The following is a 126118-nucleotide window of genomic DNA, read 5'->3' as shown; positions in this document are numbered from 1 at the left end:
CACCAGTCACCATATTCAATTTCAAAACGGCTGGTGAAATCGCATACCTAACAATGGACTGGTGCCTGCTTGCGCTAGCATCTCGATCACCAGGGCCTCGTCTAAGGAATTTTCACTGGGGGGGGGGGGGCAGAGACTGAAGGACCCAAACCTAGGGTACCCCCAAATCCTGTTTTCTCAACGGATTTATGCCACTTATTTTCGTCACACCTGAGGGCTGAGACCATGATTTTTAAAACAAAAAAAAAAGGCAATCCGAGCCATGGCTCATATAGGAGGAGGGTTCGAACGGACCCCCTCGTTTTTTCAGATAGCTCACGTAAAAGCGGCTGACCGCGACGAACTTTCAGTACCCTCGCGTTAGTCAATTTTACACCTACTCTGAAAATGTCATGACCCTACCGTAATGACCTTTGACCTGTGACCTACTTTTCGAGACCATAGTTGACCGGAATCGCGATTTGGCGTAGGTATGTCGGCTCGCATTAGCCGCGCGTTTTACAGTCTTTTCGTGGTTTCAAGCGTTCAAACATGGATATGATATTGCCCCATGCATCAAGGTGGGTCAGGTCCCGGAGGTCTGGTCAGGTCATTGACCTTGATGACTTCGGTTCACTTTTTCGAGTTTACCATGATTCTAGGCCAGTTTTTGGAGCTGAATTCGAATTTAGCAACCATTTGAACATTTACGAAGTATTTTGGTGCCTTCGTAACATGTTTTGAAGCTGTCAGAGCCAGAGGCGGTTGCCACCTACTACGAATAACCGGCAAAACCTTACTGGTTGACCTGATCTGACCCTACCCGACCTGGCCTAAATGCATGAAGACATTCTCTATGATCATAACTAAACATGATATTCGTGTCGCACCCCGACAAAAATAACAGCCACCCTTTACGACGTTGGAATAAGTCCCAGCGAGTTTCCCGACTTTTGGTCATTGACCTGACCTGGAAGGTCACCGATGACTTACGACCTTAAAATGGAGGTATCATCGGCTCCTCTCGTGACGGGCAGCAACGGGGTTTTCCTCCGCGAAGCTCTAGCTCGATCAGGGGCGAAACGGCAAGGGCAAGGTCCAACGCCCCCCCCCCCCCCCTCCCTATACGTTCGCGGCTGGAAAAACACCAATACGGGCGCAGAGTTAGATTATTTGTTACCCCGCCTCACATTGCCCCACCAGACAGTGATACCTAAGCATACTATCCATTTGGGCGTTGATTGAGTTGTTGGGGGGGGGGGGGCGCAACACTAGTTGTGTCACTGGTCAGCTGCCAATTGACATTTGCTACTTGAATCACAGTAGCAAATCACAGAATCACAGTAGGTACTCGCAGCTATAGATCATAAAACTCTCTGCTCTGGCTTTCCCGTAGTCTGGAGTGGTATGAATAGTTTTTTTTTTTACAAATAATGTTTCTCGTTAATCCATGTAAGACTCCTAACAAAAACGTATTGCAGGGAAGGTAATTTTGTGAGAAGTTCACGTTTTTGACTGGGGGCAAATGTGGCCACTGGGTGGGGGGGGGGCAATCCCTCGACTGGGGCGGCCCCCCCCCCCCCAGTTAACATGTTAGACGAGGCCCTGCGATCACTCACCAGTTTTGCTGAGCGATAGAGCATGTTTTTAAATACTTGAGCTATAGAAAGGCGACAATGAGTACAAAACGCCAGTTGACCTCTCAGGTCTACGGGTCCATTGAGGGCACCTGAGGGCTGAGGCCACATGTTCAAAACGACTGTTAAAATTACGGTAGGTATTTACTATTTACCTACTCATCCCAACCCACCCAGCAATTCGCTTGGGCTAAACTAGGGCAAACGTCGGGCGCTTGGGCTTAGCTTGGGTTTGCCCACTTCGATCAAAACCAATGCATTTTTTACTTGGGCTGAGCTTGGGCATGCCGCAGCTATGCCCGAGTGTGGCCAGCTGCAGCTCAGCCCGACATCCGCCCGCGCATCCAAAGCAGGCTCAACTTGGGCGGAGCGCGGGCTGATCAAGCTGGCTGTCTCCTTTGGCTAACTGGAGTAAAGCCGGAGTTTAGCCGTACTTGATCGGCTGTTCACCGCATGCGCATTTCTACGCCAGTCACGTTTTGCTCGGGCTTACATCGGGCTACCTCCAATCGTCGAACAACCAGGGCTAAACTACGCCTGTCCGGAGCTCGCAGAGCGGGCATACCTCCGGCGGAGCATGGGCTTTAGTCGGCGTTTTTGTGTCATACGCCGACTTTAGCCCAAGCCCTAGCCGACTTTAGCCGCCATTAGCCCGACTAAAAATTTCGGGCAATCCGCACTTTAGCCTGCTTGGGCCCGGAGTAAAATTGCTGGCTGGGAAGATTCTGTTACTCATAGGCGGCGGAACGGGGAGGGCACCGGGGCACCGTGCCCCCCTTTGATTTTGGTATTTTAACCCTAGAACGCCTAGGGGGGGGGGGGTTGTATCAACCCCCCCTGAGGTTTTTTCGAAGTGCACGCTAAACGGCTTGTCGTAGCGGGCTGAAATTTTCAATACCCTCTGGGGCAACCTTTGCGCATCTTTTGCTGAAAAAAAATTGATCGGGTCATGTCAGGTCACGGAGTTATGACGTCATAAGAGGTACCAGCCTCCGGCCGACAGTTACCAAACGTGTGCGCCGAATCCCTAGGTTTTCTGCCGGTGATACCCACATTGTTTGATGGATCATGATGAAACTTCCCATGCATGTTGGGGCAAGCATTGGCTATCGTGTGGTGCAAAAAAATTGACCGGGTCAGGTCAGGTCACGGAGTTATGACGTCATAAGAGGAACAGCGTCCGGTACTATTTTTGAAAAGTGCCCGAACCACTATTTTGCTAATTCTTGTCACCTCAATGGGGAATATGCAGCAATATTAGCTTCTATAAGGAGCAAATGGACCTTCCAAATCCAAAAATACAATCAGATTTCAAAAATTTAAATTTTGATTTTTCGAATTTCTGCCGCCGACTGTGACCTTGCCGACTTCCGGCGCTCCCAACGCGCCATTTTTAGAGCTAGGGAAACGAAATACATACCAAACGATAGAGAATTGATCAAGGAACACGATAGTGAAGGTTTCAAGTCGATATCTCCCACCGTTTTGCCGCAATCGCCGCGGAAAGTTAAAAAAAGTCTATTTTTCCGAAAATTTGACCTTTGACCGGTCAAAAGTAGGTCAAATGTTGACCTAGGACCAAAAAATATACCACCAATCGCGAGATCTCGTTGAGAGCAATCCGTTGGTTTTTTTCCGCTAAGCTCTACGACCTTCCGTCTCGAAACGCCAGGGGGGGTCGTAACACCCCCCCCCCCCTGGTCGTTCGTGTTATGAGAAATGGCCTGGTCGTGCGAGGGTTAACATTAGCCCTATGGGCGTTGCCACAGTGTATGGCGTTGCATGGAAAGAATGGGACCAAAAGTCGGCAGTGCCCCCCTTGATTGAAGGTGTTCCGCCGCTACTGCCGTACCTATATTACCTACCTGTCTGCATGGTGGTGATTTTTACTTTCGATCAGCTGGGTGGCACTTATCTGTGATGAATAAGATGATGGCTGCAAAGGTCAAATGATAACTCCATAGCTTCCTCCATAGCAAGGCTTTGTTAACTGTAAAGTGTAAACCGTGTAACCCATAATAAATAACGCTCCATAGTAACCATAAGTAACGCTTACTAACAGGGTCGCGGTAGCTCCATTCCTTTACAAATACTTTGACTTCAAGGCAGGGCCTCGGCTAAGGAATTTTGACTACTGGGGCAAAGCGTCAAAGTGTGTTAGTGCCCTGCTGGGGGGGGGGGGGGGGGGGGGGGGTTGAACACCAGCGGTTTTTCCTGCGGTTTTTCGCGGATATCTAAAAAAATGGCAGCGCTCCATCATCCATCAATTCTACACGTGTTGCAAAAATTTCAGACCAAGGTCATTCAAGATCAGGTCACCAGTTCACTTTAAGTGACCTCACCTCATAAAATGTTTCAATGTATGCCGTAGCTACACCGAGTGACCGATCGCTTTGCAACTTTCAGCGATTGATAAGATAAGGGCAACAGCATGTACACAATTTTTATCTCGGAATTTTCATAGCGGTGACCCAAGGTCAGCTCAATTTTGCGACCTCTATTATAAGTCAATGGGAGAAAATTCAAAACCACCTCTTTTGGACGAAAGTCATTCTAAACACTATAAAACACTGTACGTGACTTTGACACACTGAACATAAAAATAGCACCCGTGACCCTTGTTTATGCCCCAGAGGTCATCTCAGTTCACGAATGGCAGCTAACAGTTTTTCGCGAATAACTTTTGAAAAAGGCATGCTAGAGCGATGAAAATGCCTTAGTTGTTGTTTGGCTCGACGATGCAGATCGACTGATATGCAACATGACAATTTCCGGTCAGATCATGACCTTGACCTGAGGTCGAATTTTCAAGTTGACCTTCAAGGTCAAATTGTAGTTAATTTGATGCGTCTTGACGAGAGGAACACGATGTCGGTAAAAGAAAGCTCATGCAAGACATGAGTCAAAAGTTATTGCAGAAGAACTGTTCCCGAAAAAATCGTCTATTTTGGTAGTTTTTGCCCCTTGCAGGCAAAACCGTTGACGTTAGGTCAAATCCAAGAGAAATAACCAGAAAGCATGCTAATTGCTAATACGGCTATCAAATGCGCTTTTTCGCGGTGCTGTCGCTCTAATTGGTTCCCGAGTTATGCGTCGGCATCTTGTAAACTGTCGACATTCGACCTGAAAATCGGCGAAATTTGGCCATCACCATGACCTGACCTTTGACCTGACCAAAAAAGTTGCCGAAGTAATTTCGTCATTATTTTTGACGCTCTTTCGAACGAAGATGGATTATGGGGTGCAAAAAGATATGTTTGCCAATGCACGCCTATGTATTTAGATGGAAATTGAGGGTGCAGCTGCACACTGTGCTGCACCCTCTTCCACCGCCCCTGATTTCTTGCCACAAACGTAGGGGAAGCGGGGGGAGCACCGCCACCTTAAGCATTTCTGCTCACCGAGCTGATATGCGTAGTAAAAACGAAGCTCTTTTGCATTCATGTGAAAGTAGGAATGTTTTCCTACATGTTGGCATAGTTTCCAGCGCTCCATTATAAAATTTCGCTAAGACATTGAAAACAAGTCCTGCATTTTCCGTCCTCCAAAAAATGTGCGGTTAGCACCGCCACTGATGGCGATGTTATCCACAGATCGGCCTTACGGTGACAGCCACCCTTGGAAGCGTTACTGCTGTCTGAAATAGTAACTCAAACTCATATAAGACACACAAGAGTTCGTTGTTAGTTTGTCACAGATCAGACTGTTTGTTGCGGACAATATGCATACAAAGCATGACAAATTCACGTTTATTTCGAAACATCCAGTGAAGTCAAACGTAAGGTTAAAAAACAGACGACGTTTGCGGCCTAACTTAAGCTCTTCTCCGAGCTGAGTGGATCATCATTGCGGCTTTATCCATTTTGCCACCCCTTGGGGTAGCACCGCCGAGCATGGCGGTGTTACCCCACACACAGTCATGGACCGACAACGCCCGACGGGAAAACAAGCCGGGGCGCGATTCTTCTGTAATTCCTTTCTCAAGGAAGAGCACTTCGTGCCCTCAAATTTAACGTAAAAATCAAGGCATTTTGACTTGAAATGACCACTTACTTGCTGCTAAAACATGCCAAATGATTACAACGATGGTTTGAAATTCACAAAATGGGCAATTGCGATCTCAAAATCAAATAAATCTTAGCGAAACCTACCTCACGGCGTCCCGTTTCCGTTCGGACACCGAAATGGCGGGTGTTTACATTTACAATTCAGAGTTTTGCCGATAGAGAGGATGACGGTGTTTCCCACATGGCGGTGCTACCCCCGCTTCCCCTATTCAACCGCTCCCGAATGAAAGAATGTACGTTAATACGGATATATTCGCATTTGGTGGAGGTTGGGCAAAGCCTGACCACTACTGGGGCATTCCTCGACTCTACTGGGGCATTTGCCCCAGAAGTTAACATGTTAGCCGAGGCCCTGCTTCAAGGAAACTTTTCCGGGTGAGACTAAATGACTTAAAACTTCGAAATCTAAGCTGTGTTGCGGCATTGGCGGTTATGTGCGGCGTGTATGCCGCATGATTAGTAAGCGGCGACCACTAAATTAAAGACTTAAACGCTCCAACCTGTTTTCAATGAATAACACTGCATACCAAAAATGCCAATCGCTCTCGTCATAAGATATTTAGATTTAAATAACTAAGTTATATGCATCATCATTTTGAACCAAGGCCTCGTCTAACATGTTAACTGGGGGGGGGCCAAACCCCCGCAGTCATCGGCCTGGCCCCCCCAGTCAGGGCAAAAAGTCACTACTGGGGGGGCCGGCAATAGCCAAAAGGCAAACGAATTTTTAGTTCAAGGCGTCAGTGCACATAAAAGCAAATGTGTAAACGAAACATGGATGCAATGTGAGCACATTGGTACCTACCCGATTACTTAGGCCTGTTATCAATTGTTTATTTTGTTTACCTGACCTTAACCATTTTTGTCGCTCAGCAATATGTTACTTGTCGTCTTTTCAGGCGCCCAATTCCGTGTCTCGGATATTCTTTTTTATAAATTTAGTACGAATCTTTTGAATGGAAGGATTCACAAGGACAGAGCCCCCGCTAAGCAGAGCTTGTTGCGTTGGCCCTGCCCTCTATCCTCCGACCGCGCAATTCCTGATCTATGGTAGAATTTAGAGCCCAAAGTTTTACGTATGCACATGGCCGCGCACGGCCGGTCCCCTCACTGACTTCGACTGGTTAGGGTAACTGTGGGGAAAACGCACCCTTGGGTTAAACGCCTCCCCTAAAAAATCGTAGATCTTATCGGCGGATAGGTGTTTTATCCTGTCTTTCAGAACAGTCAGCTGCTTGTTTACGTAGTTCTGTGGTGCTGTGGGGCAGTTCACCACATATCAGTGACTGGATTTTACGGTAATCAGAAATGGAGAATATCAACCTGGTGCGTGTTCCAAAAATTCAATCAGTTCGATCCAAACGGCCCCAAGTAAAAGAATTAATTAAAAGAGCGGGTTGTTATATTTAAATTACCAAAACGAAGTCAAAAACCAAAACAGCGAATCATGCAGTGGAGTGACGAAAAGACGAGAATCCAAGTTTGCCAAATATGCCCTGCCTAATCTAAGTTATAAATCCCGGACAGAACGGGCCAAATCGCGGAGCCAGACGTGACGCGTCTGCTCGGGCCAAGAGCTCGGCCAGAAGTCCCTGGGAGCGCGCGGCCCGACGCAGCGGGCCGGGCCCAGACATGCGCAGAAGCACTCGGACACCACGTGGCTGCCGATCGGAGCGCGGATTGGTCACTGGCCGACGCACTGCGGCAGCGCAGGCCGCAGCCACGCGGTCGCATCGTGATGGGACAAAGTTCACGAACAGACACGTCCTGGGCCGCCCCCCCAGCGCCGGGGCGGGGTAGCGACGTCACAAGTCGGCGCGCGAATCGGTCTGCGCCGGGAACTCCCGTGCCGGCCGGCGACACACGTGGTTACCACAGTACTCACCGCCTCAGCGCGGAGCGCATACACGATAAGCCAAAACAATCACTTTTCACATCACTCGGTGCGCGACGCGATCGACACTTCACTGCGCGACGCAATAATCACTACACGGTACGGCGCAACGCAATTGTCACTGCACGGTCCTGCGCGACGCAAGAATCACTACACCGCGCGACGCAGTTATCACTTCACTGTCGGCGCCACGCGAACAGGATCGTCCTCGAACGCACGTACGCGGGCGCACTTAAAAGTATCGGAAGTCTGGTTGCGGCCGGAACTGCACGCGGCGGCCGCTGCGGGTGTGCACCGGCGCAGCCGCGGACGGCTTGTCGTCCTCGTCCGGAGATGTGGAAGACGTCACTCCAGATCTTGAAGTCCTCTTGCTGGACGGTCTTGTAGTCGTCGGCGTCTGTGTCGGCTCGTCGGGCGCCCCAGTGGCGAGGGGCCCGAGCGAGGTCGACGGTGACGGCTGCTGCTCCGGAGCCGTAGGCTCGGTACTGCTCGGACCAAGCGTGTCCTCAGGTGGCGGCATGTGTGCTGGTTTGAGTCTGTCGACGCTTACAGTGTCGTGGGCGCCAGTCGGCAGCTCCAACGTGAACACTTTAGGGCTGCGTCTGATGACTCGCATGGGGCCGCGGTACGGGGACTCCAGAGAGTGCCGCACGCGGTCAACGCGTACCCACACGTGTGTGCATGTCATGAGATCGGGTGGCACGTGCGTCGGTGGTGTGCGGACGTGGTTCGAGCCCTGTGAGAGCGTGACGAAATCGATTTCTGACATACGCTTTGCCAGTTCTTGGACGTACTTTGTCCCGACGGGGACCTTCTCGACGGCGCAGCGGGGAAACAGCACCTGCGCGCCTGTGACGGCAGTGAATGCCGAAAAACCCGACTCTGCTGGCATGGCTCTCAAACCTAGCAAAACGACGGGTAGCGCGCGCAGCCACTCTTGCCTGCGCGCCCTGATCGCGGCTTTGAGCGTTCGGTGGACCCGTTCCACCATTCCATTGCACGTCGGATGATAAGCAGTGGTTCGGAGGCGATGGAAACCTATCATTGAAGACAAGTGTGAAAACAGTTCTGATTCGAATTGGGAACCGCGGTCCGTGACTATATGCAGTGGCACTCCGAACCGGGACACCCAAGTGTCGAGGAAAGCAGAGGCCACACTTTCCGCGGTGATCGAGACCAACGGCACGGCCTCGACCCAACGCGTGGCGCGATCGATGCATGTCAACAAATAACGAAATGGCGCGGTGAAGGGGTGCCCGTGGGGTACTGACGGGGGCAGCGGCCCGACTATGTCTATATGTACAGTTTCGAACCGCTGCGAGGGCACATCAAATCGACCGGGCGGAGAACGAGTGTGCCTGTGCACCTTGGCTTCCTGGCATGCTTCACACTCCTTCACCCATCGCGCAGTGTCACGGCGCATATCATGCCAGAAATAGCGAGAGCTGATGAGACGGGTGGTGCCTTTCCTACCCGGGTGTGACAGGCCGTGGAAACGATCAAACACGGCGCGCCTGCACGCCTCTGGTACGTACGGGCGTGGATGTGGTCCAGTGTTTTCACACAGGACTGTGATGTCGCCAGACAGTGTTACTGGCTCCAATCGGGAGGTGTCCTGTGGATTTGAGCGCGATCCTGGACCTGACTCGGAATCCTGGTGCTCTGAATCGGCACTGTCGGTGTCTCTCTCCTTTTCCTGTTTCTGAGCCGCCGCGATAAAATGGAGGTCACATGCATCGAGGGACACTGCATTTACCGGGCGACTGAGGCAGTCCGCCACCACGTTGTCACTGCCACGAATGTACGAGACCTCCGTGATGTATTCCGTGACGACACACCAGTGGCGCTGTTGGCGGTCAGACTTAGCAGTGTGCGGGCTGTGAAAAGCGCGCACGAGTGGCTTGTGGTCTGTTCGCAGGGTAACGTGGCGGCCTTCGATCATGTCACGAAAATGGAGTGTGGCCAGATAAGCCGCGAGTAGCTCTCTGTCATACGCGGCGTACTTCTGTTGGGCCTGACTGAGCTTCCGTGAGAAGAAGCCAATGGGAACGGGTACTCCGTCCACAATCTGATGGAGCGCGGCACCCACCGCGACTTGTGATGCGTCAGTAACGAGCTCGTACTGCTCGCAGTGTGGCACTGGGTGTGGCAGAGTGCAGGCGCCAGCCAGCGCCGCTTTACTGTCACTGAACGCCTGAGTCTGTTCCTCTGTCCACGTCAGTTCTTTGCTTTTTGGATTGAGTCGAATCAGTTCGGTCAGGTGGAACGTGACATCGGCGAATCGCGGAATCATACGCCGGTAGAAGCCGATGAGTCCCAGATAGCGACGCAGTGACTCTGAGTCATGCGGTAGAGGGAGGTCCAGAATCTCCTTCACTCTGGCCTTGGGAGGTGTGACACCTGTGCTGGTGACGTCATGACCGAGGAAAATGAGTGACTTCTTCATGAACTCGCATTTCTCCAGTGAGATGCGAAGCTTGTGCTCAGCCAGCTCGCTGAACACGAGGCGCAGATCTTTCTCATGCTGCTCCTGGTTCTCGGAAAATACCAGAATATCGTCGAGATAGACGAACACGCACGGCACGTCTTGGAAGATGCCGTCCATGACCCTCTGGAATGTGGCACCTGCGTTGCGAAGCCCCATTGGAATGAAGGCGTATTCGTACAAGCCGAAGGGCGTGGTGACGGCCGTCTTCTCTGAGTCAGCGGGGTTCATAGGCACCTGGTGATATGCACGGAGCAGATCGATTTTGCTGAACCACTGAGCGTTGTGGAGCTTGGTTGAGAGGCTCTGAATGTGCGGCAGTGGGTAGCGATCCGGTTTGGTTACGGCGTTGAGCGCACGGTAATCACCGGTGACACGCCACTCACCAGGAGTACTCTTCGGAACCATGTGGATGGGTGAGGCCCACGGGGACCTAGACGGACGAATCACTCCTGTTTTGAGCAGCACATCGAGTGCTTGCTTTGCTGCGGTTAGTTTGTCGGGCGGCAGCTTGCGTGGGCTGGCGAACGTGGGTGGAGCGCTGCCGGTGTCGATGAAGTGAGTGGTTTTGATTGGCGAGTCGGTGTAGTCAGGCTGGTTAGGGCTGAGAACAGCGGGGTGATCCTCTAGGATGGGCCGTACTGCCTCAGGCACCTGAGCGAGATCATTTATCACCAAATGAACAGACTCCCCGGTCGTCGGTACACCGGGAGCAGAGAGCAGAGTGGTGGAGTCGCGGAGAACTTGGGAACCACAATCGACAACCAACGAGTTGTGAGCGAGAAAATCGTTACCGAGTAGTGGCTCTGTCACTTCAGCCACTACAAATGTCCATGTGTAACTGCGTCTGAGTGTGGGGAGGACAATATCGAGAGTGGCCTCGCCATGCACGCGCAGTGGCTGCCCGCTGGCAGTCGTGATCGAAACAGCGGACGGGTGAATTAGAGTTCCATTCACATAGGAGGGTGGAACCAGGGATACACCAGCGCCAGTATCCACGATGAATTTCAGGGGCTGATCATTCACCTTGGCTGTGACCCTAAGGAGCGGCAGGCCGAGGGCTGCGTTTACGGCCTGCTCCTCTCGTTTCCCGACTCTGAGGCTGCACGGGAGGGAGATGCAGCTCGTGAGGACGGTTGCATGGTCAGATCAGCAGCTTTGTCGGGCCAGTGACACCATGGCTTGCAAGTGCGTGCTCTGCTGCCGAAAAACAGGTGAGCACGGCATACTTTCGGCTTCTGGTCAGGGTGGAACGGCGTGAGACCGAGAGAAGCTCTTGAATCACGAGCATCACGAGCAGGGGAGTGTGTGGCGGCTCGGCTCTGCGGCTGAGTGGCCCTGTGGTACCTTGGGTGCTGCTGAGCCACCAGGAACGCCTGTGAGTCAGACTGTGGGTCCTGATCCTGACAGTGAACCATGTTAGCAGCTGAGTTTTGCACAAGAGGGATCAGCTCGTCCGCGAGTTTGCCCAACTGCGACAGTGAGAGCTCGCGCTGAGAAGCCAGGGCCGTAGCAATGCCTGTGGGTAGCGACTGGATAAATTTGTGCCGAACGAGATCGTCTCCGACACCAACCTTGTCGGCCACCTCTCTGAGTTCGCTTAGAAAGAGTGAGGGTCGGCCCGTCAGACGCGTTTTGCTGATCAGTTTCTCAAACATCTCTGGCTTTGTCTTTTCGTACATGTCAGTGACGGCTGTCTGTAGCTCAGAGAAATTTTTGTTGCTCAAGACAGCACGCGGAATGTGCGAGATGGTTTCCGGAGGCAGGGCAGAGAGAACGTGGTAGAATTTGGTCTGCGAGTTGGTGATTTTGGCAATGTTAAATTGGGCGTCCATAATAGCAAACCAGCCGTCAACCGCGGTGTCCATAAAAACCGGCGGCTTGATCGACACATGATGGACCGGCTCAGCATGAGCGGGTTCCATCGTGCCCTCGTTCGTCATGATCGTTAAAGTATAGCCGGTGTTTGCAATGCACTGAACAATTAAAATTTAAAACACCGAGTGCAAAATCTAAAAGAGCCAATGGAACGCCGAAATAAAATCACCGAGAAGATAAATGACTAACTAATCACACGGCGGAGAGATGGCACAGAAACCATCATGGAAAAGTGGCGCAGAAGCCACTGTGGAGCGACGGAATAGCAATCCATGTGGGGGAATAATATAAAATAATTGATTCGGGAATGAGCGGAGGCGACAACCCGGAAGTATGGAAAATCGAACAAGAATCACGTCGGGGTCACCAATATGTGGTGCTGTGGGGCAGTTCACCACATATCAGTGACTGGATTTTACGGTAATCAGAAATGGAGAATATCAACCTGGTGCGTGTTCCAAAAATTCAATCAGTTCGATCCAAACGGCCCCAAGTAAAAGAATTAATTAAAAGAGCGGGTTGTTATATTTAAATTACCAAAACGAAGTCAAAAACCAAAACAGCGAATCATGCAGTGGAGTGACGAAAAGACGAGAATCCAAGTTTGCCAAATATGCCCTGCCTAATCTAAGTTATAAATCCCGGACAGAACGGGCCAAATCGCGGAGCCAGACGTGACGCGTCTGCTCGGGCCAAGAGCTCGGCCAGAAGTCCCTGGGAGCGCGCGGCCCGACGCAGCGGGCCGGGCCCAGACATGCGCAGAAGCACTCGGACACCACGTGGCTGCCGATCGGAGCGCGGATTGGTCACTGGCCGACGCACTGCGGCAGCGCAGGCCGCAGCCACGCGGTCGCATCGTGATGGGACAAAGTTCACGAACAGACACGTCCTGGGCCGCCCCCCCAGCGCCGGGGCGGGGTAGCGACGTCACAAGTCGGCGCGCGAATCGGTCTGCGCCGGGAACTCCCGTGCCGGCCGGCGACACACGTGGTTACCACAGTTCTCTATTTCCGGTTCTGCGTCTTGGGGAGCAGCGTGGGTAGGTGCTGCGGTTGGTTTTGGGTGTTGTTTTTGTTGTTTTTACAGAAGATTCCTAAGCTTTTGATGCCCTCTTTATTTCACAAAACTTGCTATTGTGCACATCACTCAAAACTGCGTTTTATTGTCATTCTGTTGAATTTATTATGCTGTGGCGTTAGTGGCGCGTTTTTTGTCAATATTTTGTTGACCGGAAATGGAGTGGATGGGGAAAGACGCCTACTCGATGCATGGGGCAAGACGCCCCCAGTTTTCTGAAAGGGGGGCGTTTTGCACGGTGGTGAGAGTGCAGGGTAGCGCCCTGTAGGTCGGGGCCGAAAAGGCCTCTCCCTGTCCTTTTTTGCTGATACATCCTAAACGACTGCAGATATCGTCGCCAAACTTTCAGGACTCCTCCGGGCATCCATTTTAGGTACACATTGCAACAACATTTTATTCCAAAGGCTATGATAGGTTGACCACAAATGACGTCAGAATGACGTCAAGTTCTGCCATGTTCATCATTTTCTCTGTTGATGGATGGGGTGGGGGCGCTTTGCACATGGGTGTGGGCGTATTACCCAGGGTGTGGGGCAAAACGCCCTTTTGTAAGGGTATGCGGAAACCTTTTTTTGGGGTTAAATACCACACGCAAGTGTCTTTTCTTGGTCTCAAAGCGTAGTAAAAAGAATGAGCTACATAATGGTGCCCAAAGGTTTGAGTAATCTGGGTTGGGTTGAGTGTCAGAAGGTTTCGCGCTTACTGGGGGCGTTTTTGACCTATTCACCCTACGGCCTGCTTCTAATTGTAATGAAGCAGGATCCCGTGGTGTTCGTACGTAGGCGCAGATTGGTGGTCTGTCTCACCGATAAGTGTGATTATTACTGTCTGGTGGGGCAATGTGAGGAGGCTTCAAACTAATATAAAAGCATGGGTCGGATGGCCTATTATTTTTTCTTTAGTTTCAAAAAAAAAAATCATGGTGTCAGGGCTGTGATGAAAAATAAGTGGTCTAAATCCGGTGAGAAAACAGGATTTGGGGGTACCCTAGGTTTGGCTCCTTCAGGCTCTGGCCCCCCAGTGAAAATTCCTTAGACGAGGCCCTGTTTTGAACCAAATTAATGCTTTCAACTTAGTACTCACTCATTCCTTCCTTCGTTGGCTCCAAACAGTCTTTCGATTGTCTGGAAATCGTATGCCAAATCCCGCACCTGTATACGACTGGTGCATATAAAGGCCGATGTAAGAATTTCAATAGGCTCTCGCATGCGATTTCCTGGCTACCCAAAAAGTCTGTTTCAGTCATGCTATCAAAACATGGTATGTCAGCCCTGTCACCAGCTTATGACTGCTCTGCTTGTAGTGCCCCTGACCGTCACCGACTCCCTTCCCTCCTTAAAAGCCTAGTTTCCCTCCATCATCTCTACTAGATTTAGGTGATGCTCCGACAAATCCACAAACAAGACCGAACTTGTTCGGAGTTCGGACTGTGAGTTAACCCTCGCCCTTTAGGGGGGGGGGGTCGAACGGACTCCCCTCGGTTTTTCGCGAATAACTCGCGTAAAAAGCGGCCGATCACGACGTAACTTTTAGTACCCTCACGTTGGTCAATTTTAAACCTACCCTGAAAATTTCATGACCCTGACGCAAATAACCTTTGACCTGTGACCTACTTTTCGAGACCATGTTTGGCCGGAACCGCGATTCAGCGTATGTCGGCTCGCATTAGCAGCGCGTTTGCAGTCTTTTCGTAGTTTCAAGCGTTCAAACATGTGATATGATGTTGCCCCCATGCATTAGGGTGGGTGTCAAGGTCACCTGAAGGTCAGGTCAGGTCATTGACCTTTGGTGACCTCGGTTCACTTTTTCGAGTTTGACATGTTTCTAGGCCACTTTTTCGAGCTGAATTCGAATTTAACAACCACATGAACGTTTACAAAGTAGTTTTGGTGCCTTCATAACATGTTACGAGGCTGTCAGAGGCGATTGAAACCTACTACAAATACCCGGCAGGACCTCTACTGGTTGACCTGACCTGGCCTGACCCGACCTGGCCTAAATGAATTGAGACATCATCCGTGATCAAAACTAGCATGATATTCGTGATCAGCACCCCGAAAAAACCCATAGCAGCCACACTACGACGTTCTAACAGGTCCCAATTTTCCCGCCTTTTGGGTCATTGACCTGACCTGGAAGGTCAACCGATGACCTAGGACCTTAAAATTGGCTATCATCGGCTTCCTCTCGTCACGGGCAACACGCTCGTTTTTTCCGCGAAGCTCTAGCTTGATCAGGAGCGAAACGGCAAGGGGTTATACCTTCTACGTTCCCGGCTGGAAAAACACCAATACGGGCGAGGGTCAAGTTGAAAGTATTAATTTAATTCAAAACGATGATGTAGATAAGTTAGTTATTTAAATCTCAATATCCTATGACGAGAGCGATGGACATTTTTGGTATGCAGTGTTATCCATTGAAAAGAGGTCAAAGCTATTGAGTTTTTAATTTAGTGGTCGCCGCTTACTAATCATGCGGCATACACGCCGCACATAACCGCCAATGCCGCAACGCAGCTTAGATTTCGAAGTAAGCATTTAGTCTCACCCAACTTTTCCTACCTGCATCAAGAAAAAGTGCTACCAGATCTCAGAAATGTTGTGTTGTTTGTGACGCATTTCATACATTTGAGAAACGCGAACTCACTGAACTCTATAATGTGGAATGCGCATCGGCCGCCAAATGGTGTCCAACGGTGCCGCCATGTTGCGCAGACCAGAAAGCGGCCGCCGCCTGTGCTGGGGAATAGGGAATTCGGGACCTCGATTTACGTTTGCGGTCGCTGCATCCGTTACGCTCAAGCTATGTGGACACGGAACCTGGGCGGTGTTTCACGGGCTGCTGCTACCATGCTGCTATCAAATTGCGCGAGCTGACGTCACACTTGTGGTAGTGTTGGAGCAATGGGCCTGTTGATGTCTCCATGGAAACCCAATTTGACAAGTCGTAAAATCGGCGTGCTGCTATCACCGGTGAAACAGGGCCCCGGCATCTTACGCAGAATTGAGTGGAGAACAAGATGAAATCCTAAAAAATCATCAGCTATAGGGAACTAATACGTTAAACCCTTATAAGTCAATGGGGAAATATGAAAATTGTTATTTTGGCGCCGAGAATGATCTGAAACTATCTCAAGCATATAAAATCATGATTTCATGCACTCGTTGCAAGGTTCTATGCTTCATATTTGCATTGTTGCCCTTGCGTGACGTCATTTGTGACGTCACAAGGGTCGCCATTTTTCTTCAATAACTCCCGATCAAATTGAGCTAGCGAGTCGGGAAAGCCACCAATGGACTCAGGAAGACCTGCCGAATCGAATGATATGCGACATGACCTCTTTCGACCAACTTCGTGACCTGGGGGTGCTGACCTGACCTTGACCTGAGGTCAACACCCTAAGTTGACCTGACCCGAACAAAAAGTATATCACTCGATGCGCCTGAGCTAGCTGAACACGATGATGCCAAAATCGCGGCTCTACGGCCATTTTGGCGAAGTTATTTACCAAAAACCGAACCCGTGCCTTAGATCACTTGACCTGACCTCAGAGGTCACCGGTTGACCTGAGACCCTTACAGTGGGTTCCTACCAGTCACTCTGCATTATACTTTGCCACATACGACCACTTTACCGCTTAATTCTAGTTTAATTAGCGGTGCATTAGCGAGGTGGGTTCAATCAACCCCCTCGGCCGGGGCAAATGTAGGTCAGGCGAGTGAATTTGAGGAATTCTGAAGATACGATCGTGTTCCCCACTCAATTCTGCGTAAGATGCCGGGTTCCGTATCTACGTAACTTGAACGTAACGGATACGGCGGCCGCAAACGTAAATCGAGGCCCCGAATTCCCTATTCCTCAACACAGGCGGCAGCCGGTTTCTGGTCTGCGCAATATGGCCGCCACCGTTAGACACTACGGCCAATAGGGTTGAAGCGGCATTGCTCCCCTGTGCGCGAACTTCACCGTTTAAAATTGAATAAAAAACGTGTTTGCCGGCTGCTGCTATCAGCGATGCCATTCCTTGGGATTTGTCCCAAGATCTTGGGATTTGAACATTAACATTGGGATCTTGTGATTTGCACTGCATATCTTGGGATCTGGCAGAAGCTGATTTCACTTCTATATTACTATTTGAGGAGGGTGCGTCTGTCCGTTACCGAGGTCCCGACTTGGTGGTGCTTTGCGTGGACTACAGGCCAGACCGTTGCACTTAGCCCGGTGAAATTTGCACAACCTATAGATCAAGGATGTGCGACGTGCCTTTGAGGGGTCTGGGCTCGATCGGATTGATAGAGAGCGCGTGACGCGTGCTCAAAAAGTGCGAATTCGCGCCATAGACTTTACATGTATAAATCGGCTTGCAAAATCGGGCGAAAACGGCTAATTTTGGCTGACAAGGGTCCAGTCCCCGTGCAATATCTTGGTGCCCAGTAAACATGACGACGTCGGCCCGACGTCGGGCCGAGGCTCGGCCCGACGTCGGCCCAACGTCGGTTCAACCTCGGCCCGACATCGGCTGGACGTCGGATATGCCCGCATGTTCCGACGTCCACCCGAAGTCCAGCCGACGTCGAGCCGACGTCGGGCCGAGATCGTTTGCCGAGGTTGACGAGATCGTTTGTCATTGGACCGACGGGGCCGACGTCGGCATGTTTATTGGGACAACGCGCCAAAAATATCATCCGGCGGCGGGATTCGAGCCCCCCCAGTCGCCGACGTCGGCATGTTTACTGGGACAATACGCCAAAAGCATCAGCCGGCGATGGGATTCGAACCCCGTGTCATTCGAACGCATGGTTAGTGCGCTAACCACTACACCACGCAGCCAGATAACGAGTTAGGTTTGTTTTGTTGGGTTATGCCCCTTCGGTCTGACAAGACCATTTCAGAGCCGGAAGGGTCACAGGATGGAGACATTGGTCTTCTTGGCGAGCACCCTGGGTCCAGTTCATATAGAGTCCCTGGTCCCATTGCTGTTACGTGACACTTATTGGAAAGGGCGACCCCACAATGGATTCATATAGCCACTTTACACACCTGCACCAACGTTGCCCAAAGTGTCCCTTTGATAAGTGGCACTTTGGCAAAGTGACACTTGCCGACTGGCCTTTCTATATGAACTGGGCCCGGCCCTGGTGAGTTGCCGGGGCTGAGCCTGACCAAAGGATAGGCCGAGCAGCCCCCAAGCACTCACCGCACCCGGCTACGGGCGAGCTCGGCTTACGGGCAATCCCAAATGGGATAAAGTTTCCCGTCCAGTCCGGATCAGGGGGTTGCGGCGTGGAGGAAGATTTGAGTTTCCTGAGGATATTTTGAATACAGAAGCTCTTTATGAAACATGAAACATGTATTTTGCATTATTTTAACGGTCAAAACAGCGGCCGATGTCGGACCGACGTCGCCCCGACGTCGGCCCGACGTCGGCTAGACCTCAGCAATTGATCTCGGTCCGACGTCGGCCCGACGTCGGCTGGACCTCGGCTGGACGTCGGAACATGCGGGCATATCCGACATCCAGCCGACGTCGTGCCGAGGTTGGACCGACGTCGGGCCGACGTCGGCATGCCGATGCCGAGTTGCCGACGTCATCCCGACGTCGGCCGACGTCGGGCCGACGTCGGCATGTTTACTGGGTGACCAGGGGTCCGACCGGCACGGGGAAAACAGCATCGTGTAGATAATTGAATGGGCAATGGAATCGTGTGCGGTGCAGGGGATGGCACGCGCCACGTGCACCGGGGAGGGCACTTTTGTTGAAAAAAAATGCGGTTTTTGAAGGATTTTGGAATTGATTTTATTTTTAGGTGACCGTTAAACGGAGCGAGTTGGAACAACGCCTGTTGGCAAGAGAAATGTACCGCCTATCATATAAAAATTGTGAAAAGCTGATTGATCCAAATCAAGGTGGTACAAATCACGGGAGAAAATGGTGTTTGTCAATTTTGTGTCACTTTGTTCATCAAAATGGCTTTGCTCCATGATCTGATGTATCTGGCAATTAAAAATGGCACCGTTGGAAAGAGCATTCAATTCTGACCAAGGTTCAGTCTTCATTTTTGCATGATGAGCAACAGTATTCTTAAAAATATAAATGTTCCAAACCATTACATTGTCATTTTTAGCGAAATTCATTGATGGCCCTTAACCCTCGCACGACCAGGCCATTTCTCATAACACGAACGACCAGGGGGGGGGTTGTTACGACCCCCCCCCCTGGCGTTTCGAAACGGAAGGTCGTAGAGCTTAGCGGAAAAAACCAACGGGTTGCTCTCAACGAGATCTCGCGATTGGTGGTATATTTTTTGGTCCTAGGTCAACATTTGACCTACTTTTGACCGGTCAAAGGTCAAATTTTCGGAAAAATAGACTTTTTTCAACTTTCGGCGGCGATTGCGGCAAAACGGTGGGAGATATCGACTTGAAATCTTCACTATCGTGTTCCTTGATCAATTCTCTATCGTTTGGTATGTATTTCGTTTCCCTAGCTCTAAAAATGGCGCGTTGGGAGCGTCGGAAGTCGGCAAGGTCACAGTCGGCGGCAGAAATTCGAAAAATCAAAATTTAAATTTTTGAAATCTGATTGTATTTTTGGATTTGGGAGGTCCATTTGCTCCCTATAGAAGCTAATATTGCTGCATATTCCCATTGAGGTGACAAGAATTAGCAAAATAGTGGTTCGGGCGCTTTTCAAAAATAGTACCGGACGCTGTTCCTCTTGTGACGTCATAGCTCCGTGACCTGACCTGACCCGGTCAAATTTCTTATACCATATGATAGCCAATACTTGCCCCAACATGCATGGGAAGTTTCATCACGATCCATCAACCGATGTCCGTACCACCGGCAGGAAACCTCGGGCGTTGGCACTCAGTTTGTGAAAATCCGGCCGGAGGCTGTACCTCTTATGACGTCATAACTCCGTGACCTGACATGACCCGGTCAATTTTTTTTTATCAAAAGATGCGCAAGGTTTGCCCCATAAGGTACCCAAAATTTGGCGGCGCTGCGCGCCGCCGTTTTTGCACTATTTCCGAAAAACCTCAGGGGGGGGGTTGATACAACCCCCCCCCTAGGCGTTCTAGGGTTAAAAGACTTCACGCCAGTTTTCGAATCATTCTAAAGTAGAACGCATGATAATACGACACGGGCACCTCGATGCGATGTATCTTTTTGTTTTCTTACAAAATGCTTGGCCGTCAAAAAGCAATCGAACGAAATGGATATCTACCAAGCAAATCGACACAGACCAACCCAATACCCACGGGTCAAAAAATCCCCCCTTCGCGTTGCGGAGCACGCGGGTAACCCTAGTTGTCTTCTCATGCTGTCGAATGCTTTTCCTTGGTCGATAATAGATTTAGGATGGATTTGCCTCACGGACGGTTAATCAAACATTGAAGTAACGGACGAAGCTTGCGATGTTTCTAGCAGGCATTATCTTACCGAGATCGCAGGATTATTTTTGTACCATTACTTGTTATAGGTATAGTAGCAGCTTTCAGTCGCTGTTCGCAACTGGCGCTCATTAGTTTAATTTCCAACTACCGATCAACGGGGATGGGTGGTTTAGCGGCATGATGTTGGGTGGCTATGAAAAGCTTTTACAAACATTATGCCTAAAAAATATTTCAGAAAGCGGCTCCCGCACAAAGCGTTTCATTTTACGGTTTTGCTCTATGGAGGCTTATCCGTTGACCGCGAACCAAAATAAGGGCAATTTGTCTTTGACCTCGGAAAAGTGTCTGGTCACCTGACCTCTGGGCTCTGCTGGACCAAATATAATCAAAGCGTAACCTTGCGACCTTCACAACATTGCTGACGTCTTGTAACTATATAGTCCAGGGGACGAGTTAGGTCCTCGTTTAGACCCCCTCGCCATCGTCGGCTTGAAAATTCATGGGCCCCAGCGGGCACTGGCTTATGCGCAGATTCACAGCATAGGCTTTTCGATTTCGGGATTCACATAAGCTTTTAAGAGCTTGTTTTGGAGCCCATATTTCAAAACTCAGTGGTGGAAAACACTTAAAATCAGCCTGACCTCACCTAACCCTAGCTTCTCCAAATGTCACGAGAAAAATTTCGAAATAAATCCAAAATGCCACAGACTTCGTTTCCAAGAAGTTCTAACAGATTCGGACTTTGTGTTTTGGGTCCTTGACCCACCATTGACCGTCGACGAATGACCTGACCATAATATCAGATACCACCGGCTTCATGTTGTCTAGGCCAGCATCTTCATTTTTCGTGAATCTCTTATACTCGGTCAGGAACCGATCAGCTGTAGGAGTCCGATCGACCCCCTCCCCCTCCCCTCCCCCGGCCTCTAGGTACATTAGCTGCTGTAAATACGCCAATAAGGACAAGGGTGGACCCGAAGAAGAGAAAGTTGAATACTAAACACACTAATATGTCCAAAATAAGCTATGGATTTACTTGGGGTACTCCTAAGGATATGCGATGGGTAGTCTTGGGATTCGAGACGAGAATCTTGGGAAATTCTGGTCGAGATCTTGGGATGGAGCAAAAATCAGTGCTGCCAGATTTGGAGGATTTCCGCAAATCTGGAGGATTTTGAACTCTATTTGCGGACAAATTTCGGTGTTGGAGGATTTTTGATTCTGGAGGAAAATCTGGAGGATTTGTCGCCCGATTATTATATTCAATTTCATGGAAAAATATAACACATTCAAGACTAAAAAGGCATTTTCCTGCCCAGCGTCACCCTACCCGTTAGGATATATCACGTCCTTTATCACCGTGAGACTGCAGAATGTCTCAGTCTGTAGCTATATTTACGAGGGTAGGTACCAAACTACTGGCGAATCTAAGGGGAACATTTGGGGCAAATGCCCCCGGCCCCCTGCAGCGCCCGAAATCTACGAAAATTTTCGTTTTTTCTAAAAGATATAACGAAAACTCAACAACCTTTATAAGAAAAAGTATCTTTTAAACTGCACAGCAGTGCGAAAGGATTCGAAATCCGATGAGTTTTTTTTTTAGAATTTGGTGAAACTTTTTTGGGGGTATAGCCCCCCGCAGCGTCCAAGACCGCCTTTCTATATCTACCAATAGGATTTGGAGGAATCTGGAGGATTTTTGTAACTGATATGGAGGATTACAGCCTTCCCCATCTGGCAGCACTGGCAAAAATGTGGATGGCATCACTGGCTGCTATCTTCGATCTTCGCAATCGGCAGGAATAATTGGTCGCAGAAGTGAAAAATAGAATTATAAATGATAACGACCCATCGCTCATTTTTTTACGGCAATTCCTCAAGAATCTGTTGGGACATTGGGACGCTGAGAACCAGGGTAAGTGGGCATGCATCTTTTGTATTTCAATTTAAGTTTTGATTTGATCCTGGCGGGACCTGGCCCATTTTGATTTGTCATTGTCAGAATAAGTTTCAATTTTCAAAGTCCCTCAATAATTGCTCAGAATGCAGCAAAGATGTGTATTTTTTAGGGTTGCGGTGTCAGAGTTTGAGTCAGCCAGATTCAACAATTTTGCATAGAGTCAGAGTTGGAGTTAATAAAATCCTACTGCCTCCGATGCTCAAGAGTTGAGCTATCGCTGCATGGCTCAACATCAAACCCTGCACCTGGTTACTCAGCAATCCTATGCTCTTTGACCTTTCAAAATCAGTCTGTCAAAAAAGGCCATATTTCTGTTTTGGATAAGCATTGTCAGTGAAAGAAGCTAAAGCAGAAGAAGGGGGATTTGCCAGAACGGTAGAACCTGCTGTTAATTGTATATGCCATTTAAAATTTAAAACAGGTCAAGGCCTTGGAATGCACAAAGGATCATTATTCATTTCAGGCAATACAAAAACATCACCATGAACTTTATTTTCATGATACCTATGGATTTTAAGAAAAAAGTCCAGAGTCAGGGCTGGAGTGGGAGCTGATTTTTGAAGCTGGAGTCAGAGTCAGAGTCAGAGTCACCTGAAAATCCATCAAGTCTGCAGCCCTGGGGCTGGTGTGCTTTATTGTTTTGGTAGATTTTTAAACAATGCATTGAACTATTTTTATGCAGCAGCATGCAAAACTGATGCAATTTTTCAAATGAGCTCTGACAAATGAACTGACAAAATTCAATGAATAAAGTTAAAGATGTACCTGCACAAATGAAATGTTAGTGACATGTTACATATTGATTTTACATGCTACCAGCTACACTGATTGCATTTTCAATAATCATGGATAAGGCAATGCAAAACTTAGCTGTTGGATAGGTCATGCAAGAACACTGTAGGTTTAAATCAAGCTTGAGTTTGTTTTGCATTGACTTTAATCTAGAAAAGAATGCCACAAATGGAATTAGTGCTGAGATTTGTTGTCAGTAGAATCCAATGCATATATCCCAATATTTAGTTGAGGGATTAATTCATATTGTATTTTGAAAAGGATAGACTTCATTTCTAAGTTCCCACTCCAAGCCTCCAAGCTGAAGCATGCCACTGATCAGTGCAGATTGTGCATGCATTGGTGCAGAATGCTAGCTGCTACTCCACACTTGGCCTATTGCTATAGTCCATTGTGCTGAGTTGTGCTGTCACCCCTTCCTATTTCTACCCTGTCACCAAGTAAAAAGATATATTTTCAGATGTTTAATGTTTTGCATCCTGATACTTATACCCACTCACCCACAATATTTCCTGGCATCTGCATATCAATTTTGGTAAGTGTGCAGCATTTTTTTTTTTTCAGAAACCTGCCCTATGCCTGTTGCTCATTATCAAGTTTCTACTTAAGTACCCTTTTACACATAAAAATGGAATGCTATTCAATCTGCTCGGCCTTGAGCAGTGAAACAGAAACCATAGCAATATGTAGAAAGCTCTTATTTCAATGGATGTATACACTATACTTGCATACATATTACATAGTTCATGTTGCCTACATTTACCACATTCAGCTTCCACTGCGATCTTTCATTACATATAATAAGTCAAGCTCCATGATCACATCTCATCAGATCTGGATCCCACCCACAGCACTGGGTTTTCTTACCTGGTTATCTGATCTTACACACTGTTGGGCTTAGTCACAGTTTCTTAATTCCAATTCTGTAAACCCACTGGGCCCAATCCCTGATTTCATGTAATATCTTACAAAAAAAAACATTGCCATTCCAGTGATGGGACATGATTTGTGTTTATGACGCTGTTGACTGGCTATGAAAAGATGTCTGAATTAGAATATAAATAAATTGATAATCTTCATGAAAATATCCCGGTCTCGTTATTTATTTTCCCAAGTTACAAACCCTAGAAAAAAGGCTAACCTAGAGCAGATTTAGCCGGTCTTTTCCCCTCGTATTTTGGTCAATAATCCGATCAAGAAGGTCAAATTATGACAGAGACCTTAAAATCGGATACCCTTGACTTCACCTTGTCCCAAGCGACACGCTCGTTTGGCTCGCTTTTCTGCCATGGGGCTCACGCTCATGGGCGATGGTTAGTTTACCCATATGTACATATGGAGGGTACATACTGAAAGCCTAGCCAGGAGGTGGGGTGGAGTGAAAGGGTGACCTTTTATGTGGCCGGAACCTAGAATAAGTGGTACATAACATTATTTTTTGCTATTACCTTTCAAAAGTAAAGATGGATCACCAGAATATGCATGCCATCTGCTGGGATTCGTCTATCGTCCGCGCTCCCATGGCGGCAGAAAGACGTCTTCCTGAGCGATGTGGTTACGCGGCTACTTATCTTGTCAAAATGACTTATCCAGGACTGACGGCGTGACCTTGTGCCGAGCGGCAGTTACCCGCTCGGTGCTATTGAGATCAATGAATCGTCCCTCGGGTAGACTGAGCCAAGATTCTTTGAGACTGAGCGGCCGGACTCGGCTGGGGACGGACGGGCGAGATTGGGCTGGGGACGGGCGGGCGAGCCGTTTGCTAGTGTGGGTTGGAGACGGACGGATGAGACGCGGGTGTGAACTAGCTGTAAACGAGCGGGCCTAGTGGTCTGGCTGGTGCGCTAATATGGGTCTAGAATCAGGCGCCCGCTGGAGCCAGCTGAACGTTTCAGCGTATTACCGATCTCGTATTACCGATGTGGTGTTTGAGTGACCACCGGGCACCGACTGCCCTGTTTCATCATCGTTTGCCATGGTATCAACGTGAATGTATCACCCAGACCCAAACAGCATTTATTGTTCATAGCTCGTAGGGGTAGTCAATAACAACAAGTCGCAATAGTCAAACCATGTACTGAAGTTCACTCTCCAGTCTCCGACCAGCTCGGCGTCGATTATATCGCACAGCCACATCTATCTGTGCGCACACATACATGGTCGTCGATCACACTGCGGGGGGGGGGGGGAGGCGGGGTTGGAGCGGCCTTAGACAGTGGGCAGAGACCCGCGGACGACCGCCGCTGTTCGCCGGCTGCTGGACCCAGAGCGCCCCTCGCTCGGGCGCCGTGCGCCACCGGGACGCCCTTACTGGCCGCTAATGAACCCACGGATGGCCTCGTTGACCTCGTCAGGCTCCTCCATCATGGCCCAGTGGGAGGCGTTGGGCAGCAGGTGGACGCTGAAGCGGTCGGCGTAGCGTGCCGCCATGGTGGCCAGCAGGGGGCTCAGCGCCCGGTCTCGCTCGCCCCAGATGACTAGCAGGGGACAGGTGACGCGTGCCACCTGGGCTGGCTCTCCGCGGTGCCAACGCCAGCCAAAGTTCTGCCGGTAGTAGTTAAGGGGCGGTGTCAGCGCTCCCGGCTCTCCAAACGTGTACTTGTACGCGTCGACCATCTCGGGCGGGTAGTGATGGCGCGCCGACGGGTTCTCGTGGAACATCTTGTTGAACATGTTGAAGTCGTCCAGCTGCATCACCTGCTCGGGCAGCCAGGGCAGCTGGAAGAGGTAGATGTACCAGGAGCGGAACATCTGGTCCCAGGAGTGCTGCAGCACCTCCTCCATGGCGTCCGGGTGCGGCGCGTTGATGATGATGAGTTTCTCGACCAGCGAGGAGCGCAGTCTGGCCAGCTCGTAGGCGATGATGCCGCCCCAGTCGTGTCCGATGACGGTGCAGCTCTGCCGGCCCAGGGACAGCACCAGGTGGAACAGGTCCTGCGCCACCAGCTGCCGGTCGTAGCTGTCGCGGCCTTCCGGCTTGGCCGACTCGCCGTACCCGCGCATATCGACCGCCACCACCCAGTAGTGCTGGGAGAGCGCCTTCAGCTGGTAGTGCCAGCAGTACCAGAACGCCGGGAAGCCGTGCAGTAGCAGCAGCAGCGGCTTGCTGCGGTCGCCCTTCTCCACATAGTGCAGCTTGATGCCGCCAAACACGGTGGCGAACTTGTGCGCGCCCAGCGCCGGGTCGTCGAGCAGCGCCGGCCGCGGGCGGCGGCGCGGCTGCAGCGCCTCCGCCCCGCGCGTCACACGGCGCACGGCCAGCAGCAGCAGGAACACGCCGGACCAGAAGGCGGCGAGCAGGGCGGCCACGGCGCCGCGCACCGGTCCCACCACCTGCACCATGACGGCCGAGTCGCGCGCCGTCCGCTCACCGACTGCGCCGCCGGAGCGCCCGCCGCGTGACTGGGCGCCGCTGCCGCCCGGAGCGCCTGCCGCGTGACTTGGCGTCTCTCCGCCGCCGCCGCCCGGGGCGCTGTGAAGAGTCGTTATCGAGGCGTCGCTGTCAGCAGATTTGGTCACCTGAACACTCCTGAGTAAAGTCCGGCGCCCTATCAGCCAGTGATAGTGGTGTGATTGGGAATTTCCGATGTCCGATAGGCAATCATCTGAAGGATCGGGAAGGTTTGCTTCGCTCCCCCTTTTTCGGATTACTGCTAGAGTCGCCTGGTAGTGGCGAGGGTAGTGCTTTACGTCTTGCGATATAGATTAAACACGATCATGGAATGTCCAACGTGTTGGGATATTTATTTTTCGTCACGTGCCAGTTTCTGTGGACCTCTTAAAGATTTTGCTACCTCACATGGGTCATATTGGCAATGAAAATATCTTCGTTCCCATGTAATTTCGTGTCTCTTTGTTCCAGACGCTGAGCTGCGACTGAGCGACCGATTGTGTAAGTTGTGTCACCAGTGACACCGCTCTGACAGCCGGGCCGCCGGTGGGTGACACCGCTGTGTCACCATGTCGCTGGTCGACGCCAGCTGCCCGGTGGAAGTGCAGGTAAGCCGAGAAACATCTTCGATAACTATGTGTTCGGATTTAGCCATGGCTACTTCTTATAGATATAGCGGTCATGACAGCCTGCCATGCAGCCATCATATCCAATAAACTCTTGCGCAAACAATGAATTTAAGCTAACCACACACCGGCGTATCAATCATATCATGCCTTCTGTGTTTATTGCTCGCATGTTATCGTATCATGAGGTTCGTAACGTAATGGACGTGACAGTGCGCGCGTTTATTTGCCCGTGCCAGGAAGGTAGGCGGTCAAAGTCATAAATATCGCCGAGTCACAGTGATTTGGCAGTTACGTATTCATGAGTCCTACGCACACACTTTGACCTCGAGCCCCGCCTGGACGTGATCACAGCAGGATTTTATAAAAAGTGCACTGTCATTTTGAACTTTGGAACCGCCCGTGTGAATCGTCACGAATAGCTCCGGTGGCTTAAGTCAACAATGGAAATAAACGAATGAAAGGTCCTTTTGGTGATGTCATACGAATTGTGATGACGTCACGCTGACTGCTGTTTTGTTTTGGGTAGCGTTGAATTGCAGGTCGTCGGCTATCTAACTGCCAATTCATCTGCCCCGCTGACTGACAAAATGCCTTAAAGAATGATATGAAGCCGCTTAGATGAATCCGTTTCCGCTTCTCTCATTTACTCGAGTATCGATTCTATTGTTGCTGATTGTAAACTATGCCGATGATTTCAACGACTAGCGCCATATAAATGAAGAAGACTCATTAGATACCCAACTCAACATCATTAAACACTAAACAGTTCTGCGTTGTAGATTACACGTTCCCAGCGACTAATGTTTCGTAGTTTTATTGCGTATATAGTGAGCGCGCATATTTCACCCTTTGACGTCCTTGTTGCAGGACTTCCGGTTCCTGCAGCTGAAGCCGGCCTCGTTTGAGGAGAAGCCCGCATTCGCGGCCAAACATAGCTCCTGCCTGGCCGCCTGCAACAAGTATGGCCTGCTCTTCGTCGCCCTCGGGAAAACCGTCAAAGGTATGGAGCCCTATATCGCTTTAGACGATAGGTACTGATGGATATACAATAGTCTTTTAAGAATATTCACCGTTTTAAGTTTTAACTTATGGTCTCTACTCTCTTTATTGACCTCTGACCATTGTCACCAGCTGACCGTGACCTCTGACCTCCTGAACCCTTCTGCTGACCTTTGACCGTGACCTCTAGCCTATGCCCGTGTCGTCTGACCTCTGGCCGTGACCTCTGACCTCTGACTGTGACCTCTGACCTCCCCAGCTGTCCGTCTGGCCGACCTGACGGCGCCGGAGCGCGACCCGTCCGCGCCGCCGCCGGTGGCCGGCCGCGCCACGCTCGCCGCCGATGTGACGCACGTGGCACTCAGCGGCGATCAGCTGACGCTCCTGGTGGCCACCACGCGCCAAAACTGCGCGCACGGCTACCTGTATGATGTGCGCGCCTTCGCGGCGGACCAGGTGAGGCGGGCGGGTTGGGGCGGGCCAGTACGCCATGATTACCACCTATCTGCCTAACGGGGTCAAACTCCCGGCCGATTGGATTTACGAGTACATGACTGGGCTTCCCCACTCGACAGCAGTGGGGTGGGACAGTTAGACGTAGGGTGGTGATTTGATAGCTCGGTGGAAATAACATTTACGATACCTGTAGTTAAAATTTTAGTTGAAGTGGGAAACGATTTGACCTTCAAAGTTAATATGCAATTTGCAGCCATTCGTATGGTTATGACGAAACAACCTTTGTGTGGTGTTGTTAGTCTGGGCTTGGTTGTCGCAATTCCATGTTGATGCTAGACTTTGTTGTACCTTCTGTAAGGTGTTGAGCCATTTAGCAGCCCCACAGCTGTGTGTTCCGTGCGCACAGAACCTAGCGTCGTCTGGTAGCCCCACAGCTAACTCTGTGTGCTCCGTGCCGACAGGAGGTGCGTCCGTTCGCCGAGCTGCGTCTGTCTGCCGAGCCGGCCGACCCGCCGCTGGAGCTGCTCTGGAACCCCGTCCAGGCCGACCTGGTCGCCGTGGTGTTCCAGTCGGGCTCGCTGGCGCTGTTCCAGGTGGCCGCCGACACGGGAGCGGTGACCGTGCACCGCTTGCCGGCCGCCATCGGCGTCAGGTGAGCGGCTGTAAAACAGTGCAGCATGGCCGTGGGCCGAATATGATAGCAGAGATAAACAGGCGCGCCGGATGGTTGGGTTCGAGTAGCTAGACAGGGGCAGATCCGGTGAGCGTTATTAGCTTGCCTCCTCTCCGTCGGGCTCTCTCCCTCTCCCTCTCCCTCCCTCCCCCCGTCCAACCCGATGAGTCTCTCACCTCTCTCTGCCCCCCCTCCCGCCTCCAGGTGCGGCTGCTGGAGCCGGAAGGGCAAGCAGCTGGTGGTGGGCCGCCGGGACGGCCGGCTGACCCAGCTGCGGCCCGACCTGAGCGAGGCGCGCTCGATCGCCGCGCCGCCGCTGGCCGACCAGCCGGCGCCGCCAGAGGCCGTCTCCGTCAGCTGGCTCAACACGTACGAGTTCATGGCGGGCTATCTGGCCGCTGGCGACTGCCAGCCGCAGCTGGTGCACGTGAGCGCGCCCAAACAGGGCGCCGCCACCTACTCGGCCTTCCAGGACGTGTGTTTCGGCTCTGGCGAGGAGCGCCGGCCGCTGTACTACCTGCACTACGTGGCCGAGTGGTCGGTGGTGCTGGCCGCCTCCAGCTGCTCGCTGGAGGTGGCGGTGCTGGGAGCTGCGGCGGCGACTGACGGCGGCTGGCTGCCCTGGCTGCTGGAGGGGGACGCGCGCGCTGAGCTGCCGCTGGCCGACGGACGGGAGCTGTTCCCGACCGGCCTGGCCGTGAGCAGCTGCAGCCAGCGGCCGGTGCCCTGGGGCGAGAGCTCGCAGCTGCCGCCGGCACCCACCCTGCACCTTCTGACCGACACCGGACTGCTCTGCTCCTACCACCTGATCAACCTGAAGGACGGAGCGCCGGCCGTCACCGAGCCGCCCCAGGAGGCCATAGTGAGTTTCTTGTTTCAGTTTCCAAACAAAATTTTGCTACCTGGCTGCTGTGTGTTTTAACTTTTCTGGGCGCAAATAACTATACATTCAACCCGCCAGTTAGATATAACCACACTGACTAACTGACCGTTTTCAGGCCTCGGAGGCTCGCGTTGCCCGCCAGCCGATAGTGATGGAGACGCCAGCCGCTGCCGCCCCGGCGGCGGCCGCCGCGGCTGTCTCCTCTGCTCCAGCGAGCGGAGGATTCTCGACCTTCGGAGCTGCCCCCGCCTCCTCCGCCGGAGGGTTTTCCTTTGGAGCTGCTCCAGCCCTCTCGGGAGGCCTATCGCTTGGAACTGCCTCGGCCGCCTCTAAGGGAGGGTTGTCCTTCGGGGCCGCCGCAACCTCAACAACAGGAGGACTCTCTTTTGGAGCTGCTGCCTCAGCCGCATCCAAGGGAGGACTCCCATTCGGGACCACCGCCCCGTCGTCTACGGGAGGACTCTCTTTTGGAGCCGCGCCAGCCTCCAAGGGAGGAGGGTTCTCCTTCGGAGCCGCTGCGCCAGCGTCGTCCGCCGGTGGCCTGTCTTTGAGCGGCGGCGCCGCGGCCGCCTCTGTCGGAGCGCCCTCGTTCGGCGCCGCGACCTCAGTTGCGTCCACGTCCGCCGGCGCTGCCCCGGTGTCTGCCAGCGCTGCGCGGCCGGCCGAACGGAAACCGGTGCTTCCTACCACCCCTGCCGCACCGGCGGACGCCAAACCGGCCGCCGCCGCCTCGCGGAAGAACCTGGCACAACAGTGAGTCGTGACCAGGAGCAAACTTGGCTTTGTAGATGGTTTTGGTAATGTACTGTGTCTGAGGGCCGTCTAGTCAACGCGGAACGTGGTTTAATTTATTGCTTATTTAACAACTTAAGCACTGGATCGACGAACAATTTGAATGTTTTATGATTTTAGAATTTATCGACCAAATGCATGAAGTAAATGCTATGACGTTGTTGCCGGTTTTTCATCTCTAAGCGCATTCGCTGATCATTCTATCTCTCTCCGTTTAGGTTCAGTCAGCTGTCACAGGAGAAGCCCCAGACGGCGGCGCCAGCAGCGGCGACCCCGTCCACGTCCACCCCGGGCGCGGAGAGTACTCTCGGGGAGACCCAGCAGGCGCTGGACCGCGCGCTGGACGCCGAGCTAGACGCACTGAGGAAGGAGCTGGCCGCCGCCCGCCAGCAGGCCAACTCGTTCTCTGTCGACGTGAGTAGTGAGCGATATGGGCACACAGCGCCGCTAAACCCGAACGGGGACGACGGGCGATGCGGGCCAGAGCTCATGGCTTGTCTGGAAGGAGCAGGGAACATCGGAAACAGGTTGTCCGTTGTGAATTTAGAGTGATTTTTTTTTTACAGCCTGTGACTGTTAACTGATAGAGTTGTTTCTCTGCACTTAAGCTGACTTCCCCGCCCCTCCGACAGCTGGGAGACCCCACCGAGCTGTCGTCGCTGCGCCAGCGGTGCGCGGAGCTGGGTCAGCTGTGCTCCGAGCTGCGCCGGCTCACCGGCGAGGTGACGGGCGGCGCCGAGCAGCTGACCACCGCTACTCTGGAGCTGGCCACGACAGTGGAGGAGGCGCGCGCGCTACAGCAGCGTTCCCGGGATCCGCGCCTGGCCAGTCTGCTGCGGATGCGCCCGCTGGAGCCGGGCGTGGCGCGTCAGATGGCGGCCATCCGAGCCAGCTGGCAGTACATCGACAGCCAGCTGACGGCCGCTGGCCTGGTGCTGGACCAGCGCTGGGCCGAGTACCAGCAGAGCCGCAAACTCAGCCGGCCGGGGTGAGCGGGCGGGGGGGGGGGGAGCAGGATGTCAGTGGGACAGGGAGGGGTGCAGGGTCGGAGCGGGAGGACGACGGGTAGTCTGGTAGTGGAGCTGTGCTATAGCAGAGCGAGATTCTCCCGACACCTGCCTGTGTCGGGAGTAATTGTGTAACTGTGGGTGTCAGTGCCCAGTGGTGGCATTGTTATTGCGTTCGGATACCGCTGCGCTCTTTGCCTTTCTTTTTACACTGCAGGCGGCTGTCGAGTGTGTTGTAATCGAGTGGATATCGTGCTCCATGCTGCTCTCCGCACAGCAGAGCTGGCTATGGTGATATGCTGTGTTATACTAGTGTGCCGTGTTATAATGTGATGTGCTCCCGACTGTGACCCGATTCCGTCCACCCGCGCAGGTGGCGTTCGCTGCGGATGGACAGCTGCGCCATCCACCGGCTGTTGGTCAACAACCGACAGACGATCCTGCGGCTGCAGAACAGCGTCTCCCGGCTGGCCAGCGCGCTGGAGGGGCTCCGGCTGCCCTGCGTGCCCGCCCCCGGACACGCCGAATGGTTAGTCGCGGCTCAGTGCCCTCAGTGTAACGGGCAGTGAATCAGACTCCCAGGCATCTGATGACAGGCAGCCGAATTATCAGAATAATTGTTGAGCTGTGACTGAAATGATTTTTGGGTTTTAGTCAGAAGCGTTCGGTCGGATCATGGCTAGCTCTGTTTCCGTGTCGCCATGAATTGTTCGTCTTTGTTTTTGTCTTTATTACGTATCTGTATGTGATGGTTGACTATGACGGTGATGGTCGGCTGACAAGCGACCCCTGTTTGGGGCAGGTCGGCCGACGTCAGCCGGCTGGGCGACCAGCTGGCGGCCGCCGAGCTGACAGTAGCCGGGCCGGCGCCGCGGCGCGCCCCGCTCACGCCCGCCCGCCGGGACCGGCTGCGCGCCGCGCTGGGTGAGCGCCGGCAGACGCCCGTGCGGCGCAGCTCGCCCGGTCCGGCCCGCTCCCGGCTGCTGGCCACGCCGCTGCTCTCCGCGCCGCCCGCCGCCGGCCGCCGCACCCAGCCGCAGTACGAGGACATCAGTCCGGTGGGCACCCCGCCCGGGTCACCGCCGCCGAGCGCCAGCGGCGTCCGAGACAAGGCGCCGGCGTCGGCACCGGTGCAGCCTCGGAGGTGAATAACTCGAAATGTTGAGATATGATTTCAGTCATTAATCATATCAGTGATGTCGTAGACTTACAGTAAATACAGCTCAGTATACTCCCAAAGCCGCTTTGTTATCTACCGTAAGTGCCCTCTCGGCCCTGGACCCGTACTGCGGCACTGCTGATGCTCTAGTCGCTCCGGTCGCTCCCCCTGCTGACCGCTGTTCTGTTCGCAGCGCCGCCGCGCCGGAGGAGCCCCGAGATGTCAGCGCCAGCTCCGCCGGTCTGTCGTTCAGCGTTCCCACGGGAGGCGGGCTCACCAGCACTCCGCTGAAGCCCCCGGGTGCCGCCGGCGCGGCGCAGAAATCGGCCGCAGCCGTGGCTGGCGCTGTCCCGGCGTTCTCCTTTGGAGCTGCAGCCACAGCCAGTGGGGGAACTCCGGGGCCGACGGCGGCGAGCGCTGCCCCCAGCGCTGTGACCCTGGGGCTCGGCGGCCGGCCGGCCAGTGTCAGCTCGCTCGGGAGGACCAGCGGCGGCACACTGACGACGGCCCCGGGCAGCAGCCTCTTTGGCGGCAGCGGTGGGCTGTTTGGCACGCCGGCGACAGCAGCGGGCGGCAGCGCGGCTCCCAGTCTCAGCATCTTCAAAGTGACGCCCTCCGCCGCCCCACCGAGCAGTGCCGCGGCTGACACACCGGCCTTTTCTGCTGCTCCAGTGAAGACTGAGCCCGTCGCCTCCACCCCCAGCTCTGCGTCCGCACAGCCGACCAGCGGCGCCGCCTCGTCGGCCTCTGGCGGCTCACTGCTCTCCAAACTGATCTCGGCACCCGTCAGCGGCGGCTTTACCGGCAGTGGCGGCGGCTTTTCGTTCGGACTGAGCTCCGGGTCCAGTCCCTTCGCCGCCGCCGCCGCCGCCGCCGCCACCAAGCCGTCCAGTGGATTTGGAACAACGGCTGCCACTCCCAGTGGAGGAGGTTTCACGTTCGGGGTGGCTGCAGGCGCGGCCAAGACGACGCCGGCATCTAGCGCCGTCTCTGGCTCTACGACTACCACCGCGGCCACGAGCACCACCGCCAGTGTATCCGACACTCCGACAAGCGCCGCTTCCTCACCGGCCGCCTCGGCTTCCAGCGGCCTCAGCGGCGCCGTCGGAAGCCCACCGAGTTCGGCCGCCGCCTCCAGCCCAGCTACCACAGCCGCCGCGCCGGCGTCCACTGCCAGCCCGTTCGGAGCCAAGGCGCCGTCCGCAGGTCCGTCCGGATCGACCACCTCAGCCACGGGCTCACCCAGCATCTTTGGAGCCGCGACAGCCGCCACCAGCAGCTCTGGCAGCCTGTTCGGGGCTGCTGCTGCTGGCACAAGCTCGGGCAGTTTGTTTGGAGCTGCTGTTAGTGCGGCGGGTAAAGGCTCGGGTAGCATTTTCGGGACACCCACCTCTACCGCTACGACAAGCGCAACTGGTCTGTTTGCAGCCCCTGCTGCCACTACTGCTGCTGCAACTTCAGGTAGTCTCTTCGGAACGACCGCCTCCACTGCCACTACCAGTTCGGGTGTTTTGTTTGGAGCCCCTGCTTCCACTTCTGCCGCAACTTCAGGCAGTGTGTTTGGGGCACCTTCCACAACTGCTGCCACAAGTTCGGGTGGTCTGTTCGGAGCTACTACAACTTCTGCTACCACAAGCTCAAGCGGCTTGTTCGGATCGCCCGCTGCTACCACTACTGCCACCACAAGTTCAAGCGGTCTGTTTGGAGCACCTGCCACTACGGCTACCACAAGTTCAGGCAGTGTGTTTGGAGCGCCCACTACCACGAGCTCGGGCGGCTTGTTTGGTGGATCCACGTCGACCGCCACCAAAAGCTCGGGTGGTTTGTTCGGCGCACCTGCCTCTACCGCTACGACCACTTCTGGGAGCGTGTTCGGGACGCCCAGCTCCACGGCTACTTCTGGCAGTGTGTTCGGAGCGGCGACCAGCGGCGGCAGTATATTCGGCTCCCAGCCTTCCTCGGCGGCTGGAACCACCGCCTCCTCCGCCTCGACAGGCGGCAGTGTGTTCGGAAAACCAGCTGCCACCAGCCCGTTCGGAGCCGCCACAGCGGCCACGGGTAGCGTCTTCGGTGCAGGGTCAACCCCCAGTGTGTTTGGCAGTGGAACGGCAACATCGCCCACCTCCAGTGGCAGTATCTTCGGAGGAGGCGCCGCCACCAGCCCCGCGTCCACCGGGAGTATCTTCGGCGGGGGCACCGCCACCAGCTCATCGGGTGGAAGCATCTTCGGCGGGGGCAGCGCTGCCACGAGCGCGGGCACCGGCAGCATCTTTGGCGGAGGTGGGACGGCCACTACCTCCTCCAGCAGCATATTCGGCGGCGGCGCGGCTCCCACGAAGAGTCTGTTCGGCGGCGCGGCCTCGAGTCCGTCGGGCAGTGTTTTCGGGGGCGGCGCAGCCTCCTCCGGCGGTAGTGTGTTCGGGGGCCCCAGCTCCGCTCCGGCGACTGGCAGTGTGTTCGGCGGCGGCGCGGCCTCCAGCTCGTTCGGAGGCGGTGGAACGAGTGTGTTCGGCTCCACGGCGCCGGCGGCCAGCACCGGCAGCGTCTTCGGAGGAGCAGGTCAGTCGGGGAGCCGTACTGCGGTGTAGGGCGGTGCGAGGAACAACCACTGCTCATACTGTGCGGGTGGGATGATAACTGTGCCGTTTTTGTACTGTATATTCTCATTTCCTGATTGCATCTTCATACCACGATAGCTTTTTTGAACACGTTCCCTTGGTTGTTTGGCTAATGAATGTTCCTTCCCGTTTCGATGCTGATACTTCACTCTTGTAAAGTAGGAGTTGTAGGCCTCCCCCCCCCCCAAAAAAAAAATCCTCAATGGGCGCATACTTTCCCTGTCTTCCTGTCCGCAGCTATACTCCGCTTAATTTTCCTATGTAATACTCTGAACTAACTTCCTGTCTCCCCATCAGCAGCTGGCGGTAGCGCCGGCGGCGCTGGATTCGGCGGATTCGGTCTCGGCGGGAAGCCATCTCCGGAGAATGCCAACAGAAACGTGTTCGGCGGGGGCACCACGTTCGGCCAGGGCGGCGGCGCCAGTGAGTGTTCCCCCACTACACAGAGTTATAAGCTAGCTTTCCCTTATGCGTGGCGGAGTAACCTTGTTGACCCCGAGTTACTTTTTAGTAGTTACGACGGCTTAACCCAGACGTGTAACTCTGGTGTAAGTTGCAACCTACTATTACAATTTGAGAGCCATTCATCGTTGTTCGTGAATGAACTACACACGAGCATTACTCAGTCGAAGAAACTATTCTCTTTCTATAGGTATACTCAATACTGGATCCCTGTTCGTTGGACCCAAAAAATGCCTTATTTGTAACGTCTGTCTTCCGTTGTTCGCAGGCTCTCTGTTCGGCGGCGGCGGCGTATCGTCCCCCGTCAGCTCCGCGGCCGCCTCGCCCGGTCTGGGCTCGCCGTCCCGGGCGGGCGCCGGTGCGTTCGGCGCAGCACCGACCTTCGGCTCCAGTCCCGGTCTCGGCGGCGCCAGCGCGTTCGGCGCTGCCCCAACCTTCGGCGCAGCGGGCGGCTTCGGCGCGGCGGCGGCGGCGGCGGCCATGCCGACGTTCGGACAGGCGGCCGCGGCGGCGCCGGCGACCGGAGGATTCGCCAGGTGAGGGCACGAAGGGTTACCCGACCGGAGGGTTCGCCAGGTGAGGGCAAGAAGGGTTGCCCATGTGAGAATGGTCGCTCAGATGAAGCAGCTACACCATTGGTTCGTCCGACTTATTTGTGAAGTCATTTCTGCCTTTCTTAATGCACACAAGTTCTTGATTGTTAAGGGCTATGCTGCACTGTGTTTCAAGTTTCTATGAATCGCGCGCGCCCGTCCATGTTGCAAGGCGCGTTATTTAGCCTGAATACACCGATTACCGGTAGATTCGATTCATCTAGCCGCTTAGTAAAGTCGGCCTTCTAGCCCCCACTCAGTGGTTATCAGCGCCCTGACGTAGTTATGTGTATTTGTTCGTCAGTTTCGCGGCGGCCGACGCTCCGTCGTTCGGCGCCGTGGCCAACCAGGGTTCGCCGGCGTTCGGAGCCGGCACTCCGCAGGCGGCAACACCCGCCTTCGGAAGGTAAGTGGCGGCTCGAACCGCCTTGGAGGATAGAGTCGGACACTCTTGAGACAGAGTCGGACGCTGCAATGGGGTGGCTGATCTGCATGGTGTGCTATAGTAGATACGGTCACATGGTATGCTGCATTCCAGGACAAAATGTTGGAAAGCTAGCGACGATGATCGCGCAGGATGCAATGCCAGTTAAGGTTGATCCATTCTCGCCCACATTATAAAGTGTGCCTGCTCAAACATGCATAAGTCAGCATCCTAGTGAGTTTTATTCGGTGTTTTGTCTTTGACCTGGCTATGTCGCAGTAACTGGCGGCTAACCCCCGGGCCCGACCCCGTCCCGTTCCCAGTGGCGGCGCCAATTTCGGCTCGTGGAGATCATGAGCGGACGTCTAAGGTCTGATGCGGCCGGAGTCTGCGGCGGAGCACCAGAGCGGCATTCCATGTGTGTCTGCCAGGCGGGGGCTGCCCGTCGAGCGAGCGGTGCCGACCGCAGGCCCCGCTGCGACCATCAGCCATTGAGAGTACCGTGACTATTTACCGGCTTTGGGAGAAATACATACGCGTTTGTTGATATTTGTTTGTATTGTCATAAGTGAGTTGTGTTGAACGTACATCATTACACACTATCGATCACATCAAATGGGTTCACACACAGAATGGATGTCAATCACGTGAGACAGCCAGCACTAGATGAACACACGCAAGCTAACAGGCCGTTAGCACTATTTGACACAGGGACACTAAACCTCATCCCACACTAGTTCGACAACGGGTATATCACAACATACTAATATGTTACACTCTTTACGAAAAAAATCACAGCAGCATGGGGCGTGGCAGTGCGAACAGCGATGCCTATCTACGCAAAAACGTGGTGGAAGACACAACATGAGAATGGGGGAAAGAGCCGGACTGGGCGGAGAGCTAACCGGCATCACTCAGCAACATAAAAATGCTCAAAGGAGAAAGGACCATCGTAAAAACAGGCGTACAAAATTAGCAAAGCTACCTTACAGTCAGAACTCCGAGATGAAAGCATTGAAATGAAATATCTTACGTAAATTCGGTAACCGGAAGGACGTAATCTGAGAAAGAATACATTTGAAAGACGAAGCTCATAGAAGAGTGAGTTTGGGAAAAAGGAAAGTGCACCTAAAGCTAATCCTAAAGCTAATGAATGTATGATTTCTGAGGACGGCAATTTTGTCAAACCTTGCGAGCACACACAGACGTTGGCACGTCCTCCCTCAACCAGCCCTTTCAGCGCCCTCCCCGGGCCGTCCACATCCCCCTCCCCACGACCCCTCTCCTCTCCCTAGTCCCCACCGTCGCCCAGTTCGTCGCCGCGTTCCCTGCCGGCCGTCTCTGCCGACAGCTGCTGCAGCAGCGGCGCCAGCTGCTCGGCATACACGGGGTGGTCCGATCCGTGAGTGACACGGAGCACGGCAGCCGCCCGACGCAGCCAGCGCGCCGCCAGCGCGTGCTGGAACCGGTACAGCGCGATCTTACCCACCTTCAGGTAGAAGATGCCCGTCAGCGGGCTGCACGGTCCGTAGAACGTCCTGCGGGTGGAGAGGGATGTCAGCTACACTGGGGGACAGGGGATGAGACACTGCACGAGGGGAGGGCGGACTGGGAGAGGCGATTCGACTGCATGAGGGGCGCATGGTAAGGTGAAGCAAGAAGAGATATTTCCCATTTCGCTGGCCGGCTTACCTGCAGCCTTGTTCCTCTATACTGGCTGCCTTGGACTGACCAGTAGCCCTGGTATAGACTAGCATATAACCCTGCCCCCCCCCCCCCCTCATACTGAACTGTAGCAGGTCTAGATTTCATTCCCCAGTTACGGACAGTTTTGGGCTGGCCTGCAGCCCTGCTCCCCGTTACTGACCTGTAGCCGTCCTCGAGTTTGCTCCCCAGTTACAGATACCACTCCCTCTGCTAACCTGTATCCGTCCTCGAGTTTGCTGCCCAGCTCCAGACAGCGCTCCCACATGTCCGTGCTGATGGCGGCCTCCAGCGTCAGGTCCAGCGTCTTGACGCGGTAGACGTTCAGCGGATGCAGCATGGCCGCCTCCTGACGCTGCAGCAGCCGCAGGCAAAAGTCGTAGTCTGCCGGCGGAGAAGGACTAGGTCAGCGGAGCGTCGGGTGGCAGTGCTGTACTGTATGCCGACTGCGTCCAGAAAGCAACAGTATTGTACGAGGGAAGGCAGTGTACGATGGCTAGGCTGCTGCTGGAGGGGCAGTAGAAAGACACCAGTATCTCCGCGCCGCTGCCCTTGACTCCATTACGCGAACGTAGCGAAAGACATTTTGTCTAAAAAAAAAAACGAATAAACGTCCGTCATGTAGCGGTGTAATTCCACACATATAAGGCACATAGACGCCATAAAATACAGACAGCATATAAGCAGCGCATATCAAAGCATATACCTACTCGAACCCGACACAACACGGCGTTTATTCTGTCCCCCACTCACAGACGGTGTTGTCCTGGGCGTAAGTCCTGGTGAGCCGGGCGATCTCGTCAAACTCGGCTCCGATGTCGGCCGGGTAGCCCTGGTAGCGGCAGCGGGAACACCGCGGCGCCGCTCCGTCCGGCGGCAGCGGCACGGTGGCCGGACAGTCTGCCGAGCCGCAGCGGAGGGCGCGCTCCAGGCCGGCCGCCGCGCCGCCCCCGCCCCCGCCCGGGGCAGAGCCGGCGGCGGCCGAGCAGCGCACGCAGTCGCAGTCGAAGAAGTAGCCGTTCCGCAGCTCTCGGCGCCGGGTCTCCGTGTCGGCCATTGTGTCGATGTAACTGATACGGACCTGGGAGCAGCACAGGGTACCGATGTAGTATGTATCAAAAACGCAACTAAATAACTTCCCCGAAGTGACAACATGCACACGAGCTGGTTCAGTAAACCAGTACCAATTAGGGCACGTAGGTGTTTGTGCGTTGAACGAACAATGAGAAAGGAGTGAGTTGAGCGAACGAGAGGAAACGTGCAGGCCTAAATCTAGTAGCCGATAAAGCTATGAGAACTCCCAAACCCTAGCGCCGATCCCAAGGTCATCCACCTTGTCCTGCCGCTGGTGAAGGTGAAGCTAGGTGAAGTCGTTGATGGGCTCCAAGGATCCCCTCCCTGTCCCTATGTTCATTGTCCACCTTTTCCCAAGTGAAGTCGGGTATCGGCTCAATGGATCCCCTCCCTGTCCCCATGATATACCCACCTTCCCATGTGAATTCGGTGGGCCCAGTAGCTATTGGCATTCCTCCCCTCCCCGTCTCTCTGTTAATTACACACCTTCTCCCAGGTGAAGTCTGGTATGGGCTCGGTGGCCCGGATGCTCAGCGTCCGGCCGTTGAAGGTGGCCGCCGCGTTCGGCTGACACGAGTGGTCGATGATGGAGGCGGACAGGTAGATGCCTGTCGCCACCGGCAGCATCTCGCCGTCCAGGATGTTGAAGCCGTTGACACACACCTAGTCGGCAGTCGGAGCGGCGTGGAGTTGGTACTAGGTTCAGCACTACAGGGCGGTAAAGATGAGTTCGTACATTGGTCCCGTCCTAGAGATAGATGTCGAAACAGCTGAACGAAATCAAGCAGCTATAATAGCTGAAACAAACAGAACCCTGAAATACCGAGACTTCAATAAATGCGATATGACGCTGGAACAACATATAGCATCTTGGAGGTATCGCACTACTTCCCATAAAAACTTCATGTAGATAGACACTCATGCTATGTTACAGCAATGACCCAAGCAAAGAAAGGCCACTCAACTGTAATGGCAAATCCATTTATGAAATAATTCGTTGTTAAGACTATCGTCGCTGCCACCGTCGTCTCTACTCACCCGTCCGTACATGCCGGCCAGCTCGGAGTCGTTGGGGAAGTTGTCCGGCCCGAGGAACGACCTCAGCACGACGGTGAGCGCGGCCACGTGCTCCATCCGCCGCGGAGTAGCCTTGATGTCGCGGTAGTGAGACATGAGATCCTTGAAGGAGCGGTGCCGGGTGTCCGTGATACGGTCCGAGATGCGGTCACCGCCGTTCTGAAGAGGGAACACACAGGGAGTGTCAGAAGGGTGTTCAACGTCCGAGAAAACTTCGTGATACTGCGCGGTGTCGAATGTCCCGACATCAAGCGGTAACATAACCCAACACAACAATATCATCAAGCGTCGCTCATTGGGAAGCTGCAGCGATGACAATGTGTACACCCTTCGAATTGGCGGGTCCTAGCCGGGCGGTGCGCTCGGCTGCCGCTCACCCTCAGTTTGACGATGAGTCGCGCCAGTAGCAGCGCCGTGTCGGGCGGCAGACGCGGAGACACCTTCTTCAGACGGGCGCATTCCGATCTGGGGGGATAGCCAGCCATCCGAGAGGGGGCCGGGGCGCTAGGTCAGATCACTGTCAGGAGGTAGTGCGCATGGAGGACCATTAGGGGAACATAACGTGGCTGTACGGTGGCTAACATAGATGCAACATTATAACAGTAACAGCACGACACACAAATACACCTATACAGTGCAGTGAAGAAATAATTGCAGGATGCTACGGCACAAGATCATAATACGCTGTGCCTGGTAAGTGGTAAGCAATGTGTTTCTTGAATGGAACATCACATCACCACAAGCATGCGTCTTTTCCAATCCCATTTCGATATGATATCTCCAAAGTCCCGTCCCCTTTATATTCTGAGCTCGGATTTCGGCTCGGCTGTCTCCCCCGTGTCAGTGCCCCGGTACTTTAAATTGGAGGTCCAGATCCGCGGCGCCCACGGAAGCTCAGCTGTGTGTATTGGCACCTGGCCGTCAGAGCCGTGACTCATCCCTCCTCCCCTTCCCTCCCTCTCTCTGCACAGCCGGTCTGTCCCGCAGTGTGGGTCGGTCGGTCCCCCCGCGCGACCCCTCTCCCCACTCACCGGTGGAACTCGCTCCAGGCCCGCTTCTGGCACTCGCGGTCACAGAAATACATCACCTGGCACCCGGAGCACCGGTGCAGATGGTCCCGCCTGGCCGGCAGCGAACACACACACGCACACAAACACACATGTAGTGAGCACAGGCGCCAGGATCTCCGGGGGTTGATAAGGGCCATGCCCCGTTCGATGCGAACGGTATCATTAATCACAACCCGTTCGGAGAGAACGGTAACAACCCTCCCAAATATCCACAGGATCACGGCAAAACCAATCGTAAAACACGTGGGTATATACTTAGGTTTGAATGTCTTCCACCTCAATAGCTGTCCAGTAGTACTACATAAGACTACTTTCATTCAATTTCGAGGACTGATGGATAGTACAGATGATCGTTAAAACATAGCGGCGGTACAATACAGCTGTCTGTATAAAAGGCATCGCAAAGATAAACACCGATACCGCAAGTCAGCACCAATACTCATTGATGACTAGATAATAACTCAACTCAAATGAGCACAGTGCAAGCCACAACAGACTATTCACAGAGGCTCACTTTTCCAGGCAGTAGGAGCAGCGCACGCGGAGACCGTCGGATTTGAGGACATAGACGAATGGCTGGGCAGAGAGAAGCAGCTGGCCGCGCCGCACGTGCGGCCGTACCCCGGGCCCGGTCCTCAGCAGCACCTTGCCGCCCGGAGGGGACATGGCGGCCGGCGGCGGCGGACGGCGCTGAAACACACCGGGGAGGCGCTGAAACACACCGGGGCGGCGCTGAAACACCAGTTGGAGAGCTCACTATAAATCACGCTGCAGTGGAGAGCCTGCGCCCTGCACTACAACATACCTGGGTCTTGTTTCATATAGCCATGACAGGGCCCATTCACTGCTAATAATTTCAATATTTCAGCACATTTAGCCCTTTGGCATCATATGGCCTGTCCCTGTACTGGCCTGTCCCTTAGCTCAGTTAGTAGAGCATTGGCTTCCCAGTAGTGAGAGGCTCACCCATGTTCGAGTCGCTCTGGCGCACGATATTTGATACTCCTGACGGGGATGGTCTGCAGTTGGTGGGAGCAGCCGCAGCCAGTTAAAATCAGTCATTTGGGGCAGGCCGTGTCCGGCTTTGAAGGGCACGACTGTACACTTGTGATGTGACAGGCTATAATAAAAAGCTATCGATTCCTTGGCCAGCCAATTTCTTCATATTACCCATACAGTTTTTCCTCAATGACAATGCACCAGCTCAGCATTTGACAGCTTAGTATAGGAGGCTTGCGCCAGCTCACATTCAGGCTTATGTCGCTTCATACAAAATCAGATATCTGCACCACATCAACATCAATTTACCTTAACACCTTAACCTTAACGCGGTTAACACCTTAACCTTAACCTTAACATTGGTTTTGAGTTGAGATAGCCAAATTGGGGTCCCTGGCTTGCACTTACCAGTTACTGCACTCACAACATTGAGAAAGGCTTTAATTCAGAGATCTTTGATTTTAAATTTGCAGCACTTTGGATTCAGAGCCGAGGGGCTAATGCATTTGAGTGCTCCCTCTGAATTTGTGATGTCAGCACAAATCTAGCAATTTTAAAATCTTAAACTGACACCTTTATTAAGTGAAGAGGTGGTGGCATATGTTGGTTCACCCACAACATCTGCCACACTTTTTTTAAGATACCAAATCATTCCTTCCAAATGATGTCGTAGGAACATGAAAATAGAAGAATAAAAAATAAACAAAAGTGATTGTCTGATATCTCAAAAACCAGTTACTATTTGTCAATGAAATTTTGCAGATATTCATTTATGCTCACTCTGAAGTTAAACGAAGCAACACTAAGCTAATTCATTATCTTGTTTGAAGGTGGGAGGGTCCCGTTAACTGCTTAACCCTTTATACTGGCTGACTGTGTCTAAACTTGTAAGATCACATCAAAATTATCATTCATTAACGATTGTTTTCATCAACACAGCACACTAAGGCTTGAAAAATGAACTCCACGACTTTGACTGACATTAGAAACAGGCTCAAAACCGTCACACTCTTATCATATCAAGAAACCACACCTGACACCATATCTATGGTATGCAATGCAATGTCTAAAAATGGAACATAAGGAAGCCATAAGAATATCTTACCTGTTAATACATCAAATTACAGCAAAATGCAAACGAAACGCATCAATTCTTCGATCAAATTGTCTGTATCAAATTTCTCATAAGAAAATTGTGCGTCACTCATCGACGCAGCTACGTCATTTATGTAGATCTCGGTAAATCAAGTGCTTTTATATAAAAAAAAATGTTTGCAAAGGAAGGACAAAAATATTTTTAACCATTCAGCAGTAAATTTGAAGCTCAAATGCTTTTTAGAAATATTTCTTTGTGTAGTAGACATTGAAGTCTTTTTGCGAAAAATAGAAATCACAATGGATAATTTTGGTTGTCATGGCAACCACAGCAGACAACAACAAATACCTAGCGGCGTCGGCGGCTGACATCCTTCGCGTTGTTTGGGTTGGTTTGGGTGTATTGTGTAATTTGCTCACCACGTTCCATCTGCCCTGGGTAAGCTTTATATTTATAAAAGGGCTAAGTAAATGAATACCGGTTATCGAAGGCAGGCAACCCGGCTCTGGTTCAGGTTTTGCCGGAATATATTGATATTGATACGGGTACCCCGTACCTACCAGCTTCGGACAAATCACAAACTTTCGTTACGACTTACGATATTCTCGTATATCTTATGCTATCATAACATGTTGTTGTCATGCTGATTGATGGTCCTTTTTTAGTTTATCCTTTTCCTCTCTAAACCTGTACGAGTGATCGATGCGGCGGGTTCCGGAGCTGACTGCTCGCTTTACTCTAAAACTAAAGCGTCCGAGTCCGAAGTGAAAGGCTAGAGTCTAGGAAAGTTGAGTAGTGCACCATAACTCAATATCAATGTCTGCAATTGCCAATTGGCACCCTGCGGCTCACGCAACAGCCCGGAGTCCGGGCTGGACTTTCCTAATCTCGCACCGTCTCAAAGTCTTAGACTCCCGCCCGGTCCACGACTCCACCTTTGCGCCCCTGAGCAAACCCTGCCCCCCAATCTTGACTACCTGCGTAACCAGCCTGATGATCGTTTCGTTGCTCCATCCCCTTGTTCCAATTTGTTCCGCTGATGACCGGGAATGTCGAAAGGTTAACCCTCGCCGGACCTATTGGTTTTCTACATACGCGCCGGCCGAGGGGGGGGGGGGCGGGTACGACCCCCCCTCGCCGTTTCGCCCCTGGTGGAGCTAGCGCGTCGCGGAAAAAACGAGCGTGTGCGCCGTTACGAGACGCAGAGATTGGTACCCGATTTTAAGGTCCTAGGTCAACCGGTGACCTCTGAGGTCAGGTCAAGTGCCCCAGGGTACGGTTCAGTTTTTGGTGAATATGTTCGCAAAAAACGGCCGCAGAGCGCCGATTTTGGCAGCATCGTGTTCGCCTCGCTCAGGCGCGTCGAATGATATACTTTTTGTCCGGGTCAGGTCAACTTGGGGTGTTGACCTCAGGTCAAGGTCAGGTCAGCACCCCCAGGTCACGAAGTTGGTCGAAAGAGGTCATGTCGCATATCATTCGATTCGGCAGGCCTTCCTGAGTCCATTGGTGCCTTTTTCGACTCGCTAGCTCAACTTGATCAAGAGTTATTGACGAAAAACTAATTTGACCTTGATGACGTCATAAATGACGTCACGCAAGGTCAACATTGCAAAAGTGACGCATCTAACCTTGCAAGGAGTGCATCAAATCACGATTCTGTGTGCTTGAGATAGTTGGAGATCGTTCCCGGCGCCAGAATAGCAGTTTGAATTTTTCCCCATTGACTTATAATGGTGAGGTCACGAAAATGACCTGACCTCATATGACCTTTAGGAAAAATCCGAGATATACAAGTTGTGGGACTCATAATGGATACTAGATCCTGCAAGTTTCATTTCCCTGTGACATCTCCTCTGGCAGTGAGGGCGTTGCGAAGTTGCGACATCTGAAGACCGTGCAGAGGTTCACTTATGACGTCATAGGTCAGTGACCTGACCTGACCCAAAAATGCGGTTGGTGTCAAAAGATCCGGCTTGGATCAAAGGTCAGGTATGTCAAGTTTCAGCTCTCTATCGCCAGCGTGTTCGGAGCAATCGCGAAAAAACCCTATGGGGGGGGGGGCGGCACCCGCCCCCCCCCCTCGGCCGGCGAGGGTTAATTGAAGCGGTGATATACCATCCTATCCTAATGATCCATCGATAGAACACCAAGGCGTCAAGTGTGCTAAACCAAGATTCGACGAAATCACTGCGTATCGTTGGCTGACAAAAGTGGGGTTACTTTCATGTAGGACGCCGGTGTTGTGTTGGTTCGGTTCGCCCTGTGTTAGCCATTCGCAGATGTATCGCTTGATGCCATTGATCCAATGTGTTCGATACTGGCGTTGTTGACAGGCACTGTAGGAGCCGCAACAATGATGGACAACGACGACCTCTACTCGGGCTATGACTACAGCTCGGCCATGGACTTCTCGGCTATGGACGACGACATTCACTTTCAGCAAGCAATTAAAAACTCAATGACAAGAAGACCGATGGTAAACAACCGAAACATCGCATGCGTCGTTTATAAATCCAAGGAGCAGAGCACATGATTGGGCACTTCGTTCCCGATATGAATCATTCATAGTGACAATACCGTCTTTGGATGTTCATGTTTCAACAGCATTAGGTACTCATGGTTTTGGAAATGCATGGGCCATTTGGAGCTATGCGATTGATTTCCTGTAGCATGGCCGTTAAGTTGACGGCGTTGCGTATTAGGATTGCAAAATAAACGTTGAACACAGGAACAGTAATCAGAATGAGGCACTTTCAGATAATTGTTTTTGGTGTTCTCACATGAATGATAACTCCGATGTTTTGATTGAACTTTCTGTCATTACAAGCACTGACTTAGCAAATAAGGGACACCCAATGAAACGTTTTAAACAGCATAAATAATTCAAATAGGCTGTAATGTCTCCTTTGCTGTTATAACAGTAATAAAGGATATTGTATACCTTTAGATGCTGACTGTTCTAATGATTGATGCCGTTCTATCCTGGATGTTTTCAGGAATGCCATTGCCAGGAATGTGCATTTGTCTTTATCTCAGTGTTGATCGATCATTGTTGACTCTAAATGCTCGTATTTATCAGCATCGATAGTCGCAAAAGGCGGAAACTGTCGGAAGCCTATACCTTTGTTCCAGTAAAGTGAATTGCCGATTCCACCTGTTTTGGTGAGCGCCTATATAGTTCTCCAGTATGTGCGGGGGTTTCCGACAGTGGCCGTCCGGTCCGACTCTGTGCCGGTGTCGGGCTGACCGCGCCCGTGCCGCCTGTACCGCCCGTGCCGCCTGTACCGCCCGTGCCGCCCGTACCGCCTGTACCGCCGTCACTGATCGGTGCCTGCTCCGCGGCCCACCACTGTGCTACTATAGACCCAGAGTCGTCTGCTAACCGGGATGGGCGGCTCGAGGCCGGCCACGCGCGGCCAGCCGCGCACCGGCCTGCTGCGCAGCGCCGCGCCCAGCACTGCATCCGTAAGTGAGAGGCAGTCCCCCGCCCTTACCGCTGCTTCCAGCACCACTTCCCGCACCGCCTCACCCAGCACCGCCCCAGCAGCGCCTCCGTATGTGGTCCACCTCCCCCGTACCGCCGCGCCCAGCACCGTCCCGGACAACCGCGCCCAGCGCCGCCTCCGTAAGTGGGCGGCGGCGCCCTGTAACTCTCTCCAGCACCGTCCCATCTCACTGCACGGAGGAGATAGTGCTCGTGTTGGAGCCAGACAGTCTCAACTCCCAACCGTTGTCTACACACACTCCGGTATCATAGCTTGCTCAATGTGTGCTTTGTTCCTTCTATTCGTACGCACTTTTAACCCTATTAGTGGCAGGCTCCTGGCTACCCCATATTAGTGGCAGGGGGGGGGGGGCTGTTTACGACCCCCCCCTTGTTATCTCGAGATCTAACCGGCTGATTTTCAAAATTCAAACGGCATTCGATTTGGCTCAACGAGATCTACATTTCTAAAAAAAAAAAAAAAATTAAAAAATGTCAATAGGGGGGTAGAGGGGGGTAAAAACGGGCAAATTGCAGATACATTTTAGACTGTTTATCACGGCCAGGTTTCTGAACCAATCTTAACGCAACTTTTGCCGATCGATAGAGAATGGACCAGGAATTCACATGGATCCTAAAAATATGCATTTTCAAAAATCATAGGCGGATACAGATCATTGAGATTGGGGGTACACAAAAAGTATAGTAAATAAGGTTTTTGTTGGTACTGTTTCTATAAAGGGTAGCAATGGTCTTGTTATGTTCCAATTTTCTTATGAGAGAACGACTAAAATTGTATTGGTCATGCATAGGCGGTGTCAGGGCACCTATGTTGGGAGGTAAAAATAACCCCCCCTTTTTGGACGCCTGGATCCGCCTATTATAGCAAAAACGTGTCAAAAGAGGATGCACAATAACTTTGTATATGTTATCACATGATACCTTTCATTCACTGTTCGTAAAACTGGCGCAGCATCGTGATCTTTGCCCAAATGACTCGCTTCACGAATAGGACCCCCCAATTCCCAGTGCTCTGGAGCCGCCCCTGGTAAAGTTATGAACTTGAAATTTTCAGGGAATATGCCCAATTTAGTTTTAGGAAAAGTCAGAAAATTTCAGCATCGTAGCTTCAGCGGTTTCGGAGATATTCCCGAAAAACCTGAGGGGTGGATAAAAACAACCCCCCTGTCACTAATAGGGTTAACTGTCTTCATAATTGTTTGATGGTGCCTCACTCTATTTGTATTTTATGTAATTGACGGAACGCATAGTAATTTTATCTCGCGCAAAAACTCGCTGATGGAAAATTTGATGTGCAGATTTGGAGAGAATAAAGACAGTCGGTTTTTGGAGAAAGTTAACCGTCTTTTATATTCTATTTATATTTTATATTACAAGCTATTTCGGCATTTTTTCCTTGTATATACGGGTGGTAAAATGGCTCCAAAGAAACGTAAAGCTAACGATGACGAGTATATCGATGCGATCGATGATTATTCCGGCAAGGAAGACGTCGTACGGTGGCTGAACCGAACTGAAATACTGTGCGAGCTGCAGGGCAGTGATATTATGAGGATCCTGCCTCTGAAGTTGAAAGGTGATGCATTCACTGTTTATGCACAGTTGCCAGCGAGAGATCGAACGTCGTACGAGTCGGTGAAGGACGCACTGCAGTCTGCGTTTGCGCCAGATCCCCTTATGGCGTATGAAGAGTTTGTGGCTAGGAAGCTCAGACCAGGTGAAGCAGTGGATGTTTTCCTGGCAGACCTCCGGCGACTGTCCACACTTTTTGGAGGTGTTTCAGATCGGACCCTTCTGTGCTCTTTTATCTCTGGTCTTCCACTATACGTGCGTGAAGCAATCGGCGCCAGCTATCGAGTGCAGGACCTGAGCATCGAGAGCGCCTTGAGCAGTGCCCGACGGGCCGTGAAGAATGACCCGGCGCTGGCAGCCGCGGCGGCAGGAGAGCGCCTCACGCGGGCACAGAGAAACAATCACGAAACGACGGCTGAGCCATCTAGAGCTGCGAGACGTGTGACAAGACGGTGCTGGGTGTGCGGCGAACCCAACCATTTGGCGTCTCGGTGCCCCGTCCGTTCGGGAAACGGCGTGGGAGATGGTGTGTCAGCGCCGGCGTCATCTCCCGCGCAGTGACGGGTGGCGCTCTGCCGGTCGTAGACCTGACTGTTGACGGGCACAGGTGCCGAGCTCTGGTGGATTCTGGCTGCACAGAGAACCTGGTTTACAAGTCTGTGTGTGAGGCGTGGCGGCCTCAGAGAACAGCGGTAACGTCGATGAGTGGAGACCCGTTTTTCTCCAGTGGGGTTGGAACTGTGCAGCTGAGAACGTGTTCCGGGCAGTCGGCGAATGTTTCTGCACTGAAAAAAACTTACTCCCCATTTTCTAATTTTAGAATGCCAAAAAGCACTCCTGCAATCGAATAATTTTATGACCTGGCATAAGCGCCTAAAATGGGGAGTTTTGGGGAATAAAACCAGCGTATAGAATATATTTAGTATCCGAACGCTTATATTATTCGTGCTAGGGAGTAATTTTATGACGGAGGATAAAAGTATGCTATCTTTGGGTAAAATTACACCAGATGATAATTTTATTAACTTAATACTAAAATTACTCCCATTCGGGGAATAATATTGCCATGCCAAAAAGCACTCCTTTTTTCGATAATTTTACCCCGGAGTAACTCCCCGGTAAAATCAATCCCCGGTGTAAAAGTACCACCCCTGATAATGCGGGGTGATGTGATAATATTATGACCAAGTGTAAAATAAGGAATGCATTTAAACAATGTATTGAAGCACCAACAATTGATTAACGAATGGTACCTGAGCATCAGCAGGTACATCTTAATTTGGACGCACTTCCAGTGATGGCGAATTGCGGCCGACAGGGACGTAATTTTGCTTCCTAGTTGAGAAGCGGCGTCTCAACTGGGAGGCAAAACTTCGTCTCTGCCGGCCGCAATGCGAAATCACTGGAAGGACGTTCAAGGTCACAACTCACAAGGGCGTTATGGTTAACACTGAGGCTAACGAATAACATCTGCGCACAGAACCACCGCCACGGATGGCAGATAAAACGAGCGTGTATGGTTAACACTGAGGCTAACGAATAACATCTCGCACAGAACCACCGCCACGGATGGCAGATAAAACGAGCGTGTATGGTTAACACTGAGGCTAACGAATAACATCTGCGCACAGAACCACCGCCACGGATGGCAGATAAAACGAGCGTGTATGTTTAACACTGAGGCTAACGAATAACATCTGCGCACAGAACCACCGCCATGGATGGCAGATAAAACGAGCGTGTACGGTTAACCCTCGCCCTGGCAGGGCATTTTTCATAACACGGCCTGGCAGGGGGAGGGGTTGATGCGACCCCCCCTCGCGATTGGCTCCTATGGCACCTAGAAACACCAAATTTGGTAGGTAGGTGGGCCTCCTAGAGTTCTCGCCCCTGTGCAAATTTGGTTGCTCTAGGTCAATATTTAGGGGGGTTTTGGGGGGTATAAATGTAAAAATTTCGCGAAAAACAGGTCAAAAGTTTTTCGCTTATAACTTTTGATCTAATTAAGATAGAGCAAAAAGAAAAGCGCCAGTGAACTCAGCACGTCAAGGCGCGTCGAATGATATACTTTTTAGCCTGCTTAAGTGTACTTAAAGTTTTTCTTAAATTTTAAGTAAACTTAAATTTATACATTAAGTTCAAGTTAACCAAATTGCATCATATCGCATATCATTCGATTCGGCTGATCACCAGGAACACAATGATACTATTTTTTAAGCTCTAGAGTCATTATGTGCCAAGTTATTGGCAAAAACGTCATTTGACCTCAGTTGACCTCATTTGACCTGACCCAAGGATAAGTACACCAAACAAAGAAGTACCAAGTGACCTGCTGTTAAGTACTGTGGTTTCAAAGCACAAAAGTGATAGAACGAAGCGGATATCTCCAGTATTTTCCGAATTTAGTATTTTCCCATAGGCTTAACATTACGACGTAATGACCTCTAACTGACCTCAGGTCAGTGACCTCAAAAAACCCGAACTATATGTTATACAACTCGGTGAACTTAGCACATCCTGAAAGTTTGAAGGAAATCAGTGCAAAACTGTGAGTTGGACAGGTGCAAAAAGAAAATTGAAATTTGACTATGACCTTGTACCGGTTTTTCTGACCTGGTGACCTGACCCAAGGTCACTCGGACCTGGAATTTTCAGGTCATATGTAGAAAGGTTGCCCCATAGGCTGTGCCAAATTTGGCGGCGCTGCGCGCCGCCGTTTTTACGCTATCTTCGAAAAACCTTAGGGGGGGTCGCATCGACCCCCCCTGTTAGGGCGAGGGCTAACACTGAGGCTAACGAATAACATCTGCGCACAGAACCACCGCCACGGATGGCATATAAAACGAGCGTGATCTGGGCTATGAAAGACGTACTGAGACTCATTGGCGTACTGAGACCGCCGCAGCTGAATTAGTCATAATACAGAGGCTCCAGTAGTGTGAGCCACACGTTGCGAGTCACTTGAGCCACAGGTGAGCCACAAGTCACGAGTCACTTGAACCACAGGTGAGCCACAGGTCGCCAGTCATTCGAAGTGGGCATCTCCGATGCTGGTTCTACACTACCTGGGTAACCTCCCATGCACCTTCTGTGATAAGTCAGATAGGTTTACTTTTTTACATCGAATCCCACACTCCGGTAAAGAATCTCGAACAGGGCCCTGCAGGGCCCCGTGAACTTTGTGTAGAAGACAGCGTGGGCGGCCGTCATTAGGGCCACGGTCTCCAACCTGGTGGCCGGCAGTTGGCAGACCACCACACCGTCCACCGATAGTTCCTCACCTGCCTGACGAACCCCGTTTCTCGGATCCGCCAAGGTGCCAATGGTTGTTCCACAACCATAGGCAAGTAGAGCTAGCAGCTCGTCGTCTGCCGTGAAAAAGAATATTGCAGTCAGTTGGCATCAATGCATATCGTACAAATAAACGTAAAGGAAACCTAGGAGAGAAACAAGGAACCGCGTTCGTACAGTAGCTGGCTATGCCATCTACAGTATCTGGAGACGATTCTTCGCTTCTTCCTGATTTCTTTTCACTCTCAAAATCGTAGTACGATGCGTAGTACGTTTGCGTAGTGCGATACACTTTTACAACTAAACGTGGTGCATAATTACAAAATAATTATACGTCGTTAAAATATTTCAGTGAAATAAGAAATTAGTACCCGATGTTCCGCTGTCATGGTTAAGTATGGAGTGCAAGTAGGTATCAAACTGCATGTAACTGTGGTATATTTGGAGACAATAAAGACAACCATGAATGGAGACAGCCTGAATGGAGACAACCATGACTTTTCAATATCACTAGAGTTAAACAACACTTTTTGACTAATAGCAAAACCAGCGACGATTGGCTGTCCAAAGGTGAGGTACCTACAACATGCTGTCCCGCCCGTCGTTAAAGTGCCACCTTTTTACGGTTTTCGGTTTAAAACGGTTTTCAGTAGACCTGACCCACCTATGACCTACCCTGAAGTTCGTTTCCCGAAATTCGTCCTAGTTTTCGAGATATCCGCATTCGAATTTCACATTGATGCCATCACAAAAAGTGTGGGAGATGGGATTTTAACATGGTAATGTTACATTCCCATATTCCACACATTTGTGATGACTTTAATCTGAAGTCCAATCGCGGATATCTTGAAAACTAGGCCGAATTTCGGGAAACAGACTTCAGGGTAGGTCATAGGTGGGTTAGGTCTAGTGAAAACCGTTTGGTGAAAAAAAGGTGGCAGTCTTCCTTTAAGCCAAAAAAAAAATCATCAAGAAAATAAACAGTTGTCCTGCCCTCTGCTATTAATGTATTATGCCATTGGGATATGTGAAACGTCATTTCTCCATCGTGCAGGAAGAAGCATGCGTGGGAAATACCTTCCTACACTTGGCCTTGGCTAATGTTTTGGCCTGACCTCGTATTTATCGAAAATACCTCAGGCCTAACTTTACATTCGCTAAAAAAATCAGTCAGATCTAAACATTATTCCAGCCCAGGCCAGGAATATATTGTCTACGATGATCGGCTCGAGCCCAGTTATATAGAAGAAGAGTATCCCCCCCCCCCCGGCACGATGTGTTGCTAGCGGAACACCTCATCCGAAAAGGTGTGCTTGTGCCCGTTCAAAACTCACCGTCTTTGTCGGCCGACTCCACGTTTATCGTCGTCTGGGCATACGAGTACTTCTTCGCGGTATGTCTGATTTTGTGCAGGACATGCTCCTTCACGTCCTCCTCGAGCCCCATGATCATTCCCAAGTCAGTCCACACCTGGAAACATCGCAAAATCACATTAATGAATGGAATTAACATCAAGCAGCATCAAGTGAACATTATATCATTGTGGAAGGTCAGGACAGGTAAGGTCAGGTCAGGTCAGACAAGGGAGCCCAGTTCTGACTCTCGGGCGGGCGCAGACTCAGGGCCGACTGCAGCGCGTGGGGTAACCGGTCAGATGACCCCGCGGGCGGCGACGGCGGCGACGGCAGGAGGCAGAAAGTTGCGCTATCATGCCATACCTAGGTATTTGGAGCATTTCCATACAGTGTCCCTGAGTGAGATGCTTATATTGGTACTTACACTGTGAGTTGCATGGTTTAACCCTCGCCCATGTAGGGGGGGGGTTGGTGCAACCCCCCCCCTGAGGTTTTTCGGAAATAGTGCAAAAACGGCGGCGCGCAGCGCCGCCAAATTTTGGGTACCTTATGGGGCAAACCTTGCGCATCTTTTGATAAAAAAAAATTGACCGGGTCATGTCAGGTCACGGAGTTATGACGTCACAAAGGGAACAGCCTCCGGCCGGATTTTCACAAACTGAGTGCCAACGCCCGAGGTTTCCTGCCAGTGGTACGGACATCGGTGGATGGATCGTGATGAAACTTCCTATGCATGTTGGGGCAAGTATTGGCTATCATATGGTATAAGAAACTTGACCGGGTCAGGTCAGGTCACGGAGCTATGACGTCACAAGAGGAACAGCGTCCGGTACTATTTTTGAAAAGCGCCCGAACCACTATTTTGCTAATTCTTGTCACCTCAATGGGAATATGCAGCAATATTAGCTTCTATAGGGAGCAAATGGACCTCCCAAATCCAAAAATACAATCAGATTTCAAAAATTTAAATTTTGATTTTTCGAATTTCTGCCGCCGACTGTGACCTTGCCGACTTCCGGCGCTCCCAACGCGCCATTTTTAGAGCTAGGGAAACGAAATACATACCAAACGATAGAGAATTGATCAAGGAACACATTAGTGAAGGTTTCAAGTCGATATCTCCCATCGTTTTGCCGCAATCGCCGCGGAAAGTTGAAAAAAGTCTATTTTTTCCGAAAATTTGACCTTTGACCGGTCAAAAGTAGGTCAAATGTTGACCTAGGACCAAAAAATATACCACCAATCGCGAGATCTCGGCGAGAGCAATCCGTTGGTCTTTTCCGCTAAGCTCTACGACGCTCCGTTTTCAAACGCCAAGGGGGGGGTCGCACCAACCCCCCCCCCCTGCATGGGCGAAGGTGGCAGATCGCCGTTTACGGGCGAGGGTTAAAAAATATCACAAAATCTATAACTATTAGCTCTACATAACAATCTTGATCACAACTTGACCTAAATCAGGGTAACTGACATGGCTGTTTCCCCTGGTTTCAATGGCCTTGAGCATGTCATGGGTGACAATTTGTCTTCCAGAATTTCATCATCGCGGAAATCTTCGTCCGCAAATCTATGTCAACGCATTTCTTGGATTGTATGGTCATACTACGGATTACTGTAAAGTCATACTAACAAAACACAAAGTATACAGTAATTTCAGCTTACCTTCGAGGACTGGGACGCTTGCTCGGTTCTCTGACAGAAGGCCTTGGTTCTGACGACTTGAGCACAATGGCGGTCGCGAATTGTTGTTGAGTGGCCTCTGCCACACCAGACACTACCTACCCAGGGACACGCTAGTCACGCTCGTGCAGGCTTTGGCTGTGTCAACGATTCGGTACGCCATCAGTGTTTACGGTGTCTGCGGTGTCACGCAGACCAGTAGGCTTCAGAGGCTGTTGAACTTCGGCGCTCGCGTTGTCTCGGGTCGCCGAAAGTTCGATCATATAAGTGACGTCATGAGAGAACTGCGATGGCTCTCAGCTGAGAACTTGTGGCGATTTCAATCAGTCATGCTGCTGAAGAAGATGCTCGCCACGGGACAGCCCGAGGTTCTGCGTGCTAGTATAGCGTGTCGAGGGAGCGTGCATGGCCGCGGCACTCGACAAGCCGATCATCTGGACACGCCTATGATCCGAACGGAGGCCGGCCGCCGTCGATTTCTGTATAGCGCTGTGACCATGTATAACAGCCTCCCAGCAGCACTCCGCGAGCTAGGCCTGCACAGATTTAAGAAGGAGTACCGGGCGATGCTGCTGAGGGAACAGTATGGCGATGACTAGTTCTCCCTGTTTAAGAAGAACACTGCATGATGAGGTATATTTTTACACGCTGTATGGTCGTATATTGTTTGTCTGTCCTGAATGATGTGCATACGATTCCCAATTCCGTGATTATTGGACACGACTGCCAAGAACAGCCATTGTATGATGGAAAGGACAGTCACGATGTGAAATAAATAAATAAATAAATGAATGGTCGCGAACTGCAGAGACATTCCGAAAATATTATTCTTGGAATACCTAATACTGTGCTGGACGAATAGATTAATCACTTTTAGATTAGTTATGTCACAACGGAATAGGATTATCAAGAAAGTGATACAATATTGCTTGAAATACGCTCCCGAATACTCCCGAAGAATAATGTTAGTAATGCTACCACATAATATTACTCCATGGTTATAAAATTATTGTCCGGACATGATAGTTTTATCACAAAGGACGTAATTTTTACACCTACATGAGAATAGTTTTATTCTGTCGCGTCAATTTATCAGCCGTAATGGAGTATAAAAATTACCCTAAATACTCCACAGCGGTTTATTTTTATGCAGTTTTGATAAAAGTACTCTAGCTGTCAATTTTATTACCATCTAATGGGAGTTCAGCACAAATATATTCCAATGACCTTGTTTATCACTGTGAAATAAGCTAAAATTACCCCATGCCTCTTTGAGACTGATATAAATTTATAACCCGAAAGAATAAAAAGGACACGTGATAAAATTAGAAGATAAAATTAGCACTTGCTAAAACACAAAAGAGATGATTATAGTAACAGGTTTAAGAATAACTTTCAAAAACGCCCTTAATGCAATGCAGAGAGTAAGAATACGCTACAAAACATAATCATTATATGCCATTGGTGCGTGATTATTCGCCAAACTGGAGTGGAAAAACTCCAAAAATAACTCTCTAGGTGTAAGTTTTTTTCAGTGTGTGCTGGTTCTTGATGACAAACCGATGGGTGTCGAGATGGTACTCGGAGTGCCCGCCATCTCGGCTCTGGGTGGCGTGATGATTGCATCCCCCTCTGATGTCAAGTTCTGTGGGAAGCCGACTACGCCGCCCACTCCACCAGGCCTTGAAGATGAATTGGTGGTGGACACGCCCGATTTCTCAGTACGGTTTGATGCCGACCAACGAGCGTGGACGATGTCGTGGAAGTGGGAAGATGGAGCTGAGCCAGCCAGTCTATCCAGCAGTGTGCCTGAGTATGCCATGTCAGCAGAAGCCAGGCAGGAATTTGAAGCCGAACTTCAGACTTGGATAGACAATGGATGGCTAATTCCATACGATCAGTCCGTCTATGGCCCTCCCCGTGGACTGTTGCCGCTGATGGCTGTGGAGCAGGGCAGTAAGTGCAAGGTGCGACCCTGTCTGGACTACCGTCAGTTGAACAGCCACGTACACTCGAGGGCAGATTGATGTTCCACCACTCCCTACCCATCGGGCTCCCATGGCTTAGCACTGGCTGCTGCCAGTGTTGCCTACCCTCAGCACTGGTCAGCACTGCCTGCCAGTGCCAGTGCTGCCAGTGCTGCCACTGGCAGCAGCCAGTGCTGAGCCATGGGAGCCCGATAGGATAGGGAGTGGTGGAACATCATTCTGCCCCCGAGTGTACCTGCGCACACAGCAGAGGCCGACGTCTGCACAGACACGCTGCGGAGGTGGCGCCGCCACGGTAAGAATCTCGCCGTGGTGGATTTGAAGCGAGCTTACCTGCAGATTCGCACAGACCAGCGCCTTTGGCCATTTCAGACCGTGATTGTCGGCGGACGGCGTTATGCGTTGACGAGGGTCGGGTTCGGATTGAACGTGGCCCCGCTGCTGATGAAGAAGGTGGTGCAAGCGGTTCTCAGCCAAGACGCCGATGCGGAGCGCGCCACAATACCGTATGTGGACGACCTGTGTGTCGATGAGGACATTGTTACGGCCGATCGTGTAGTGGAGCACTTCTCTAAGTACGGCCTGGAGTGCAAGCCTCCAGAGAGAGTCCAGGACGGAGCACGGCTGCTGGGCCTGCGGGTTGGTGTCGCAGGAGACGGTGATCTCCACTGGACTCGGGATAACGCAGTCGGTGCCCCTCCTGACGTCATGACACGCCGCGCTGTGTTCTCCTGGTGCGGACGTCTGGTGGCGCACATGCCAGTGTGCGGCTGGCTGAGGCCGGCAGCGGCCTGGCTGAAACGTCGAGTCAATGCTGTGACTCACCACTGGGACGATGTTACCGACGATCCAGAGCTGCGCGAGCAGATGATGTACGTGGCTGAGCGGATGGTGAATGATGATCCAGCGCGAGGTCACTGGCACGTCAGTGGAGACAGTGCTGTCGTGTGGACGGACGCCTCCTCTGTGGCGGCGGGAATCGCCCTGGAGACGCAAGATGGAAACATCATCGAAGACGGATGCTGGCTTCGAAAGGATGAGACGACTCACATAAATATGGCAGAGCTCGATGCCGCCCTGCGAGGCATCAATCTAGCTATCGCCTGGGGCATGCGAGTCATCGAGCTGAAAACGGACTCGGCCACTGTTCATCGCTGGCTCGACGATGCATTAAGTAGCCGAGCACGTCTCCGCACTAAGGCCCACGGGGAAATGCTGATACGGCGCCGAGTCGACATAGTCAAGCAGTTGGTGGCCGAATTCAACCTGCATCTGACAGTGACTCTGGTGAAGTCGGCGGACAACAAAGCGGACTGCCTCAGCCGGGTTCCCGCTCAGTGGCTGCGCGGTCCACTGAACGGAGAGTCCGCTGGGACGTGTGGTGCTGCGGTGAATGCTGAGTGCACCAGCGGTGATGAAGATAGCTCCAGCACGAGCGGTGATGGCGGCGATGGCGTCGGGGCAGATGGGACCGAGGACGAAGAAAGAGGACGGCGAGCAGCGGTTCGCGAGGTGCACACCCGCGCAGGCCATCCTGGAGTACGGAGAACGCTGTTCTTCGCTCGGCGCGAGATTTCTCCGAACATTACGAGGAGTGAGGCGCGTGCTGTCGTGTCCCACTGTGACGCATGCAGGTCTATCGACCCAGCACCAGTTAAGTGGAAGCCTGGGAAGCTGGAGGTGAACGAGTCCTGGACTAGGCTGGCGATTGACGTTACGCACCACCAGCGCAGTCTGTACCTGTCGGTGGTCGACTGCGGTCCTTCGAGGTTCAGTTTGTGGAGATTGCTTCGAAGGGCAGATTCAGCGCACGTCATTGAAGAGCTGCATCGAATTTTCAATGAACGTGGAGCTCCAGAAGAGATCCTGGCGGATAATGATACCGCCTTTCGCAGTCGGGCGTTTGCAGTGTTCGCGGCAAAGTGGAAAATTCGGCTGAGGTTCCGCGCCGTCTACCGCCCAAGTGGAAATGGTGTGGTAGAGAGGAATCATCGGACCGTGAAGGTCATAGCCGCAAGAACAGGGTGCACCGTTGGCGATGCCGTGCATCTTTACAACGTAACACCTCAGGACGGACAGAGCTCGGCTACGACACCAGCCGGACAGATCTACCGGTACCCGGTCAGGGACAGCGTGAGGACAGACACTGGCACTGGTGGTGATCCATCGGACGGCAGCGGTCCGGAGGGCACGGACAGCGCCTACACTGTCGGGGACGCCGTGTGGGTCCGACAGCCTGGATCACGCTGTGGTGATAGGTCGCAGCCGGGTGTTGTTACCAGGGTGCCGTCACTTCATATTGTGGAAGTGGACGGGACCCCATGGCACGTTGGTGATGTTCGGCACCGCAGTGAGAGTGACCCTTGAAGGTCAGGGGGTGGTGTTTGATGGTGCCTCACTCTATTTGTATTTTATGTAATTGACGGAACGCATAGTAATTTTATCTCGCGCAAAAACACGCTGATGGAAAATTTGATGTGCAGATTTGGAGAGAATAAAGACAGTCGGTTTTTGGAGAAAGTTAACCGTCTTTTATATTCTATTTATATTTTATGTTACAATAATTAAGCGCTCTTGTTTTTAAATGCGCGTCTTTAGTCGTATTGTCCTGCCATTGTGCCATTTTGGGGAGTTTGCACGGGCTGCTCTTTTTCATAACACACGGCTGCATGTCACGTAGGTAAATGATGTGCATGCTAGCTTCTGAACATATCTAATGCATGCGCATTGCGCGTGGACATATTTTTAGAGGGCGGGCCTGTTTTCAGAAAACTGTTAGCTTTGACTGAACTCACTTGAAACACAAAAAAGGAGCGTGAGCTTCATTTCTTAGTTCATACCAGTGCACGTATGTCTGTGTGACGCTTCCGCTTCCGCTGCAGTTCCGCGGCGGGATGCCGCCGATGACGGGCCGCCCGCTCACCGGGATGACGTCCGGAGACGAGAACCGGCCGATGACGGCCGTCAAGGGTGTGGGCTACTCGTCTGCCGGCGGTCGCCAGTCGGGCTTCGAGCGTGGCCGGTCCGGCCTGGAGCCGCACTCCTCCCAGACGTGAGTGTGCCGCGGGTGGCAGGGTGGTGTCTGAGGGATGCGGGATCGGGTGGGACGCACTGACCGCGGTGTGTTGGCCGGCGGAGCTGCCGTCCGGGACGGTGCAGCGGGCACTGGTATCGTGTTGTCGTCGGCCGTTTGTACCGTGCTGCCGGTACACTGACTGTCTCCGCCGTGTCTCTGCTCGGACCTCCCGGAGCTCACCCGGTTCTGTGTTTCAGACTGGAGGACACGTCCAACCAGTAAGGGGCTCGGCCTGCCGTGTGCTCCCGCTACGCATAATGTAGCCTCCTGTCTAAATCGCTCTTCGTGGTCTCCTATTTTGTTTGGGCTCTGATAAACGCATGTGCTATAACTAGTACTTGCCTTCCCTGGTTGAATGCTAAACAGCTCTGAACTGGTGACTCTGGTCCATCATCCCATCCAGTACTGTGCTTATGGGAACGCCATATGCCCTGACCTTTCCCAATCCTGCTGCTATTCCAATCCTCCCGCGCTGGTCGTTTCGACGCTGAGCCGTTTGGGTCGTTCTGACGCTGGGCCGGTCGGGCTAGCCGCGGCACGCTGCACAGCCGTTGCAGTGGCGTGGAGTGGCGCACCTACACTGCACCGCCAGTGGGGGCGCCGCCGCTTCCATCAGATTTGGCTGAACTATATGTGTATATAGTGTTTGTGGGTGATTGTTTGGCTGGGCACGCTGCTTGGTTTTCCCACACCACCGCTGGTCATTGTGTCAATAATCAGAGACAGAAGTGCTGACGGCGGCAGACTCATGGACGTGGAACAGCCAGGTGTTCGGAGCAGAATTCTGTGTTTGGACCACGGGATGCTGTAAGCTCTACTCGCTACGCCTCGCCGAGCGCCAGCTGCCATCCCGCTGCTCAGACCGGAGCTGCTGCGCTTGGGTCGCGGTCTGTGACGGCCTGTCGTGTCAGCGCCCCCGACTGACGACCGTGTTCCCAGACCGGAGGAGCGGGTGCGTCAGCTGGAGGCGCGTGTCATGGCACTGGTCGAGGAGTCCTGTCTGGCTAGCTGCCGGAACGAGGATAAACTGGCGCTGGACCGCGCCAAGGAGGCGTCGGCCAAGGAGCGCACCCTGATCAGACACCGCGAGCAGGCCGGCCTCATCGACTCGCACAACCTCGAGCTGACCTTCGTGGTGAGTCGCCGCCGGGCGGGTGTGAGCCATCCTGGGATGGGTCTGTGGCAGGCAGATGGGGGGGGGGGGGGGGGGGGGTCGGGTCGCTAGGGATCTGAAGCTTGTGTCTTGTATGTGGTGGACGCAGCTGCTAACCGTTCACTTCACGTCCGATGGAGTAGAGGTGAGACTGAAGGCTGCTGGCCCTGACTCATAATGCTCACTGAGTTGCGAACTTCACATTTTCGACCGTCTACTCACTTCACTGTTCGTCCAGGTGCTGACGAACCTGGCTCACCAGTACGCCAAAAACGAGCTGTACACCGAGGCGCTCAACACCTACCAGGTCATCACCAAAAACAAAAACTTCAACAACGCCGGCCGCCTGAAGGTCAACATGGGCAACATCTACTACAAGATGGGCCAGTTCCCCAAGGCGCTGAAGTTCTACCGGATGGCGCTCGACCAGATCCCCAGCGGACAGAGCTCCACTAAGTATGACGATCGCTGTGCACTGGTATTGTTACAGATTTGGTCCTGCACGAAATTCAGGCATATGTCACATACGATTGCGAGCAACATTGTTTATTTATTTATTTTTGAAATCCGGGAACTTTCTTTCAAACTCTCGTTATCGAATACCTCTAATTCGTTTACTTGTTTAATGCTCTATTTAGGATGTGTCATAAAACGCGTTTCACAATTTCTGATTGCAGGATCAAGATAATGCACAACATCGGCATTCTGTTCGTGAAGATGGGCCACTTTCCGGACGCCATCACCAGCTTCGAGTTCTGCATGCACGAGAAGCCGTCCTTCCGTATCGGTAGGTCCGGTCTGGTGCCGCCTGGCGGAGAACATATCCGGCTTGTTGAGAGAGTGTCGTGTCGTGCTGTTGTGTCAGTACTGTCGATCCCGGTAACTCCTGTGTTCGCGTTTCGGCAGGTCTGCACCTGGTGGTGTGCTACCACGCCATGGGTGACCGCGCCAAGCAGAAGGAGGCCTTCCAGAAGCTGCTGCAGGTGCCGTTCGACATGGAGAACGAGGACAAGTACAAGGACCTCGAGGTGCGTCAGATTCGCCGCTCGGGTCGGGACTCTTGTGGCACTACACATGTGCTATACAGTATACACGTATATAACACATGCCTGATTGTCAGGGTTTAATATCTGGATACTAACCTCATGTTCACCTTCTCCCCAGCCGCTTCTTCAGCGCTCCTTCGGGTGCTCCTTCCTAATTCATCCTGCGTCCTGCCACAGTCCTGTCTGTCTCCTCAGTCAGTCGATGAAGATCGGATGCCGGTCTGACCGCAGAGGTGAGGTTACGGCCATACGGCCTTAGACAACATGACATTGCGCCCTGGTGGTTACGTTTCGGTCGAGTTTGCTCTCACCATCCGTGTATTGATTTGCCGGCCGCAGATGCTGTGACTGTGCCGCCCGGGGATGGGAGCAGTTCACCACTCCATCGGTTCCCCCGTCCGCCCTGCCCTACCGCAGGAGGAGGCTGAGAAGGACCCGCAGACCTCGCTCGTGCTGGAGGTCATCAAAAACGACCCGATGCGTAAGCTGGAGCGTCGCCTTCGCAACGAGGCGGAGCAGTGCATCCTGACAGCGGCCAAGCTGATCTCGTCGGCCGCCGGAGAGGACAGCGCACAGCTGACTGAGGCCTACGACTGGTAAATACAGCGACCAGGAGTACTGTACGTCCTTTCTGACTTCTGATGCCACAGTCATGATCTGGGTAATAGAGATAACGCTGCTGATGGACCCTTGTGTCTGACTCAGGTCTCCCCCCTTTCCTCCCTATGTCAGGTGTGTGGACACGCTGAAGAACTCACAGCACTCGGAGCTGGCCAACGACCTGGAGATCAACAAGGCGGTGATGTACCTGCGGCAGCGCGACTTCCGCGCCGCCATCGACACGCTCAAAGTGTTCGACAAGGTGGACACCAAGGTGGCCTCGCACGCCTCCACCAACCTGGCCTTCCTCTTCTTCCTGGTGAGACGCACTGCCTCTGCCGAGTATTTGATCATTAACTTTACAGCAAGCATTCATGGTCGTTGCTTTATCTTGCTCTTCTGTACCTAAATTCATTTCTGAATTGACCTTATCTTATTCCGTCGGAGTAACGGTGGAATCCATACTTCAAGTCGACATCACGGCATTGCCAGCCACCGGGTTCTGTGCGCTCTCATTACTGACGTCTCATCCATCGTCCCTCAGCGGAAGGAGTACGAGGAGGCTGAGAAGTACGCCGAGCGGGCGCGGGACGCCGACGGCTACAACGCCCCGGCTCTGGTCAACCTGGGCAACTGCTGCTTCCAGCGCGGCGACCTGGAGAAGGCCAAAGAGTACTACATCTGCGCGCTGGACAACGACGCCTCCTGCGTGCAGGCGCTCTACAATCTCGGTACGGGCAGGGCGAACGTGACAGGCCAGAACGTTGGTGCTGCGTTGGAGGATAAAGGCATGCCCGGGACTAAGTTGCCTGAAGATAGTTGGTTAGCTTGTTCTATTACGAGTGTTAGCTGTGTCTGCTTTGTGTGCTTGGAATCTTAGACATAAGGCGTGGTCTTTGTTATGCCAACCGCCAACCGGTGTAACCACTAACGAGTTCGTACTCCGTCCCGGTCCGCCGCTTTGCAGGTCTCACCAACAAGAACATGCGTCTGTACGCGGACGCCAAGGACTCGTTTGTGAAGCTGCACACGATCGTGCGCTCGCACCCTCAGATAATCTACCAGATCGCCAACTGTTCGGAGCTGATGGGCGACATCGACCAGGCCACTGAGTGGTGAGCGGCCGCCCGTGGCCTGCGGGGTATAATGAGGACTAGGTCTCCGCCACCGTTGTCAGGGACTGAAGATTATTAGGCTGGTTGTAGTGATTAGTAGCGTAATAAGCGAGCGGATCACTGATTGTTATTCACTGTCACTGTCACAGCACTCATAGGCCACTGTCTGCCTGTGAATACACTTACAACGTATTGTTAGTTTTATAATTAGCTGTGCGCAGATGCTTCCGATGAAGGGCAGTCTTCTGTCTCTTTAGCCGGCGTATGGTAACGTTGATTCATGTGTCCGCTGGTGTGCCGTTTTCTGAACGCCAGTTTCCGCTTTCGACAGGTATATCCAGATGCTAAGTTTGGTGCCGTCGGACCCGGATACCCTGTTCCACCTGGGCGGACTGCTGGACAGCGAGGGCGACAAGCAGGCCGCTTACCAGTACTACTTTGACGTGAGTCCGAGACAGCACACGCTGCCTCCCCCTTCTGTGTAACATCTGAGTGGGGCTGACTCCGCCGGGTCTGTGCCTGTGTTCATCAGTGAGTACAGCTGCAGGAACACTAGGCGCCAACAGTGTGTGAGACTGTGGGTGTCCTACGGACATCGTCCATGACTGTGGCCCAGTTGCCGTCGTTGACCGGCGGCTCCCCCTACCTCGCTGCCCGCAGTCGTCCCGGTTCTACCCGGCCAACCTGGAGGTGATCGACTGGCTGGGCTCCTACTTCATCGAGCACCAGGTCTCCGAGAAGGCCATCCTCTACTTTGAGCGCGCCACACTGATCCAACCGGCAGAGGTGCGCTGGCACCTTATCATCGCCTCGTGCTACCGGCGCGCCGGGAACTACCAGCGAGCGCTAGCCAAGTACAAGGAGATCCACGTCAAGTTCCCGGACAACATTGAGTGTGAGTACGGCACTGTTGGTTTGGCGTGCTTGTCGGATGGTCAGGGGCTTAGTTTTGTTTGAGCTATGGAGAACGCCTTCAACTATGTATATAAATGGTACATCTGATCATTAAATAGCTGACCCAGTCAGGTGAACTTCACTGGGAACAATGTAAAACATGAGTAAATCGCCCGCAGCTGCTGCTGAGAAGAATGCCAGCTGAATTACTGTCTTCCCTGACAGGTCTGAAGTTCCTGGTGCGTATCTGTACCGATCTCGGCCTGAAGGAGGCCGCCGACTACGCTGTGGAACTGAAACGCGCTGAAAAGTACAAGGAAATGCGGGACGAGCGGCTGAAATCTGGGAGGCCTAGCAGTAAGTGTTCACCAGACAGAGTGTACCGTTTGGATTGCACCCAAATATTGAGGAAGAACATCAACAAATTCATAAAGTAGACAATTAACTTAGAACATGAAATGCTTACTTGCTCCGCTGTAATAATTACGAAGTGTCAATCGCGACATTCGCCAATAGTCCTGTGCCTGATCGTCTGTCCCTGTGGCGCAGCCTCGTACCGGTCCGGCCTGCACGGCTCTCGGGACAACTCGGCGGCCAGTCGGCGCTCTGACGACCGTCCCGGCTCGATGGCCCGCCCTCCGGGCACAGCTGGCGAGCGGGCCAGCCTGTCGCCGGCCTCTCCGCAGCCGGCGCCGACCGCCGCCGCCACCCCGACACCGAGCGGCCCGAGAGAGATCGGTAAGACTGCGGGGCTACCAGTAGGGTTGGGACTGGGGAGAGTAGTCTGCACGAGATGACAGCTGATAGCGCTAGGAGAAGGCTGAACTTGGTATGGTCAGATGAGTGGTGGGTGGTGTGAGTTAATTAGGACGACGTGTGGTTTTCAGTTGGATTCCATTGGCTACATTTTGTTGATTGATTGACAAGTGTCACCGTGGTAGGTTGCAGTCTCTCGCTGCTGCTGAGTTCCAGCCAGAGGAGACTCTGGTTTGTGTTAAGCAGATCAGTGTTGAGTGCTCCCAGTGTGACTCGTGTTGGGAGGGTGCGTGCTCGCTTGCGTGTCTTTACCCCGCCGTGGACTGTGGCCACTCCTTTCCAGACCGGTGTACTCTGCGGTCCCTGGTATACATACAACTGTGTGTATGTGTGCCGGCTCCCGCCCGCCGTACTCTGCAGCCGGTCCCGTGTGTGAGCGGGTGACCGCGGGCTGACGGGCGGGCGGCGCTCCCTGCAGATGCCAGCTACTCGGACCCCATCGGGGACCCAATGGCGCAGCGGCCGCGCACCGCCGCCTTCCGGCCCGCCGCCGAGGACGACCTCTTTGACGATGAGCTGGGAGACGACCTCCTGCCCGAGTAGACTCCGAGCCGAGTCCCCTCCCGCTCCCCGGCCAGCGCTGGGACTGACTCTGACCCCTACACCGTGCCCGTGCCCACCCCTGTCATGTCCCTGACGCAGTTGGTGGACATGAGTCCGAACCTGCTCCTCGATTCTGTCATATAAGCAGCAGCCCAACCAGCTTTCCGTAACGGTCAGCCGTTGCAGCGCACAATAGCCACAGGTCACTATCACCAGTCACCACAGACCACAGCGCCGCCCGCTGCTGAACAGGAATCACCACGTCCGGGAGCCTGCCTGCCGTGTGTTCCGAGGCAGTTGCCGTGTCGCGTGGTGTGCTCTGGTCTGGTCCTCACAGTCTGGTCCTCACGGTCCTCACTCACCGCCAGCTCTGCACGAGCGGCGGACCGCGCTCTGCCCCCTGCTGGCCTGTCCGTAACGGTACTGAGGAGCGACTGTCGCCTGGGAGTGGTGCATGACGATTTGGTGCTGCACCGTTTTGGTGACCGCTCTGTTTGGTGCCTCACCGTTTTGGTGACCGCTGTAATTGGTGCCGCACCGTTTTGGTGACTGCTCTGTTTGGTGCCGCCCAGTTTGTCCAGGTTTGTCCCCACACAGTGTGACTGTCGTGCTGTACTGTACAGGGATCGCCGGCACTGCACGGCGCCCTCCCAGACCACAGCAGCTGCACGCTCCGGGCCGTGGCGTGCTGTGACCGAGTGTCCCGCTCACGTGTGCTCCCGTTCTTAACCCCTGCACCCCCGACCTGAGCTGAGCTGACCGGCCGGCTCCCCTCCTCGTGTCAGACACGTGGTACGACGACCCGCTGGGCCCGCTGGAGCAGCGGATGACCCACTACTCACAGCGGGCGGCTGAGGACGACTGGGACGACGAGCTCGGCGACGACCTGCTGCCCGAGTGAGCAGACCGGCCCGACGTCTGACGGCGGGAGGCGGAAACTGAGACTGGCCGGCCGGCCGCCAGGGTAGGGTCGAGGGCAGGCCGGTGTGGGCCGGAACGGTAGCGCTGCAAGTCATTTACTGCTGTGATTATTTTTTATAAGTCTCTACAAGTTGTACTAAACCAATTTTCATTCGTTGAATACGTGAAGTATTAACTTCTTTTTTTCGGTTCAGTTTTAATGAAATGTTTATTTTGTTACGTCATCTTTTTTACATTCCGTTGTTTCATGTATCGCATTTTTCATTGCATACCAACATTTGTGATATTTTATATACCTATGTTGTCTGATCCTTGGACGCTATGTATATGTAAGTGTAAATGCCTGCACTGAGTGTGCCAGCTGATGTTACTAAGATGAGTTACTGTCCCTCGTGTGATGTGTAGAAATGTACGTACTTAAGCAGACTCCTGACTGCATTCTGGCCGCCGGGGTCAAGAGATATCCTACAGTTTTCACAAACATCGGATAAAGTCGACTTATCCTACCCCGGATGTAAGATAATCCGCGAAGGTACATGGAAGACAATATCATATATGTAAAGTGCACGAAAATATTGATCTGCTATTGCATAGTACGATTAGTACGACTACATAACACTGCACGGGTGTATTTATGTTTTATGTAGTCACGATATGTAACCTTATGTAACGATGAAATGTTAGGTTCACTCTATGGATGTAACTTTGCTGCAGTGTTGTTCCTTTTCTGTCGGTCGTCTTCTTGCTCGATGTCCTCATTTGACGGCACACTGATAAAAGCTGTCCATTTCACCGCTCCGATGCATATGTTTGTTACCTAATATATTTTATTTCGATCGCAACGTCCATGTTTGTGAGTCACGTAATACATTTTATTTCGATCAGGGCCCTGTTCAGAAATCTGCCACCGTGCCAATTAACGATCCCCAACTGCGTGCCATATCCTGGGCGCCATCGGCCCATCCGTTCTTGTGCTATGAGAATGGCCTCTGCGCGGTGTTCGTACGGTAGGAACATAACTGCGAAATTTCGAGGCGCCGTAGGGTGCCCGACGGTAGGCCAGGTTTCAGCGCAGTCGGCCCAGTAATTGCCCAGCTATTATAACAAGAACGGACTTGACACCACGTCATTTTACACGTGTCGCGAGCTGTGGTGACTACCTTCTTGCATCGAGAGAAGCACGATGATTGGTAGGAAAAATGAAGTTGCCTTACCATGAGACTGTTAGTCAGTCGGCCCAGCGGTTTTTGAAATTACAGGCCGGGCCGGGCCACTCATGAGATTTTGTTTCAGTTTTATTGAGAAGCTTTGCGTCCGATCGAAGTAGGCCTGGTGGAGGTTAGAATGCAGTCCATAGATGCCGTTAGAAGTTTACGCCTAAAGGTATGCTGCGCCGCAACGCTGGTAGGTTCTTGGACGGCTCATAGGTGACGCTAGTGGTCTACGCCTGAAGGTATGCTGTGCCGCAACGCTGGTAGTGAGTTGGACGGCTCATAGATGGCGTTAGGAGTATTCGCCTGAAAGCATACTGCACCGCAATGCTGTTAGAGCCTTCAACAGCTCATAGATGGCGCTAGTAAACACTCCTGAAGGTATGCTGTGCCGCAGCGATAGTGACTGGGAGGTTTCATAGATGGCGTTAGTAGTTGACGCCTGAAGATATACTGTGCCGCAATTTTAGCATTGACGGACGGCTCATAGATGGCGTCAGCTGTATATAGCAGCGAATCAGGAGTTCACTGGATCTTTTGCCGAGATTGCTGACGACAGGTGGATGCTGGTGTGGTTTATCCTAGCGCTGCCATTACACCGTAAATGCCACACATGTGACATACATAACTATTCAAACTGACTGCCAGGTCGAAAATGGAAAGGTCATCTTGTGACTTCGTCCTTTATTGTTTCTGTGCTTCGGAGTCGGACCTTACGGACCAAAGCGCATCATAGCAGGGGGCTGAGACCACGCGGCGCTGTGCTTATGCATTGCTTACCTATATATAAAGTAAAAGGAGACGAGCACTGTGCGGGCATTTGTGTTTTATTTTTCATCGTTTTCTTTTTGTTCATTAATTTGCTCGTTATTTTTTTATCGTCCATTGGAAGACCAAACTTGACGAGTCAAATCTCTGGTCCTTTATCTTCCACTTAAGCCCGCCGCCCGTCTTTGCCTCTGTCTCCGTCTGTGAGACAGACTCCTTTTATCATTTCCGTGGCGTTTGATCTGGTGCGCTAGTGGTCTCGGGTCTCTGCCGGCCGCCTGGGAGGACCCTCAGCGCTGGTAATTGGTCCACAGGAGCCGATAGTTCCGGCCGCTGGAGAGCAGAGGTGTGCCATCACTATGGCGACCGACCGTACCCCTCCCCTTCCTGTCATCTCTCTTCCAACTCTCCGGTGGAGCTCCTCGCGCCGCTCCTCCAACGCTTCAATTCATATCTCCCGAAGAACGGTTGTGTACGTTGGGCCAATGCAGATGAACGGTCGGTTTGATACGCTGGGGATTGGTGAAGTCAAATACCGCTGGAGGTAGTCCTGGTTTGACAGGAGTGCCGCTATGACGTCTAAATCTGTCACGTCCTGTCACAGCTCAGGGTGGCAAAAAAGTCAGCGATCTATATCAGGGAACACCGGGCTATGTGAATGTAAAATGCCGAGATCCAGCCTAGAAAATCATTAGTGAAGTACATTCTAGTCCCGAATAAAGACAACGGAAAAAGTGACCAACGCTTCGTAAAACTCGCAGTCATTGAGCTTGTTCATCTGGAAATCCGATGAAAGATCGAGTTAGGGACTCAAGACTAGAAGATTCGAATAAAATGAAATCAATAAAATAAGTATATCCAAATGAAAAAGGTGAGTAATGGAAGTTCTGAGAGGTGACGAGAGAGAGAGAGAGAGAGAGAGAGAGAGAGAGAGAGAGAGAGAGAGAGAGGGAGAGAGAGAGGGGGAGAGAGATAGAGAGAGAGAGAGAGAGAGAGAGAGAAGAGAGAGAGAGAGAGAGAGAGAGAGAGGAGAGAGAGAGAGAGAGAGAGAGAGAGAGAGAGAGAGAGAGAGAGAGAGAGAGAGAGAGAGAGAGAGAGAGAGAGAGAGAGAGAGAGAGAGAGAGAGAGAGAGAGAGAGAGAGAGAGAGAGAGAGAGAGAGAGAGAGAGAGAGAGAGAGAGAGAGAGAGAGAGAGAGAGAAGACGGACGGAAAGTGGAAGAGAAAGAAAGGAGAAAGTGTGGGTTGGAACTAAGGAAGGGCGGGCACAGGTTAGCCGTTGCGTCCGGTCGCGCGCGGTGTGACGGCGCCGGACGATCCCCCTCCCCTCTCCCTCCTCTCCCGCTCTCCCTGCGGCAGGAAGTGACGGATCACCGGCCCCTCTGCACCCTGGGAGCAGTGGCTGACCCGACGGAGCCATGGAGCCGGCCGGCGCACCTTTGTGTGCAAACGAGCCGCGGCCATACCACACCACCTGAGAGCGCACCGTGCAGCGCCGGCTGGGAGAGGAGACCGAACGGCCGACGGGTCAGCCAGAGACCGCGCCAGTCGCCGACTGCACTCCCATACGATCATACCACTGATCATGGTGTAGATGCAGAGGAAGCTCGCATAATGGTTGAGTTGAAGTCTGAAGAACCGAAGACGCTCCAATAAGTCTAGTGTTATTTTTTGGGAGAAGGGGAAGGGTCACAGCTGTGAAGCTGTACCTCGCTCTCTGACAGAGCTGCTCCCTGCCCCTCCCCTTTTAGAGCAGCACCCCTCCCTCTCTGTACGAGCTTCACCCCTTCCCACCGCTGTTACGCGAGCTCCCTCCCCCTCCTCCTCTCCCAGCCGCCGCCGCTGTTACGAGCAGCCCGCCCCGGCTACCGTTGCCGCCGGTATGGTTTATGACCGTGCCGTATCGGAGCTGCGGTTTTTGTCGACTGACGACGGTGCGAGGACGGAAAGACGGCGGTGGGGGCGGAGGGAAGGCGTTGCTGGTGGTGGTGGTGACTGGTGACTGCTGGTGACTGTTAGTGACTTCTGCCTACTGGAGGTGATAGCTCAACCAGTTCAACCTTTGAGTCTCGGGCTACAGTACGGAGGCTGCAGGGCCTTCGCAGTCTGTTTTCGTGAAATGTTGATTCCTGTCTCCTTGACAGTCGCTTTATGTGACCTTTGTAACCCCGATAGGCGAAAGCAGACACATCAGTGTATGGATATCGTTTGATTCATTATTAGCCTCTGGCACAAACAGTCGGTACATACATCTGGAAACAACAGCGGCGGCTCGGTGGCCGCCATCACAATCACATCACACAGTGCCGCCCGCTGCGGCCGGAGGTCCTCGGGTGCGGCCACCGGTCAGTCCGCGACCCGACCCGCTCTGCTCATCTCAGCGCGACAGGGCAGCGCTAACTCTCAGCGGCACACGGCGCGGCAGCACAGAACATCACATGTCTGTGCCCGGACAGCCGCTGGTAACGGTCAGTGACACACCGTGCAATGGACAGGGTGCCAGGCACTTGGTGGGGCAGACGGAGCGGCGACACCCCGTACAGGGCGCGCCGCGCGCCGGCGACTAGAATGACGGGCGGCGTCACAGCGACCGCGTCCACACGTGCGCACACATGGTAACGCGGCACACGTGACGTCATTATAACGTCACTATCGGCGCGGTCAGTGCACGTACTGGTTGTGCGCGGCGTAGTGTTGTGCGTCCACGATGACACTCGTATAGGCGGGCTGCGAGTAGGGGCAGTACTCCTTGGATGGGTTATTGTTGAGCGCCGTCTGCTCGGTCATCTGCTGCAGCTCGCCGCCGGTCTTGCCGTACCCAAACACCTCCTGACTGCGGTCAAAGCCGTCCACGGGCCGTTCGTACAGCTCCGCCGGCCTCTCATACATCTCTGCCGGCCTCTCGTACATATCAGAGGGCCGTTCGAACGCCTCCGGACCGCGCTCATAGGCCGGGTTGAGCCGCTCAAACGGCGCCGCATGCCGCAGCTCTCCGGAGCGCGCCTGGAAGCCGTACAGCTCGGTAGCCGACGGAGAGCTGCACATGTAGCCCTGATACCCGCCGGCTGCCGGGTAGCCGGTGTAGCCGTGCGGCGCTGCGGCCGGCGCAGCCACCGGCAGCTCCAGCTCCAGCGCGTCCGAGGCGGCGCTGCCGGCGCTGGCGGCTGAGCCGGCGCTGACGGGCCGCGCCGCCGCCGCCGCCGCCGCCTCCACCTCGCCCCGCGCACAGATCACCGAGCCGGCGGAGAGGAAGGCGGCCGGCGGACGCTGCCGGGCCGCCGGTGCCGCCGGCTCGTTACACACCGCCGCCGAGTACCCGTAATTGGCCAAATCGGCGTGCAGCACGAAGCGCGGGTCGGCCGCCTTCGCGGTGGCTGCGGCGCCGTAGCCGGCCGGGTCGGTGTAGCCGGTGTACTGGGTGGCCGGCTCGGCGCTGAAGGTGACCGGCGGGCAGTAGGCGCCGGCTGGGGACCGGTACGGCGGACTGAGGCCGCGGGCCGGAGCCGGCGCCGGAGTCGGCTCCGGACACGGCTCGCCGTTGGTGGAGGAGGCCGTCCGCAGACCGTCCACCTGACTGATGTCGAGCTGCTGGCGCGGCCGCTCCGCGTCACTGCCGACAGAGACGGTGCGCCAGGTCAGGTCAGCGTAGGAGTGGCAGCGAGGGAGAAGAAGCGGGCTGGCTTTAGTGGTACTGTATCGGCATCAGTAGAGCCACAAAGCATTGAGGTGGAGAATGTACTTCATCGATGCAGTGAGGCTGTGGAAAGGTGCTGTGTCGGTGGAGCGGGGCACTGTTTCGGTACAGCGAGGGTCGCGCCCGGCCGGCTGCCGGTTCGCTCTCTATCACTCATCAGTCTCTAGCTCGGTGCGGGAGGCCGGCCGGACGCGACGCCGCTGTCTCTGTGATCAGAGCAGGTGTCGGTGCGCCGATCTTATCACCCTTACCCCCTCACCCGGCCCCTCCCCACGGGTCCGACCCCGACACCGCCGACCTCCGAGCCACCGAGACAGCACGTGCCGCGCGTCACCTGCCACTCACACGGCAGTCACGGCTAGTTTCGTCACACGTAATGTGATGCGTAATGTGTCGAAAGACGTCACATGTTATGTGATGCGTGATGTGTCGAAAGACGTCACAAGTAATATGCTGCGTGATGTGTCGAAAGACGTCACTCGTAATGTGATGTGTGATGTGCCAGAATGCGCACTACGTAATGTGATGTGTAATGTGCCGAAGGGCGTAACTCGTCATACACAATAAACAGACATCCTGTCGCATCGTTTGTCACACTGAAACGTGAAACTGTCACCCAAAACGTTATGATGTGCTCCGTAATTCACCCGACTGATATACGGCTTCAAAATTATCGGCCACAACACATTCGGGACACTAACTACATACGTATACTACACACCATGACACCACGTCAGCCGGCGTCAGCCAACAGTTGCTTTGACGTTTCGATTCAGCACCACATTGACAGCCGACGGTGGATCTGGATTGACCTGAGCCAGGACAACTGACCTGAGCACTTGAGCAGCCAACTAACCTGACCATCGGACCGACCTTAGGAGACGACCGCTGACCTAATCATAAAGGACTGACCTGAGTCGGGACCCAGCTTGAGCAGAGGTCCGACCTGAACCGATAACTGACCTGAGCACATAGTTGACGCTGACGATGCAGTGCGGCCGCGAGGAGCGGCTGTTGTGCACGATGGTGATGTAGCTCTGGAGCCAGATCCAGCCGCCATCCTTGGTCAGAAACCGGTAGTACTTGGTCGTCACCTGGCCCTTGAATAACACTGAAAACGAAATGGAAGCACTACATATGTGGACATGGCTTTATACTCTGATATGTCGGAATGCGGAGAAACTTTGATGTTGAAAGTCACGAAATGTTTGCATCCAGGCACATTATAAACCATATGAGAAACAGACAGATAATAAGTCACATGTCGTTCGTTGGTATTCGCTCCATGGCAAATAAATGCCTGCGTAACGGTTCTCGGCAAGTGCCCTCACCCTGCAGGCTGCAGATGAAGACGTGCAAATTGAGTCAACCCATTTCGTTTCCAGATGACTGCCCCCAGGCCGATCATAACTCACATGTTCTGTGCGCATGCTGCATGTTATGGACATCGTGCGCGTGAATATAGTGGTAGATGGTCTTCTCAATGAGATCCTGCGGCTCATATCCCGTGAGCGCCAGCACTCTGAAATCAATCCGGAATGGCGTCAGGACGAATAGGTAGACACATTCTTCAAGCGATGTAAGTTAGTTGGCAATGGACCTGTTCGGTTCACGGATATCCCATCCGACACTATCGGTGGTCGGTCCTGTAGTCGGCAGCAGTCGTTGGGCCGGCCCTGACCTTCCCATGACCCGCCGGCGGGTGTTGTGTCGTGCCTCGCCGGCCCATATTGCGGCGGTCGGCGAGCCGTGCAGCCAGTCCCCGCGGTCAGCAGTCAGTGTCAGCTGTCGGCTCAGCGCCCACACCCCGGCCGAGGAATTAATCAGCGCCGGCTGCTGACACGCCGCCCCGCTATAATTGCCCACCGCGTCTGACCAGCGTGGGAAAACTGTTTGCTTTGAATCAAACGGAGCTGCGAGGGGCCGGCCGGTGGCGGCACGCAATCCGTGTAATCACTGTTATTGTGATGGCGATACGGGACACAAGTGGCTGCCCCCGGGCCGGCTGATGATAGCTGGCCGAGTAGCGCACAACAGGCGTGCTCGGCGTGCTCAGAGAACGACCAACCGTGCTCCGAGTGGCCGGTTCGCGGTACTCCGCTGCCAAACACCTCCGAACGGCCCTCCGGCAACGGACAACACAATTAGCCGTCCAGCAAACACTCGGCATCGGGCCGACCCGTAAACGGAGTGGTGGGGAGGAATACAGACGGCTGACAGCACGCCGATGTAGGATAAACCTCTACTGACCCACTCCGGACTAACCACCGGAACATTTCAAACAGAGCTCCGACACATATGTCAGACGGTAATCTTCGTGAAAACGATGACATTAAAAATAGCTAAGTTTTTCAAACCCCAAGTACGAGTAAAGACACTACGACGACAGCAGTTTGTCCATTGGCTAATCAAAAACGCAAATGTATGAATCATCCAGGGTACACGAATTCATTTTGTTCAAGAGTATTTCTAAAAATATTTCAAACAAAACTATTTCGATAAATAAAGAAGGTATGACATCAGCTGTCATAACCAAGCACGATCAAATAATTATTTATTCCACACCATCTCGACGCCACTGGCGCTCGCCCTCACCTGGCGTCCAGGAAGATGAGCTTCATGTCGAGGCTGGCGCGGAACATAAACGTGTTGCTGTACATCTTGATCTCGGTGATGGCCGAGGAGGGCAGCGAGTGGCCCACCGCCACCAGGCCGTAGATCTGGTAGCAGCTGCCATATGGCGCGCTGTCCAGACTCATCAGCTTCACCTTGGCATAGCCGCTGCAGTGGATTGCCTGGGAAGACGGCAGGTCACGTCAGTCGGGTCAGGGCAGGTCAGGTTAGTCGGGTCAGGTCAATCTAGTCAGTCAGGTAATGGAGGGGTAGGTTAGTCGGGTCAGGGCTGGGCGATAAGTTCAGGGCAATGCCGTGAAGTTCATTTATGTTGAACATTTCTACGGCGTTAATTTGCTAGACGTTAACCGATAGCGCTGGACATATGCATAATTGCATAGGTATCATGCACGCTGCACAATCCCATTCAAGCCTTACCTTGTATCCCGACGTGGTGAGACCGGCGTTCCGCTTTGCCAGCACACACTTCATTCGTACAATGAAATTGCGCTCCAGCTCGAAGTCTGAAAGACACAAAAAACTGGATCAGCTCGGCTCACGTTTATATCACACCAGCAAATTTGAGAGTAAAATTGTTAGGGAATCGACAGATAAGATTGATTACGAGCTGATATACGCCATGATGTTTGCAAGTTACGCACAACTGACTGGTGCCCACTGCCCACTGGCGAATGGTAGCCTGCCTTACTGCTTGTGCCCGGCGCCTGTCCCACCGACCTGCGCGCGGCTCCTGTCCCACTGCCTACCGACCTGTTCCCGCTCCTGTCCCACTGTCCCACCGACCTGTTCCCGCTCCTGTCCCACTAATCTGTCTCCTGTCCCGCCGACCTGTGACCGGCTCCTGTCCCACTGTCCCAACGACCTATTCCCGGCTCCTGTCTGTCCCACCGACCTGTTCCCGCTCCACTGACCTGTCTCCTGTCCCACTGACCTGTTCCCGCTCCACTGACCTGTCTCCTGTCCCACCGACCTGTTCCCGCTCCACTAACCTGTCTCCTGTCCCACCGACCTGTCTCCTGTCCCAACGACCTGTGTCCACCTCCTGTCTGTCCCACCGACCTATTCCCGCTCCACTGACCTGTCTCCTGTCCCACTGACCTGTTCCCGCTCCACTGACCTGTCTCCTGTCCCACGGGGACGCACTGCGGCTGCATTCCCAGCACGGCCGCCATCTCGCCGTGGTCGTCCGGGTGGATGTACTCGTAAATCACGTTACCAGTCAGCTCCACCTGTGGACGTAAAGGATCCGTACAATGTGATGAAAATGTCGAGGAAATTCTTTTAAAAAAAAAAACAATGCTGAGGCGAATGGTTTACTATCAATTGGAAAACGATGCATTATTGGGTGTAATTAAACAGTCGTGTATTATCCGACGCTAACTATCACAAGAGCGTTGCGGCAACAATGAACATACGTTTTCAAGAACACTTATCCATACAAAACATAATTTCTCAGCAAAGCCGAGCTCCCCTTGCTACCTGCGGCCTCCTGAAAGAAGCTTCACCTGTCCAATAAAGCATAAAGGTACCCGTCGGAAAGATCGAACCACTCTGGAAAGTCTGAGGTGGTTCGTTTGATCGACTCTGAAGTGGGCTCCGAGTGCCTTTGGCGAGGGGCCGCAGCCCGTCTCTCAGGCATTTATTCTCTTTTGGAACTTAGAGACCTCTTCATTTGAGCCTCATCGGCCGAGAGGAAAATGGGGATGCTATACATTCGTCACTAAATGCTTCAGAAGTGAATAATAAACGATGGCTAAATTATTGCTGGCTGACATTTCATTAGACTAACTGATATTTTTATACATTTTAGGTTATGTCAGGTCAGGTCACTCAACTACACACATCCGAGTACTTTTGTGGGGCCATTCATACACCCAGCAGCAACCGCCCACGGAGTATCGATGATCACCCAGCACCCACGCGTACCCACACAGGGCCGCTCCAGTGGTGTCGTCTCATCACTGTCGTCTGTCGACGGCACGGGGAGGTCGGCCACTCGAGCAGCGTGCCGAGTCGGCGGTTCGGCCCCCTCTGACAGCGGGCGCCCGGCGGCGGCCGGTGCCATCAGTCTCCCAATCTATCGACCGGTTCGTGCGCTCAATGGACCGCTCCTCACAGCGCGACTGTGTCTGTCTGTCTGTCTGTCTGTCTGTCTGTCTGTCTGTCTGTCTGTCTGTCTGTTTGTCTGTCTGTCTGTCTGTCTGTCTGTCTGTCTGTCTGTCTGTCTGTCTGTCTGTCTGTTTGTCTGTCTGTCTGTTTGTCTGTCTGCGGAACTCAGATCCGATATCCCTTCGCTTAGCAGCCCCATCATCACAAACGGCGTCAGCATTAGGGAGAAATCCTGCCGGAACTTTACCGAGTGTGTTTGTTTATGAAAATCAAATGGACGAACTTGTGGTGTCTGTTTTTCATTTCTAAATTGAAATGCATTGATCCAGAAATATGTTCTGCGTCATCCCACGCCCCCTTATGAAATGGATACAAGCATTACCTTTATTCAGCAATAAAAACATTTTCTGCAGATAATTATGTACTATGCCACTGCAGGGGCGTCGCCGACGGGGGGGGGGGGGGTCGGGGGGGTCGTGACCCCCCACTCTTGAAAACTGGGGGTGTCGACCCCCCCCCCACTTTTTGCGATGCTGAGTATGCTTTTTTAGCTTTTATGTCAGTGAAGCAGGCGTCAGCAACACCAACAAATACATCAGATTCAGAATCGCTTCAATAGCTCCATAAAGCCAATTAGCCAATTACCTAAAGTTCAATTAGCTGTGGGCGGGGAACACCAGCACAACAATATTTTTAGTAGCCACCATTCTAGTACCTTTTTATCCCTCAAAGGATTGGACGCGCCAAAACTGCCCCGAGCGTTCGTCTGATCGTTAAAAAAAATGGTCGCAGTCGATTCGTCGGATCAGTACCTAACTACAAAACTACAAACTAGCCTCAGCCCCATGGCTACCGTCACAACTAGCTGTACAGTGCACATGTAGGGGAAAGGGAGTCAGGTGAGACCGTCTCGGGCTTTCGCAAAGAAGTCGCGCAAAAAGGAGCCGATTGCAACGAAACTTCCGATGCGCTCGAGTTAATCACCTACTTAAAAATACATCGATATCCCTGATTCAAATAAAGATGACCTTGGTTCACTTTTCATAACATGCTTTTTATTTAGGTATAGGATAGTTTTTGGAGCTGATTTTGAACTTAGCGCCCATCTGAACATTTAAGAAGTAGTTGTGTTGCTTATACATATGTATAACATGTTAGGAAGCAATCGGTGGTGGTCATCCACTATTAGGTACTGGTTGATCTGACCTGACCTGATCTACCCCAAATGCATGGAGTCATCATCTTCGTTCAAAACTAAGATAACATTCGTAATCAGAACCTCGAAAAACCATCACAAATTACATTCGCAAAGTTCTAGCAGGTCCCGAGTTTCCCTACTTATTGGCGATGACCTGTCCTGAGATGACCCGAAACCTTGTAAATGGGTATCATTGGCTTTCTCTCGTCACGGGCAGCATGCTCTTTTTCCGCAAACCTCTAGATCGATCAGGGGTCGAAAGCATACCTCAGCGTTAGTTTAGTATACGTTATACGTTAGTGACAGGGAACCCACCAATAGAAGGGCTACAGTGAAGCAGAAAACATATTCGATACTCGATAGCTCTTTCAACGCTCTTTCGCTAGCTTCGCGTCAGATTTCATCTCAGGTCTATGTTTTGCCCATAGAAGGCAAACAGCGAACTGGACAGATTCTGCCGAAACATTTGCTTTGCAATAACTTTAGATTCTGTGAATTTGTATGGTATTTACATATGTTGTCTTGTCACCACCGTGTTTATCTCTTTGAGACGCGTCACATGAGTTAAAATTTGACCATTCAGAATTAACGTTAAAACGACCTCAGGTCAACGTTATTGTCCTGATCGAAAAAGGACGTCCTGCTGCATATGAATGGGTCCGTGTTGTTGAGCTGAGCAGTGAACACCTTCCAGGTGCTGTCATCGCTCTACCGCGTCTTCGTCAAAAGTTGTAGAAAAAAATGCTGGTGGCCACCGATGGACATTTCCACTAATGACCTTTCGAGTCATCACTCGCCATAAGTTGCACCCTGTCCCTGGCAATGATGAGCTGATTTGTCATGGCTCCAAAGATATTTTGCGTTTCTGACGAACTTTTTCAAAGCAGGAGGCATTCGTGCTTTTTCTAATTTCTCATTATTTTCTCATGATGAGGTCACGTATTTGACCTGCCTCCAGATCATAGATGTAAATCCTCAGAATCATGAATTGCTGACACGTAGGTATAACCCCATACATTAGGTATACCTACAGTGTATTGAATTTCGAAGTTATGGGAGAAAAGCTACAAGAATGGCGAGACGGGAAAGTTTGATAGAGGTATACCGTATAACTGAACTTGACATGGCGACCTGAACTTAAGTGACCAGTGATAATTTTTACGCAAGTGATGTAGGTAGGTATACCCAGGGGGTGTCGAAGTCTAGTAGGAAAATCTGGCAAATTCCCTGCGTGACGTCACGTCGGGGATGACCGACGGCACCTTGCACTGAAAGATATGGCAGAACGGCTATTTTTGAAAAATGATTAAAAATACTTTTGTGCTGTTATGACGCATAAAACGCTTATCAGCATGTTCCTCATCATGTGATAAAGGCATATCCATGGTCGAAAATAGCTGAGCCCCTCCCAATTTCCAACCACCGACCTCATAAGCAAAGGATGTAAGCGTAATCCTTAAGGGCGACTTTCCTATACATATCCGTACATATGCGTCCTTATGGAAATCGGTAGTGTGGCGATTGGCGACGCGCGCGACATCTGTGTGGCGACCAAGTGGCGACTGTGGCGATACCTGGTGGCTGCTTTTCTGCTGTATGTAGGCATTGGGGTTTTGCCAGATGTGGTTCCTACTGCTACACCACTATGTTGACCCAATACTAGAAAAGTTATTTTGCTTGTAAAAGACAAGCAAATTGAAAGTTGATTTATAAAAGTGCTTATGAATGATTACGAGATAATAATAAAGAAATTTTGACTGAATAATTATTTAAATAATCAACCGTGAAACTATATTCTGGTAGGTAAAGGTTTAGTAGAAATAAGTCCGTGCAACCTTGTATTTAGGGCCTTGGGTATACCTACCTAATAGGTTATACCAAATTTCGCGGCGCTGCGCGCCGATTTGTTACACGCGCACACACACACATACGCACGCACAAAACTGGGAAGTGTGGCAAAAAAAACACCCCTACCCATCGGGTGAAGACTAGAAACCCGACCCCCCCACTCAAAAATCCGTGGCGACGCCCCTGTGCCAGGCATACTTTTAGTAGCATTCGCGCTAGCTAGCAGCTCTAGCGAGCACTGCATCCACCAGAGATAGTTCAGAGACCAGCCACCCATCGCGTGCATCTGTCGTTGGCCACCTCTGCGCCAAATCGCTGACAAATCGACATGTAATGGCTCCATTGTACGGCCGGCACCGAGCCCGGCCACAATTGTATTTACGGCCTCCCGGCGTGGTGTGAACGCGCCTTCATTCAGCCTTTTTCCGACACCTTTTAATCGGTACACCGAATCGCCGCGGCGCCGGGTGTCGGCGATAATCGGCACCGACGCAGGGGGTCGCCGGCGCCGAGAGGGGAGCGGCGCGCACCGTGTCCCGCCCGCCCCGGGCCGGTTTTTACGCGCCGAGCCTGATAGATGGAGGCCGGCGAGGCGGTCAGCGCGGCCGCTCGCATTCTCGGCGCCGCTAAGCCGGCCGAAGCATTGGCGGGCACGGAGCGCCGGCGTCATCAGGGCAGATAGGCGTCATCAGTCGGCCGTCGGCGCCATGGCGTCATTAGCGCGGCGCGGCGGCACGAGCTGCCGGCCGGCGCCGGACGCACCGGACCAAATGGAGCTGAGACACCGGCCGTGGGAAAATGGTACCGATATTGGGGGAATGGGGGACACAAACCGCGAGGTAGCCATCTTATGTTACATAGTGATAGTAAGGATAGTCATTACATATAACAGGAAAGCCAGATCCAGGAAATTCTGCTAGCCTCTTACGTAGCTCAAGGACACTCTTATACCTCAGAATGATTCATTGAATTGACCTTCTATGTAGAAACCAAGGCTGGACACGTAACAAAGAGAGAGCTGTGACGTCGGCGTGTTTCCGAAGGCCGCAGCAGCTGACCGGGCTGACGACGGCGGCCATCTTGTGCCCTGTTGGTGACGTGGCACCGCTCCTTGCTCTCTGCAGGGCAGCGTACAATCCCCAGTGCAGATTCCAGTTTTTTGCCGATGGCGGGGGAGCCCTCCGGCGCCGCACGAATGAAAGTGCCGCCGCGCCGAGAGGAACTCGACAAATGCCGGCCATATTTCAGAACTGCGCGGCCGGCGCCGGCGGCGCTCAGCCGTCTGTTTCGTCATAAATCGACGCCGGCGTCTGGTGGTGTTGGTGCAGCGGGCGGCCGCGCCGCTCCAGCGCCCGCCGGTACCGGTGTGCCGCCGGAAACTCAGCCTCCGCGCCGGACCCGGGCGGGGCGCCGCGGAGGGAGGGAGGGGAGGGGAGGGGCGCCGGCGACACGCCGTCTGGGAGGCCGCCGGCGCCCCGCTGTGTCCTGGTAAACGGCCGGTAGTCGCCGGTAACCCGAGCCGACCACTGGCAAACAGTGGCCGCCCGGACCGGCGACAAACAGCCCACCGATCGGGCCGGCTCCGACCGGGGCAGGGCGCGTGCCCGCTCCCCAGCGCGACAACATGAGGGCGCGGCGCTCCGACCCCAGTCCCTCTCTGACACAGGTAGGAACGGGCAGGACTGACCCGTCTGGGACTATCGCCGCCCGTCGCCCGCCGGTCGAACCCAGGCTAATCCTGTGACTGATGAGCCATCGGCTCTGAATGGGGCCGCCAATCGACACTGGGCGAGGGCCAGAGTCCGGAGTCCCCGATAACTGGAATCAGCCAGAGTCACCGCTGGCCGGAGTAGCCCGATCACCGTCTTCCGGACCGACTTTTCATCTGATGTCCTCAAGGAATGCAAGGAAGGAACGGGCATTACATCCAAGAAATTCATACAAATATTCCCGACATCTATTGGGATTCACAATATTGGGCATCGCAAAAGGCAATAACACGTTAATAACACCTTCATACAATAAATTATTAACATCACTCCCCCCAAAAAAACGTATTGCTGCATTCCTAAGACCAGCATGCTGTTATTTACAATTTCAATCAACCCGCGACATTCATTGAGTCTACATTTCGTTGATTTGATCTCCATCAGCCACTCTGTGGGTCGGAATCTGTGCGTTCAGTCACGCACTGAAGCGGTCGGTGACCGCTACGCTAACTGACCTGCGACAATCCCAGGTGCACGGAGGCCGTCTCGGAGATGTAGATGACCTTGCCGTCCGAGGCCACGATAAAGATGAACCCCTCCAGAGTCTGCAACATCACCGTGACCCAGCGGAGCGCCGTCAGTCGCGAGTGATTACTGAGCACGGCTCGGTGAGTCGGAGGATGCCTGTGCAAACTTATAGGATTGGCGCAATAGTGCTGCGACAAACAAGCCCTTTTCCACATAAAGTTAGTGCGATTAAATGTAATTATTGTAATGAAGCTGGTATGAATGCTATTAGCTATACATAGTTCATCATAAACACCCGACGATAGCAGTTGGTAGGTATATTTATGTGCAAATATCATAACGATTTGCATATATCGTTTTTCACACATTGAAACAGTGCGCTTCATTCACTTGCCTGTAGGAGAAGTGAGCCGAGCTCTTTGATTCGGCTCTCAGACTCGTGCGAGCCCCAGGCGATTCCAAGACCTGGCGGCAGAGAGCAGACAGTTAGGTACACGGCCAGCGCACGTACGACACAAACGTGTCTGGAGACATTGAGTGCATTAGGTGGAAGATGCAACTTATATCCGGTCGAAACATGATTATGAAAAACGAAGCCCGAGAATACATAATAAGTCCGTTACACTGATCAGTGTAGTGAACGGTAACAAGCCAGCATAATTATTGTGAATGGGACTGCAAGAGCAAGTTGGCGCATGTCGTGGGCGGCCGGGTTGCCAGATGAAACTGAACCTCTCTCTCTCACCGTCTCACGGGGTGAGTGTGTGCCGGATTTGCCAGGGAGAATGGTGGGAACGGAACTCGACACCGCGGTGCTCGGAGACGGAAGCAGTTGGCAGGCTGGCAGCGCCGCCGGCAGCCGGGTCACCATGCCGGTCAGAGTGGTCACTGTGGCTCTGTGTTATACTCGTATAGTGAGCGGCATCTAGTGCGGAGCTTTATGAATGCCTGCATCAAAGCCCTATGGATGAGAAGGAAGTTAGAAGTGTCTGTAAATTGAACACGTGGCGGTGGAAAGAAAACTCTTGATAAGTTTTATGAAGAAATTCATAATGTAAGGGTATCCCGGATTGAACTAGCCGATGCTGAAGTAAAGTCACAAACTGACAAACATCAGTTCATTTTCATCATGCTATTCAAAAGCCCCGCAACTGAGAATCCTATGTCACTCGGGCACGTGTGACGGTTCACGCATTATATTTCCATGTGACCCCATCCCCGTTCCCTGCAGCACCCGTCAGACGCCCCCTCCCCCACACCCTCCCCGGTCCCCTCCCCGTGACACCTGGTGACACGAACCCCTTTGTCGGTCGCCAATGGGCCGTGCCTCCCGTGCTAAATAACCGCGACGCCACCTTCAAGAGCCCGCCGCCCCTCCCCTCACCGCTCCCCGTCTCACAGTTCACAGGCGGCACGTCTGTAAGAGGACCGTGGTATGGACACAGTTCAGCGCCTCTGTCGATGGACCTGAATCGGCGCACCGGTCCGTGGAACGGCCCAGACGCGTGGTAAAAAGGAGCGTGCGCTCGTGTACCTTGAGTCCGTGCCAGTGGCGTCAATGAAGACATGGTCACAGTAACAGCGCGCGGCTGTCGGTGCTCTCTCCTCCAGCAAGGGCCCGTTTCAGGACCGCACGGCCCCAGTGCCGCCGGCGGAAACAGCGGCCCAAGCAGGTCAAGAATGGCGGCAAAAAAGGCGGCGGCGGCGGCGCAGGAGTAGCGGGGTGGGGGTGGGGTGGTTGTCGTATCGATCATCGGTGTTTGGGGAGCTGTCGGCGCCTTGTTGGTTCAGTCTGTCCGAGACGCGGAGCGGCACCCGATTACAGACAGCAACAGGCGGCACTGGCGGCCCGAGCAGAACCACAGAAGCGGCGGCTGATCGCAACACGAACAATGCGTGCTCGTTGTCGGAGAGAAACTAATATAAAATATGCTTACAACACTGTCGCAAAATGTAGGAAAATGATTCATTTTGGACAATAGAAGGAAAGCTACCATCTTCAATTTTTTTTTTTGTTCAGCCATCTACAATCTTACCTACCCATCTATTGGGTAACATTTGATTCAGCATTGGTAGGCCCGCCAACAGTTATGCCAAGCATACCGTCAAATGATAACTCAACGGGCCGTAGAAAACACAGACGCTGTCGATTGTAAGTTGTAACCCCTCGTTCTAGTGTTTTCTTTGATTCTTTGTCTGAACGGTAGATGACCACTGCACATTCCCGCGCCGGCGGTACCGCGGCACAGCATCATTGCAGGCGCTAACCTATGGCGCCATCTAGCGACTGATATATCACAGTGCAGCGGCATCGCCCCGCCCCGCTGCACTGTCTGTCCAATCCCTCCCCATCCTGCCGCCCCGCAACCGGGGAACCCTATACCGAGTGCCACCCAGGCCTGTCCGCACCTCCGGCCAGCCCGACCACCGCCGCCGCTCACGACTGTACCCCTCCCGTCCGTGACCCATTGAAGTGGCGGCGGCGTGGGACCATTTACATGCCACCAAACAGCCGTGACTCCGGGCCAATGTTGGGTCGCCGCCGCGCTCTGTGCTGCCGACACCCTGCCGAGCCGCGAACGCCGCCCGTTCCGCGCCGCATTGGCCGCCCGTTCCGCGCCGGGATGTGGTTTACAAATGAGTCTCTGTTGACTTTATAGCCGTGCAAACAGCGGAGGGTGTCGGCGCGGCGGCCGGCCGACACCTCGGCGGCCCGGCAATCAGCTGATGGCATCGATCAGCTGACGGTGGAGAGTGAATGCGTCACTCGTTTGACCAGTGACGTGTGTCAGCGGGTCAGGCACGAACTGAGGCTAAAGATCATTCATCGTGCTAACTATGTGACTCCGCCCACCATTCAAGTGGCATTCATTCAAACGCAATCTTGGGCTGACGTTCAGGGATTTAGCCGTGGAATGACCGTGGGTGTTTTGTTTAATTTTACAAAATATGTGCAATTTGTAGCATTTTCTGATGAAGAACATCTTATCACTTTTGCATTATATTGCAATCTTAGCATAGATATGCCGACCAATAAATAAGACAATTGCCTAATCAATATCCCTGACATCTAACCTTCAGTTAAATCTGAGCTTTACATCAACCAGAAAATGACACACCTCAAACCCTAGTCCGTTTAGCAGCGCCGCGGACTGCGGCAGGCCGTCCTGGATCGGGCCATTTCACCTCCATCAGGTGGGCTAGACGCCTGCACGGCCAGCGCGAGCGAGCGGTGACTGTGCTAGTAGTGGGCAGTGGCTGCGACGGTGGCAGCGGACGTTGGCTGCGGCGGCGGCCGCCGGCGCGCCGTGTTTGCCGATGGCCGGCCGGCGCGCTGTTTGTTTGTGCTGCCGCCGCCGTCCGCCATTGTGACCGCTCCTCTCTCCGGGCGGAGTCCGCCCAGCTCTGCCGGCTCGTGCCGTGCCGGCGCACAACGCGCGGCGCGTGGTCGGCGCGGCGGCCGGTCGCCGCTGTTTGTTGGTGTAGGACAGAGGTGGGATCGGCCGGTATTTGGCCACCTCCGATCGGCAGCCACCTGTATCAACAGCCCTCCCTCGGACTCGGCGCGCGGCGCCCGGGGCTGAGCAGAGCCCGGGTCCCTCAGGGTAGCCTCTCCGGGCGGTGTCCCCGCCACCGCGGTAAAACAGAGCGCACTGAGCCGAGAGCGCTCCAGCTCTGAGCTCGCCCTGTCCGTGTCAACAGAGTCGGCAGAGGGAGGAACGCAGGGCTGACACGGCACGTGACCTGGACGCTGGAACAACAGTCGGCAGAGTGGAGAGGGTGGGAGAGGAGAGAGGGGCGCTGTCAGGCTCTGTGAGCGGTCCCCGTAATGAGGATTAACACGCTCGCGCTCATCGACGCGGATATGACGGTGGATTCAGCACTGCACTGATACCATTCCGGTGTTGGAGTGTCCAAAATTGCTACCAGGGAACTATTTCAGCCAATTCAAATATTTGTTTCTGATAAAAGAAATATTGGCGGTATCAGTAAAGCTATGTAGCAATAACGCTAGAATTGCAGTTAAAAAAAAAACAATGTCAACAACTGAATAACCAAAGCCATACGAGTAAATAGGCATAATATTTCACAGCTACCAGATTCCAGAACGGATAATGGAAAAGAGACTTCAACGCTTCAACGCTGGCTAGATATTGAATTTGTGCCGATCCTGGCTGCAAAGGACGTCAGCAGGCCAGCAGCACCCAGTCGTCTCCGGCCGGTCCGGCGCGGCGGGGTGACCCGGGAGATGCGGGTCTGTGGGGAGCAGCAGTCCCCTGACACAGACAAGCGGCGGCAGCTGACAGACGACACCACACAGCAGAGAAGGCGCCGGGTGCGACACAAAGAGTCCCTGGCCGCCGCCCCCATGGTGACCGGAGACCACGGCGCGGGCGGCCAGCAGACAAAGGCGGCACGAGCAGCCGGGAGGCGCGCCGTGCGGGCCGCGGCGACTATCATGGCGCATCTGAGACGCCCGCTGCGGGGACAGAGGGTGGCGATGAGTGAGATGGAACAGTAGCTCGGACAGAGACAGCGAACTACGGGAGAGGAGACTCGGGATAGCCAGAGAGTGCAGACTGTTCGGTAATACGGCGGCGAATTTGACACTTTTGAATGTTTGAAGTGCAAGCGCCTCCTGTCGTTTGAACAAAATGAGAGGCCCAAAAGCATTCCTAAGGACGTTTTAATTCCTTCCATAATTTTGCATCGTTAAACATACCTACATTTGGTGTCACTGCTTCTACCGTGCAGGTATAGTTAGGAAATATGTTGTGCATGCCACGTTATGTGTGAGCACCGGTATGTTCTCTCAGAGTAACGCATATAAGATCAACAGCCGCCATGCCACCAACCATTCTTCTTTTATCCCGGATCTCTCGCTAAATCTCTGAATAATCTCCGGAATCGCCCCGTATTATCATGCTATCACCAGGCGCTCTCATCCGGCAAAGAACCGTCAGCCGCTGAGCGCCTCTTCTCCTTGGACGCGCCATCGATCGCCGCCAAATCCGTGGACCAACAGTCGTCGTCGGGCCGCGCGCCGATCTCATCAGCCGCTAGTGCCACTGCACACAGACGGCGCGCGCGCCGCCGTCCCCTTTGTTACGATAATTGCTCACCTCTCTCCGGGCGAGTGGTGCCGTAATTGTCTATAATGCGCCAGGATCACCGGCGCTCGTTATTGCAGCCGCGCTGCCCCGCCGCCGCCGACGCGGGCCGACGGACCATCGTGTCGGCGCCTCCCATTGAGGAGGACGATGTCGGCAGCGGTGAAGCCTCATTAGCGACGGCCCCACAAAGGCCGCTGTTTGGGCTGGTTTGTCGCGCTTTGTCGCCGCTGCTGGAGCGCCACGCGCCGCGCCGCGGACGGACCGTGGCGCGCGCTGCGGGGGCCGCGGGGTCAGCCTCACAGGAGAACGGGGAGGATCGGGGAGCATTGGGGAGGACCTCCAGTCCCTCCGCCCGGTACGGGGGATACGACACAGGTCCGAAATTTGCCGTCGGCAGGGTTCGGGCTGGCGAAGCGGACAGAAAAGGGATATTACGAGTATTCCTGCCCACTGCCAGTCCTATGAATTGTGCACTGTGCAGCCCCAAGTAAGCAGAACATATCCCTCCGGTTTTCTCCCGGTTGTACTCACCGTTCGGGTACATGTTGTGCAGTTTCAGGTAGCTGATGGTCTGCCGGATGATGCTCGCCTTGTCAAGCTGGCTGCTGATGGCCGAACTCAGCGGCAGCAGACGGCCTAGCTGCTCAAACTCAGAGTTCTCCTTCTCGCGCCGGCTGCGCGCAGCATTCTTGCTCTTCTCCTTCATTGCGCCGGCAGGTGTGAAGGACTGTGACTGTCAGCAGAGGCGTCAGCAGGTGAGCCGAGCCCGTCAGACTCCTCCGCTGGGTGTGGGAAAGACCCCTCAGCAAACGCGGCTGTTCGAAAGCAGCAGCAGCTGCGGCTGGCTGCTGTCGTTTACGGTGGGTCCTGGTGGGTGTTCGCCGGCTGCTGAGGACGTCTGACGGCCGGCAGGGTCCACTGCCGGCTCAGCTGGAGGTGCCGGACGGTGACACGCGACTGCGGCGGACCGGGCTACCGAGCGGGTCACGGCGCCTCTCCGGACGGCCCCCGACCTCAGCCCCCGACCCCGGCCAGGTCTGAGACGATCGGCCGCCGCCTGCTGCCTCTGAAATGAACACAACAGTTAATATTCCAATTGTGGAGCCCTCGATGAAACACAGAACATTGGACAATGGACCTCGGGAGCAGGCGAATAATTCATACGCACGGTCGGCCGGCGGGCCCGGCCGGCGGAGAGGCGAACTGGTGCCGTCACTCGGGGCGGGAGAGGGAGAGGGGGAGTCGGCAATCTTGGGGAGAGGTAGGAGAGCCGGTCGGGAACAGCTCATCGGCAGCCAGTGAACCGCGCCAACTGCGGGGCTAAGCGGCCGGCTCATTTCGCGGTTTTTACTCTCCAGCTCGGTGATGTTTCATATTTCACCCTCAGAAATCCCACCGAGCAGTTCTTTCTCGTTTCAATATCGTTATGGTGCGCTACTGGGATTGATTTATTGTTCCGTAAGCTCAGTCTATGGCCTTGCATTAGAACTTTGTCAAACACATTAACGGATGGTAGTGAGGGGTGCGTAGTTCAAACAGTAAACGTGGATAACGCCATCCCAAGAAGTAAGATCATCTGAGGGGTTTCAGGTATGAAATGAGAAATTCTGTCGCAATCCATTTTATATAATACGTTTGAGCAATGAGCAACCTATGACCAATTCAAATATCTTTCGCAACTTTCCATAAGGCGAGAGTATCCAAGATCAATTGGTATATGACGCCTCACTCTGCCAAAAGGATTCCTGTTAGTGAGTTAGGTTAGAAAAGGTTTCCCCGATGCTCAGCTCTGTATGGGGGCAAATATTTGTCACGCAAGATTTAAACATCAACGTAGGATTCAGGACTCCGGCAAGAATTAGGTAGGATTCAGACAGTAGGTACTCGGGCTGAACTCGGCCGGGACTCTGTCAGAATTCGTGAGTCGGGCAGGCCAGCGGCCCAGCAGCGATGACAAACTGCCTCGGCCGCCCGGGAAATGGGCTCCATCATCGGCGCGCTCAATCCGACGGCCGGTCTGTTTGGGTTGGCCGCTCCGTGTCGCTTGCCGAGCCATTTGTCAGCGGTGTATGCGGCGGAGAGGCGCCGGCGAAAAACGCCCTCCGAGGCCGCGCACCAAAACACCGGCCGGCGCGACGATCTGTTTGGGTTGGATGCGACGGCAGGACGCGTCACCGTGTGAAATATTGGAATCGCCGGCGAAAGCACAGCGAAAGGGTAGTAGATGAGCGAATCTGATTTCTGAAAGACTTCAGTTCTACGTATTTTCAAGCATATTGTAATAGTGCTTGCAGAAGAGATATTGTCTATGCATTTTGTTTTTCATAAGTACGCTCTAACGTTTCTTTCCGGCCTATGTAAATGTTGAGCAACCAGAAGTCAAACACAGCCGTATGTTACAGCAGAGTGGCTGTACACTGAGCAGGGCTGCACTGGGCTGCGAACTGCAGACTGAAACAACAAACAAGCTGTTTGTTGACATGTTCACTAAGCTCTTGTGACTGAAAACCAGCTTACGATAGTCAAAATCCTTTGGCAATTCACCCTGGTTGTCATGGTCAAAGGCAACGAGGTATGCACGTGAACGAGAAGAGAAACCAAAGCAAACATCGAGCAGGTAATGCCTAATTAAAGTCAAAATTTAAAAATACTCTTAGGTGACCGGCCTTCTTGACAACATCCGCTCTTGACCAATTATTGTAAGACAATATACCTATGCACAAATATTTAGAATAAGAAAATCTTTGCACATCCTCAGCGGCGTGCTTTTACCGCATGATATGAATGCTACTTACATCAAACCACAGATACCAGTAGTAAGCAGTATTACTTTTATCTGTTATGAAACGCATGCCAGTAGAATTATAACAATTTTTCACAATGAGCCCTCCGAGCAGGGCTGTTGTCTGGTGATATTTTATCGACGGGGGATCGAATTGAGGGACAGTACCAGCTCATTGGGGGAGATGGGCGAGGGGGGGGGGGCTAAACTACCCCTGGCCACGGAAGAAAAATGATAGGGCTAAATGGTCACTCCTTTCGGCTAGGGAAGCTCAGATGTTCAAGGAAGGTAGAAAGGTGAAAGCATACTTCTCATTTCGCACTCGCGCAGCAAGCCGTTTCGTTTCATGATCGATTACCCATTCAGAGTGTTTATTACCGGAACGGTGACCAAGTGAGTGGGCCCATTCTCACCCTGACGGAGTCGCTGGCACCGTGTGTTATCGGTGTTGGCGCGCTGGTGCCAACAGGTCCCGTTCTCCCTCACCTAACAATGATGATATCCATCATCAGGTGCCCACGACACCGCCCCTCGGCCGGCAAACACAGGCCGGACGGCCGGCACATTCCGGCCGGTCCCAACGACACAATTAGCGTCCGGAACGAGACTGGTCAGCGCGAAACCATTACCCCTTCCGCGGTCATTCGGCGCCGGACGGCTGCATTGTGAGAGCGGCCGCGCGGCGCGACCCGCCCGCGCCGCCGATCGCCGCCCGCGCCACTAATCGGCGCGATTATTCGCTGATGGCGCGGCGCACAATGGCGGCCGGTATGCGGCGTGGGCGGCGCGGCGGCGACAGACCCGGCGCCCGGCCGGCTGCGCCTGCACGGAAGATGGATGGCCCGGTGGTGGCCGCCCCCCCACGCGGCCGTGGGTCGCGGCGGGCCGGTGACGCGTTTCCTGCGCGCGTCACCGCCGTGTGCCGTGGAAACCCATCGGTTTCCCGAGTTGGAGAGTTCCGTGGGCCAGTCACGCTGTCTGGCGACCGGCCGACCGACATCCGACTCAGCAGGGCTGCTCCAGTGCGCCCAGTCAGGCCCGGAGTCATGGCACACAATGACCGGGGATTTTTGGACGTGTTTTCCGTGGCTTCGAAATCGGAGTGATTGTCATCTGACAAAGTGCGTCAATCTAAAATTAGCAAGGGGAGGCAGTTCAAGTTGTCTCACATCATGTGGGAGAAGTTGGAAATTAGTGTGATTTCATTGCTGGATTATTTAAAGATACCAGCCTGTATTTTCCCATTAGGTAATTTGGATTATGAAAAAAGTTTCATTCTTCACCTGTGATTTTAATGTTGCTTCATAAAAAGCTGGTTGTTACGTGTCCACAAAGCGTTTCTGCTTTAGCCATAAGTCTCCCTACGCAATAATGACAATTTTTAATGCTTTATGGTCATTCATTCTTAGACCAGACCAGACTGCCACACCATCAACAGGTCCCATGACCAATGTCATTTTGCATGGTCTGCACGGACACCCTTATTCCATCGGGTCTTTGCATGCCATTCTTGCTTATTCTGCCTGACCCCAATATGGTCATCTATTATGCAGGGCTGGGAAATCCCTCATACTTTCATACCCCAGTAGGTAGCAGATATCGGTTTATTGTTCCATCAATTGTAGCAAAATCAGCATTTCTCTCTTCCGTAGATCATAAAGAAAAATACAATAAAAACATCAAAATTCGCACATTTTCGAAATAGAGGTACCACCGGTCAGTGATCTCGTCGGCGAATATGAACAAAACATCTGTAAAGCCAACACAAGTTCAAAACGTCAGCTTTGTGCTCCGTTTTATGACGAATCTGGCCGCTCTTTGTAGCAGTTTCCAGTGTAGCAATCATTAATTCTTCATACTCTGAGTCGTGTAGCTAAAGGTATCTGCTACGCCTTTTTATGCGCTATATTTCTTATGAATATTGCTAAAATAAATTTTATTATTTGTGAAATATTGCAGCAACATATTTACGAAACAAAACAAATTGTCTTAAAAAGGGAATTGTTGAATGAGCAATAAAAATACGAAAAGAATCAACTCATTTTGCCCATGACAGCTCTAAAAAGCCATCTTTTATGAAGCAGCATCCTGCAACGTCTTTAATTCTTTTTGATGACGTCGTACAATATTTTTGTCAGTTTCTTGTGTATTTTTTCTTTGAATTATACATATCTAAATAGAATTAGAGTTCCAAAGCACCAATTAACCTTCTTTTGTAAGTAACATTAAGAAACATTTACAAAAATATACAAAAGCATCATTTATGTTTGTGTGTTTGGTTGATGCGTTGGTTCTGGCGCATTAGAGACGATTCTAGTTGTCGTTTCGCGTGGGGTAGTTTGATGGGTTTTGATGAGTGCAGGCCCATGTCACTCCACTTTTGATGACATCATAAGGGGGCCTCAGGACAACCAATGGCGCGGTGCGCCACAATCGCTCCCAAGCTACTGGCCAACAGCTGCCATTTTCGAAAATATTATTTTGAAATAAAGTTTCAAGTAATGAAAATATTGTAATGAAGTTGTAACTTAAATCTATACAAAATCTAAAAACTTACTGAAAAATGATTTATCCATAGTAAAAATATAAGCTCGATGCGTTTTTACGTTGCTTTCCTGCTGCTACAGAGGGTTTTTAAATCGCCTATATCTTCAAAAACGGCCATTTCTTAGCATATTGCTGCTCTTTTTTGTCGCTGGAAAATTAGTTGGGCTTTCCATTGACATCAATGGCTGAGCGGTATGTGCAGAGTGCCATCAATAATCTTCAAATGAAATTAGTCATTTTTACGTTGCAAAGCAATGGAGTACCCCTTGCGAGCATCAGGGATGACGTCACTCAGGATCTGTCTCTGATTGGTCGGCGGGGGAGTGACTGTACCTTCTATAGATGGCCTTGGATGAGTGTGTTTCTGGGTGTTTTTGCATCATTTCGGCAAGTGTATCTTTCATTTTGCCTCTAGTTTAGGGAAGTGGGATGTTCCAGGCCTAATTTCAAGTGCCGTAATGACAACTGTCCGTATAGCGGCGTGCAGTACCCAGTTAAAGGGACCCTCCCACCTTTAAAAAAGTTTATGAATTGGCATGAAAGTGATGTCGCTCGGTTCAGAAAGAGCGAAAACGAATATCTACCAAATTTCACCGAAAAATATTCACCGGTTTTCAAGATATTAGACTTTTACTTTTGTTTACTTTTTGGGATCTCCGCTGTTCCTAGCGACTTTATTTAAAAGTGCGGCATTTGTTGCGCGCAACGCAGCATATACCACCGCGTGCTACAAAACGTTTTAGTCAAACATTTAACGGACGTTCGAAAGCCGGATGACGTCATCAGATTTACGTGCCTATACCAATACATTGTGGCACTTATTTGCACAGATGTCAAAATCAAACACGAATTTATTTGCGATGAAGTAATTGCTGGAGAAACGGTTTTCACGACTCTGATTTTCAAAGAACGCCCATCAAGATGGCTATCTCAACTCAATTCTAATGTTAAGGTGGGACAGTCCCTTTAAAGAGCAAGGTAGCCGCCCAGCACGCAAAGCAAGAGGTGAAGATATAGGGAGATATGATCGGATTTGCGCAGAAGGTGAGATCTGATTGAAATATTGATCAAGTAACGCTCAGAAAAGAATATTTTATTTACTTCTTTAATGTTCAATTATTATGTTACCACTAAACCTTGATAAGTGACAACTGGCAACATTTGTACAGCGGTTCGGCATGCACAATGATTGTAAATTGTTGACCAGACTGATTAGCCAAATCAACCTGATTTCTTCCAAATACTTTCTGCCTGAGTAGGATAATACCTCTGAATCCTAAAGGTGCTGGGATGCTGATAGGAAAATTCTAGGCCTCACTGGAGCTTCCTGGTGCTCCGGGGGGTGATGGAACTTGCCCTGAGAAAACCCCACAGCACCTTATTTTGGTATTTGTATGCTTCCTACAAAGAGTAAGAAATAAGAAAAAGAACATTCACAGGGGGCAGAAGCAAGACACTGTATCTTTTTTTTTGTGCGTGCAGCCAACTAAATCAAAACAAATTGATGAAATACTAGGACTTACTCCACAAGGAGATCGAAATTCGACCCATTCGATCTCCTTGTGGAGTAAGTCCTAGTATTTCATCAATTTAATTCCATCTCCACATCATGTCATTACGTAAATCAAAACATTTAAAGCTCACTTTGAGAAAAGATAGAAAATGGTAGTGGAAAGTTCTGTCCAGAATTTCTATTGACTTGTAACATCATTTTCTTTAGCAGAAATGATGTGAGGAACATTTGTGGCAATGTAGCTAATAAGAGTTTCTCGTAATATCTGGTATGTAGCAGATTCAGCATTTTTCCCAGCCCTGCTATTATGGCTGAGTTAGAAACCCTGGTGGTCACTGGTCAAGGGTCATCCGCCCATGCACCTGTGTCGCTATTAAACACAGCAATATTCCTGAACGCTTTGCATTGTAAGCGAGCATATTTTGTTTCTCCCAGCTGTTTACCTATGCCTAAAATGGACTCGGCGGCACTGCACCCAGCGTACATTTGTGCGAGCCTGGATCAGGCAAGCACATAACACATTTTGTGCTAATTTCATTGACTTTACCCAAATCTTGTCACTCGGCCAACCCAAGTCGGGAAACATGATTTTTATAACCGCTTCGCTTCCACGTCGTGACTGAGGAATGCCATCACACCAGAGGCACAAGTGACACCACGGGCACCAGCCATCACCACCGGTGCAGTGCACGACTGCATACAGGTAGCGCTATTGTTGATCTCAGTACAGCTGCCCCAGCCGCAGACGCGTCAGCCAGCGGTGCTGCTCACATTACGGAGGTGGGCCCGCCGCCATTGGGCGCCCTATTTCGCCACAGAACTGGCCATCTCAGGCCGCACCGCCCGCGGCCTCGGCTCCAAACGAGCCGGCGCTCGTTTTTCATTGTCGCTCCGGAGCCGGCGGTGGTGTCGCCTTGCAGCTCGCCGTCTGGAGGGCCCCCTGCCCCGTCCCCGTCCCCCCACCCCAGACAGCCGACACCTCCGGCACGGGGGGAGGGGGAGAAAGGCCCACAGCTAGTAACGGAGCCAGCTCGGCCATGGTACGAAACGAGGGCGACCGAGGACACTTGGTAGGTAACGCTGTCTGGGAATGGCTACCTGGGTGGGTGGGTGAGCGATGGCGAAATCAGGCATCGGCTGATTGAGCGTCTCTTCTTTTGTGACAGTTTAGTATAAAAAACAACAAAAATATGAGGCCACCGCTCTCTATCTTTCTCTCTCTCTCTCTCTCTCTCTCTCTCTCTCTCTCTCTCTCTCTCTCTCTCTCTCTCTCTCTCTCTCTCTCTCTCTCTCTCTCTCTCTCTCTCTCTCTCTCTCTCTCTCTCTCTCTCTCTCTCTCTCTCTCTCTCTCTCTCTCTCTCTCTCTTTCTCTCTCTCTCTCCCTATCGTGACCCAGTTTCCTCACCCATTGGTGGCGGCCGGTGACCCGGTTGCGGTGCTCCTGTCATCTGACATTCGTCAACGCACATGGTCATGTGCCTGCTGACGGACTGAGTGACTGTCGCCAGGTGCGACGGACACGTGCCGACACGGGGGCAGGTGCCCGGCCGCACGGGCCCGGCCGTGACACGTGCGACCCGGTATCCGAGAGAACAGAGCTGATAGAGCTACTGATGATCGGTGTTATGTGACCTTCGGATAGTTACACACCCAATCGAGCACTATCACCGGCATCAAAACATAGGTACACCTGCCGGAAACGGCGACACCCGGCCGCTCGCGCTGGTTCTACAAATGAGAGTCATTAAATGGCTACCCGTCTACAATTAAGTAAATGTAATAGATCGTATTTATTATTCAAAAGTTTATAACAATAATGTTAATGTTTTTGACAAATTATCAGCCGCAGTGTTTTGCAATGTCAAAATAATTACCATCCCTGCAGAGCATTCTACCACAGGCTGCATTCCATAACATATATATCTCAATAAGATATCAACTTCTTGGTAGGCAAGCTAATGGCAAACAAATCCCCCCCCCGCCCTCCTTGGCCGGGTGATGGCTAACTGCGAAGTGCGAATGACTATATGTGCACTAATGGAGCTCATAGTGAACTCGAAGGTGATAAAAAATTGAAACCGGCCTCATCACACGTTTTGATGCTTCCTGGGTGCATTCAAAAACATTTTCCTAGAACTGGATGAATGTGTTTGATATTAGAAGCTGCATTTTTTATATAGATATTTGAGACATGAGAATGACGACAAAAAAGAAGCTTGGTACCTGAGGCAAGCTCCTTCAATCCCCCGATTGCCACAAGCGCCCCATGCTCAGGGTATTAGGCAGTCTTCACCTCCGCTATTACACCGTATACGATGCTCTGTCACTCAGGTATGACTGGAATGTGTACTGGAGTCGGACCTATCTGGTGACGGGTATCAGACGGGCGTCTGCCGGGTGCTGAGTGAGATGACTCACCGCTCAACAGCTCAGTTCTAAAGACAGTTGAGCAGGCCGACGCGCCACAGTACTTACACCCGTGGGTCCAATCGAACTTTACGGATGAGACGTGGGGTTATATTTGATTCACATGCCCCTACATATTCATCCCGCATATCACGGCATCTAGTTGGCTGCCCGGAGAAATAGGAAACTAAGGAACACTGTGCTTATATTAATTGTGAACATACATCATAGCTATAAAATTATACACGCTACTTTAGGGGTCATTAATTCGGTTTTACAACAGCCATGAAACATGCATAAGAAAGTAAAACCGTTTTTGTAATGCTTTTTAGTGTATTTACTACTCAACGATGTTTTCTTTTTGTATACGATTTTCGCGTTTTTGCCATCGATGTTTCACCTTTGTTGGGGACATGTATGACCAAAGTATACCTACTTTAGATCGCCCATTGTCTCACATAACAAATCGTTCTAAGAAAACGATCAGGCACCACCCATTCAAGGACTTTACTCTTCCTTTGCCTGCTTCCTGTTTCCTGGTGCAGCACTGGGCGGCTGCGGCGGCGGCGGTTCCCGCGGCCGTCAGCGCGCCGCCGCGCTGGTGCGCCGCATTGGTCACAGACACGCCGGCGCCGTACAGGTGCGCGGCCAGAGACGGCGGTGGCTGGGAGCGCAGGGCGCGATTAGCATGCACTCCGCACCGCGACCGCCATTGGCTACACCCGGCCCGCGGCACAGCGCCTTTCACAACAGCAGCTGGCCACGGCGGCGGCTTCCTGCTGCCGCTGGTCAGTTGTACGAGCGAACGAAAATGGTCATGGAAACCACCGGCTGAAGTTTCAAGTCATTGGAATGGTCACTGAATGATTCTTACCATATGCGAAATTTGCTCTTCTGGGACATAAAAGTTTGATAGACAGCAAGCAGAAGACAGACTTTGCACCCTTATCGTTCTGCCATGATTAACCCTCGCATGTGTAGGGGGGGGGGGGGGGTCGGATGGACCCCCCCATGGTTTTTCGCGAATAACTCGCGTAAAAAGCGGCCGATCGCGACGAAACTTTCAGTACCCTCGCATTGATCAATTTTACACCTACTCTGAAAATTTCATGACCCTGACCCAAATGACCTTTGACCTGTGACCTCTTTTCCGAGACCATGTTTGGCCGGAATCGCGATTTCGCGTATGTCGTCTCGCACTAGCCGCGTGTTTGCAAGCTTTTCGTGGTTTCAAACGTTCAAACATGTGATTTGATGTTAATCCCGTGTGTGTCAAGGTCACCTGAAGGTCAGGTCAGGTCATTGACCTTCGGTGACCTCGGGTGACCTCGGTTCACTTTTTCGAGTTTTACATGTTTCTAGGCTAGTTTTTTGAGCTGAATTCGAATTTAGCAACCATTTGAACATTTACGAAGTAGTTTTGGTGACTTCGTAACATGTTACGAAGCTGTCAGAGGCGGTTGACACGTACTACAAATACCCGTCACGACGCCTACTGGTTGACCTGACCTGACCTGACCCGACCTGGTCTAAATGCTTCAAGACATCATCTGTGATCAAAACTAACACGATATTCGTGATCAGCACCCCGAAAAACCCCTTAGTAGCCACACTTTACGACTTTCTAACAGGTCCCGATTTTCCCGACTTTGGGTCATTGACCTGACCTGGAAGGTCAACCAATGACCTAGGACCTTAAAATTGGGTATCATCGGCTTCCTCTCGTCACGGGCAACACGCTCGTTTTTTCCGCGAAGCTCTAGCTCAACCAGGGGCCAAACGGCAAGGGGGGGGGGTCCAACCGACCCCCCCCCCTACACATTAGAAGCTGGCAAACGCCGCACACATGCGAGGGTTAATTACACACCCATGTCATGGTCAGAAACCTTCATATGCAATGTGCTCAAATACTGATAGAAATATGTTGATTGGGAAACGTTACTCCAATAAACATTATATTTGTTTCGCTCCACATAATCGGTCATAACTGGCCTCTTTCACGTGAATTTTATTCAGAAGCATAAAAAGTGGTACTGATACTTCTGGCAAAAATACAGATTCCTCGTCCATAAAGGTATGTATGGGTGCCATGTGAGAGAGATGAACATTTGAATTCAAGTGAAATTATTTGTAAGTATAATTATATATTATTTCAGCTTAGAAATATATTTACATTGCAAATATTTTTTTTACCTTGAAATATATTCACCCTGACTAAGCTAAGGGACATATGCTTAGATGGCCTATAAATATAAACATGCAAATTGCTCGAATGCCACAACGTGTCGTCTTCTCACATGAAGCTAAAGCCCAACCACTTGTGCATCATAGGAATATCGGTATGAGAACATTGCAATTTGGGATACAAAATACTTATAAGCAGGGATGCGGAGCCGGAGCCGGAGTCGGAGCCGGAGCCGCCGGAGCCGGCATATTTTGCCCGGAGCCGGAGCCGGAGCCGGAGCCGTGAAACAATATAGCCCGGAGCCGGAGCCGGAGCCGGAGCCGCCAAAAAAGGGGGCGACTCCGGCTCCTTTTTATTTTTGAAGAGGAAAAAATAATTGACCTAGTTCGGTTTGACAGTACAAGGCAGTAAAACATATCGTACTATTGGTCTCAATATAAGTGCCCAGGCGACCTGTAGTTTTGATGCGGTGAATACCCTCACCCTCGCCACAATGCGAGTGGGGGTGGCGCTGGCTGGGAGGAGGGGTGCACTCGGCCCGAGTTGTGGCGAGGGTAAGGGTATTCACCGCATCAAAACTACAGGTCGCCTGGGCCCTTATCTTGAGACCAATAGTACGTCATGGGCCATCAATTGAATGAAAAGCCGAATATCCCCAGTATCCCACAGTACGCATTCAGCTTCCTGTCTGCTCCTCCCCCCTCACGTCTACTGCATCCCCAGAACATGAGGACCGGTCATCAGGTGACGGCCATTGTTTTGAAGCCAGTGCAGTGGACTGCGACTCCCAGCGCCGTCTCTTCCCACCCACCCCCCACCCCCACCCCCACCCCCACCCCTCACCCCCACCCCCCCAATGCAGCCGAGATGGGTGTCAGCTTACGATGGTTCAGTGAACTCCGATTCGCGGCGACTGCGTTTCCAATGCCATCGCTTCCTAGTCCTTTGTTCTGCCAGTGCTCTCCGAGGTGCGTTTGCGCGGGGAGTGCGGTGAGCCGGTCATGGCAGGAGTAGGTAACGCGTATAACCAATCCAATTTTTCTTCCACCCGTATTTAATTGATTGCATAGGGGATGTACTAAGTCGGAGCCGGAGCCGCCGGAGCCGGACCATTTTACTCGGAGCCGGAGCCGGAGCCGGAGCCGCCATAACATTTCACCCGGAGCCGGAGCCGGAGCCGGAGCCGATTTTTTTCTCCGGAGCCGGAGCCGGAGCCGGAGCCGTTTGAAATTTCCACGGCTCCGCATCCCTGCTTATAAGTCTAGAAATTGCACGCCATCGATGCTTAGCAAACGCCGCACCATTATAAGGGAGATGCGAGGGCTCCTTCATAGGAAAGCATCGAAAAGAAATCGTTTTTCATACGCACTCAAAAGTCATAAAGGCGGGTTTTTGATCACCATGTGCTTTGCTTTCGGTGTTCGAACGCGAATGCAACTATTGCGAAATGAAAAAAAAAATCACACCTCATGGAGGATATATTGTAAAATGTATTTTACAGAACTGCTCTCCGGTGGATGACAAGGTGTTACCGAAAACTGACATTTTTCTTTGGTTTGTAGGTCTAATTGCTGCCCCGTATCCATCCCGCAAACACCGCTATGTTTAATGCGAGGAAAATAGAGCACTTCATGGGCCGGATAAATCCGTTATCCACGGATAAATCCGCGGACCGGATAGGATTGGATTCTAAATTTGTTAAAAAAGAACGGATATGGGCGGGCCGGATTTGGGAATTGAAGGTTGAACCCGGATCAAAACGGATCAAAATTTTAACATTCAACATTGAAGTTAAAAATTAACCTAATGTGTTAAGCGGCAGCAGAGGTTTGATTAAAGGTAGTGTGCCAGCTTTCTTGGACCGTATGGAGTTAATGGCCCAGATAAGGAGAACCGGATTTTTAGAACTTATCCATACCTTCAAAACTCATGGAAACGTCTTAAATTCTTCAAATTTTGAGTACCCCAGTGCGAAATTCGCCCCGACGGGTTGTCGGTCGTACCCCAACCACATTTCACACCACTATGAACAATAAATGCACACACTGAAATCGCTATTACCGATATGCTCATCCAATCAAGTTTCGATAAACCCGTTCATCATCATCTCCTGCGGTTTCGAACGCGCCTGTTAGGTGGCTTCTGATGCTCGTCGAGGTCGGAATTTCCAAATATGCGTGGTGCGTCGGGCCGCGCGCTCTGACTTCGGCCAAGAAAAATGCGTCAGCTGATCATTGTCATTTCTGCCACTTGCGTGTGGTGAAATGGGGTCATAACTTATAAGACGGCTTTTTCATATCAATTATTTTACATAAAATCATATTTCAAACCATAAATAATGTTCGACAGCCAAATAAAAGAAACAATACCAATACAGTTTAAGGCTCGACATTGTGTTGTCTACGATTAGACAGCTGATAACTCATTCCCGTACGTCGTATGGTCGTAACACTATAATGACCTTTGCTTATTGTCACAAGTGCGCCGCATTCGCGATTGTTGCCCGACGCCTGTTTGCAGGTGAGCCCACTACAGTTGTTATACATATCTAAAAACCGAAAAACTTTTAGGCGAAAAAGGCACTATTCCAGGCCCATTTTTTGATTTTTTTTTTGCGATATTAGGTAAAAACAGAAGCTTCTTATCCTAGGAAAAATAAAATGGGAAATCTTTCAAAGGTGGCACACTACCTTTAAAGTAATAGGCATCATTTTATGACACTCACTTGTCACAAGACTTGTCTTCAAGTGGATAATGTATGCAATGTATGCATGGTTTTTGGAACCATTATGGTCTATGAGATGTATGGCTGTCTGGTCCCTTAGATTGAATTTGTTAGTCCAGTTTTGGGTGAAACCAGTTATTGGTGAAACGGATTATTACGGATATTTTTTGGAAGTTTGGCTGCAATACGGGCCATGGGTGGGCCGGATTCTGATATTCAAAGAAAGGCGGATAATGGGCGGATCTGGATATGACTTGCCGGATATGGGCCGGGCCGGATCCTAAAAAGCCTATCCGTGAAGTGCTCTAGAGGAAAACGCTGCTTTGTGTGAGCGGTTTTGTGGATACAAAGTTGCTTGTTCGACGTATTTACAATATCATTGATATTATTGACCAAATTGTATAGTTTTATTTCGTATCTCAATTTAGTTTTGTCCGAATCACAGGCTGCTTTCTTTATTGAAAGGAGGCCGTCTCGGTAAATTCGGCCGGTATCGCGAACCGTCGTTACCAATCGTCTGCCGAAGAATATCGGTGCATTCAGAAGGCTGTTTTGGAAAGCTGCGGGGGACCACGTTTACAAGTGGTTCCCTATCTGCAACATCTAAATAATTATTCGGATTCCATGTACCGGCTTATGCGCTGATGTGCAGTCTAAAGCAAACTTGTTTAATTTCGCTTTGTATGCGAAGAAAACGACTAATGGGTGACAATTTCGGACTTCGCGGAGGAACAAATGCTCCAAGCGTTGGATTTGCCAATCAGATATAGGTATTATCTAAGGCGATGTTCTAAATGAAAAATACCTTTTAGGGTCGGTCTGTGCTCGGTTGATTGACCTCATATTGCTTCGTTTATAAGAATGTTGAAGTCACTCAACGGCTCCCGTATGTTCAAATAACCTTTTACATACGCAAAGCTATTGCTGTTCGAAATATGTCAGAAGAGTAAGGTTTACGAATATGTCAGGATGACAGCGTTGACTGATTGCCTTAAATTTTAATTTAACCCTCGCCGGCCGAGGGGGGGGGGCGGGTGCCGCCCCCCCCCCATAGGGTTTTTTCGCGATAGCTCCGAACACGCTGGCGATAGAGAGCTAAAACTTGGCATACCTGACCTTTGATCCAAGCCGCATCTTTTGACACCAACCGCATTTTTGGGTCAGGTCAGGTCACTGACCTATGACGTCATAAGTGAACCTCTGCACGGTCTTCAGATGTCGCAACTTCGCAACGCCCTCACTGCCAGAGGAGATGTCACAGGGAAATGAAACTTGCAGGATCTAGTATCCATTATGAGTCCCACAACTTGTATATCTCGGATTTTTCCTAAAGGTCATATGAGGTCAGGTCATTTTCGTGACCTCACCATTAAAAGTCAATGGGGAAAAATTCAAACTGCTATTCTGGCGCCGGGAACGATCTCCAACTATCTCAAGCACACAGAATCGTGATTTTATGCACTCCTTGCAAGGTTAGATGCGTCACTTTTGCAATGTTGACCTTGCGTGACGTCATTTATGACGTCATCAAGGTCATATTAGTTTTTCGTCAATAACTCTTAATCAAATTGAGCTAGCGAGTCGGGAAAGCCACCAATGGACTCAGGAAGACCTGCCGAATCGAATGATATGCGACATGACCCCTTTCGACCAACTTCGTGACCTGGGGGTGCTGACCTGACCTTGACCTGAGGTCAACACCCCAAGTTGACCTGACCCGGACAAAAAGTATATCATTCGACGCGCCTGAGCGAGACGAACACGATGCTGCCAAAATCGGCGCTCTGCGGCCGTTTTTTGCGAAGTTATTCACCAAAAACTGAACCGTACCTTGGGGCACTTGACCTGACCTCAGAGGTCACCGGTTGACCTAGGACCTTAAAATCGGGTACCAATCTCTGCGTCTCGTAACGGCGCACACGCTCGTTTTTTCCGCGACGCGCTAGCTCCACCAGGGGCGAAACGGCGAGGGGGGGGGGTCGTACCCGCCCCCCCCCCCTCGGCCGGCGCGTATGTAGAAAACCAATAGGTCCGGCGAGGGTTAATTCATTTCAAAATGTGTGACGAAGATAAGAGGTAAGCTGAAAATTGGGACTCTAATTTCACAGCGTGTAATTAGCCCATTTGTAGCGAGAAGCAAACACACTTGTCATAGAGGCTGCATACCTATTGCTAGAGCATTCAAAAAATTGCATTTAGATAGAGCCAAGGCTAACGGAACTGTTATAAAGTCTCAGACATAAAACTCCTCAAAATCTTTTGATGTAACGACAAAATGGCATTGACCCAGAGTCTTGGGTCATCAAATACTTTTCAGCACCCGGCTGTACCGAGGGTGGGTAGGACTGACCACTGTTCAACGTTCAACGCACCGCTACCAAAGCACAATCGCATCTGTGGTGTTGACGTGCACCAGCAGAGCCTTTGTCGCCCATCCCACCCTCTCACCCGGGCTGGTGCTCCTCCCTGGCCTGTGACCCACCGACGGGGACGGCGGGGCCGCGCGGGACGGATCCATGGATCCCAGCACACGGACACAGCGGCCGCGGCAGCACAGGGGCGCGATCGGACCGCGCATCGGGTCACACGGGGCGCCGGTCACTAGCGGTCACCGGCGGCAGGTCACACGGGGGCGCCGGTCACTGGCGGCGCCCGGCGGCAGGTCACACGGGGGCGCCGGTCACACGGGGCGCCCGGCCGGGAGTCGCACCGCGCCCGCCGGCCCGGTCCCCTGTCACTGCCGGCGCCCGGCGGCGGGTCACGAACCGACCGGCCGTCCGTGCCTTCGTGACCGTTGGGTCGGGACGTGTCCGGCGCGGCGCGTGCCTGTCGCCGCGCGCCGCGGGCACATCTCGACGAGCGGCCGTGCGTGAGACACGCCCGGCTCGGCCGTGCCGTGAGCCCAGGTCAAACCGCCGACTTACCTCTTCAGCACGAATCCGCGTCGAGCCGCCGCTAATCTGGGCTGGTTTTAATTAGGCACTTCTGGCGCGCGGCGACTGCGGACGATTGGCACGCGGCACGTGAGCACACAAAGCGACGAGCTCGGCCGAGGCTGGCCGCGCGCCCGCCGGCATAGCGGCTGGGGATTTGCGAGACCTCGGGGGCGGGGCCACCGCCGACAGAGCGTCTCATTGGTCAGTGCCGGCCGAGGTGGGGCTAACCGCCGGCTGGCGACCAATCAGAGCCAGAGCTGGCACGCGGACCGGCGGCGGACGGTCCAATGGAGTCGGTTCGGGACCGGCGGACCGGCAGCATACCTGTGCCCTGGCCGGCCGACTTTACGAGCGGTGTCGGCGGGCTGACCTCCGCCGGCCGCCGGCGGCCTCCGTTATGACCCGGTACCCTCTGCCGGGCCGCTGACTTTATGGCAGCACCGTGCACAAAGGGCTGAGCGGGCCGCCATTCCGGCGGCCCAGACTGCCCTGCACCCTCTCCACCGCTGACTTTATGGACACCTTTGTGAGCTACTGGTCTTTGTAGCTCGAGGTGTCAAGTGTTCGTTTCAGCTGCCGCTGCACACTGCACAGCCCAGGCTATAGCTGTACTGCGTAAATCAGGTTCGGCTGTGTGGGGGAGAATATGAACTTCCTAATTTTCTTGATATCTTACCTAGTTTAGGTGTAGGCGCTGTTTTTTCTTTCTTCAAAACATTTGGGAGATCGAAATTTACTAAAACATTAGAGCATAGAAGGATCGCAAGCCCTATGATATGTATGTACATAGAATAGGTATAGATCTCCAAGCGAAATCCATGACTTTTCTTATGTCATTATATCCCTATTTGTTTCCGAATAGGGTGTTTCTGGTACCTAAAGCTAAAGAATGGATTCGCCCTCATTCGCCGTTTTGAAGTTCACCCGAACAGTCGACGCTTTCCCCATCAACTTGCACGCATATGTGCATATTATGACGAAGAAATTTGCCTTCACGCATCGTGGTGAAGTTGCGCTGGTGGAAGCCTGCGTGGCTCTACCGCAGGCCTCAGCGGTTACAAAGAAAAGGAAGCAACAACACTAGTGATGTCACTCTCAGAAAATCAGGAACGGAGGGTATGAGCGTCTACGAGACACTGCTGAAAAGTGAAATGCTGGCAGCATTTAGGCGATCTGCAAGTACCGGAAACCCTTCGGCAAGTACTTGATCGCCATATCTAATTTGCAGAAATGGGGCCACCTTCACTGCCAGTGCCTCCGTGGTGCCATAAGGTCCCTAAGGGCATCTACCCGCCGCGCCGCTCAAGCGATGCATTCGGTGAAGAGCATTTGCGGCCGTTCTTCCAGTGATTTACTCACGGTGTCTGCAGTTCAGCAGCGGTGTTCATTGCCCTTTGACAATTCTTTCCTCTCCTTATAAGCGTTTTTTATGCAAGAATTTGACTCGAATGTTTTGATTAGAGGTATTGAGACGACGGAGCCCTGCTGTTTCAGAGTTATTTTTCCAGTTTGGCATCCCGGCTAGCCCTCAGCCGGAGTGCGAAGCTCTTTTTCTTATTACGAGCGAGCGAGCGCAGCGAGCGAAGTGAGTCTTTTCAATATACCGGAAAAATCTCAGTATGAGCGGCCCGGCCCGGCCCGGCCCGGCCTGTAACGCTTTTGAGAGGCTTATATCTCAGCAACCGCTGGACCGATTGGCCTGCGGTCTTTTTTGCTGGGTAGCCCCATCCCTTCTACCCCGTAATTGACTACTTTTGATACATCTCAGTGACCGCCGTGGCACGTGCCACGTGAAAAGTCAAGGGTGTTCAAGCAGTTTTGCAAAAGTAATGATTTTGAGAGGCCCATATCTCAGCAGCGGCTTGAGCGATTGTCTTGCGGTCATTTTTATAGGGTAGCTGCATCCCTTCTACCAAAGGTCGCATATTCTTGATCTATGTGAGTGACCCCCACTGCACGTGCAAAATACAACAATAAGAGGTGCTAAATTTGTTCCCATTTCAGTAACTCGGTAATTACTGGGGCGATTTTGCTGGAACTTGGCATACAGGTAGGCACCTACCAGGCAATGCATTCCCATGTGTTGCGGTTAGGGTGCTACTGCACGTGCGCACGTGCAGAATGCCGCTTCCAGATCTCAGGAACGGCTGGGCCGATTGCGTTCAAATTTGGTACATCGCTAGCGACCGGTTAGAAGGGTGCTTTGCACAAGCCCGTTGGAAGTACCCTCTCGCCCTTCTGCACGTGCAGGGCTTACTATCTCGCTCGCTCGTTCTTCGCCCAAAAGGCGTTTTACTGGTAAGGTATGTGTATGATATAAATAAGTATGCTTGGGTCTTCCCGGCAGACCCATGCATAATGTTATTTCTTACACACTATTGGTTGCTATAAATTCTTTAACCCGCGCCCCACTGGGGGGGGGGGGGCTATTTATAGCCCCCCCTCCCGTTTTTCTGCAATAACTTCCAAACCGCTTGACGAATCGACGCCAAACTTTCAGTACCTTCGGGTGCATAAATTTGACACCTTGTGTCAAAATTTGAACTTCGTAGCTACCATAGGTCGGCCGGAAATGACGTCAGAGTGACGTCATGTTCGTCCGATTTCGACGCAAAACATTGAACCACGGCAATCGCTTCCAAGAGCTCAGTTTTTAAGCTAGATCCAATTTCTTTCCATGAAAGGACTCAGAATTGACCGCGCTATCAAACTGCTATCTCGGATTTTCAAAATTTTGAAAATTTTGAAAATTTTATATAATAATATTCAAAATTTATATTTTTATACTTTTTTCAAAAAGTTTTTGACTTTTCGAAAAAACCGGAATATATGTGACAGAACGCATGATTATGACTAACTCTAGCAAGTTTTAGCTAAATATCTTCAAAAATGGCCAAGTTATACGCATTATTGCAAAAAATTCACAATTATTAATTTTTCAAATCAACTTTTCAGTACGTATTTGGCATCATACACCAATATAAATGGCACCATCGTGTTCCTGAGCTCAAACTGCATCCAATAGACACCTTTTTTGTTGAAAAATTTCAACTTCAAAATTTGACATTTTTTGACCTGAAAGTGACCTGACCTAAGCTAATTTCGACTCAAAATGACCTTGAATGGCACAGACGACATCAAATTCGAAATCTATGGCCTAAATGGACCATAAAACATGTGTCACGTGACCGACGCATGATATAATATTTTCGTGACCTGTGATGACCTGACCCTGACCTGAAAATCAAAGTACAAGTTTGGTACCCTCAAGGTACCTAGAGCATCTGTTCACGAGTGTGGAAACCAAAAATGAGCCTGATCTGACTTGTAAGACGGCGGCCAGAGCCCAAAATGTGAACAAGCCAAAGTGCTAATAATTTTTACTTTGACCTGACCTGTGACGTCATCGGTGACCTCGAGGTCAATGAAATTAGGTTTCGCTCGACAGTTTTTCCGGGGCTATCAGACTCCGTTTGAATTTTGACGATCGGCCCAGTAGTTTCGGAGTTAGGAGGGGGGGCTATGAATAGCCCCCCCCCCCCCCCCAGTAGGGCGTGTTATACACAGACCCCAGTGGGGCGCGGGTTAATTCTTTATTTCTATAAACTCAAAAACGGGTGACCTTGTTCCAGCCGGCAAAGATCAAGTGATCTTTTCCCGGGAGGGGAAAGATCAACTGTTCTTGCCACGAATGGTTAATTACGACTTATCCTCGTGTGTTTGGCATCCCGGCCAGCAAAAAATTACCAGCGTTCGTGCCATCTTTGGTCCCTCGTGAAAAGATTACCACACTCGTGCTGATAATTTTTCATCTTCCCGGCAGACCCATGCATTTTCCACTTGGAGCGATGGAAAATCTTCTTTATATTTAATTGTTGCTGAAATTTGTTCTTGCTGCATGATTGCAGTTCACGTTGAGCGTTCAAACCTACTATGAGAACACTCAAAACGATGAAAACGATGCACGATGACGGGACGCATCGTTTTACTCTCACGTCGTAGGCAACGTTGGCTTAGTAGCATTGTTTTTTGGCATACGTTTTTTTATGTCGATGTCAATGTAGATGAGTCGTGAGAATACGCTTTCCGGAGCGCATCCATGACAGGCCAAGTGGTATAGGTGTTACCAGGCAACAGTCACTGGTCATTTGCTCGCGGTTTAGATAATAGGTTGATGTGGGTTCTGACGGGAGTTTTTCAGGTTCGATATGAAGGGATTGAATATATATCGAACCACGAGCGTTTGCCCTGAATATAGCTCCCTTTCTACATGAGAGTTTCGCCAAGGTAAAATCCTCATCAACAGAAGGTTAGGTATGATTTTGACTTTACGAGAATATCGTCAGACACGTGATTAAAATCGTGCTCCCGTCTGTAACCGACCAGAACAGAGGCTGGCGGAGCGCGAGAGCTGCGCTGCTCGAATGTGGCGCTGGCACCGACCTCAAGACCGTAGCGGAAGCGGTGGCATCGGTATCAGGGCGGGTCCAGGGAGGGCTTTGGGGACTAAGGCCTCTAGCTAAACAAATATGCCGCCCTACGGAGCGACAAATCAAGGCGCCAAAACACTACAAACATCGCCGCTAACTAAAAGCAATATCCGAGGAATGGGCTAGATAGAAAGTTGTCCTCGATTGTCACTACTTGCGGCCCAGTACAATCGTACATTTGGCCGCCCCTGGCAAATGAAAAACACGCCGCCCCCATGCAATTGGCCCCAAGACGAAGAAAACCCCGAGCCCGCCCTTGATCGTCATTCAGTATCCATGAATTTCATTTTTACTTTTGCGAGATGTTGCCTGTCCAAGTTTCTTGCCAGCACCGACGAAAATGTTTCCCGACTGCGCATTGATCATCGCCTGCAATCTGCACTACCCAGAGGAACTTACGCATCTGTGGGAGTGGCGTTGCTTCAGATTATGCGAGGGTGATCGACATTACATCTGTGCCACGCCGCGCGGGTGCCACTGGGTATGCAGGTGTTCCCTTGCAGTAGACCAGTATCCGCGGCTGTTGAGCGGCTGATGAACACTCGAAGTGTCCCAAGCTGTGCGCGAAGAACTTGCTACGCCTATCTACCTCCGCCACTCTATCACTGCAGCCAGGCATTTCATGCACATTTTATCTGCGACAAGTGCAATGTATTGCATGTTTTATTACGAGCGAGCGAGCGCAGCGAGCGAAGCGAGTCTTTTCAGTATAACGGAAAAACTCTCAGCATGAGCGGCCCGGCCCGGCCCGGCCCGGCCTGTAACGCTTTTGAGAGGCTTATCCCGCGACCTGGTGGGGGGGGGGGCTATTTTTTGCCCCCCCTCCAGACTTTTCAATATATCTCCAGAACCACTGCGCCGATCGTCACCAAACTTTCAGTACCCTCCCGGACATCAATTTTACACATTGTGACCAAAATTTTTTCCAAAGGCTATGATAGGTTGGCCGGAAATGACGTCAGAGTGACGTCATGTTCTGCCGTTTTCGACCCAAAAAAGGGTTTCGCGGGAAGAGCTGTCAGGCCTATAGCTTTGCAAATACAGAACAATGATACAGACATAAAAGCTGTAGAATGGACAGGGCTACAAAACTGCTATCTCGGATTTTTGAAATTTTTGGATTTTGACCCCCAAAAATAAAAAAATAGATTTTTTGAATATAATAGCCAAAAAATCCAAAAAGTTTTTTGAATTTCGAAAAAAACCGGAATATATGTGATATTCCTTACCGCCTTCTATCTACATACCAAATTTGAGATCGATACCTCTTTTTTTGGGTAAGTTATAGCGAAAAAACTGTTCAAAATTGATGACGTCAAATTTTCAAACTCAATTTTCAGCAATTCTAGACCTCGTAGCGCAAAACAAAGACCACCATTAGACTCCCCGTGACGAGCTGCATCGAATCAATACCCATTTTATGCAAAAATATCAACTTTGAAATTTGACCTTTTTTGACCTGACCTTGACCTGACCTCCACCAGAAAGTGACCTAAACCGTACCTGATGGTCTTATAACCAACACCATTGAGTTGGAAATGAAAAACTGGCCATAAAACATGCATCGCATAACCTTAGTAAAGTTGGGTTCATGTGGTGACCCTTGGTGACCTTTGGTGACCTGACCTGTGACCTGACCTGGTATGACCAGTGACCTCTAACAGCAACATATCTACTAGGCAACTGACGCCCTATCGCTGATTCCCGACAAAATGCGTTTTCCTCGGTGTTATAGCGCATTCCCTAGAAGACCCGTGAACGGTGAAACATTTCATCTTTGACCTGACCTGTGACGTCATCGGTGACCCCGAGGTCAATAAAATTTGGTTTCCTTCGACAAATTTGACAGGCCTTTCGAACGCCGTTTGAATGTTTCGGATCCGTCCAGTAGTTTCGGAGATACGAGGGGGGGGGGCAAAAAATAGCCCCCCACCACCAGGTCGCGTTATAAACAGACCCCACCAGGGCGCGGGTTATATCTCAGCAACCGCTGGACCGATTGGCCTGCGGTCTTTTTTGCTGGGTAGCCACATCCCTTCTACCCCGTAATTGACTACTTTTGATACATCTCAGTGACCGTCGTAGCACGTGCCACGTGAAAAGTCAAGGGTGTTCAAGCTGTTTTGCAAAAGTAGTGATTTTGATAGGCTCATATCTCAGCAGCCGCTTGGGTGATTGACTTGCGGTAATTTTTGTAGGGTAGCAGCATCCCTTCTTCCAAAAATAGGATACTCTCGATGCATGTGGGTCACCCCCAGTGCACGTGCAAAATACAGCAATAAGAGGTGTCAAATTTGTTCCCATTTTAATAACTCGGTAATTACTGGGGCGATTTTGCTGAAACTTGGCATACAGGTAGGCACCCACCAGGCAATGCGTTCCCATGTGTTGCAGTTAAGGTGCTACTGCACGTGCGCACGTGCAGGGGGCGTTTCCAGATCTCGAGAACGGCTGGGCCGATTGCGCTTAAATTTGGTACACGGTTGGGGACCAGTTAGTAGGGTGCCGTGCAAAAGTTAATTTGAACCCCGTTTGCACGTGCGCACGTGCAGCATGCCGCTTCCAGATCTCAGGAACGGCTGGGCCGATTGCGTTCAAATTTGGTACACCGCTAGCGACCGGTTAGAAGGGTGCTTTGCGCAAGCCCGTTGGAAGTACCCTCTCGCCCTTCCGCACGTGCAGCCTGCAGGGCTCACTATCTCGCTCGCTCGTTCTTCGCCCAAAAGGCGTTTTACTGGTTCTAAGGATTCATCAGAACTTGAGTGTCAGCCCTCTAATGATAAGCTAAAATGAACCAGGCTAAGTCGGAATGGCTCCGAGCTGGACCCTGACCAGCAGCGAGCCCTCAGTCGCTGCTCTCACTAAAGCCGAGCGGGAACGGGCTCATCTATTTTTGTCGGCTCCAACTACTGCCGGCTTGAGGCGACTGTTGAGAGTGGCAGCCTAACTTTGATATTTTACCCAGACAGACCACCCCATTTGTCCCGCAGTGCCGCCTGTGATTTGCATAATGACTGTCTGGCACGTGCGTTTGCATCAGCACCGCTATTTACCGCGACTCGAGTATTCCGTGTTCCGGGCCGGAATTTTGACAGATGAGACCGCTCTATATGACAAGGACTGGCGAACTGCGTCGCTGCTAAGGGCAGTCGGTGAGCGGCCGCCTGTCTCCGAGAGCCGTCACAGACCGACCGAGAGACACAGCTGCAGCCAGAGCCCGACGGGTGGCGATGGCAGCCACTATAACCCTGGGCGCGCATACCCGAACAACGTCCTCATGCGTGATGATTTCGCTCAGCCAGAGACAGTTATCCAAAGCGCGTGCTGCGAATGTCAACACTGGATTCCAGGATAATCATTGAAATACCCGCCATTGAAATTTTTAATTATAATGCACCAAACATGGCCGGCCACTAGTGAGACACCCAGACAAATTTCCACCACTGACCTCAGACCATCTGTTGTCCTGTAGACAGACGTGCGCGGCCCGTTACCTGTCTGTGACCATGCTAGCGCGTGCTTTGGTCCCGAAAGCTCGCGGCGCCGACCGCCGCGCCGGCCTCTGCCGTCTGCGGCACCTTCCCAGGCCCGCCGAGGCACGAGCGGCGGCTGTATGCAGAGGCACGCCCCCAGCGGCGACCGGCCGGCCGGCCAGCTATTCCAGGCACGTGCCCCGGCCTGGTGCACTGGGAAACGAGACGAAACCGCTACCGGGAGCAAGGACGGAGCTGTGTGGTGGACCGGACTGTTCTGGGATCCGCTTTATCCGGCAAGCATGCCGAAACTTGTGAGACACTCCAGTATGCACTGATAACTTAAAATAAGATGTGGACATTATAGCGGACCGACAACGTTAAATAAACAGATTATAGATATAGTTAAATTTAAATCACTGGTCGACGTCAGCCGCTCTCAGTCATCGGAATCCAAATAAGTGAGTGCATCCGAATGAGTGGGGGGCGCCGTATATACAAAATCAAATGATGGGGCAAGCACACGCAATATTGATTTTTTTCGCTCTTTGCGAGTTTTGGAACTTATTTTTTTTACCTTGCATGACGTGACGTACCTTGTCAAGACGTCAGTATAATCGCTTGATGTCATTGGAGTTTTTCTCAACAACTTACAATCAAATTGGGTCAGCGAATCAGGAAAGCCACTAATTGACTCAGAAAAACCTGCCGAATTGAGTGATATGCGGTATGATATTTTCGATCAACTTTGTGACTTCCGGCTTTGACCTGACTCTCCTGAGGTCAACACCGTAAGCTGACTTCCAAAAAAGTATATCATTCGACTGCCCGACCTTGACAAACACGATGGTGCTAAACATCGTGACTCTGGTACCATTAATGCCGAAGTTATTCGCAAAAACTGTAACACTCTTGGGACGTTTGACCTGACCAGTCATCCTTTTCAATGGCCTGAAACTTTCAAATGTGGTACCAGTCGCTGTTTCTCGTCACGGTGCACCAGCTTTTTTGCAACACTTAACCCGCGCGGGGCTGGGGTCTCCAGCCGAACGCGCGGGGCTGGGGGGGGGGGGGGGGGGTAAATTTTACCCCTCCCCCCTGTTATCTCCCGAACTAATGGTCCGATTTGGAAAATTCAAACGCCAATCGAAAGATCTCATCACGAACAACTAAAAACATGTACTTAATTTAAAGTTTGAGGTCAAGGTCAAGGTCAGGTCAAGGGTACAAATTGCAAGTTCCTACAGTAACGGCCTTGCACCGTAGTTGCCGAAGAATGAAGTCATGGACTGAGACTGATTGCCCAAAACGTGTTCTTAGGCTACCAAGACAATATTCGTTGCATACAATATCATTCAGAGGTCAAGGTCAAGGTCAGGTCAGGTCAGGTCAGGTCACCAAAAACAAAATATAGAAAAGGGCATGTGCGACACATGTTTTATGGGTCATTTCACTCATAGAATTCAATAGGCACACTCAATAAGTGATATGGACCACCTCTGGATGAATTTCAGGTCGAGGTCAGGTCAAGGTCAGGTCAAGTGAGGTCAAATTTTGAAGTGGGTTGTTAAGGCCTAAAAAGGTGTCTATCTGATGCAGTTTTTCACGGCGAATTGAATGGTGCTATTTTTGTTTCCGTACGAGGTCTAGAACTTCCAAAACAAAATCATTTTTCAATTTTTTTGTGTGTCGTGACGTCATAAAATTTTGAATAACTCCCACATTTTTGAACCGATTCTCCTAAAAATTGGTATGTAGGTGCACATAGACCACGTCTCTGACATATAGGTATTCCGGTTTTTTCGATACACTCAAAATTTTGGATTTTATAATTATTTTCCCAAAAAAGTCAGCTAAAAAAAATTGGGCCAAAATCCAAAATTTTCAAACAACCGAGATAGCCATTTGATAGTCAAAGTAGAATTACGTATAACCGTTTTTTGTTACGTGTCGATGAAGATGTTAGCGGCGTTTGAAATTTTGCCGTTTTTGAGGCGAAAATGGCGAACATGACGTCACTAAAACGTCAATTTCTCAAACAAATTCCGACGGATTTCGCTCAAATTTTCAGGGAACGTGTCAAATTGATGTAAGAAAAGGTAGGTACTGAAAGTTTGGCGGCGCTGCGCGCCGCCGTTTTCGAGATATTGCAAAAATTCGCGAGGGGGGTAAAATTTACCCCCCCAGCCCCGCGCGGGTTAACCCTCGCCCTGGCAGGGCATTTTTCATAACACGGCCTGGCAGGGGGGGGGGGGGTCGATGCGACCCCCCCCCTCGCGATTGGCTCCTATGGCACCTAGAAACACCAAATTCGGTAGGTAGGTGGGCCCCCTGGAGTTCTCGCCCCTGTGCAAATTTGGTTGCTCTAGGTCAATATTTAGGGGGGTTTTGGGGGGTATAAATGTAAAAATTTCGCTAAAAACAGGTCAAAAGTTTTTCGCTTATAACTTTTGATCTAATTAAGATAAAGCAAAAAGAAAAGCACCAGTGAACTCAGCACGTCAAGGCGCGTCGAATGATATACTTTTTATCTTGCTTAAGTGTACATAAAGTTTTTCTTAAATTTTAAGTAAACTTAAATTAATAAATTAAGTTAAAGTTAACCAAATTGCATCATATCGCATATCATTCGATTCGGCGGATCACCAGGAACACAATGGTACCATTTTTTAAGCTCTAGCGTCATTATGTGCCAAGTTATTGGCAAAAACGTCATTTGACCTCAGTTGACCTCATTTGACCTGACCCATGGATAAGTACACCAAACAAAGAAGCACCAAGTGACCTGCTGTTGAGTACTGTGGTTTCAAAGCACAAAAGTGATAGAACGAAGCGGATATCTCCAGTATTTTCCGAATTTAGTATTTTCCCATAGGCTTAACATTACGACGTAATGACCTCTAACTGACCTCAGGTCAGTGACCTCAAAAAACCCGAACTATATGTTATACAACTCGGTGAACTTAGCACATCCTGAAAGTTTGAAGGAAATCAGTGCAAAACTGTGAGTTGGACAGGTGCAAAAAGAAATTTGAAATTTGACCATGACCTTGTACCGGTTTTTCTGACCTGGTGACCTGACCTAAGGTCACCCGGACCTGAAATTTTCAGGTCATATGTAAAAAGGTTGCCCCATTATAGGCTGTGCCAAATTTGGCGGCGCTGCGCGCCGCCGTTTTTACGCTATCTTCGAAAAACCTTAGGGGGGGGGTCGCATCGACCCCCCCCCTGCCAGGGCGAGGGTTAACCTCATGCCTGAAACAGACTCTTTCCGCAGTCAGGAAATCGCATGCGAGAGCCTATTCAAATACATGGAAGCACGCTCCGGCTCGCATCAATCGTACGCACCTCCCGGATGCGATTGATGCGGGAAGAATTATAATGTATTTGAATAGGCTCTCGCATGCGATTTCCTGAACGCGGAAAGAGTCTGTTTCAGCCTTCAATCAGGGCGAAAAGGCAAGGGAGGAGCTGGTTACTTACCTATCCAATATCCATCCCACCTTACCGTATTCACGTACGGTTCATGTACAGTAAAGAGCTAGTAGCCTACGAACCCGCGCCCCGTAGGGGGGCCGAAACGGCCCCCCTGTCCTTTTCGGTCGATATCTCCTAAACGGCTAGAGATATCGCCACCAAACTTTCGGGACCCCTCCGGGCATCAATTTTACACATTGCGACAAAAATTTTCTCCAGAGGCTATGATAGATTGGCCACAAATGACGCCAGAATGACGTCATGTTCTGTCATTTTCGAGCGACCGAAAAAAGACCTTCGCGAGAAGACCTGTCAGGCCTACAGCTTTGAAGATACAGAAAAATGATCAAGAAATAAAAGGTGTAGAATTGACAGCGCTACAAAACTGCTATCTCGGATGTTTGAAATTTTTGAGTTTTGACCCCCAAAAATCAAAGAAGCATTTTTTTGTTTATTTGTTTATTATCTCCAAGACACCCACAGGCACAAAGAGCCCACTTACGGATGCAGTCACATAACTAAAAAGGCAATCGACAAAATGCACGAACACATGCATAAAACTGAAAACAGAGGCTGTAGTGTAGGTATTCAATCAGCCAATGTAGCTGCCCAGAGTACGGGCGTACGTCAAAGCCTCACTCCGAAATGATGCAGACGGGTGGTAAAAGTCTACGGAGGGACTATGCGTCAGGAATTCGTTGCACACAAGAGGGATGCGCGCGGTCAAGCTGTTCTTAACCCGCGCGGGGCTGGGGTCTCCAGCCGAACGCGCGGGGCTGGGGCCTGTTATCTCCCGAACTAATGGTCCGATTTGGAAAATTCAAACGCCAATCGAAAGCTCTCATCACGAACTACTAAAAACATGTACTTAATTTAAATTTTGAGGTCAAGGTCAAGGTCAGGTCAAGGGTACAAATTGCAAGTTTCTACAGTATCGGCCTTGCACCGTAGTTGCCGAAGAATGGAGTCATGGACTGAGACTGATCGCCCAAAACGTGTTCTTAGGCTACCAAGACAATATTCGTTGCATACAATATCATTCAGAGGTCAAGGTCAAGGTCAGGTCAGGTCAGGTCAGGTCACCAAAAAACAAAATATAGAAAAAGGCATGTGCGACACATGTTTTATGGGTCATTTTACTCATATAATTCAATAGGCACACTCAATAAGTGATATGGACCACCTCTGGATGAATTTCAGGTCGAGGTCAGGTCAAGGTCAGGTCAAGTGAGGTCAAATTTTGAAGTTGGTTTTTAAGGCCTAAAAAGGTGTCTATCTGATGCAGTTTTTCACGGCGAATCGAATGGTGCTATTTTCGTTTCCGTACGAGGTCTAGAACTTCCAAAAAAGGCATTTTTCAAAAATTTTGTGTGTCGTGACGTCATAAAATTTTGAATAACTCCCACATTTTTGAACCGATTCTTCTAAAATTTGGTATGTAGGTGCACATAGACCACTTCTCTGACATATATTCCGGTTTTTTCGATAGACTCAAAATTTTGGATTTTATAATGATTTTCCCAAAAAAGCCAGTTTTTTGAAAAAATTTAGGCCAAAATCCAAAATTTTCAAAAAACCGAGATAGCTATTTGATAGACAAAGTAAAATTACGTATAACCTTTTTTGTTACGTCTTGATTCCTTTAAAAATGAAGATGTTAGCGGCGTTTGAACTTTTGCCGTTTTTTGAGGCGAAAATGGCGAACATGACGTCACTAAAACGTCAATTTCTCAAAAATTTTCCGACCGATTTCGCTCAAATTTTCAGGGAACGTGTTAAATTGATGTAAGAAAAGGTACTGAAAGTTTGGCGGCGCTGCGCGCCGCCGTTTTTGAGATATCGCCAAAATTCGCGAGGGGGGGGGGGTAAAATTTACCCCCCCCCCCAGCCCCGCGCGGGTTAACAGTGCTCACTCTCCCGAATGGAATGTGAAATATTAGTGAATGTGAATGTGAATGTGAAATATAATAAATATGTGTCTCTGATCTGTTTGTTCACATAGTTTGTATTCTAGCCTTGTCGCGTAGGGTCGGCGTCGGGTCATAAGTGGTCATAAATGGAGGTCTATGGCCACACATGTGCGCGGCAGCAGGGACACGCCGGCCCGTATATCGGGCGGCCCGGCTGGACATTGGGAGACGGGCGGGCAGTGGAGAGCAGGGCGGGAGAGAGAGAGGACGGGTCGGTGTGCGCGTTGAAATGTCTGAAGGGTGAAGAAATACAGTCTACGATAGACGCAAAGTTTGAATGCCACAAGCTATTTCGGCATTTTTCTGACAAGTGGTGAGAAGATGCCGAGTGTCGAGGAGGAGACCAGTGACGCCGCGGGAAGAGCGGTGATGGAGGTGACTCCGGCGTTCGACGCCAGGACTATTCCGGAGTTCGACGGAACTGGAAACGTAGTGGAGTGGCTGGAGCAGGCTGCTCTCCTGTGCGAGCTGCGATCAGTGTCCTTGATGGCTGTGTTGCCGACTCGCCTGCGCGGCGGTGCTTTCGCGGTGTGGTCCCGAATGCCCGCAGCGACTCGTCATCAGCTGCCCAGCGTGAAGGCTAAGCTGCTGAGGGCCTTCGCCATGGACCCGTTCACAGCGCAGGCGGAAATGGCACGGCGTCGCCTTCATCCCGGAGAGACGGCGGATGTATACTTAGCGGCGCTGCAGCAGCTCGCTGAGTTGATGGGAGGTCTGCCGGAGAGAGCTATCGCCATCACCTTCGTCAATGGGCTGCCGGAGGCTGCGCAAGCTGCGGTTCGGGACGGGCTCGGAGACGAGTTCACTCTCGAGTACGTCCTGGACCGAGCGAGAGCCGTACTGTCCAGGACAGCAGTCACGGCAGCGCCACCGGCGGCGGCAGCGGCGGCGGCGGCGGCGGCGGCGGGGGCGGCGGCGGCGGCGGCGAGTGGGCCATCACGTGACATTTCAAGGTCAAGTCGCTGGCCGGCTCCGATCAGATGCTGGATATGTGGTCGCCCAGGTCATATCGCCCGGATGTGCCCAAACGGCTGCGGCGGGGGAGCTGCATCAGCGCCAGCACCTCCTCCGCCGTCCACCGAGCCGGCAGCAGAGCGCCGGTAATCCAGATGCTGCTCGACGGGCGACCGTGTCACGCGCTGGTGGACACGGGCTGCGAGGAGACCGTGGTGTTCGCGGGTTGTGTCGATAAATGGGATCGATGTGAGACAAACTTGACCGCGGTGAATGGGAGTGTCGTGCGATGTTGCGGGAGTGCAGAGGTGCTGCTGGAGGCACAAGGCCGGCGGGCGGCGGTCCGTGCTGTGGTAGTGGCGGAAAGGTTGTTGGGTGTTGACGTGCTGTTGGGCATGACCGGGTTAGAGGCGCTGGGTGGTGTGTTTGTTAGTGGTGGAGAGGTGCGTTTTGGTGGTAAAGTGGTGACGGGGGAGCGTTCGGGGTGCGCCGGTGTAAAGGCAGAATCGAGCGGTATGTCGGCAGCGGTGTCTCAGGGGCGTGGTCCAGTGGACAGTCAGATCGAGACGGCTGATTTTGTGGCTAAGTTCAGCGACGGAAAGTGGACAGTTTGGTGGAAGTGGGCCGACGGAGAGGAGCCAAAACAACTCAAGAATACTGTGCCGCAATATCGCGTGCCGGCAGAGTCGCAGGAGCGGTTCGACGCAGAGTTACGGCTGTGGATCGAGGAAGGGTGGCTGCAACCGTACAATGAGCAGGAACACGGGCCGGTGCGTGGCCTAATTCCGCTCATGGCGGTCACCCAGGAAGCCAAGGACAAGGTCAGGCCGGTGCTCGACTACCGTGAACTGAATGAGCACCTGGTGGCTCATACGGCTGAAGCTGATGTGTGCCGCGACCAGCTCCGCAAGTGGCGGCAACACGGCGACGATGTGGCCGTCATCGACCTGAAGAAGGCGTTTCTCCAGCTGCACGTGGCCCAGGAGCTGTGGCCGTTTCAGACGGTAATCGTGGACGGCCAGCGACATTGTCTGACAAGGGTCGGATTTGGTCTCAGCGTTGCAAGCGGCATCATGCGAGCGGTAGTGCGGGAAGTTTTGGATCAAAGTCCAGAGATCGCAAAAGCAGTGCTCCCGTACGCTGACGACCTGCTCGTCAACGAGACGCTCATCTCGGCTGAGCGGGTGGCCGAACATTTTTCCGCATACGGGCTCTCGTGTAAGCCACCGGAACGGGTAGCGGATGAGGCCGGAGCCCGGATGCTGGGGCTCCGAGTGAGACGGCAGTCTGGCGGTGACGGCACACTGAGATGGTCTCGGGACGGCGTGACACCAGCTGAGCCACCCGGGGTGCTGACCAGGCGGTCAATCTTCGCCTGGGCGGGTCAGCTAACCTCACACGTGCCCGTCGCCGGGTGGCTGCGGCCGGCCGCTGCCTGGCTGAAAAGGGCGGCGAACAAGGTCACCAAAGATTGGGACTCACCGATCACCGACGATGACCTGCGCAAACAAGTCAGTGATGTGGCCCGGCGGCTGGCAGAGTGTGACCCGGCACGAGGACAGTGGTGCGTCTCAGGAGACTCGGTGACGGTGTGGACTGATGCCAGCTCCATCGCCCGCGGCGTAGTGCTAAGCGACCCCACCACGGGTGAGGTTATCGAAGACGCCGCGTGGCTCCGATCTGACAGTGACTCAGACATGCACATAAACCTATCGGAGCTGGATGCCGCGCTGAACGGTATGAATATGGCGGTGGCGTGGGGATTCAAGCGTGTGATCCTCCGCACAGACTCTGTCACTGTTCAGCGCTGGCTGACCGACGCTCTGACAGGCCGTGCCCGACTGAGAACGAAGGCACAGTCGGAAATGCTGGTTCGGCGGCGGGTGGCCGTTTTCAAGCAGCTCTCCAGCGAGTACGACCTCGTCGTGACAGTGGAGCTCGTGCCGTCGGCTGCCAACCGTGCAGACGAGCTCACGAGAGTACCAAAAGAGTGGATCAGAACCGGAAGCGAGCAGGCGACAGGTGTGGTGGCGGCCGTTAGGACAGCTCGACCGGAGGACATAATGGCGGTGCATGAAAGTGTGGGACACCAGGGAGTGCGGCGGACGTGGTGGTATGCGCGCCGAGAGCTGGGAAAGAGCGTGACGAAGTCGGCCGTTCGTCAGATCGTTAGATCGTGCCAGGTGTGTGCGTCGATCGACCCAGCCCCGTCGCGCTGGAAGCATGGTGCCTTGGCGGTCGAGCGCAACTGGGAGCGGCTGGCAATGGACGTAACCCATTTCCGCGGAAAACACTATCTCACCGTGATTGACTGTGGGCCGTCGCGATACGCCATGTGGCGTGAGATCCGCCGCTCTGACGGGAGCGAGATCGTCAGACAACTCGAGGCTCTGTTTTTGGAGCGAGGAGCACCGGCCGAGCTTCTAATGGATAATGCGACCGAATTCAAGGGTCGCGAGCTGAAGGCGTTCGCGGTGCGGTGGGACGTCGAGCTGAGGTATCGCGCGGCCTATGAACCTGGTGGGAATGGCATCATCGAGCGCCACCACCGCACCATCAAAGTGATGGCCGCCCGTCAGGGATGCACCGTACCAGAAGCCGTGCACCGATATAATGTCACGCCCATGGACGGGCGTGATATTACCACGGCCCCGATACATGGTGCCTACCGTCAGGCTGGCAGAGACTTGTGCGTGCAGTCACAGGGAAACACAGCTGCTCCTCCTCAGACGGCCGGCCAGCCTGGTGTGTATCAGCCCGGTGATGCGGTGTGGGTCCGAAAACGGGGCGATCGGTGCACCGCCGTGTCAAAGGAGGGCACTGTCACCAAAGTCGTATCCGCTCAGACGATTGAAGTGGATGGAGTCCCATGGCACGTGCGGAACATTCGTCATCGTCTTGCCAACAACGGTGACGACGCAATGGCTGCTTCGACGGATGATGAGCAGGAAGAGGAGATCGCCTGTCCGGTTCCGACCGCCCATGTGCCTGGACAGCTGGCCATTGAGGCGCCGGCGGCGGTGGAGCCGTCAGAGCTGACCCCAGCTGTCGCGCCGACCGAGCAGACCGAGCCGGTCCCTCGAGCAGCAGCTGAGGCGGATGGCGGTGCCGGAACAGAGGAGCGGATCCATACAGTGAAAGTTGTAAAAACAGAAACTGAGGGATTGTCAAACGACCGTGTGAACGAAGGTAGAGCGCCAGCGGAAAGTGTAGATAATATCGATAGTTATAGTGACGTGCTAAGAAGGGGTTTGCGCTGCAGGTGTGCGCCGCAACTCTTCGGCGCTCCCATCCCCCATTAGTTAACCCTCGCCGGACCTATTGGTTTTCTACATACGCGCCGGCCGAGGGGGGGGGCGGGTACGACCCCCCCCCCTCGCCGTTTCGCCCCTGGTGGAGCTAGCGCGTCGCGGAAAAAACGAGCGTGTGCGCCGTTACGAGACGCAGAGATTGGTACCCGATTTTAAGGTCCTAGGTCAACCGGTGACCTCTGAGGTCAGGTCAAGTGCCCCAAGGTACGGTTCAGTTTTTGGTGAATAACTTCGCAAAAAACGGCCGCAGAGCGCCGATTTTGGCAGCATCGTGTTCGTCTCGCTCAGGCGCGTCGAATGATATACTTTTTGTCCGGGTCAGGTCAACTTGGGGTGTTGACCTCAGGTCAAGGTCAGGTCAGCACCCCCAGGTCACGAAGTTGGTCGAAAGAGGTCATGTCGCATATCATTCGATTCGGCAGGTCTTCCTGAGTCCATTGGTGGCTTTCCCGACTCGCTACCCTCAATTTGATCAAGAGTTATTGACGAAAAACTAATATGACCTTGATGACGTCATAAATGACGTCACGCAAGGTCAACATTGCAAAAGTGACGCATCTAACCTTGCAAGGAGTGCATCAAATCACGATTCTGTGTGCTTGAGATAGTTGGAGATCGTTCCCGGCGCCAGAATAGCAGTTTGAATTTTTCCCCATTGACTTATAATGGTGAGGTCACGAAAATGACCTGACCTCATATGACCTTTAGGAAAAATCCGAGATATACAAGTTGTGGGACTCATAATGGATACTAGATCCTGCAAGTTTCATTTCCCTGTGACATCTCCTCTGGCAGTGAGGGCGTTGCGAAGTTGCGACATCTGAAGACCGTGCAGAGGTTCACTTATGACGTCATAGGTCAGTGACCTGACCTGACCCAAAAATGCGGTTGGTGTCAAAAGATCCGGCTTGGATCAAAGGTCAGGTATGCCAAGTTTCAGCTCTCTATCGCCAGCGTGTTCGGAGCAATCGCGAAAAAACCCTATGGGGGGGGCGGCACCCGCCCCCCCCCCCCCCTCGGCCGGCGAGGGTTAAACTGCAGTTAGATGTGTTCTTTAGGAACAGGGGGGAATGTGTCTCTCTGTTTGTTCACATAGTTTGTATTCTAGCCTTGTCGCGTAGGGTCGGCGTCGGATCATAAGTGGTCATAAATGGAGGTCTATGGCCACACATGTGCGCGGCAGCAGGGACACGCCGGCCCGTATATCGGGCGGCCCGGCTGGACATTGGGAGACGGGCGGGCAGTGGAGAGCAGGGCGGGAGAGAGAGAGGACGGGTCGGTGTGCGCGTTGAAATGTCTGAAGGGTGAAGAAATACAGTCTACGATAGACGCAAAGTTTGAATGCCACAAAATATTATTAAATTATTATTATACATTTATATAAATATAAATGGATATATTAGCCAAAAATTCCAATTTTTTTTTTGAGTTTCGAAAAAACCGGAATATATGTGATAGTTCCTACCGTCTTCTATCTACATACCAAATTTAAGATCGATACCTCGTTTTTTGGCCAAGTTATAGCGAAAAAACTGTTCGAAAATGATGACGTCAAATTTTCAAACTCAATTTTTGACAATTCTAGACCTCGTAGAGCAAAACAAAGACCACCATTAGACTCCCCGTGACGATCTGCATCGAATCAATACCCATTTTATGCAAAAATATTAACTTTGAAATTTGACCTAATTTGACCTGACCTTTTTTATAAATTTAGTCCGAACCTTTTGATAGGAAGGATTCACAAGGACAGAGCCACCGCTAAGCGAAGCTCGTTGCGGTGACCCTGCCCTCTACCCTCCGATCGCGCAATTCCAGTTCTATGGCAGAATTTAGAGTCCAAAGTTTAACGTGCGCACATAGCCGCGCACGGCCGGTCCCCTCACTGACTTCGCCTGGCTACGGCCTGCCACCAACCGCAACCATACCTGTCAGGAGGCCCATAAATGTCGAGCGCCCGTCGCGCTTCGAACCCGGACTGTTATAACCGGGAACGCGTGCTCTCACCACGCGGAGTCCAACGCTCTACCAACTGAGCTACGGGACCGGCTAAACCTTGACCTGACCTTTACCAAAACGTGACCTAGGCTGGCCCCAAAGGCTGCCTAACCCACATAATCGCATTTGTCATGTAAAATGGACCATAAAACATGTATCACACGACACTTTCATATTGTGACCCCGGTGACCTGAACTCTTCAGGTCATGTCTGGTCCGCGCTTTAAGAAAGGTATTAAAAGTCACCTAGTCAGGTAGCTGGATAGGCGACCATACAAACATTTTAGCTGTGCTTTTAGTTTTAGCGTGCTTTTATACTTTTGCTGGTTTAACTGTTTATGTGTCTTTTTAACGCGCTTACTGTTTTGACGAGAGCTCGGAATAGCCACCTTGAGTGGAAGAGTGCCGATGATGTAAAATACAAATACAAATACAAACTCGCTGTGACCTGACCTGGTATCAGTGACCTCAGATAGCAAAGTATGTGTTTGACGAACAATGTACCATCGATGGTTTTCAATAAATTACCAATTTACTCGATTTCACAACACATTTCTTGAAATGCCTGTGAACGGTGAAAATCTGACCTTTGACCTGACCTGTGACGTCATCGGTTTGACCTAGGTCAATGAAATTTAATCGCAAGGTAGTTCTTGGGTGGGGCTATCGAACGCCGTTTGAATTTTGAAAATCGGCCGGTAACTTTCCGAG

General features: G+C 52.1%; 6 protein-coding genes and 1 long non-coding RNA gene across 12 annotated transcripts; 3 read left to right on the top strand and 4 right to left on the bottom strand.

Moving 5' to 3' along the window:
- The first annotated feature begins 22206 nt into the window (after nucleotides 1-22206).
- On the top strand, nucleotides 22207-37802 carry LOC122389471 (nuclear pore complex protein Nup214-like). 3 transcript variants are annotated; one of them, XM_043381573.1, is made up of 17 exons: nucleotides 22207-22332; nucleotides 27032-27168; nucleotides 28057-28189; nucleotides 28448-28644; nucleotides 29106-29296; nucleotides 29522-30179; nucleotides 30316-30953; nucleotides 31211-31406; nucleotides 31625-31980; nucleotides 32373-32528; nucleotides 32802-33143; nucleotides 33352-35717; nucleotides 36074-36199; nucleotides 36507-36774; nucleotides 37136-37237; nucleotides 37579-37637; nucleotides 37688-37802. In XM_043381573.1, exons 2-16 carry the CDS (start codon nucleotides 27130-27132, stop codon nucleotides 37610-37612), a joined length of 5802 nt encoding a protein of 1933 aa, XP_043237508.1. In that variant the 5' UTR covers nucleotides 22207-22332; nucleotides 27032-27129; the 3' UTR covers nucleotides 37613-37637; nucleotides 37688-37802. The 3 variants fall into 3 exon arrangements, with proteins under 3 accessions (XP_043237508.1, XP_043237509.1, XP_043237507.1); XM_043381574.1 differs by having other exon boundaries at nucleotides 36077-36199; nucleotides 37579-37802; XM_043381572.1 differs by having other exon boundaries at nucleotides 37579-37802.
- LOC122389468 (epoxide hydrolase 4-like) lies at nucleotides 25477-26511 on the bottom strand. The gene has a single exon (XM_043381568.1). The coding sequence runs from the start codon at nucleotides 26509-26511 to the stop codon at nucleotides 25477-25479; it is 1035 nt and encodes a 344-aa protein (XP_043237503.1).
- Nucleotides 37795-44370, bottom strand: LOC122389472 (histone-lysine N-methyltransferase SMYD3-like). 3 transcript variants are annotated; one of them, XM_043381575.1, is made up of 9 exons: nucleotides 44285-44370; nucleotides 42695-42870; nucleotides 42142-42231; nucleotides 41488-41575; nucleotides 41072-41269; nucleotides 40520-40696; nucleotides 39713-40040; nucleotides 39178-39343; nucleotides 37795-38793 (listed from the first exon to the last, which is right to left on the bottom strand). In XM_043381575.1, exons 2-9 carry the CDS (start codon nucleotides 42844-42846, stop codon nucleotides 38547-38549), a joined length of 1446 nt encoding a protein of 481 aa, XP_043237510.1. In that variant the 5' UTR covers nucleotides 42847-42870; nucleotides 44285-44370; the 3' UTR covers nucleotides 37795-38546. The 3 variants fall into 3 exon arrangements, with proteins under 3 accessions (XP_043237510.1, XP_043237511.1, XP_043237512.1); XM_043381576.1 differs by having other exon boundaries at nucleotides 42695-42891; nucleotides 44285-44351; XM_043381577.1 differs by lacking the exon at nucleotides 44285-44370 and having other exon boundaries at nucleotides 42685-42867.
- A 246-nt stretch (nucleotides 44371-44616) lies between these two features.
- LOC122389469 (intraflagellar transport protein 88 homolog) lies at nucleotides 44617-68711 on the top strand. Of its 2 annotated transcripts, XM_043381571.1 has the most exons (17): nucleotides 44617-44713; nucleotides 46612-46754; nucleotides 47642-47743; nucleotides 60549-60718; nucleotides 61682-61877; nucleotides 62134-62351; nucleotides 62573-62682; nucleotides 62802-62923; nucleotides 63359-63537; nucleotides 63674-63860; nucleotides 64086-64272; nucleotides 64509-64656; nucleotides 64988-65099; nucleotides 65317-65551; nucleotides 65776-65907; nucleotides 66100-66288; nucleotides 67695-68711. In XM_043381571.1, exons 2-17 carry the CDS (start codon nucleotides 46632-46634, stop codon nucleotides 67808-67810), a joined length of 2526 nt encoding a protein of 841 aa, XP_043237506.1. In that variant the 5' UTR covers nucleotides 44617-44713; nucleotides 46612-46631; the 3' UTR covers nucleotides 67811-68711. The 2 variants fall into 2 exon arrangements, with proteins under 2 accessions (XP_043237506.1, XP_043237505.1); XM_043381570.1 differs by lacking the exon at nucleotides 44617-44713 and having other exon boundaries at nucleotides 46395-46754.
- LOC122389470 lies at nucleotides 52453-55740 on the bottom strand. Its single transcript, XR_006257978.1, has 3 exons — nucleotides 55661-55740; nucleotides 53981-54116; nucleotides 52453-52723 (listed from the first exon to the last, which is right to left on the bottom strand). It is a non-coding gene; the product is annotated as an uncharacterized LOC122389470 (long non-coding RNA).
- A 3291-nt stretch (nucleotides 68712-72002) lies between the features above and the next one.
- On the bottom strand, nucleotides 72003-105867 carry LOC122389462 (single-minded homolog 2-like). The gene is made up of 10 exons (XM_043381563.1): nucleotides 105723-105867; nucleotides 89172-89706; nucleotides 83921-83991; nucleotides 83514-83603; nucleotides 77252-77363; nucleotides 76552-76637; nucleotides 76096-76295; nucleotides 74916-75022; nucleotides 74464-74611; nucleotides 72003-73416 (listed from the first exon to the last, which is right to left on the bottom strand). The coding sequence occupies exons 2-10, from the start codon at nucleotides 89344-89346 to the stop codon at nucleotides 72468-72470; spliced, it is 1938 nt and encodes a 645-aa protein (XP_043237498.1). The 5' UTR covers nucleotides 89347-89706; nucleotides 105723-105867; the 3' UTR covers nucleotides 72003-72467.
- Nucleotides 105868-120613: 14746 nt separating this feature from the next.
- Nucleotides 120614-123105, top strand: LOC122389467. The gene is made up of 2 exons (XM_043381567.1): nucleotides 120614-122672; nucleotides 123095-123105. The coding sequence occupies exons 1-2, from the start codon at nucleotides 120614-120616 to the stop codon at nucleotides 123103-123105; spliced, it is 2070 nt and encodes a 689-aa protein (XP_043237502.1).
- The last annotated feature ends 3013 nt before the right edge of the window (nucleotides 123106-126118 follow it).

The sequence above is a fragment of the Amphibalanus amphitrite genome, unplaced genomic scaffold, assembly GCF_019059575.1.
Source record: "Amphibalanus amphitrite isolate SeventyFive unplaced genomic scaffold, NRLGWU_Aamphi_draft 000359F_arrow, whole genome shotgun sequence".
Lineage (NCBI taxonomy): Eukaryota > Metazoa > Arthropoda > Thecostraca > Balanomorpha > Balanidae > Amphibalanus > Amphibalanus amphitrite.
This window is presented reverse-complemented; position numbering and strand designations above follow the sequence as displayed.

Coding starts and splice junctions, on each gene's coding strand:
- LOC122389468 (XM_043381568.1), bottom strand. CDS start 26,511: ATGGTGCAGGTGGTGGGACCGGTGCGCGGCGCCGTGGCCGCCCTGCTC.
- LOC122389471 (XM_043381573.1), top strand. CDS start 27,130: ATGTCGCTGGTCGACGCCAGCTGCCCGGTGGAAGTGCAG. Junction 28,190..28,447: donor CCTCGGGAAAACCGTCAAAG/GTATGGAGCCCT, acceptor TGACCTCCCCAG/CTGTCCGTCTGGCCGACCTG. Junction 29,297..29,521: donor CCGGCCGCCATCGGCGTCAG/GTGAGCGGCTGT, acceptor TCCCGCCTCCAG/GTGCGGCTGCTGGAGCCGGA.
- LOC122389472 (XM_043381575.1), bottom strand. CDS start 42,846: ATGTCCCCTCCGGGCGGCAAGGTGCTGCTGAGGACCGGGCCCGGGGTA. Junction 42,232..42,694: donor TGCTCCTACTGCCTGGAAAA/GTGAGCCTCTGT, acceptor GCTGCCGGCCAG/GCGGGACCATCTGCACCGGT. Junction 41,270..41,487: donor GACTCATCGTCAAACTGAGG/GTGAGCGGCAGC, acceptor TTCCCTCTTCAG/AACGGCGGTGACCGCATCTC.
- LOC122389469 (XM_043381570.1), top strand. CDS start 46,584: ATGTGTTCGATACTGGCGTTGTTGACAGGCACTGTAGGAGCCGCAACA. Junction 47,744..60,548: donor CCGCGCCCAGCACTGCATCC/GTAAGTGAGAGG, acceptor CTTCCGCTGCAG/TTCCGCGGCGGGATGCCGCC. Junction 66,289..67,694: donor GAGCGGCCCGAGAGAGATCG/GTAAGACTGCGG, acceptor TCCTCGTGTCAG/ACACGTGGTACGACGACCCG.
- LOC122389462 (XM_043381563.1), bottom strand. CDS start 89,346: ATGAAGGAGAAGAGCAAGAATGCTGCGCGCAGCCGGCGCGAGAAGGAG. Junction 76,638..77,251: donor CCCCGTGGGACAGGAGACAG/GTCAGTGGAGCG, acceptor TGTGTCTTTCAG/ACTTCGAGCTGGAGCGCAAT. Junction 75,023..76,095: donor CTCATCTTCCTGGACGCCAG/GTGAGGGCGAGC, acceptor GATTGATTTCAG/AGTGCTGGCGCTCACGGGAT.
- LOC122389467 (XM_043381567.1), top strand. CDS start 120,614: ATGTCGGCAGCGGTGTCTCAGGGGCGTGGTCCAGTGGACAGTCAGATC.